Here is a 125357-nt window from a genome sequence, read left to right as displayed (position 1 = left end):
CTTCCCAACAAGATGAAAAAATAGCAAAATGGTTCAAAATAGAAAGACATAGAACATTGGAAATTAAAATTTACAAAGATTCTCCTGCCTGTTCAGCAAGATTTCATGCTGGGGGCTGTGACAGCTGCTGAAAAAGGTTTAAACTCCATAAATGGTAATATTGGGGTTGTTAAAGGAATACTTCACACTCATCTTCACAGCGGAGAAAGAGAAGAAAATATCACAAGGTCAAGGGATCCTCAAAATAAGTCAAGGGGACAAGCTTATTGGATTCAATATAAGTTAAAAATGGAAATGGAGAAATAATCGGACTTAAGATAGACAATTCTCCAGGACATGATGTTTTCTGCCCCAGAGTTTTAGAAGAAATAGGCAAGGATTTTGTAAATTCATCGGTCATTATTTTCCAAAGCTCTGTAGATTCAGGAATTTTGTCTTTGAATTACAAAATTGCAAATGCCACTCAATTATTTAAGTAAGTTGAAAGGGAGAAATTAAATAACTACAGAAAAGAACTGGCATTTACATAGCACCTTTAACATAGTAAAACGTCCCAAGGCTCTTCACAGGAGTATTATCAAAAACAAAATTTGACACCAAGCTACAAAGAGAGATATTAGGACAAATGACTAAAAGCTAGGCCAAAGCGGTAGGTTTTACGGAGGAGAGAGAGGTAGAAAGGCACTGATATTAAGGGAAAGAATTCCAGAGCTTAGGGCCTAGGTAGCTGAAACATGGCTGACAGTGGTGGAGCGATGAAAATAGGGGGTGTGCAAGAGAATTGGAGCAATGCAAAGGTCTTAGCAGTTGCAGGTTTTAAAGACATTACAAAGATAGGGAGGAGTGAGGCCATGGAGGGATTTGGAGGCACAGAGCTGCCTCAGGGAGCTGAAGATTTTTAACATGAGAAATAAAGACTTTAAAAATAAGGAAAACATGTCCCACATGCGAGTCTGTCACATGAACAGGCACATGTGAAGTATGAGTTCTAAAAATTTTTACTTTTTTTTTAGTCACTATTCGAAACTTCATCCCGCTGTGGATGAGGCTTCGCAAAAAATGCAAAGGCCGCCTGGCTTATTCACCCGCCCGCCAACCATAAGGTTGGACAGGCAGCAAAAAATTAAATTTAATGAATTGATTAAGGGGTTTAATAGCCCTCTTAATTGGTGGGTGGGCGCGCGCCTGACCCGAACGAGCGTAAAATGACACACAATGACGTCAGGCAAGCGTCCCGACGTCATTGCGCACTCACACGATATTTCAGTCAGCGGGCGTGCATGGGAGTTGGAGCCGTACCCACCATTAATTTAGAGGCCGGTTAAGGTCCTTGACCACCCATTAGATGGCAATTTAACGTTGCCCGTGCAATTTTCCGCTCATCGCATGGGCAAAACGGGCAGACAGGCAGGCCACAATTTGCAAAACCTCATCCACGGGCGGGATAAAAAGGGTCAGCAGCATTGCCATTGTGAGTAGTAAGGAGCTTGGGAGATAATTTGCTGCTGGTTGCTTATTGGTACTTGTCAGCTTAATCTCTGATCCGGGCTTCATTCTTAGCATTTCCACTTGTCATTTCAGGACTCACTGGTGTCTTCAAGGCCCCGGGAGGATTTTGACCATGTGGACCCTTCCAGGTATCAGACAGCCTTCTGTAACCCTGGTAATGGGGATTGTGGTCTCCACTGAAGGCACCTCTTCTGAGGAGGAAAAGAGGGGCAGAAGGGAGAAGAGGCCAGGTGTCCCAATGCAGCTTCCAGGGGAGGGGCCCATGGGATGAGAGGCACAGGCACAAGGGGCAAAGGGCCAACAGGAAGTCCAAGGTGGAAGGGGCCACAGAAGACGCCACCATCCTGCTGCCAGGGTTTACAGGCGGCGATGCAGCTACCTCAATATGTCTGAGGTGCAGTGCCGAAGGAGGCTCCACCTCTCAAGGGAGACCGTGACCTCCATTGGTTAGATGATTGGGCCTGAGATCAGCTCCAATTGTGTGGGTGGATACCCCATGCTTGTGGCTCTGAAGGTCACAGTGGCCCTCAAATTCTATGCCTCTGGTTCCTTCCAGGGGTCAATAGGGGATCTGTGTGGAGTCTCCCAATCAGCTGTCCACAGTTGCGTCAAGCTGGTGACAGAATCTCTGTTCAGGTGGGTATTGACTTTTATTCATTTCCGGACAGACGAGGCCAGCCAGGCTGAACGAGCCAGAGGCTTCGCAGTGATTGCTGGACTTCCCTGCGTCCAAGGTGCAATTGACTGCACACATGAGGCCATCAAGGCGCCTGCGGGTCAGCCGGAAGGGCTTCCACTCCATGAACGTGCAGATAGTTTGTGACCACAGGATGCAGATTCTGCAAGTCTGTGCAAGGTACCCTGGCAGCTCCCATGACGCGTATATCCTGAGACACTCCCAGGTGCCGAGGTTCTTCAGTGTTCCAGCCCGACTGGATGGATGGCTGCTGGGTGACAGGGGCTATCCCTTGAAAAGGTGGCTCATGACACCTCTCCATCACCCGAGAACAGAGATGGAGCAGCGGTACAACAGTGGCCATGGCTCCACAAGGGCGGTGGTAGAGAGAACCATAGGTCTTCTCAAGATGCATTTCCAATGCCTGGACCGTTCAGGGGGAGCACTACAATACCCCCCAGAGAGGGTGTCACTGATTGTGGTTGCATGCTGTGCTCTCCACAATCTGGCACTGGCAAGGGGGGACCCACTGGAGGGAGAGAATCTTGACACAGCTGCACAGGCCACAGAGGATGAGTCCAGTAGTGAGTCAGAAGAGGACCACGGTGAGGAGAAAGCTGAGGGCATGGAGCCAGACCTCAGTAACCTCCAGGCAGGGAGGGACGCCAGGGACGCCTTGATCTAATGCTCCTTCAGCTGGGCTGCCAAATAAGAGCTACCACCTCATGCCAGGGTTGCCACCTTCATCTTGGATCACAGAAATGACCCTTTCCTTTGCCCCCAAGATACACCCAATGCCTGTGCAATAAAGTTTCGAGACACCCCACGTCCAACATTACATTCTGGCCTACCCTGCACCTACAAAACAAATGAAGCATACTCAGGCAAATAACACAAAAGTAAATGTAATTTAATGTTGGAACTCGCAGATTATTGAACAGAACAATATCCGGTGTTGTTGGTCACACCATTAAAAAAAGTAAAACATAATGGGGAACAGAAGATCACCCGCAACCAGTTCCTCTTGTGCTTAAGGTGCTTTAAACTTACATTTACAGATGCTACATCCGGGTACTCCCCCCTCACTGGCACCAGCATTGGAGACAGCCTGCTGTCTTGTTGGCCTTGATGACCTTGGCGGTCATCCTCTGACCAGTGGAACCTGTGATGGCCCCGCCTGGGAGAGAGCAGTCAATGCCACAGCTGGCATCTCCCCAGTGGCCATATCAGATGCCACAGTCACTGGCAGAGGGGCAGAGGGGCTGCTGCCATCATCCAGAGTATCCTGAGAGGAGCCCGCAGAGATGACAAGCAGCCCGTGTGCCAATGTGAGGTCGCTGTGGACCTCCCTGCTCGCCATTAATGGATGGACACCTAGCTGGAAATCTGGGTGCCTCATCCATCTCACACACAGACACTAACTACCTGAGGTCACTGACTGTGTGAGGGCTTTTGGATACAAGCGCAACCCCAGGAACCACTGATTCTGTTCCCGGAGCTGCCTCTCCATGAGAGTCACCACTATCTCCATGAAGGAGTCATTGGACTCGGCCATGAGGGTCGATGCAGTGCTCATGCTCCACAGGGACTCCTCTACAACAGAGACCATGGCACACATACCCTCATGTATCTCTGCCAGATCCTCCCGCACACCCCACCGGGCATCCAGCATCTGCCGGCTAATGGACAACTCCAGAGGCCCATCATCAGCCTTTGACTGAGGATCATCCTGGTCTCCAGCAGTCCTCCATTGCCGGCGCCCTGGGCACTCTCTGCCTCTGCCTGCTCCTCAAGCGATTGTCCTCACCAATGTGCACCGAGATACTAGCCACAGAACTACTGCCCATCGAGGTGCTGGTATCTGTGCTGGTGCCTGCTTCAGATAGTGGGTGTGACGCAGGTGCTTCGGGAGCATGGTGGTCCTCCGGGGTCAGGGGTAGCTCCTGGAGGTCCTGCGCTTGGCTGCTTGGTGACAGATCTAAGGGAGAAGGGCATGTCATTAGTTTAAGTCAGCACACTGCCACTGTGCATGCCAGGCACCCTGGTGAGACAATGGAGATCTGCATCATGGTGCCATCGCCTTTCAATGATCATGAGGAATCCAGTCTAGAGGCTCCCATCAGCAATGAGACTGCACAAGATTGTTTGCAGCATCTGAAACTCTCACCTCAGTGTACTGCACTCTTACCTTCGCCTGACACCTCAGCCTCACCGCAGCCAGTTGACCGAGGTGCATGGCACCTCTCGAGCTTCAAGGCCTCCTGCTCACACCGGGAGAGGATGAGGAAGTGTGGGGGTCCCCCGTCAGTCCGCGACCTCGCTATATTGTTATGGGATGTCTTCTTCTGAAAGGACAGAGGAGCATTGATTAGTCCACTCTCTATCTGCAGCGCAATTGCAGCCTGGCCAACCCCAGCTGAGGAACATCTTGCAGGGCCGATCCGAGTGGTGGCCCTCGAGGTGGATGGCACTCAGTCCAAGCAGCCAGGGCACAGCCCCTTGGCGAGCTCCGGCGTGTTTGCCAGTTGGCACTCAGACTCTAACATCCCTGAGCTCCATGGGGGAATGGCCAGCCCAAAACCATTGAACACACTGACCCATGCTAACACAGTGCTCACCCTTCCTGAGCGCAGCAGGTCATTAAAGCGCTTCCGGCTCTGCACCCGGGTGCACTGCACCACGTCACGGCTGCTCACCTGCGCTGCTACCTCCTCCCATGCCCTCTTTGTGAGGTGCGGTGGCCTTCCCCTTCCATCTCTGGGGACAAAGGTGTCCCTTGTGGCAGCCACCTCCTCCAGGAGGGCAGCGAGGCACTCGTCGGAAAAACAGGGTGCTGACTGCTCGGTCGACCTGACCTCCCGCCTGGTGTCTGCATCTTCGTTTACAGTCAAGTCGCTGCTGGAACTCCGACACGGGCAGCCTTCCGTTTTTGAACCGGCCGCTGGGTCACCATTGGACCATAAGTAGAGTGTTCAACTGTGGCAGCAGCAGTTGATCCCAATCCTCTTCTTAACAATACTAGTTTGAACCTATGATCATTTACCCTATTCTTAGTGTTCATTTTAAAAGTAGTTTCATTGATTAAACTTTTCCACACCATTTAATAGCTAGTATGCTTCTATTAGATTACCTCACAGATGCTTCTTTTACATCCTTTCCTGAAAAGTCATTAAATAGGTGCTTTAGGCGCTAAAGTGCCTGCTAAATGGCAACAATGCTTTAGCCCAGATCTCATCTTGGTAATGGAGTGAAGTCAACACTAGTAACGGCTGACCGAAGACTGGCTAAACTGTCACTGCCACTTAAAATGCCTGCTAATACTCATTAAAGAGGCTACATGATATTTTGGTGGTAAGTGTTTCAACTAATGTCCTCTCCTAACAGTGAACAGCTGTTTGAGAGCAAACAAGGTGGTGTTGATGTCAAGCGCTACCTAAAAGGATACTCACCATTTCATGTTCATCATTGCTGGAGTTGTGAAGAGGTCCTCGGAAATACATCGGGAGGTTCTCTGGAAAACTTTATGACTTCAACTGTCATCAACATTCATTCTGAACAAGTGCTGTGCTACTCCACCATACAAGAGTTACCAGGAGATAGGGAGTGCTTGGTCATGGGCACCTTGCTAAGTGTCACCCTTGGTCTGGGCAAGGAATAGGAGGAGGATGTGACACCACACAGAGCAGTGCCAGCTGCAGGAGAAAGGGGCCAGAGACCGAAGAGGGCAATGTCATACCCATTCCTGCTGCAGGTACAGGGCATCCCTCCTCCTCTGGACCTCCTCCACCAGGACCTCCAGTGCGACTATCAGGAATCTGTGCATATGCTCCCTCAGTTCCTGAGCTATGCTGTAACGGGCCAACCCGTGCCCGCCAAAGCACTCCACACCTTCAGTGGAAGTGGGTGCAAGGAGTCCACATATGCTGCTCCATGAAAATTGCATCTAAACAGCACTTGGACTAAAACTTGCCTGGAGTTGCTAAACCAGAAATCTGCAATTACATATTATGATAATCAGAAATTAGGACCAAAATTGTGAGCTAAATCCAGACTTTCAAATAGTCTGGTCTTATTAGCACTGCACTCAGTTAGCAGTGTTTTCACACTTAGGCCAAAATAAGCCCCCAGATTTTTCCAGCCTTTCCTCATAATTCAGACCCCTCATGGTTTACCTCTGCTCTGCCTTCGGCATGAATTATCGGACCAGTACTCCAAGTGCAACCTAAACAGAGCACTGTAAAGTTTGATCATGATTTCTTACTTGGTCTCATGTTTTCGCTTTGTAGTTCATCATTTTATTGGTTTTGCCGATTATTGTTCTGCATTTATTGGACATGTTTAGTGCTGGGTTTACTCAGGGCTGCATTTTTCACTAAGCGGGTGGACGTGCGCCCGACCCGCTCGAGTGTAAAATAACGCTCATTATTTCAGACGGCGAGCACGGGAGTCGTCAGTGCACCCGCCAACAATTAAAAGGCCTATTAAGGCCATTAGCAATGTAATTGAATTAATTTTTCACTACTCATCCAACCTTACGGTTGGCAGGCAGCCAAAAAGGCCAAGCGGCCTTTGCATTTTTTGCGAAACCTCATGCACGGGCGGGATGAGATTTTGATTCGTCATTAAAAAAAAATGTTTAATTTCATCATAATTTCTAACATGTCCCTGCTCATGTGACAATCACGAGGGGACATTTTTTTAACATTTAAAAAATTTTTTTTTCAAAACTCTGCCTCAGGGAGCTTTTCCAGTGCGCACCACACACATGCGCGAACTCGCCCTCTCGCCCTCCGCCCCCACCCCCACGCAGACAGCGCTGAATGTTTCACACTGGGTGGGCCTTAATTGACCCGCCAAATCACGGGCGGCAGTCAGCTTCCCAACCGCTCCTGTCCGCACCCCCCCACACCGTCAAGCCCGCCAGATGAGAGAAATATCCTGGCCTAACACTCCCAAATCTCATTCAACTTTAACCTTAGCTATTTTAATACTATTGAGAGAGTATACATATTGCCTTATTTCCTTCTGATGTGCACTACTTTACAATTGTCTGCATTAAATTTCATCTGCCACCACTCTAATTTTGTTTAGCTTATTTCTAGACCTCTTCCTTTGATTGATTTCAATGCTTCTCCAAGCTTCGTATCATCTGCACAATTGGCCACTTTGCATTGGGTTTTTGAAGCCAAAGCAATGATGTAAATTTGTAACAGCAATGTTGCCCTCAGCACTTACCCTCCATCTTGACATTGAGGGCTGAATTTTCGTTCCTGGGAACCGACAAATGCCAGCTTCTTCAGAAGCCCCATCTAATTAAGGATGGAAGGCAGGCTCCTGAGGCTGGAGGGCCAATAGGAGCCCACCCCACCCAACACTGAAAGATTAGTGTCAGGGGCGGGAACTGCCAATGTAGGTTGAAAGAAGGATGGAGGCGACCGCTGAAGAATTTTACAAAAGATTAAAAATAAAAAGTGGCCACAACTGCCAGACCGTCATTGTGGAGGGAGAATCCCTGCACAGGATGACCTGCAGCTGACCCTCTGGCAATGCAGCTGCAGGAGTGGGGGTGAAATATAAAGAGGCATCAATGTTCCCCCCCCCACCTTCACCCTTGCTGTCGGGAGGCAGTTTCAATTCATCAGCCAGGCTTTAGTCTCAGCGGGGGCCCATCTGCCGTATGGAAAATTTTGATGGCTTCTGGCACGTGCCCTCAGTGGCCAGTTTGATTGGCCTAATCGACTATCCACTGCTGATGGGCAGGTAGCTGTCATCACCATCCCCTGTCCAGCCTCAGTGAAAATAGCTCATAGCCGCTGTGCTGGTCTGCCGCCATGGTTCCGTCTGTTAGCGGGAAATTGAACACTTTCTTGGCCTATACTCAGCTTAGCTACTCACTGCCTTAATCAAGTGAGCTATTGGGAGAATGGGGAGGAGTTTTCAAGTTCAGTCAATACAGAATTTGCTCACAGCAGTTGTGCATTTTATAACATTTTAATTAAATCAATTTAAAAAAGAACAAGAAATTAAGTTCTCCATATCTGATCTTAAAAATAATGAAATGGGAGATTGCGGGTTCACTTATCTTCTTTTCAGAAATAAGGACATGAAAGCCAGTTAATCACCTGTCATTTCACTAACACAATGATTTAGAAGTCATCATTGAGGTAATGCTAGCTGAGAAGATGACTATGACTAACAAAAATGGAGTCACGGCCTTCAGAAGGTGCAACATAACCAATTCAGGAAGAACCATTTAGGTTTCTGAGCATTACTTCAAATGCAACACAGCCATTATCAATTAGCATTAAATGAGCTTCATTTTTAATAGCATGCATTTTTCACACAAAACCTAATCAAAAATAACTATTTTGATGAAGGGTTTTTGAAGGCAAAATTATTTGAAAGGGTATTGAAATAATTCCAATAAGAACAAGACTGATGACTAGGAACATTGAAATCTGCTTGCTATCTCACCTAGGAATATTTGTACAGCATATGGTGCAAGTATAGCATATCCATTTTGCAACACTGCGTACTAATTGTCACCTAAGTAAATACATACACAACTAACTGTGTGAAAAATGAGAGCTCTCTCTAACGGCTCAGTGAGTAGTTACGGTTCAAGTCTTGCTCAAAATTGAGCTGTTAGCAGAAATTCCCAATTGGCTTTGATGTTCCTATGGGTTACAATGAGGGAAATTAGTCAGGGCTTCTGATTATGTTAGGATAAGAATTGAGCTGAGTAATATTAGTCTCTTAAAGATTCTGAAAGGTACCTGTGCTCCCTCAGGCAGTTCTTGCTTGCAGGAAAGAAAATTCAAGAAGTGCCGTGATAATGTAGAGTAAGTAAACATTTTTTAAAAAGCCCAAAGTTCCTTATCGATAGGAAAAAAAGAGAAGTTGTACAGAAGGAACTTTTTCAAATCAGCTCATAAGTGAACCCGGTTACAGGTAATCTTAAGAATTGAACTGATTGGAGGAACTCTACTGTATGGGTGCTACTTTGTATTTTTCACTAGTTCTGCTCTGACTTATGACACTGATATGGACAACACAGTTTATATACAGAAAGTACAGGACCGAGTGTGAACAAATGACAAAAACAATGATCACTGGGTAACATTTCATCTTTATTACTAACACACTAAACAGCAAAGCCCAACTTACAGGTCATTTTGCAAGATATAAGGACATTAATATATGCAGCTGCTTTCTCATCTACTTCTGAGGTAACAGTGTAATGTTCAGTGTATAGAAACAGAACATAAAATACACCCCAACATTGTTTTAATGCAATGGAGAATTATTCTGTCTAATGGCCTGACATCACTCTTTAAAGTAATGAGACATTAACATCATGAATAGGGTGTTGTTACATTGTTAAAAAGGCAGAGCACGTCATATTCCCCATACAACCATGTGGTACTGTCCTTAGTTTTAGCTAATTGCAAAATGAATTTTTAAGAGAACACAGTATTGTATTATACCATTGATGTACTATCTAATACACATACATTCCCTAAAATTGTAAGCTAAACCTTTTAATTTTTCTCATTACAGAGCAATAATAAGAATTTCATACATTTAGGTGCAATGGAACTTGGAACTGTGCTGCACAATTAATTTTACAATCTGAAGAAGAGAAAAATAGTTTTGCCTCCCAAGTGCTCAGGCTCATCATTTTGCTATTTGCTGCAGAAATGTCAGTTTCTATTGGGTTGATTACATGTAAGTTGCTACCTTAAACTTAATGTTCAAACCATTACAGAAAATCAATATGTTCAGACATTCACCAACAACAACTTTCCAATTCACATCTGACATGATACTTTTCCTTCTTTTACCTCATAAATAAATCCTGGACGGACTTTAGCCTTCACTTTGTATACGTTCAGTTACATAAATTTGTGAAGACTGTACACACTTCATTCATCAAGTTATTTTAAAATTAAGGTATTTTTCTCCCTCCTCTTTTCAAACATGACCTGATATTTTTAGTCATGACATTATTTGGGACCACTAAATGAATTATAACAGAGATACAAAGACACAGTAACAGTGACCACACTTATCTAAAACAGTCCATGAAGGGAGAGAATTAATCTTTGAATAAGATGAACAAAATGGAATCTCCACCAAATGGCAGCATGTCCTAGCTGAAGAAGTGGCTTGATAAAGACAGGGACACCAGATTGTTCACCTCATATAATACCTTCACCTCCTACTGTGCTCAAGTAATATTAAAACACAGGAAAACATAAATAATTCAATGTCTAAAGAAAGAGATCAATATGCCACCCACGTCCCATTAAAGCACGTGCTTTGAAAAGGAGCAACAGCCTCTGGCTTAAAAGTTCAGTGTTTCAGACATCATCTTCCACCATTCCATTATTTCTGCCTTCTCCTCTTCTTTTCTCTCAGAAAATGATTCAAGATTAAAATCAACCTACAAAGAATCAGACCAAGATAAAGATGTTTGAAAAATAACATCTGTATTTGGCAAATTATTCATATGCAACCACATGGATATACAAAAATGAAGGACAAGAAAACGTCAGCTGGTCCACTGAGCTTGTCACACATGATCATTGTGTGAGTTCTACACAGCAGAATCACATTCTCCCACCACACCCACTCCTCTCCCCCAGCATCCCTCCACCCCACAACAATACCACACACACCAGACAAAGAGGAATAAAAGTCATGAAAAGCATTATATTATTTCAAGTTCTTTCTTTATAACCTACTGGATTTCTGAAACTATGGGAAATGCAAATCGTACCAAACTTGGTTAACATTCAGTTAATACCAACCATTGTTTATAAGGGTCTGTAAGAACCTTGTGAAAAGAACTTTATCAACAATTTATATTTGTACAGTACCTTTAATATAGAAAAAAAATTCAAGATGGTTCACAGAGGCGTATTCAAAGAATAATTATGAAAGTGCCATACAGCAATTATTATTAGTCAAATAAAATTCTCACTTTGTACCAAGAAGCCAATCCTCAAGGGCTGACCATTTTATCACTATTTAGTCTAAGCAAAATATGAGTATCAATTATGTTTTGTTTTGAAAGAGTTTTAAAAGTTTTTTTTAAATTAAGTATTCTGGGGAAATGGGCTAGGCCAGTTCCAGCCTTCAGGCAGCCAAAATGCCTCATCTCACTGGGGCCAAACCAGCCTTCACACTTATGCCAGATCCTACTGGTGGGAGAAGCAGGAAATCCCACAATACGGAGTCCAGGCTATGTCCCTTTGACATTGGGGACCATCGATGTCAAACAGAGATTTTGCCCCAGACACGACACCCCCAGACACTCCCAAGCAGTGGAATTATGACAGCGGTGTGCCAGATGGCCCAGTTATTTACTGGGTCATTATTGCCAACTATCTATGAAGAGATTAATAGTTAGTAATGTGTTTGAAATGGAAGGGTTAGTGAGCATTTATCACAGTAAGAGTTTTTTTTTAATCCATGTTGGATTTTAATCTTGTTGCATGCTCAGATTTAGGTGTGGGAATCTGGACAGTCAGTGCAAGATTTTCTAACACAGAAACTCCTTTTATTTTCATGGGTGAAGTGTGAAGTGGGCTACAAGATTGTTTTAAGTAAATTGTTGAAGCTTACCACTGTGGCTGGGCTAAAAGGGACTGCCACTTTTTTAGTTATTGCTAGATATCCTGGAGCAGAAGCTGTGATTTTGTAGTTTCCAGGAGCCAGAAGCCTCCAGAAATCACCATCTTTAGCTGAAGAGAAAGAAAACATGTGCATGAGTTACAGCTTTAGTGAAACCAGTGGATATTCTTTGACTGACAGATTCCTTCCAGCCTTGAACAGTTTTTGCAATTTACATATATTCCAATTAGAACAGTTCTTAATGAATTCAAGGGATTTCCTAAGTGTCTGATCAGTTGAGAACAGGCAGAAGTTCTACAGAGCTAAGTAACTAAACATTAAGCAACAAAGCAATTTTTTGCTTCAATCATTATCTTCCTGGGTCTACAAAAGCACCAGGTTTGTTTTGGCCAGTGGAAATTTTCCTAAAAATAATAACAGGATTCAAGTTTAAAGTGAGGTGTGAGCTATCACTGGGGGCCCGTTTCAGCTGTGTAAGCAGCAAGGAAATAACCAAATCCAAAATCCACTTTCAGGAACGTCTGCCTTGCACCATCATCTTCCTTCCAGTGCCCTATTTTAATTTTTACAGCCGGATCATTGAGAATAAAAATAATTAAAAATCAAGGAACACATGTAATGGCTGTTAACACATTTAATGGCTGATATGCAACGATTAAAGGCGATTGTTATAGAAATGGTGTATAGATGAACAGAAAATTATTCAGGAATAGGGAAAGGGCATCAGGCCTAACAAGCCTATCCTTTTTTTAAAAAATCAGCTCCCTCTGTTCTTGTCATCGTGTCCCTCAATTCTTTCTCTCTGCAGAAAAATATCAAATTGTCTCTTGAATCTATTTATAACATCCATGTCAATGTCTTTGCTGGAAACGTAGGGAGCGAATTCTCACTCATCTGCCATAACTTCGGCAAGAGAACCACAAAACCCTTAACAAAATGGTGTCAATACTGTTCATCTTGTTTTTCCAGGATTTCCAAGGCTCTCCTATCGAAATTTTGGTGAATGTGCAGGAAAACCTTTGTGGAAATTCACTCCCTTATTCCACAGGTCCATCATCCTTTAGGTGAAAAACAATTTCCCTTCACTTTTCTTCTTAGAATCACATTCTCAATTTGTAGGCTTGTTTTGAAACACTGGCTAGATAAAAAGTATAAACTTGCTTCCCTCAGTACTATACACAAAGTCAGATCTCCATTGTCTCATACAGCTGTTATGAATATACTTTCACTCTTTAACACAGCTGGTTCAACATGAACCTTAGAGCAATAGGCTAAGTTAAAGTTGGGAAGAGTTGCATATGTCAGTTGAAAAGAGTCAGTGGTCCTTGACTTGAGCTTTAAACGCAGCTTTCAGCTGCACTTTGGCAAGACACAAGTGCAGATGTGATGCAGTCACTCCCAGATGAGATCATGTTGGAAGTTACAAATGTTTCGAAATAGTTTGCAAATGTTATTTAGCACTCTTTTCTTTTCCATCCCCAGCAGATGTAAATATTAATTATCACTAATTACTGATTTAGAGCAAGTGTAAATGATGAGTTATACCAAACTTGGGTCTGATGATTGATCTTTTCAAATTGTGCTGAGAGAAAGATGTGAAGGGATTGGATAATTGATAGACAATGGAGGGGAAAGTCAAGCCCCCAGGCATTCTGACAACAGGGCATCATCTACAAAATGGCTGCACATCTGTCCAACCTCCTTTATCCTCCACAGATGTAAGAGGCAGGAATAATCACAGCCTCTCTACTAAAGTGTTTAATTCCTGTTTCAATCCACGTGTGCTGTACGACATCCTTCTGTGCTTGTTTCATGATTCTTCCATTTAAATTTTAATTAACTTTCAAATATTTCCATGTATTGACAGTAAAGACTGTTCTTTCAAGGAAGAAATTCAGAGCCAAATTGTGAGGATCAATTGGTTTTATATTACATACGTTCTTTAGCGTCAGAGAGCTCAGTGAAGAGAATTTGTTATTACCCACTCAGAAATACATCAGACTTTGAACTCTTCAGAGATCTTAATCCCGACTCACTATGAAGTAGGGTTTATTGATGTTAACTCTTGAATTCTACAAACATCCTTAAGGATTTTGCAGAACCATATCCCAGTACAAATAAATGTGCGCCATAGATGCTTTTTTATATATAACTCAAGGAACTGTAGCTCTAACATTTTATTTAAAACATGCTGGTACATAAGGGCATTTCTATAATGGAACTCCTGTTCCAGAGGAACAATAAATTAGCACAACAATTTTGCCCCCATTCCCTCAGTTTCCTCCTTAGTTCTCCTAAAGACGAAGATTTAGAAAATAGTCTGGCTCCATTTACTGGCTCAGGCATGTCAAGCACGCACCTAAACCTAGAGGCTGAGGATCAGTGGCAACTGGTGCCTGGGCCTCATCAGTATACTCAGCCCAAGCTGCCAGCATTGGTCACGCCTCGATTGGCAGCTTGCCTAAGCAAGGTCATCAATGTTGGCCTATTAACAGAAAATGCTGGAATTGCTCAACAGTGGAGAGAGAAAGAGAGTTAACATTTCTTACAAATTGAAGAAAGTTAGAAATGTAACAGATTTTAAGCAAGTGCAGAAGCATGGAAAGGTGAGGGGAGTGGGGGGCAAAAACAAAAGAGAAAGCCTGTCATACAGCAGAAAGCAGCAGTGACTAAGTCTCCAGATGGTCAGAGGCTAGACGCACCTCGGAAGATGTGTCACAGGGCCCCTTGAGGTCCCAACGCACTGACTCCATGGGATTTGCCCAGAATGTTTGACTTCCAATGTGCAATTCCCCTGCTCCCTGGGACCTACAGCTTTAAGTTGGTTCCGATTTACTTACCTGGATAGTTACCCAGGAAATATTAGACAGTAAAAAACCGAGTCTATTTCCTGGGAAACTATACAACTGACCCCCCAATCATTCACACTGACCCCCCCACCTTGATGCCCCAACTACCCCCCAACCCAACCTGACTAGCCCCTGACCTGACGTGACCAGCCAATCAATCCCTCCTGACTTGATGTGACTACCCCCGACCCACCTACCCATTCACCCACTTACCACCCTACCCATCTGCCACCCTAACACTTCATCCACTTACCACCCCACCCTCCTACCACCCATCCACCCCACTCACCAACCACCCTAACCAGTTGCCACGCTGCCACCTCACCCACATACCACCATACCCCCTTTCCCACCCTACCCCCTCACCCACCCTACCCCCTTACCTTACCCAACCTACCCTTTACCCACTTACCTTATCCATTATAACCCTACCCACCCTACCCCCTTATCCAACCACCTTGCCCAACCTACCCCCTCACCTACCCTATCTCTTACTCACTTACCTTCTCTCCATAGTTTTTCAAAGAAGCTTTGGGATATTTAAACTCTTTACTTACTGGAACACAGCAGCTCATGCCGTAAAAAGGTGGAGTGGCTCCATTTCAAGTATGCTGTGCATTTCTGGAAAAGCCGGGATCGGAAGCCCTGGCCAGAAGTGCTGAGCTCTGGCGTGAAGGAGAAAAGTAGGAGTAGAGTGGCAATCCAACAGTGATTCGGGCCCAAATGTCAAAAAGGATGATGTGCAAAGGCAAAAGCCAGGCAGCAATGGGACAGGGTGCAAAACATGGGTCTAGAAGTATAAGTGGCAGCTGCAGAATCCATACCAGCTGCTGTCCAAAAACCTGGTGTAATGGTTATGGCCTGAAATTGTTGAGCTCACTATTGAGCCTGGAAGACCATAAAGTGCCTAATCGAAAGATGTGCTACTGGTCCTCGAGCTTCACTGCAACAGTGCTGAGGTACATTTATGGCTGTATCATTGCTGCTTCTTGCTCTCATGCTGAACTGGAAAAAATTAATTAACTTCCAATTTCCACTCCCCCCTAGCCTCCACATGATCCGTCTCCAAATCTTCTTTTCCTCAATTTTGTAATCTCTATTTCTGGGGATAGGTTGTCTCCTCTATAAGCCCACTGACTCCCACAGCAATAAGATAAATGCAAAATACTGCAGATGCTGGAAATGTGAAACAAAAATAACAATAGCTGGAAAAACTCAGCAGGTCTGACAGCATTTGAGGAGAGGAGCAAAGTTAATGTTTCGGTCCGTATGACTCATCAGAACTAAGGAAAAATAGAAAAGAGGTGAAATATAAGCTGGTTGAGGGGGGTGGGACAGGTAGAGCTGGATAGAGGGCCTGTGATAGGTGGAGGAAAAGAAGAGGTTGCCAAAGATGTCATAGACAAAAGGACAAAGGGGTGTTGACGGTGGTGATATTAGCTGAGGAATGTGCTAATGATGACAGGAAGGGTAGAAAGCAGGACGAGCAAGTGACAAATAGCCCTAGTGGGGGTGGGGTGGGGGGAAGGGATCGAAATAGGCTAAAAAGTGAAGATAAAACAATGGATGGAAATAAATTTTTAAATAATGGAAATAGGTGGGAAAAGAAAAACATATTAAAAAATATAAATTATTGGAAGAAGGGGGATCGGAAAGGGGGTGGGGATTGAGGAGAGAGTTCATGATCTGAAGCTGTTGAACTCAATGTTAAGTCCGGAAGGCTGTAAAGTGACTAGTCGGACGATGAGGTGCTGTTCCACCAGTTTGCGTTGAGCTTCACTGGAACATTGCAGCAGGCCAAGGACGGACACCTGGGCATGAGAGCAGGGTGGTGTGTTGAAATGGCAAGCGACAGGGAGGTCTGGGTCATGCTTGCGGACAGACCGAAGGTGTTCTGCGAAGCGGTCACCCAGTTTACGTTTGGTCTCTCCAGTGTAGAGGAGACCGCATTGGGAGCAGCGAATGCAGTAGACTAAATTGAGGGCAGTGCAAGTGAAGTGCTGCTTCACTTGAAAGGAGTGTTTGGGTCCTTGGACAGCGAGGAGGGGGGAAGTAAAGGGGCAGGTGTTGCACCTTCTGCGGTTGCATGGGAAGGTGCCGTGGGAGGGGGTTGAGGTGTATGGGGTGATGGAGGAGTGGACCAGGGTGTCCCGGAGGGAACGATCCCTGCGGAATGCCATCGGGGGGGGTGAAGGAAAGATATATTTGGTGGTGGCATCATGCTGGAGTTGTCGGAAATGGCGGAGGATGATCCTTTGAATGCGGAGGCTGATGGGGTGATAAGTGAGGACTCCTACAGCAACATTGATTACATTTCCTCATAACCCAGTGGCTGAAAGGGCTCTATTCCATTCCTCCAGTTTCTTAGTTTCTGTCACAGCCAGAAGTGCTCAGTCTGTTCCTGAGAACCCCAACATCACAGAAACGAGTCTTCAGCCAATCCAGGACAAAGCAGCCCACTTTATTGGCACCCTATCCAACACTGTGAACGTTCACTCCCTCCAGCACTGGTACACAGTGGCAGCAAAGTGTACAATGTACAAGATGCAGCAATTTGCCAAATCTTTTCTACAGCATCTTCCAGATCCTCACCTCCTAGAAAAATAAAGATATCAGGTGCATAGGAACATAGCCGCCTCCAAGTTCCCCTCCAAGTCGCAAACTATCCTGACTTGGAACTATAATTGCCGTCCCTTTACTGTCAATGGTTCAAAATCCTGGGACTTCCTCCCTGACAACACTGTGGGTGTACCTACACCAAGTGGACTGCAGTGATTCAAGAAAGTGGCTCACTACCATCTTCATTAGGCATGTGCTCCCATACAATGAGCGAATTAATAAAAAGTTACTCTGATGATGCTACATTATTGCTCCCGATATGTCTTCCTTTTTCCTTCAATGAGGATTCCGCTCCACATTGGTTGACAAGACCCTTAACCATGTCAGTCCCATTTCCTGCCTTTTTGCTCTCAACGCTTCCTCTCCCTTCCAGAACCATGATAGGGTTATTCTTGTCCTCAGCTTCCACCCCACCAGCTTTGTATTCAACACATCATCCTCCACCATTTCCATCACCACCAACATGATGCCACCACCAAAGACATCTTCCCCTCCCCTCCCCTCTCGACATTCTGAATGGGCCAGTCCCTCCACAAAAACCTGCTTCACCTTTCCATCACACTAACACATTCTCCCCTTCCCACGGCAAGTACAAGAGACACAAGACCTGCTCCTTCACCTCCTCCTTTCCCACTATCCAAAACTCCAACACTCCTTCCAAGTAAAACTGCGATTTGCTCGTACTTCCATCATTTAAGAATATTGCATTCACTGTTGATGATGCCATCTCCTCATCACTAGGAAGATCAAATGCAGACAGGATGAGTGCTTTGCAAAATGTCTCCATTCATTCCACAACCAGAACCCAAGGATTCTGATCACCTGTCATTTTAATTCTCTGCTCCACTCCCACTCTGACCACTCTGTCCTCTACCTACAACACCATCCTAATGAAGCTCAACACAAGCACGGGGAACAGCACCTCATCTTTTGATTAGGCACTTTACAGCCTTCCAGACTCAAAACTGAATTCAACAATTTCACATCATAACCATGGCTCCTATTTTTTCAGCCAACTGCTAATAATTCTGCTGCTGCCATTTAAACCATCTCTAGGCCTATATCCAGGTTTTATTTTCACTTTTCCCATTATTGCCCCCTTTGATCTTTCACCATCACCCCTTTTTTCCCATTTAAATCTCTTCTGCCTTCCATCATATCACAACCTTCTCCTTTATTCTTCCCCCCTCCTCTTTTCCCTGCTTCCATGCTTTGTTTAGAACCTTTTACATTTCTAACAGCTTCCAGTTCTAACAAAAAAAAATCACAGACCTGAAACGTTAGCTCCATTTCTCTCTCCATAGATGCTGACTGGCTTCTTGAACATTTCCAGCATTTTCTGTTTAAATTTCAGATTTCCGGAACTCTCAGTATTTAATCACCTTTAATATCATTGTTGGGTTTCCTGCCTTTCTAGCAGCTGATGTCAGTTAAGTCCTGGGGAGGGGGAGTAGGAGTGGGTTATGGAGGCTCCATAGGAAGAGATTAAAATCATTTTTTACACACTTATCTGTCATTAGCAACCTCTGAGGCCACTAAAAAATTTTGAGAAGGCAGAGCCAACTGCTACCCCACTCATCACCAATGAGTTTTGAAGAGGGGGGTCCTTTAACAAGCACCTGGTACCTAATGTCCATATTTAAGTGGTTTAATGCCTGGTTTAGTTTATTTTACTAAGACTGGTCTCTCAGACCAATCTGCACTGAGCCGGCCAATGTTCACATAGGTACACCTCCCATTACTGCTCAGCATAAGGCTCCTTGGCAGGTTTTTTTTTCCGGTCCTTAACTAGAGGCTCTGTAGCCAATTACCGCCCCATCAGCCTACTCTTGGTCATAAGTAAAGTAATGGAAGGAGTCATCAACAGTCAAGCAGCACTTGCTTAACAATAACCTGCTCACTGACACCCAGTTTGGGTTCCGCCAGGGCCACTCAGCTCCTGACTTCATTACAGCCTTGGTTCAAACATGAACTAAAGAGCTGAACACCCGAGGTGGAGTGAGAATGACTGGCCTTGACATCAAGGCAGCATTTGAACGAGTGTGCATCAAGGAGCCTGACAAAACTGGAGTCAATGAGAATCAGGGGGAAAACTCTCCACTGGTTAGAGTCATACCTAGCACAAAGGAAGATGTTTGTGGTTGTTGGAGGTCAGTCATCTCAGCTCCAGGGCATCACTGCAGGAATTCCTCAGGGTCGTGACCTCGGCCCAACCATCTTCAGCTGCTTCATCAATGACCTTCCTTCCAACATAAGGTCAGAAGTGGGGATGTTCACTCATTGCACAATGTTCAGCACCATTCGCAACTCCTCAGGTACAGGAGCAGTCTATGTCCAAATGCAGCAAGGCATGGACAATATCCAGGCTTGGGCTGACAAGTGGTCAGTAACATTCCCGCCACACAAGTGTCAGGCAATGACCATCTCCAACAAGAGAGAATCCAACCATCCAACTTGATGTTCCATCATTACCATCATTACCAGCATTACCATCGCCAAATCCCCCACTATCAAATCCTGGAGTTACCATTGACCAGAAACTAAACTGGACTAGCCATATAAATACTGTGGCTACAAGAGCAGGTCAGAGGCTAGGAATAGTGCGACGAGTAACCCACTTCCTGACTCCCCAAAGCCTGTCCACCATCTACAAGGCACAAGTCAGGAATGTGATGGAATACTCTCCACTTGCCTGGATGAGTGCAGCTCCCACAACACTCAAGAAGCTTGACACCATCCAGGACAAAGCAGCCCGCTTGATTGGCACCACATCCACAAACATTCACTCCCTCCACCACCAACACACAGTAACAGCAGTGTGTACCATTTATAAGATGCACTGCAGGAATTCACCAACACTCCTTCGACAGCACCTTCAAAACCCACAACCACTATCACCTAGAAGGACAAGGGCAGCAGATAGATGGGAACACCATCACCTAGAAGTTCCCCTCCAAGCCACTCACCATCCTGACCTGGAAATATATCGTCGTTCCTTCACTGTCACTGGGTCAAAATCCTGGAACTCCCTCCCTAACAGCACTGTGGGCATACCTACACCAAATGGACTGCAGAGGTTCAAGAAGGCAGCTCACCACCACCTTTTCAAGGACAACTAGGAATGGGCAATAAACGCTGGCCCAGCCAGCGAAGACCACATCCCAAGAATGAATTTTTAAGATGGCTGATGTGATCGTGGCTTTAACTCCACTTTCCTGATTACTTCCTACGCCTATCGGCCCACTTGTTAGTCGAGAATCTGACTACCCCCGCCTTAAACATTTTCAGTAATCCTGCCTCCACTGGTCTCTGGAGAGAAAATTCCACAGACTCACAATCCTCAGAAAAAATTTCTTCTCATCTCCATCTTGTATGGGAGGCCCTTTATTTTTAAACCATGCCCCCTAGTTCTCATCTTTCCCACAAGCAGAAATATCTTCCCAGCATCCACCCTGTCAAGTCCTCTCAGGATCTTATATGTTTGAATAAGATCACCTCTCATTCTTCTAAACTGTAATGAATACAGGCCCAGCCTGTCCAACCTTTCTTCATAAGATAATCCCCTCAACCCAGGAATAAGCCGTGAACCTTCTCTGAACTGCTAATACAATGATGTCCTTTCTTAAATAAGAAGACCAAAACTGTACACGTCCAGATGTGGTCTCACCAATGCTATGTGCAGCTGTAGAAAAACTTCCCTACATTTATATTCCATTCCCCTTGCAATAAATGACAATATTCCATTTGCCTCTCTAATCACTTGCTGTACTTGCATTCTAACTTCTTGAGATTCATGTACCAAGGCACCCAGATCCCTCTGTACTGCAGAGTTCTGCTATCTCTCTCCATTTAAATAAAATGCTGCTTTGTTATTCTTCCTGCCAAAGTGGAAAAGTTCACATTTTCACAGATTATACTCCATCTGCCAGAATTTTGCCTATTCGTTAACGTATCTATATCCCTTTGCATACTCCTTATGTCCTCTTCAAACCTACTTTCCTACCAACTTGTGTGTCATCAGCACATTTATCAACCATATAGTCGGTCCTTTCATCCAAGTCTTTGATATAGGTTGTAAATAATTGAAGCCCCAACACTGATCCCTGTGGCACTTCACAGCTTGCCAATCCAAAAATGACCCATTTATCCCTACTCTCTGCAAGCTGTTAGTTAAACAATCTACTATCCACGCTAATATGTTACTCCCTATACCATGGGCCCTTATTTTGTGTAGTAACCTTTGATGTGGCACCTTGTCAAATTCCTTCTGGAAATCCAAGTGTACCAGATCTACAGGTTCCCCTTTATCCACGTTGCTTGTTACTTCCTCAAAGAACCCTAATAAATTAGACAAACACTAGTTCCTGTTCACAAAACCACTCTGCCTGATTGCATTGAGATTTTCTAAGTGCCCCTGCTATAACCTCCATAATAATAGATTCCAGCATTTTTCCTATGACAGATGTTAAGTTAACTAGCCTATAGTTTCTTGCTTTCTGTCTCCCTCCTTTCTTGAACAGACGAGTTACATTCACTATTTTCCAATCTGATGGGACCCTTCCAGAATTTATGGAATTTTGGGAAAATAAAACCATTACATCTACTACCTTAGCAGCCACTTCTTTTAATCCCTAGGGGGATGAAGTCCATCAGGGCCTGGGGACTTGTCAGCTTTTAGTTCTAATAATTTTCTCAGTACTCATTCCCTGGTAATTGTAATTGTTTTAAGTTCCTCCCTCCTTTTCATCACTTGTTTTATGATTAATTCTGGGATATTATCTCTATCTTCTAAAGTGATGACAGATGCAAAGTATCTGTTCAATTCATCCACCAATTCCTTATTCTCCATTTCCCAAACTCGTTCTTTAAAGGACCAACACTCACTTTAGTTACTCTTTTCCTTTTTAAGCACCTGTAGAAACCCTTTCTAGTTTCATATATCTATTTAGCTTTCTCTCGTACTAATTTCTCCCTTCATATTACTCTTTTAGTGATTCCTTGCTGTTTTTTATATTCTGTCCAATCTTCTAACCTGCCACTAATCTTCCCAGAATTGCACGTATTTTTCTTCCTATTCTTTCTTTCAACTTGATACCATCTTTAACTTCCTTAGTTAGCCACGAATAGTGCATCCTTCCCCTAGAGTCTTTCACTGGAGTGTATCTTTGTTGGGTGTTATGAAATATCTCTTCAAGAATTATTTCTTTTGAAGATCTATGTTCCCTGGATGCCAATTTCAGAAAATGGAGACTTCAATTAAATGCTGCCAAGGCTGTCATTTCAGCCTCCCACCTGAACAATGTGAAGACCAGGGAAGAACCTCATGTCTAGTTCTGTGGCTGACCACTCATCCATGACCCAACGCCAAAATATCTCATCGTCACTCTTGACCTACTGGCAACACTTCCAGAACACCGGAGCCAAGGTCAAGGGGAGAATGAATCTCATATGGAAACTGGCAGGTATCACCTGAGGAAGCAGAGCCAACACCCTATGCACTGCTTCACTCGCTGTGGGTACCCAACAGCAGAGCATTGCTGCGCAACTTGGCTCAGGAGCCACCACACAAATGTGGTAGATATCCACCTTCAGGAAGTCATAAGGATTGTTTCTGGAACACAGCTCGAGTAGCTTCCTGCGCTAGCACACATTGAACCTCCTGATGTCCGCAGGGAAAACATCTTCCTCAAAGAAGACCACCAGCTGACAGCTAACGAAGCACTCCCATTTACACAGGACCTCAAAACAATAATCACGTACGTGCCAGGAATCCCATAATCCCTACTGGAACACGCTCCACACCCTACAAACTGACAACAGCCACACCTCTCGATGGCACACCTCCTGACTGACTAAAAACATCACCAACCGCAACCAGGTAACTGACCCCAGTGGTGAAGTCCCAGGTTTCAACCTTCCATGGAAAATGTGGACAACACTGAACCACTTGAGGATGGGCCAGGGAAGATGTGGCCACTTGTCCCACAGGTGGAGCATGAGGAAATGCTCAATTTGTGACTGTGGCCAAACAGGTCAAGCTATTGCCCACACACTGAACTTCTGCCCTGAGGAGAGATCGATTCCTGGTGTGAGAGATCCATTCATGCTGTGTGAGCTGAAGCCGTTGAATGAATTATTAACCTTGACATCAAACTATAACTGCCTCCCCAGTTATATGAAATATAGAGTTATTAGGGCTCCCATTTCACTGGTATACTGTGCTGGTTCTTAAAATTAAGAAGGACTTTGATAGAAAGAACAGAGAAAATTTTTTTCACTGGTTGGGGAGTCCATGAGAATTGGTCATCAATGTAAAACTGGCACTGAGAGAGTGAAGAGCAAGGTATGGAGAAATTTTATTTCACAGATGAATGTTGGAGTGACTAAAGCAAAGCCTATTGTATCTTTTAAGAAAAGAATACATAAATATTTTAGGTAGAGAAAGTTACAAATTTATATGAAGAAAACTGAACTTTGGGGTTCATTTTGAATTAGGAGGTGATTGACAGACACAATGGGCTGAATGGCCTTCTTCTGTACTGTTAACTTTATGTAGCTTAACTGGAGAATGTCTCAGTCATCAACCGTCTCAGGAATAGCTATCATAGTATCATAAGAATCAGACTACCTTTGGAGAAGGACAAGGGACATAATATAATAAAAGTATTTAATGGAGGAGTCAGTGAATCAAGAAGGGATTTGGTCCGCGGATAAATTGGAGTCAAAGACCAGCAGGTAGAAATGTAATGGGGAAATTGGTGGCTTTTTAAGAGATGGCTTGGTTCCGTCCACGTACATGCCCATGTAGGGCAAAGAGAGGGCAACTAAAGTCAGAGTTTTCAGGATGGTGAATCTGTTAGAGTGGGATAAATCAGAAAAAGTGGGTGTAAGGCTGATGTCAGTTTGATAATAAGAGAAAGTCAGACTGGATATAAGAACTACAGAGCAGAAGTGGGAAAAGAGGGACAAAGAAACAGTACAAGAAGAGATTAATGGCTAATATAGGAGGGAACCCAAAAATCTTCTATAGGCATATTAACAGTAAAAGGGTTGTTAGAGGAGTGGTGAGGCCAATTGGGAACCAAAATGGAGATCTATTGGTGGAAGCAAAAGGCATAGCTTTGTATCGCTGTTATCAAGGAAGTGGTCTTTTCCAAAACTACGGTAAACAGGGAGATTGAGAGGACAATGGATGCGTTGCAATAGATAAAGAGGAGATGCAAGAAAGGCTGGCAGTACTTAAAGTTGATAAGTCACCCAGTTCAAATAGAATGTACCTATGTTGCTGAGAGAAGAAAGGGGTGTTATTCCTGGCCAATATATATCCCTCAATCAAAATCACAAACACAGATTATCTAGTCATTATCACATTGCTGTTTGTGGGAGTTTGCTGTGCACACCTTGGTTGTTGCATTGCCAACATTACAACAGCAATGACACTTCAAAAGTACTTAATTGGCTGTCGAGTGCTTTGGGACGTCCTGTAGTCATGAAAGGGGCTATATAAATGCAAGTCGATCTTTGATCTGCTTTGTTAACCTGTTCTGCCACCTTCCAAGATTTGTGTACAAACACCCTCAGATTTCCCTCTTCTTGAATCCACTTTAAATTTGGCTTAGGTGGTTCCGCAAACTTCCAACCCTCCTTAGATACATGGGCAGAATTGTAAATGTTATAGCCTTGATCAAAAAAAAGAGAAGGATAAACCAGGAAATTACAGGCCAGTCATTTCAACGGCAGTGGTGGATAAGCTTTTTGAAACCATAACCCAGGAAAAAATTAAAAGCCAGATGGACAAGCGTGGACTAATAAAGAGGAGCCAGCATGGATTTGTAAGGGCAAATTGTGTTTAACTAACTCAATTGAGTTTTCTGATGAGGTAATAGAGAGGGTGGATGAGGACAGGGCCAGTTGATGTTGTGTATGTTGACTTTCAAAGGGCTTTTGATAAAGTAATACATATTAGGCTTGTTAGCAAAACTGATGCCGATGGGATAAAAAGGGTAGCTGCACGGACATAAAATTGGTTAAGGGATAGAATGATTAACTTTCAAACTGGAGGAAGCTACACAGTAGGGTTCCCCATGGCTCAGTACTAGAATCACTGCTGTCTTTGATATGCATTAATGACCTGAACTTGGTAAAACACACAATTTTGAAATGTTCAGGTGACATGAAACTTGGCAGTGTTGTATACAGTGAGCAAAATAATAATAGACTTCAAGAGGGCATAGACAGACTGGTGAAATGGATGAACACATTCAAATGAAACTCAATGCAGAAGATTGTGAGTTAATTTTGATAGGAAGAATGAAAAGAGGCAATACATGCTAAATTTCACAAGTTTAAAGTGGATGCAATAAGAAAGAAATCTGAGGGTGTTTGTACACAAATCTTGGAAGGTGACAGGACAAGTTAACAAAACAGATCAAAGAAAGACTTGCATTTATATAGCCCCTTTCATGACTACAGGACATCCCAAAGCACATGACAGCCAATTAAGTACTTTTGAAGTATCATTGCTGTTGTAATGTTGGAAATGCAGTAGCCAAGGTGTGCACAGCAAAATCCCACAAATAGCAATGTGATAATTACTAGATAATCTGTGTTTGTGACGTCGATTGTGGGATAAATATTGGCCAGAAATAACCAGGAATAACCCCTTCTCTTCTTTGTAATAATGCATCTATTACATCCACCTGAGAAGGTAGGGCCTCAGTTTAACATTTCATTCAGAAGACAACACTTCCAATAGTGAAGCACTCCTCAGTATTGCATTGAAGTGTCAACTTTGATTGCTGTGTTCAAGTCCTGGAATGAAACTTACTGATGCTAGCACTAGTTAGTAAAGCATGTGGGATCCTGGCCTTAATAAATCAAGGCATAAAATACAAAACCTAAGAACATATGCTAGCCTATATAAAGTACTAGTTCAGCCCCAGTTAGAGTATTGTGTCCAACTCCAGCAATAACCAGAGCGCACTAATTTAGAATCATAGAATACTTACAGCATAGAAGGAGGCCGTTCAGTCCATTATGTCCATGCCAGCTCTCTAATCCCACTCCCTTTCCCTTTCACCATAACTCTGCAATTTCTCCCCTTCAGATGCTTATCCAATTTGCTTTTGAAAGCAGTAACTAAATCTTGCTTCACCACACTCTCAGGCAGCGCATTCCAGATCCTGAACACTCACTGCATAAAAAAGTTTTTTTTCCTGATATTGCCATTAGTTATTTTGTCAATCACCTTAAATCTGTGTCCTCTGATTCTTCACCTTTCCACCAATAGGAACAATTTCTCTCTCTATCTATTCTGTCCAGACCCCTCATGATTTTGAACGCCTCTGTCAAATCTCCTCTCAACCTTGTCTTCAGTAAAGGGAATAACCCCAGCTTCTCCAGTCTATCCACCAAACTGAAGTCCCTCATACCTGGACCATTCTCATAAATCTTTCCAGAACCCTCTCTAAAGCCTTCATATCCTCCGTAAAGTGCAGTGTCCAGAGTTAGATACAACACTCCATTTGAGGCCAAATCAATGTTTTATAAAGGTCCATCACAACTTCCTTGCTTTTGCACTCCATGCCTGTATTTATAAAGCCCAGGATCCCATATGCCTTTTTAATAACTTTCTCAACCTGCCCTGCCACCTTCAACAATCTGTGCATATATTCCCCTTCTCCTCATTCTTCCTACCAAAATGTATTGCTTCACACTTCTCTGTGATAAATTTCATCTGCCACATGTTGCCCCATTCCACCTATTAGTCAATTTCCTCTTTAGTCTATCACTATCCTCCTCATAGGTCACAATACTTCCAAGTTTTGCATCATCTGTAAATTTTGAAATTGTGCCTTGTACACCCGAGTCTCAGTCATTAATATATATCAAGATAAGCTGTGGTGCTAGTATCAAGCCTTGAGGAACCTCATTGTTTACCTTCCTCCAGTCTGAAAAACATTCATAAACCATTACTCTCTGTTTCCTGTCACTCAGCCAATTTCCTATCCATGTTGTTACTGTTCCTTTTATTCCATGAGCTTCAACTTTTTGAAAAAAAAGTGGCACTCTATCAAACGCCTTTTTGAAATCCATTTACACCAAATCAACTGTATTATCTTCATCAGCCCTCTCTATTACCACATCAAAAAAACTCAATTAAATTAGTTAAACGTGACTTTAACAAATTCATGCTGGATTTTCTTAAACTTGTCCATGTAACTCTTATTGTGTCTTATTTTCAAAAGCTATCCCACTACCAAGGTTAAATTGATTGGCCTGTAATTACTGGATTTTTTTGAACAAGGGTGTAAAATGATTTACCGTGATTGGCAAAGGAACAAGCGGCAAGATGAGGAAAAGTTTTTACACAACAAGTGGTTAGAATTTAGAATGCACTGCCTGATAGGGTGGTGGATACATATTCAATATTAGCCTTCAAAAGGGAATTGAATAAATATTTGAAGGAGAATAAATTACACATAGGACAAACAGAATTGAAGTCAAAAGAACTGGCACAGACTCAATAAGCTAAATGGCTTCCTTCTGTGTTATACTAGTCCATGATCTTCTGCTTCTATCTGATCACCATTGTTTTTGATGGAATTTTGACAGCTCTACTTGAAGTTAAGATAGCTGCAGGAAATGAAAGCCGAAAGTAAGGGGTAATATAGGCATTGTCGGCAGGGGTTGGACAGGGGAAATGTAAAATTTCTTCCACGAAGATATTGTAAGAACCCCAATTAATAAAGATCGCAATCCCTTATCATTGAAGACTGATTTACAACTAAATGCTTCTTTAAATTTCATTTTACCTCCCAAAATTGGAAAACTAAATGAGTTCATACATACCGGATGTGATATCATGATTAATGCCTTCCACAGATATAGTAGCATTGGAAATTGGGTTCCCTTGATGGTCTCGGACAAACCCTTTGACACCACGGTGCACCTGAAACACAGTCATGACTATTTCAATAATGACTGATGGCATTTATAAATCTCCACCTAGAGGGAGGTCTCGAGCAGGTGAATTGTTTGTGAACTGGACTGTCTCAAAAAAAGTCACCAAACAGTTGCATAAGGACAACAGTAGAGAGGAGAAAATGAGGAAAATACATAACTGTAAAATTATATTTTTTTCTTTTGCACTTCAGTTGATACACAAATTGTACGCCACACGAAACAAAAAGAGACAAAAAGCCAAAAAAAGTTATCTTTATATTTAAAATACCCACAACATTCTGATCTATGTTGATCTCTTACACACTTGAAAAATGTAACTGTGGTTTAAGTATTCTTTGTCATCTCTCCATTGCTGGAAATGTATTCTCTGTTAAAATTGATACAAAACCAGCCATGCAGCAATGGCACACCTTCTGCAATCACAACCTTTCTGAAATAACATAATGGACCGGATCTTCACTACTAAGGCGGATAGCTCAAGTCGGGAAATTTCTCAACTTGGCTAACCTGCCTTGGTTTCAAGGGCCACATTACACCCAATTTTCGTTCTAGGGAGACAGGCTTGGATAGAGTCAGGCCCACTGACCGCTGAAACAGATTGTTCTCTCAGTTCTCTGGGACTTCATCACCTCCATAGCCACTTGCCCAGTCTCCACCATGGGCAGATCTTGGGAGCAATGTAGAGATGCAAAAAAATACTCTTCCAACAATCTATCTGTTACAGCTCTTGTTCATACATACTTGATAGTGAAAACAAACTCCCATTCATGAAACCCATTCAAAGCTTTTAAATCTCCTCAGGTGTTCTGTTATAAAAACAAACTTCTATTCAATCCCCAAATCAAAGACACTTAACCCTTTAATAGCCTATTCAAACTGTCAATCAAACTGTGAATTCAGCCTCCATGCTGAGATAACTCTTTTGTAGAATTTGAAACTCAGCCAACCATTCACAATGACCTCAACTGTTATAACAGTCCTTATGAAATGATAGCAACGGTCTCTATTGAAACTGTGGAACTGATGGTCATGGTATCTTCTAACCTGCACCAGATGTCCTGTCAATCAGAGCAGTCTAGCAGATTATTATTAACTTTCACTGACAGCTTCAGCCTGCTTGTTTTCAAGTTTAAAGAGCAGGGTATTTAAAATCCTTAGGTGCCGCCACTGAATCTGACCTACTCTACCCTTCATATGCATTCACACCTACTCCATCAATTCATGACTCCCACGCTGTGGGTTAATGCCCTTGCAACAGCCAAAACGGGGTCTGTTTGAACTCAGCATTAAATTCAAATGGCCCTGCTGAGTTTGAGTTTCCTGCCTGTGTGATTCATACCCCGCCCACTTCCCCTACCAGCAAAAACCGGATCTATTAGAAATGGGGATGGAACTTCTGCATCTGGGTCCTGCCTGCCGTTTTCAAAGGTCTCTGGAGTTGGCCCAACTCTGTAAAAATCCAGCCCAATGTAAATGATGAGGAAAATGAAGAGAGACATTTTTTAAAATGAGCTTGATCTAATGTCACCATCTATTGGATATTTTTCACTGACCTGCTCAATGTAATTAATGAGAGATTCTTTATTCTCCTTCCAATACTGTGGGAGTGTGTCTTCAGGTGGGAATTTTTCACAACTTAGTTCCAGTGTGATCTCAAAGCAATTACTGCTCAGGTAGTTGAAATCTTGCATACCTGGAAAATAACAAATTGCAAAATTAAAGATCTGACAATGTTCACTGTTTGGGACATATATGGACAAAAACAGATGGCGCAGTGAAGAAAAGCACTGTGACATGGAAATATGTCATACAGATTAGGAAATCTTCAGGTTCCATTTCTAATCTATGCTGAGCTAGTCGATCAAAAGCAGGGTGCCCCAGTTAAGCTGAATAGTCCTCTGATTGCTCCCCTGATTAGATAGGGAAGAGTCTGTTGGAGTTCATGCTCCAGAATACTATCAGTGATTAACTGTTGGAATTACATACATATGGGACACCGAAGGGCCTGTTCCAAATATTAGACTACCATAAGGTGAAAGACTTGAATACTTTCATCATCAGACTGTTTGCCGACTGACATCTTCAATATAATACTGCTGCTTCCTATAGGGATGACCTTCACCCAAACCCTCCATTCAGTCTGTCAGCAATCATTCTCCATATAGATAAGAGTGATTTAGAATTCTTCATATGTAGCAACTGTCTTGGCACAGCTCAGGAAGTCATACATAGCCTGAGTGCTCTCACGTACAATTTTAGATGAGTTTAAAAAGTGTTGTGAAAGATTTAACATTGAAAGTCACTCTGACACCATAGTAACCGGCACGTGTCCAGTTAAAATGCTGGTGTCATCATTTAGATGATTTACTAACTGCTAGAAGTAATAATCCACTATAAAAATCTTACAAAACTAACAAGAGCTCCCAAGTGCAATAGTGGTGGTCTCGGAGCAATAATCAAGGAGTGCAGCCATAGATGATGATTACAGAAATTTTATTTTTCAATCAGGATTTAAAGTCCCATTGAACAGCTTGCAGGCATCATGAGTTGTTTTTTTGAGACATCCACAGGGCTGGCATCAGGCAATGAGTCAGAACACGATGCACAGAGCCTACATGGCCAGGAGGAACTGATGGTAGAAGGTAACAAGCATGATGCTGTTGACTGGAGGCAGATGTTGTTCCTCAGCTGAAAAAACTGGAATCCCATCAATATCACTTTTAAAAGAAGAATGCTCACAAAGCATTACATATATGTGCAGGCACTAGGGGCAGGCTATAGGAATGTACCGCAATAGTAGGTCCATGATGGGCTTTGCGTGATTGCAGTCCATCTTGGAGCACATGGCAGCTTCAGTGCAATCAAGAACGGTTCTCCCCGCCAAAGATACTCTAAGGACAGTCTTTGCTTCTGCTACAGATGCTCAGGCTGTAGCATGAGAGAACTGAAGCACTAGATTAAAGGAAGTTTCTGTCTTCCAAGGCTTACATGCAAACGGCTCACAGAACATTTGTGTCAGCTCTGGCTCAGTTGGTAGCACTCTCATCTCTGAAGCACAAGGCCCTGGGTTCAAATCCCATTCCAGGCCTTCAGCACAGGAATCATGGCTGACATTGCAGGGCATTATTGAGATAGTGATGCACTATCAGAGCTGTCTAACTATTGGTTGAGATGTTAAACTGAGGCTCCATTTGGCTGGATGTAAAAGATCCCATGGCATTCTTTTGAAGAAGAGCAGGGGAGTTATCCCCCGAATCCCGGTCCATCAACATCACAAAAACAGATTATCATTATATTGCTGTTTGTGGAAACTTGCTGTGCACAAATTGGCTGCTATGTTTCCTACATTAAAACAGTGACTACACTTCAAAAGCACTTCACTGGCTGTAAAGCGTTTTGAGGCAACCGGTGATTGTGAAAAGTGCTGTTTAATGCAAGTTTTTCTTTCTTCACAGATGTCACTCAGATAATTAGTCTTCCTTCTCATATATCAGGGGTGGCCAAACCACGGCTCACAAGCGCATGTGGCTCTTTTACAGATGAAGTGGAATGTTTGTTAAGGTACGGAGATTGATCTGGATAATCTGAAGAATTGGGCTGGGCCCGGGCTGGGCACGTGTAGCTGCTGCATCCACTGGCTTAACTCTAACCTGACTGGTCCAGCTCCATTTTATTGGTTCAGCGACGCAAAGGCCACACTCCCAGCAGCTGCTGCTCCCACGTGTGGCCTGCAGAATGCCCTCCTACACTGGACTGTCTGCCTGGAGCTGCCTCAGCTGCAGGTATCGATGCCACCAAACTGGGGTGAGAAAGGGGCCAGAAAGGGGACCGGGAGCAAAGCTGGGGCTGGGGGTGGGGGTGAAGCCAAGAATAGGGCCAAAGGTTGTGGGGGGGGTGGTGGTGAGTGAGGTGGGGGCGCCAGAGAGGGATGGGAGGGCAAGGTGGGAGGCCAAGAGCAGGTTAGGGATTGGGGTAGTGGGGGAGGGGAGGCTTAGGCTAGGTGTCGAGGGTGTGGGCCCTGACAGCTGCTTGCACTGCTCTCCCATATCTGGGCAAGGAGGGGATGAGAGAATAGGGCTGAGTGGGGAGGGAAGGCATAAGTGAGTGGAGTTGGGAGGGGAGGAAGAGCACGCAAGTGTGTGCAATAGTAATAAAAATGTATTGTAAAGGTTGTCCGTGTCTTGCAGCTCCCGAATGTCTGGGGACTATCGTATGTGGCTCGAAAGGTTCAGAAACTTTGGCCACCTCTGTCATATATTAATGCTAAGCAGGTAGTGCCATGTACAACTGTAGTCATTGAGGGAGAGGATGTGAATGTCTAGATTAAATTAAAACTAGAAAAGCAAAAAGAATGGGCATAATAAAATACTGAATAAAATAAAATAGTGAAATAAAGAAAAACCCAAAGATATCTTGGAGCAAAAGGATAACTTAGGAAAGAGTATGGCCAATTAAAGACCAAAAGGTAACTTAAATTTGAAGGTGGAAGATGTGGACATGGTTCTTAATGAATACTTTGCATCTATTTGCACAAAAGAGGATGACGATGCAGACATTACAGTTACGGAGAAGGAGTGTGAAATATTGGATGGGATAAACATAGTGAGAGGAAATAAGAAAAAGTTCAGCGTGCTGAAAATGGTTATATAACCAGGCCAAGTTGAAACATATCCCAGGCCACTAAGAGAAGCAAGGAAGGAAATAACAGAGACTCTGACCATCATTTACCAATCCTCTCTGGCTACAAGTGTGGTGCAAGAGGACTGTTAACATCGTAACATTGTTTAAAATGTAAGGAAGAAATAGATAGAGTAATTACAGACCAGTCAGCCTAACCTCAATGGTGAGAAATATTGGAACGAGTTCTGAGGTGTTTTAAGGTGTGGGGCAGAGTTCGGTAGGTCTTAAGGTATTCGTAGTCTTAGGTAGTTCAACAGTGCGTATTTCTTAACTGCTAGAAACTATGTACATAGGTAAAGTAAAGACTTAAGCTAGGTGCTTGAGTCCATGCTTGCTTCTACACTTGCTTCCCTGTCTGACCACTAGGTGCAGGTCATGTGTCCTCTTACATCACTGAGCGGGCGGTACCGTACTCTGTCCCACATTAACCCTTTATGTGCCAGACCCTAATACTACATGAGGAAGAGTATAAATTGTCAATTAGAAAGGCACGGAATAATCAAGGACAGTCAGCATGGATTCATGCAGGAAAATTCATTTCTGACTAACTTGACTGAATTTTTTGAGGAGGTAACAAGGATAACCGATGGCAGTAGCATGTTTGAAGTAGTCTACGTGGATTTTAGCAAGGCTTCTGACAAGCTCCCGCATGGTAGACTGCTCAGAAAAGCAAAAGCCCATGGGATCCAAGGGAAAGTGACAACCTGGATACAAAATTGGGTCAGTGGCAAGAAACAAAGGAAAATTGGCAACAAGTGTTTTTGTGAAAGGAAGGTTGTTTTCAGTGAGATTCTCTGTTAGTTAGTACTGAGTCCTTTGCTTTTCATGGTATATATAAATGACTTACGGCAGGATATTTAGGTCGGCAAACGGGGTGGCGGGGCCCGCTTGCCAACGCGTAAAATGATGCGGGATGACGTCAGGCGGAACTCCTGATGTCACCCCGCATCATTTAGATTTTCAGGTCGGCGGGGGCACAGCCGAATCATTGAAGTAGTTAAAGGACCTGCCCATCCAACCTTAGGTTGGCGGGCAGGCCAGGAGCCCTGGCGGGCTTCAGAAAAAGCATGAAACCTCATCCACGGGTGGGATGAGGTTTCATGTGGGTTTTTTTAAATTTAATGAGTTTAATTAAAAGTGATGGACATGTCCCAACTCATGCGACAGTGTCACATGTGGGGACATGTCAGAGAAATTTTATTTGTCTATATTTCACATTTTTAAATTTGGCACCGACCTCCCTGAGGCTGCACTTAGCCTCAGCGAGATGAGTGCGCTCTTTTGCGCATGTGCAAAAGAGCGCACTCTCAGCTTAGGGAATCTGCACCCCACCGCTGCCCGCACAGGGAGTGCATAGCACTTCCCGGTGGACACCACGCTGGGTGGGCCTTAATTGGCCCACCCACGTAAAATGGCACCGTGCCCCCAATTGGGGGCGCCAATCGGAGGCGTGCCTGCACACGCCCTGAACTTCCCCCCTGACAGGGGGTAAATTCTTCCCTTAGACTTAAATGCAGGGGGTACGATTAAAAATTTGCACATGATACAAAAATTAGTCATGTGGTTGATAGGGAGGAAGAAAGCTGTAAATTTTGGAAGATATCAACAGGCTGGTCAGGTGGGCAGAAAAGTTTCAAATGAAATTCAATTCAGATAAGTATAAAGCCTGGTTTGCCTTCTCCAAATGCAAGCGAAGAGACAATAAATGGATACTGAGGAGTGTAGTGGAGCAAAGGGACCTTAGAGTGCATGTCCACAGATCCCCGAAGGCAGCAGGGCAGGCATGTAAGATGGTTAGGAAGACAAACTGGATACTTTCCTTTATTAGCAAAAGGATAAAATATAAGATGGGGAGGTTATGCTGGAACTGTAAAAAACCACCGCTTATTAGACTACTGCTAAAGTACTGCATATGTTTCTGGTCACTACATTACAGTAATGTGAGTCCACTGAAAGGGAGATTTATCAGGATAGTGCCTGGAATGTAGAGTGTTAGATATGAGGAAAAACTGGATAGGTTGGGGTTCTTTGGAACAGAGGAGGCTGAGGGGAGATTTAATTGAGGTTTATAAAATTATAAAGAGTTTAGATAGAGTGGATAGGAAGGACCTATTTTCCTTAACAGAGAAGTTAATAATCAGGCACATAGATTTAAAGTAATTGGTAGAAGAATCAGAGGGGAGTTGAGGTGTAGGCCGGGATTTTTTGGCCCAGTTATGGTGGGAGCTGCCACAGGAGATTCAGCGGCCCAGCCAAAAGTCCACTGACCGGAAAATCCTGCCCATAATTTCACCCAGAGGGAGGTGGATATCTGGAACTCACTGCCTAAAAGGGTGATGGAGACAGAAAGCCTCACACATTTAAAAAAAAATACTTGGCTATGTATTTGAAGTGCCATAACCTGCAAAGAGCTGAAATGTGGGATTAAGCTGGCCATCAGAAACATGATGTGCCAAATGGCCTCTTTCTGTGCAGTAAATCTTTCTATTGTTGGGTTCTTCTGGCACGGAACAGAAACCCAACACTATATGTTTTAAAACTTTATCCTTATTGCTATTTCTTATTTTTAAACTGGACTTTTCTGCTGAACAAAGACAATTAAGATGATTGACCCACCGTCTGGGAGTTATCCCTAACAATCTCCAGAACAAAATAATTCTCCTCTCAGTTACAGGAATGTCACACCTCGTTAAGCTTAAGGAGCTACTAAAAGACTACCTAGGGTTGGTCAGACCAAATTCAAAGGGAGCTACAGGAAGGCAATTTGCATTTGATAAACCGATCTTGCTAGTGGAGTCAGTGGGTCTACTGAGACAATGGCTTCCAAGCGCCATATCCTCAACATAAATGGCATCCCTTTCAACCCATAATGGTTGAGACATTATCAGTCCTGAAAACAAAGCCAATTCCGGATGTTGGATAGGCATCTTTTTTTGAAGTCATTGTGCAGAAGGAAGGTCACATGACCCAAGACTCTGGCCTTTTGAACAGTTTAATATTACCTTTCTGAGCTGCGCATCCATTTTTGTTTTCCAACTGGCAAGACACAAAGGAGCCGGCTCTGCCCTGACAGGACAACCAGCCCATCTAACCTGACTCTGCTAGAAGATTGTGACCCATCGCCTATAGAACCAACTCAATCTCTGCATGCCTACTTTATCTTGTGACATTTACACCACCTGAAAAGTGAATCTTACAACATTGGTCTCCAGCCAGCCGAACTCGAAACACCTATATGAAAGAATTCCTCATTGGACTCTGACTTTGGGACTCTGGGACTCACGTGAACCAATATTCGGTTTCTCTGCAGTCCTTGTACTGTAAACCTGCTTTTCTCTATCTCCCCATTGTTGTGTGAACACAGAGTGGGATGTTGCAGACACTCCTTTCATGGACTTTGAACGTGTGAAGGAAACTAACCTTCTGAGTTAATCCTAACGCGAGTTTGCCATAGATTATTAGTAAAATTGGATCTCACAAAAATTGAGGGGTTGGGAAAAAATATGCCACCGCTTATTCTTTGAAACAAGTTAATTCAAAATACCTTCTGTTTATCAACAGGTAGTAAGAGGAAAATGGTGCTGCTTGAACTTATTCCCTCCTGTCCATATCACTATGTTTAAATAAATTCTTAATGATAACTCAGACAATGCTGTAGTTGCTTTGAGTCCATTCATTTACATCCAATCCTGTCAGCATCCTGTTACTTCCTCTCCTAAAAATGCCAGCAAAGGTCCCTAATCACAAGCATTATTTCTGCAATCACTAGCATAGACGTATTTGGCGACTGGTGCACTGGTTAGTTCTACAAACCACTTTTGTTGCACTGTTTTGTATTGCTGGATTCCCTTCTCAGAAACTTTAATTGTGAAAAATCAGTTGAATAGTTCTTAATGGTAAATGCACTGAAGAATTGGCAGCAGCTCTCAATTACAGTACTGTGTTATGTTTCAAAAATACTTCTAGCAATGTAAGGTATCATAATAAACTTGCACAAAAATAATCATTTTCCAGTTTAAGTAATTTTTTCCATAATTCCTACCCCAGAAGTACATTTGGAACAGATTTGATATGGGCTGGCAGTGATTAGCCTGGTAGAGTAGCATGCAACATGCAATAGTGCTAAAAGCAAAGCTAGTGTTTATAAAGGTTATGCTGTCATCTATATCCACAGTATAACCAAAGTTAATCCAATATTGTACCATAACAGTCAGGACTGAAATGTGCATTGATCTCCAATGTGACACACCCATCTAAGAATGTATTACATTTCTACACAATTCTACAACACTGGAAGTAGCCTGAACTGTGTTCTAAATCAATAATTTTTTTGAATTAAGGCCTTCTAGTCATGCAAAGTAAAGGGGGAGTCAATCATTTGTGCTTGTGCTCTGGGTCTCCATATTACCCAGTTGAGTCATGCACTTGACACAAAAGAGCAGCCCACAGATATAGTTTTCCCCAGAGGAACAAAAATGCCCCTTTTTAAGGCTCTCCCAGGATTTTGCTTCTAATTCTTTATCAAAAAATTCATTAGCACACTGCACTCTGTGTATATTGTTACAAATATAACGTTTATAAGATTGTTATGTTTTAGGATAGGCTCTTTAATTTAGGGTAAAATGAAGGAATGAAGGGAGGTCATGTGACCTGTCTGAATTCTGCCTGACAACAACCTTGGTTGGTAAAGGTTAAAAAGTTGGGGGGGGTGGTGGGGGGTCAGTTTATTTTACTGGGAAGAAGGTGCAAGATGTTCACACCTGTAGACAATGGCAAGAGCATCTGTGAAGACTATGGGTAGACTGGTAGTCTCCAAGTCTCACAGGAAGGTGTTAGGAGTGTCACATTCTATAAACAGCTATACTTTAAACTGCCTATTCAATTTCAAGCTAGAATGCAGGTGGCTGAGATTGAGTTGGTTCTATAGGCGATAGGTCACAATCTTTTATGCCCTTTTAGTCTTATTTCACCCACCCCCACTAGAGCTATCTGTACCTTGCTTGTCCATTCTTAATTAGCACATTCTTTTAGATAATATCACCACCTTCAACACCTCTTTGTTCTTTTGTCTGTGACATCTTTTAGTTATCTCCTCCTATCACTGCTTGCTTGTCCCAACAACCAACCCACCCCCCTTCTCTCTCTCTCTTCCCCCCCCCCACTCCAACTTAAACCAGCTTATGTTTCACCCCTCCCCTATTTTTACTTAGTTCTGTTGAAGGGTCATGAGGACTCGAAACGTCAACTGTACTCTTCTCTGCCGATGCTGCCAGACCTGCTGAGTTTTTCCAGGTATTTTTTATTTTTTGTTTTAGATTTCCAGCATCCGCAGTTTTTTGGTTTTTTTTGTTTTTATAATTAGATGGGCTGGTTCTCCTGTCAGGGCAGAGCCAGCTCCTTTGTGTCTTGCCAGTTGGAAAACAAAAATGGGTGCGCAACTCAGAAAGGTAATATTAAACTGTTCAAAAGGCCAGAGTCTTGGGTCATGTGAGGATAGCCTAATAGCATTTCTACCTGGATACAAGACCCTGTGATTCATGTTGCAATGGAGGTGATCTTTCAAATGGTAAAAGTCCATAGCAAGCCATTGTTGTATTGGCTTAAAGGGTTTTCTAAGATATTGCTGAGTCTGACAGAAAACAGGACAGCCTGCAAGAATCTGAGGGGGAGGGAGAGCAAAGAGAGAGAGAAAGAGAGAGTGAGAGCAGAGAGAGAGAGAGAGCAGAGAAAAAGAGCATGCAGAGAGAGCAAAGAGTGAGTGAGAGCAGAAAGTGAGATGGAGAGCAGAGAGTGAGATAGAGAGCAATGAGAGAGAGCAGTGAGGCAGCTAGTCTCTATTGTTCACCACACAGACTGCAAGTGGGAGCTCAAGCTGAAATTGAAGAGACCATGTTCTTGAGGATTTAAGCAAGGCTGGAATATTCACCCTGCTTTGGCTAGAGGGAGGAATCTCCAAGGTAACCTTTGCCGTGATAGTCAGTTTGAGGATCAGAAGTTATCCAGCTGGAAAAGGAAAAAGGAAGCCAGGCACTGGGTGCTGAGAATAGCTTTGAACTGGTTCCTAAAGGATAAAGTGTCCATTTAAGGGACAGAGTAAACTCCAAAATGGAACAGGGGAGGTTTTTGATTGTTTTAAAAGTTAAATGGTGGAAAGCTGGCTGAAATCTAGAGTTTAAGTTGCCTACAAAAACAGTGTTTAGTCAATGTTGTTTTCAGTTTCATTGTTACATTAAAGGTCCTAAAACTTGAAATCTTGGTGTGTGATCTTTCCAGTCAGTCACTGGAAATCCAAATATCTTTTTCAAAGTTATTGGTCTCTATGGGGATCACATCTGTATATTTCTTTTCTACCAATCATTGATCTAAACAAGCTGCTCTAATGAGTTGCAAAATTGCATCTAATGGGACTTCAACTTCAAAAGAATACAAATTAGACTTTGCTTTTTTGATTTGTTCAGTCTGGCATTTGCTTACCATGTGAATCCATCCAAAAGTAAACTACACAGTTATGGTAAAAACAGCTTTTATTTACTGCCCAGCTCATTTCCCCTTGTTTGAGAAATTATGTATGGGTACAACGGAAGTCACAAATAAACGGCTCCTTAAGTTAGGTTCACTAGGAGTATATAATCCTACACATTCAGAAGTGACCTTGGGAGTACATTCCCCCTTGCTTTTAAAAAAATCTGGAAGCCCTAATTTCATTTATTTAGGACACAGTAGCATAAAATTGCCTGCAAAACAGCTGACAATCGGAAGAACATCACAGAGCAAGCCTTGATATTCTGGCTGGACTTTTTTGCCTATTCTGACCCACTGGATGTAACATTATTTCACTAATAGGGTCAAATTTTTAACCTGCTAAGTCATGACAAATTTCACATTAATAAAAATAGGTCCTTCCTATCCACTAGCTAGACTGGCACTTCTCCATAGATATAAAAGCAACTCATGGAGAATTTCCAATATCATCACTGTAATTAAAAGACTTGTCATCCATTTAACCTATATTTTCTTAAAAGTAAAATTAAAACCTTTGTGAGGGCTTGTTTTTAAAAGCTCAAAATTAATGGCTGTCAGACAGGATATGTAGAATGCTTCAGTACCAGTCTCCAACTAATCGCAAGGAACTGACATAAGAATATGAAAAGAAGGATAAATTTTGCAAGGCTCTGTGCCTGGCCTTGCTCTGTTTGAAAGACGTATGGCTCAGAGAATTGGCGATAAATAGGTTAACATGCCTGATTCTCAAATAGTTACTGCTTTTGACCGAGGTTCAAGAAACATTGGGAGCCCAGGTCGCACCAAATTTAACCTTAAATGAATCGCTGTGGCTCAACTGTTTAGCTTAGTTCATAGCTCTCTCACCTCTGAGTCAGAAGGTTGTGGTTTCAAAGTTCACTCCAGGACTTCAGCACATAATTTAGAAGATATGCAACTGTTGTACAGAGGGATTGGTACATTGTCGGAGATACCACCTTACAGATGAAACTGTAACTTGAGGCTCCATCTGCCTTACCAGGCGGACATGAAGATCAAAGAAAAGGAAGGATAGCCCTGGGCGTCAGGTTAAATTCATTCCTCAACTAATCCCAACAAGGCAGATTAACTTGCCATTTATCACATTTACTGCTTGTAGATTTGTATGGAAATTGGCTGCCCCAGTTGCCCACATAACAATAGTCACTGGGCTTGAAATTAATTCCTTTGGGGTGTGTTGAGGACTTGAAAGGCAGTATAAATGCACTTCTATACTTTTTAAATGCAAATAATGTATAACTAGAAAAAGTACTGGTTCTTTTACAAGTTATGTAACAAAGTGCAATTAAACCAATAGTTAAAGCATATACGGTAGATACCTACTACACAAGGTAGAATTTGATGTCATTGTCTAATGCAGTGTTCTTCAGAAATTCATTTTCACTTACCCCCTGGAACATTGTACCAAGCTCCTCCATTGGTTATTCCATCAACAAAGCTAGAATCGTCATCATTCTTGCGGCATGGTGGTCTATTGGGGTTAGACATGACTGAATTTAAAGAGGCATAACCCTCAGCCAGGCTTTTAAAAATCTTATCATCTGGACACGCACTATATTCATGGGTAGAACCTGCCAAAACATGCATACACTTTTTGAAGCAATCTGTTTAAATAAACATGAATAGTTCTATTGCAAATGCCATTTCTGCTATGATCACTGATCTTAACACTTAAGGATGCCATTTTAGCAAGTCTCAATTAGCTGATTCACTTTGCCTAGCTCACTACACATTACATTGGATTTGCACATGAAGTTGTTCAATTGTGTACTTTAGATGATTGACCAGACCCAACTTCTGCCAATGATATGAGATATGGACAAATCTTATCTATAATACAGTTTCTGTCTGTCCACATACTATGATCAGCCGATGGGTTGAATTGGTGGGCAGAACCTGGTGCATGCACCTCTGTTACTGGTCCCTGGTTCTCGCCATTTCCCAGTCTCAGTTACTAGGCTAGCACTCTAAGAGCAAAGTGGAAGGAGAGAACTTGAGTATAAAATTCCATTGGGAAGGGGAGCCCTGAATGCTACTCTAATATTAGCCAGGCAGAAGATGGGGATACAAATTTTGGCCTTGGTTACTGGCCTCCAGCCCCCTGCTCTCACCTCTCCCCATCCCCAGTAGTGATTGGGTGGAGGAAGGCAGTACGGCATGAGAGAGAAGGAGGGAGGGAAGAAGGTGATAGATGGAATGGGAGGGAGAGGGACTGCATGGGGGAGGCAGCAGGAGGGGGACAGCAAGGGAGGGAGCGTGGGGTGGAAGGGGAAGGCATGGGAGAGAAGCTGAGATGGCCTGGGAGGTGTGAAATGGGGTTGGGATGGAGCTGGACGCGGAAGGCATAGGAAGAATGCGATGGGATGGGGGAAGGGATGAGGCTGATATGTGAGTGAAAGAAGGAATGGGATGGGTGTAGCAGCAGAGGGATGGCATGGGAGGGATAGACTAGCATGGGATAGGGGTTTAAAGAAATAGTGTTGCAATAAATATACTAATGTCACTACAAATGTTTTCCAGGTCACTGCTATTCAGGAAATAAAGGATTGCAAAAACTCCACTGCCAATTCATATACATTTGCTCTGTCACAGTTTGCCATCCCTGCTGCTTGAACTGTCAAACAAAATTTTAACAAAATTAGACTGGGCAAATATCTCAGGTACAATTGTGTACATTTGTGCACAACTTTGAAAAATAAATCTTGCTTTATTTCAGTTTATACTTCAACCATTATGACGAGTGAGTATCTGGAATGAGGTACTGGCAGTAGTTAGAATCCATCAAACTGTGCTCAGACATGAATTAGGAAGTTAAAATTGGTTTGCATATGCAAAAGGTACAACAGCTGATTTGGGAGTGAACAGTGAATGCCAATTGTTTGACCTTTACCAGTATGGCAGATTGTGCACATCTGGCTTGTCATCATGTGTGAGTGCGCTTCCTACTCACCATATTGGAGGCTTAAGGAGTTGCTCAACATGGAGCCATATTTCTGAGTCATAGAGTCAGGTTGATTCAATCCAATAGCCGGAATTGAAATTTAATTTCCAATTTAACAGTAAAAAAGATCCTAAATCCTAAGTTCTTGATTGCTAACTGTGCCAACACATTAATGGTTTTATGTAAATTACTCTAATCAATAGCGCCACCTAGCTTTGGTCAGCATGTTGTGCAAGGTCAAACTGCTATTACTGTCAAAAATACTATACCATACAAGAGGGAAAAACAGGCCCTTTCCAAGGTAGCATGTTCACTTGCTAAATTATTATGCCTGGTCAGTCCCTGGTAATCTACCTAGATTCTCCTTTGCAACAGTTTGAACTCAACATTTACAATATTTTCAACATTTTTTAAGCAACTATTAAAGTCTGTTGAAAACATAATACTGGTTTGCTAGTTTCCCTCGACAATCATTTACATGATAATAAAGCTGTTAGGACTGGGCTGCATTATGACTCTCCTTGATACCTAATCGTAGGGGCAGGGAAAATAATTGGTTTGATAGCAGAAATAACTATGTGCCAGTGAAACCTGAACTAAGCTTCGATTTCAGAACATGTGTAATATCAGGGAAAGTGGAAAATGAAAAACCAATTACAAGTATATTTTAAAGCAAAAGCCAATATTTTGTAGTGCTATGGGTTTCAAGTGTAGAACCTGCCTTTACCTGAAAATTGAATTTTTAAAAGAACAATGTCCAGAAAGCATCTTAAAATATTATGTTTGTCAATTTCATTAAGTGATCACCTTCACCAAAATGAACTGTCTGAGGTTCTTATAAAACCATCGGCTAGGGTATCATCAGGTAAGCAAATTAATTTGGTAATCCCCGTTACTCCACTTTTACTACATGTCCACCAGACTGATTTTTTTTTTCAAAACTTTATTTCTAAAAACATGATACTGAGAAAATCCAAAACAAGGTTAGTTAACAGAACTGCAAAGTTCTGAAAGATCAACTTGGAATTTTTACCACAGTGGGAAGTTTGCATTTTAGCAAACATTTGTGTTGGAACATGCCTGATAACTGCTACTGTACAAACTTCATGTGACATAATAACATTATTTACTCCCTCCTCTGCACCTTGCAGGTATCAGCTGTGGCTCAGTTCATAGCACCCTCGCCTTTGAATCAGAGGGTTGTGGGTTCATGTCCCACTCCTGGAAAACCAAGAACTGTGATTGTACTCGAAAGAAGTTGCAATCTGTGACTGTTGGTAACTCGAAAGAGTATCCCACTACCCTGCCTGTTTGCTGCCCCCTGTCCAGGTTTGGATTTGATATAAATGTAGCAATCTTAGAAAGGCTGACAGCACTTTGTTCATTTTGTGTTTCATATATGCCTAGGAAATATCATTTATCATCAGTTTTCTTTTGTATTTACCAGTGCGAGTCTCATCATATGGGTAGTTCGCTACAACATCGCCACCATGAAGATTTGCTGAGAGAACAAATGGAATATCCATGATCCAGTGAATGATAGCTTTAGTCTCTGGCGCGAGCTGTAGGAATAAGATTCTCTCAGTACAATAACGCATCACACATTTACATAAGATCCTCTAGAAGCACAAGCAGTAAAGAAACTACTCCCATAAACGCACACTATGAATTTGTATACTCTTGAACACAAGTTGTTTATAAGAACAGTTTTGGATTTGTTGTTCTAAATGTCTTCAATCTATATACTTTCAATCCATACTTGCACTTGTGGCATTATCTTTTTAAAGCCAAAGGTTTCCTTCTCCTATTCCTAGCCACTCAGCTTCACTCCTTACAACCAGAACAGCTCGCAACTTTGCCTCTGTGTGTAAGGGAGCTCCGTGGCTTGCGATGAACAGAGAGCAAATGCCCCACCTAGTGGACTTGTTGGGAACAAATTCAAACATGAGTAAGCACAGCACATGCTATACAGCAACACTGTTTACCTGCCACTCGGTCATATACATTATCATAAAGATTCAGGGCAACAAAGGCTCTTTCCATACTTGTGCACATTTAGCAGCATTGTGATACTATTTAATGTGCAAAGCACATATTACTGGCCTATATGAACCTATGTTAACAAAACAGGCAGTACCATAAATTCCTTGAGCCAGTCACTGCAATGAATCACTATAGGATACCCAGTAACTTCTATCTTACAGCTGATTTTCCCAACACATTTATTATGTTAGTGCTTGATTTTATATTGCTGTAGTGTTTTGCTGGTGCCTTAGAATTATGAAGCATGGAAAATGAGTTTTCCTAACTGCTGGTCTCAGCAAATCCAGCAAGTTCACTTTGGTGATGCCGCTGGCTGTGTGGGACCTGTACGTTGATAGCTGCACAGCATGAGAGCAATATAAAAACAGCTTACAATGAATTATTTCTGCTGATGGCTGGCCCAATTTCAATAGAAGTAACAGGGATAAGGGAAATCCACAACAGAGTAGGAGTCTGTAGTTAACACACAATTCACCATAGGCTGACATTTTTCTAACCTTGGGCCCATACAGACCAACAAAATATGGTGTATATATTGCTCGTCTCAGTGAACCTTTCTCCCACATTAGGGAATGTTAAAGGGTGAAAGCGCAAGACATGGTCACAACTTTTGACCATTGCATGCACTGTATTGGACCTTCACAGTTGGTTTTCTGTTACCACTATTATTCTGGAATAAGTCCTGCGATATAAGAGGAAATTGCTGGAAACAGTTCAACAATATTAACTGCCCAATGGCAAACTTGAACAAATCCACATCAAAAATGCTTTTTGGTATTTCCAATTGGAACATGGTGAATAGATTACAATTAGAAACATCCCCTCATCCACTAAGTGCATCAAATGGAACACTGGAACAGGAGGAGGCCATTCAGCCCCTTGAGCCTGTTACACTATTCACTTCAATCATGGCTGATCCACACCTCAACTCTATTTATCCGCCTTTTCTCCATATTCCGCGATACCCTTACCTAGTAAAAATCTGTCAATCTTGGTCTTTATCATTTTAATTCACCTGCATCCACAGCCTCAAAGGGGAGAGAATTCCACATTTCCACTACCCTTTGTGTGAAAAAGTGCTTCTTAATTTAACTCCTGAATGGCCTAGCTCTCGTTTTAAGGTTGCCCCCATTTGCTCTGGATGTCAAAAGCCTATCAAGGTCTAGACCAAGATTTTCCATTGGAATTCCAGTACATCAGCTCCCTGAAGCAACTCCAACAGACCTGGATGAGAAATTGTTTGGACAGCTCACTGCATGATAGGCTTTTGATCAAAAGGTAATCATTGATGATGGTGATTTGCTAAATATATATTACAACATCTCTGCCAAAGTACTCAAATTAGATGCAAATGACAGGGTATGTTATATTGTGTATTTCCCATCATTTGTAGCTTACAAATGTTGAGATCTGGGGTTATCTATGGCAGTGAAGGGATGGATTTAAAATTCAAAGGCCATTGTCTCTGGGTTTGGTCATGAGGCACCTGATTGCTCAGGGGTTTCAAAACTTTATGGCTAGGTTGAGAGGCCACTGATCACGTTATAGTGCAGCAACAATCTGAGATCTGCCGCAGCCACTTTCCAAAGTGTCCCAAGACCCCTGCCCACCACTCCAAAGCAGATTCCCCTAGGGCTGTCAAAGCTCAAGGATTGGCCTGGAGTCTCCAGGAATCTCCAAGATGCTGCTGTGTGCAACTCTGGAGAAAAATCATATGGACATTAAAAATGATTTTTTGGTTGTTTTCTTTGAACATTTCTCTTTACCAGATATAATAATATTGAAAATAGGTGGGGGTGGCTGGGGGAAGGCTGGATGGCTGACAATCAAGCATCACCCAATTGGGTAATGAGTCATTTGCTTTTCAATTGGCGTAGGAAGGCAGTATATCACAAGGGTGAACTAATGGTTGGAGCGTGAGGCAAATCATGTGATGGAACCTCCAGGAATACATTTAATCACAGTTGGCAACCCTACTCCCCAGAGTTGGAAATTCCACCAAGAATCCATCAAATGTATTGAAATTACCCTGCCCGCCATAAAAGCAGCCTTTCTACATTTCTTTTTTGTTTGTGCTAAACAGGTATTTCCGGTCTGGTGCAGAATGGGTATGCACATGGAGGTTAAGTGAGGACGTTACATATGGATTACTGCAAATTTTCCAGTGCACAGATTACATTTTCATCTTGTCATGAAAAGTGTGTGTGTGTGTCTGTGTGTGTGTGCGCGTGTAATTTAATTGAATTGGATTGGAGACCGCTGGTCTGGAGGCTTAGAGTTATCAACAAGAAGCTAGGTTTGAAATGCTAAATACATAGACATGGTTGAAGTTTTAGAATGCGAGGGGTAAGGAACATTTGTATTTTTTGCTAAATTAGGTTAGTTTGAATTTCAAAGAGATGGTAAGATGTTAGACCCAGTCAGAAGAAGCCAAGCCAAACAGTGTGTTTATTTTCCCAAAGGTTACTGATAAAATTAGCTCTATGAAGAGTTATATTATGAGAAAGGTAAAATTCCAAAGACATATTGGAACAATGGAATTTGCATTAAAAAGGGAAAAACATGTGTAAAGGAGGTGAGGTTACGTGTAAGGGGAAAGGCAGTCTAAGATCCAACACAAGCGTGAAAAGCCTCCAGCCTCTGTGAATCAAGCTGCTGTCCATAGGAACCGAAGCTGAGAAAACTCGCTTTGAAACTCACTGTCCAGGGTATTGCGCTGCTTTACCTGGGTCTGTTTAAATCTAATTGTTGTTACTGTTTCCTTAATGGAGGTGTAACTGGGGGCCAGATTAATTGGGGTTTTAGGAGTTATTATAGTAGTAATTTGTAGACCAATGTATGTGCTTGAAACCTTCTCTTTTGTTAATAAATGTTTAATTTAATTTTCTTAAAACCTCTGAACTCATGGTAGTCTTATTACTTCTGAATTCAGGGCACGCATCTCAAAATAAAATACAAATTGCAAAACAGTTGTGACCGCGTGATCAAGTTTCTCTCATGGATTTGACCCACCTGGCACACATCATCTGCCACGTCATAATAATACTGGGGGCTATTGGCGGGATATATTTGTAATTCCTTGATTGGTATGGAGTTGGTGAATCTTAAGGTTACGAGTACAAGAAGTGCTTTGAATTCACGAGTTAATGCGAGGCATTTTTAAAGTGTTAAGACTGCAAAATGGCTGCATCTGTGACTAAAACTTTTTTGGGAGTAGAGGATATAGCTCTGATTGGGATACAAAATGTATCTAAGGATAAGTTAACAGAGTTGGTGGATAAGTTGCAGTTGAGATTATCTGTAGGGGCAAAGAAAGCAGCTCAGCATTTAAAGTTGGAAGGGATACTTGCCACTCATGAGTCACAGCTGGAGGTAGTGAGACTTCAGTTAGAAATGAAGGGACTTGAATCTGAACAAGCAATGGAAATGAGAAAATTGGAACTAGAGGCAGCAGAGAAAGGAGCGAGAAATGGCATTCCAAAGGGAGCTGGTGGAAAGGCAGGAGAAAGAAAAAAGACAAGAGAGGGAATTTGAAATGCTGAAGTTAGAAAAGGAAGAGAGAATGAAGGAAAGAGACAGAGAGTACCGGCTTAAAAAGCTGCATTTTAAAAAGGAGACATCAGATGCTGAGGAAGGTTCCAATGATGAGAAAACCTTTAACCTAAAACCTAGTGGGGAGATGTTTAAATTTGTGCAAGCTCTTCTAAAGTTTGAGGAAAGAGATGCGGAGGAGTTCTTTATTTCATTTGAGAAGAAACCTAAACAGATGAAATGGCCACAAGAAAACTGGACATCGTTGTTACAGTCTAGATTGGTGGGTAGAGCACATGAGATTTATGCTTCACTGTCAGAAGAAATGTCAGTGGACTATGAAAAAAGGGCTATTTTGAGTGCATAAGAGTTGGTTCCTGGGGCATACAGGCAGAAATTTATGAATATGAGAAAACAGACTGGGCAAACTTATATTTGAGTTTGAGAAAGTAAAACAAAGTAATTTTGACCAGTGGATACGGGCATTAAAGATAAAGACAACATATGCCGCTCTTAAAGAAGTAATTCCTTTGGAAGAATTTAAAGATTCAATTACTTTGGTAGTGAGAACTCATCTGGAGGACCAGAGGGTTAAAACTGTAAGACAAGCAGCAGAGACAGTTGGTGATTATGAGTTTGTTCATAGATCGAAACCATTTTTTCATCACCCTTTTAAATCAGAGAACAATAGAAAGTGAGAAGGTGAAGGAAGGTGGGTAGTCGGGGAAGATAAATTCCCAGGAAGTTTTTTTTTTCAGAATAAAAAGGAAGGTGCTGAGGGTAGAAGTGACACTCGAAAATTAGGGTGTTTTCATTGTAATAAAGTTGGGCACATGAAAGTCAGTGTGTTGGAAATTACAGGAAAAATCTGTTGGAATTATTGGGATGCAGAAAAGTTATGGAAGCAAAAGTACTTTGTGTTCTGAGGTTCAGGCACAGGAAAACCCAGTGGTTTATGTACAGGTAAAACAGGAAGAATCAGTGATAGGTAAAGGTGTGGGAATGTGTTCACAATTTACCGAAGGGAGTTCTGAGGAGCAGGTTGTAGAAATGTATAAAGATTTTATATGTGAGGGGGAAGTATTTCCATGTGTACAGGGTGGAGTAGGCAAAGATATTAAAATTTTAAGAGACACAGGGGCTAGTCAATCCTTAATGTTGTGGGATAGTGATTTTTGTTGTTCAGAGGGAGTATTGCAGGAACAGGTGGTAATAAATGGGGTTCATGGAGATGCTAAACTTATTCCATTGTGGAAGGTAAATTTAAAGAATAAGTGGAAAACAAGTGAGGTAATGTTGGAATAGTGGAAAAATTGTCCATTGCAGGAGTTCAATTTTATTTTAGGTAATGATATAGTTGGGTCACAGATGTGGGTGATGCCTATGGCTGTTGAGCAACCTGTAGAGGTGTTTTCAACAGAAGTGTTACAGAAAGAGCACCAGGATTGTTTCTGGATTGTGTGATAACAAGATCACAGGCTCACAGGTTGAAAGAAGAAGAACAGGAAGTTAAAAGGCAGGAGAAGGTGTTGAAGTCCAATTAACTGGCACTGTTTTTGATAACATTGTTCAGGAAGAAAGACTGGAGGATAACACAGCTGAGGTATTTAGCTCAAGGCAGATGGTAGAGCTACAGAAAAAAGATACGCAAATACAACAGTTATATCAGACAGCTTACTCAGAAACAGAGGCAGAATGAATTCCAGGATGTTATTACCTTAAGTGCAACATTTTAGTGAGAAAGTGGCGGCCTTATCATGTTTCAGCAGATGAAAGCCGGAGGGAAGTACATCAGATTGTTATAACATTTGGATATAGAAATGAAACCCTGATAACAGTTCATGAAATTCAAATAGTGGGACATTTAGGAATTAGGAAGACACAGGCAAAAATACAAAAACATTTTTTTTGATCTGGATTGCGTAGAGATTAAGTTAAATTCTGTACAACATGTCACACATGTTAGGTGATAGGGAAACCACAGTGATTAAGCCAGCACCTTTAATTCTAATTCAAGCATTTGAAGAACTTCTTACTAGGGTAATGATTGATTGTGTAGGACCCCTCCCTAAAACGAAAAGTGGAAATCAGTACTTACTGACAATAATGAGTGTGTCTGCAAGGTTTCCTGAAGCAATATCTTTGAGAAATATTACAACAAAAAGAATTGTGGAAGAGTTGACTAAATTTTTTACAAGATATAGTGTATCAAAAGAAATACAATCAGATCAGGGTTCAAATTTCATGTCACAGTTGTTTAAGGAAGTAATGAATAGTTTGGGGATAAAACAGTTTAAGTCAACAGCTTTCCATCATGAGTCACAAGGGGCTCTGGAACGATGGCGTCAAACTTTGAAAACTATGATCAGGGTGTATAGTCAGGACTATCCTCAGGACTGGGTTAGGGGAATTCAATTCTTGTTAGTTGCTATTAGGGATGTTCCTAATACATCAACTGGATTGATCCCTTTCAAATTAGTCTATGGTCATGAGGTAAGGGGACCACTGAAATTGATTCATGAGAAATTGGTGGGTCGATATTCAGCAACTACTCCCCTGGATTATCTATCAAACTTCAGAGAAAGGTTGGACACAGCATGTGAGTTAGCTGGGGAACATTTAAAAATATCATAACAAGTGATGAAAGTGAAGGCAGATAGGAAAGCTACAGCTCATAGTTTTATTGCTGCGGAAAAGGTGCTAGTTTTGTTACCAGTACTGGGTGACTCGTTAAAGGCAAGGTTTAGTGGGTCTTACAGGGTTGAAAAGAAACTAAGTGAAGTAAATTATTGAATAAATTCTCCAGATAGAAGAAAGAAGCAGAAGTTATTTCATGTAAATATGTTTAAAAAGCACTTTGACAGAGAAAGGAAGGTGGTAAATAAGAAGGAAGAGGTAGAAACGAGTGATTCTGAAATTGATTTTCCTCTAATCAAATTGAATAATGAGGGGGTACTTGAAAATTTAAATGTAATATTGAGTTAACCTTCCAGGTAAGTATCAAAGTGATTTGGAGAAGCTATTGTAGTCACACAAAGCTATTTATGAGAATAAGCTGGGGAGGACAAGTTTAGATATACACAATGTGTGTGTAGAAGTTTCATCTTTGATAAGGCAACATCCTTATAGATTAAACCTGGCAAAGTTATCATAAATACAGGAAGAAATTGAATTCATTTTTCAAAATGACATCATTGACTTTAGTTGCAGTAACTGGAGTTTACCTATTATGATGGTACCAAAACCAGATGACACACTTAGACTATGTGTGGACTATCAAAAGGTGACTGCAGTGACAAAAGCGGATTCATATCCTATATCACAATTGGAAGATTGCATTGAGAAAGTGGGACAATCAACGTTTATCACAAAGATTGACTTGCTAAGAGGATATTGACAAGTACTGTTGCCAGAAAGAGCAAAGGAGATATCGGCTATTGTGATTCCACATGAACAAATCAGCTTAAAGCCATGCCATTTGGCAAGGAAAATGCACTGCAACATTTCAAAAACTGACAAACAAAGTAATTGCAGGACTGATCAATTGTGCTGTTTATATTGGTGACTTGATAGTTTTCAGTCAAATGTGGGAGGAGCATTTTCAACATCTGGAAGAATTATTTAGTCAATTACAAGGATTTAATTTGGTAATGAAAGTGGCTAAAAGTGAATTTTCGAAAGCGCAAATTACATATCTCAGCCATGCCACTGGACATGGTAAGGTGGCTCCAAGAGATGTGAAAGTCAAAGCTATCGTGGATTTCCCCGTGCCTACAACAAAATGAGAAGCTTTGAGATTTCTGGGCATGGGTGGGTTTTAACGGAAATTTGTACCAAACTTTAGCAGTGTGGTTGCTCCACTGACTGAACCATTAAAAAACAAGAAGTTTCAATGGGCACAGGAGTGTCAGAAGCATTTGACAGTTTTAAAACTGTATTGACTATGACACCAGTTTTGGCAGTACCCAATTATGCCAAGCAATTTAAGTTGGCCGTCGATGCAAGCAATACAGGCATTATTGGGTCTGTATTGTTACAAGAAGATGAAATTGGAATTGAGAAACCAATAGTGTATTTTTCACAGAAGTTGAATGTACAACAGAGAAGATATTCAACAATCAAAAAGGAGGCTCTGGGCCTGGTGTTAGCATTGCAGTATTTTGAGATTTACATTGCAAACAAATCTTCAGAAACAATTGTTTATACAGTTTATAATGGCTTATACAGACTATTTAAAGTTTCTGGACAAATTTTGGGACAGAAGTGCAAGGCTATTCAGATGGAGTTTATTACTGCAACCATTTAATCTACAGATTATACATGTGAATGGACAAGGAAATCTAATTGCAAATACATTGTCAAGAGTTTGAAGCTCAAAGGGAAAATTGGACATTTAAAACCCTGGACACTGGACTGGAATGATTTCTGTTGATACCAAGGATTTGTATATATATTGTTCTGTTAATGTATGCATCTTGTAATGTAATAGTGTGAGTATATAGATAAGTATAGGAGGTAGTGTAAGGTGGGTTAAGAAAATGAAGCCGTCTTTTTAAATTATGATGGTTCATTTTCCCGTACGGTGGTGGGGGGGGGGGTGGTGTCATGAAAATATAATCATTTTCATAATATTTTTGTGATTTATAGTAAAAGTGGATTAATAGTGGGGTTTGGATTAGTTTCTCTGTGAGTATGTGTGTGTGTGTGGAATTTAATTGAATTGGAGACAGCTGGTCTAGAGGCTTTGAGTTATCAACAAGAAGCTAGGTTTGAAATGCTAAACATGCAAACATGGCTAAAGTTTTAGAATGCAAGGTACAAAGAAAATTTGCATTTTTAGATAAATTAGGTTAGTTTGAATTTCAAAGAGATGGTAAGATGTTACACCTAGCTAGAAGAAGCCAAGCCAAACAGTGTGTTTATTTTCCCAAAGGTTACTGATAAAATTAGCACTATGAAAAGATTTATATTATGAGGAAGGTAAAGTTCCAAAGACATATTGGAACAATGGAATTTGCATTGAAAAGGAAGAAACATGTATACAGGAGATGAGGCTATGTGTAAGGGGAGAGGGTATTCTGAGATCTAACACAAGTGTGAAAAGCCTCCAGCCTCTGTGAATCAAGTTACTGTCCATAGGAACCAAAGCCGACAAAACTCACTTTAAAACTCACTGTCCAGGTTTTCATGTTGCTTTGCTTGAGTCTGTTTAAATCTATTTGTTTTCACTGTTGCCTTAGCAGAGGTGTAACTGGGAGCCAGATTAATTAGGGGTTTTAGGGGTTATTATAGTAGTAATTTGTAGACCTATGTTTGAAATCTTCTCTTTTGTTAATAAATGTTTAATTTAATTTTCTAATAATCCCTTAAGTCATGGTAGTCTTATTACTTCTGAATTCAGGACACGCATCTCAAAATAGAATACAAATTGCAAAACAGTTATGACCGCGTGGTCAAGCTTCCCTCATGGATTTGATCCACCTGGCACACATCATCTGCCACATCATAACAATCTGCTTTATCCGTTTTATCCTTCGTTCTTCTTGCGACAGATGATATGCCTGCTGATCAACTTGTTCTCAGGCCTCAACCTATGAAACTTTGGCAGCTAACAGCAACCTTAAGGATACGTGGCTTTTAATGACACTTTGGAAAGCTGGTGGTTTCTATTTTCTAACTCCATTGATAACTCCCCTGATGGAGCTGACACCACAAAATAACAAAGTGGGGTTTAACGAAGTTAAATAATGCCCTACCACTCTGTGGAACAGCCTGCTGGAAACACCGAGGAAAGAGTTTGAAAATCTCAAAGGTTTTTCAGTTTCATGGAGGTCTAAGCAGAACAAAAAGCTGGGGCAGGGAAAATGAACATTCTGTGTTTAGTAACTTGATCACAAGTGGAGCTCCATTAGACTCCATGTTGGGACCACACATGTTCTGATGAAAGGTTATCAACCTTTGCCACTCTACGGAATTTCCAGGCCAATCAGAATTGGATTGCCACTCCGCTCCTAGTTTCTTACCTTAAAATCCAGCCACTCCTTTCTTGCCCAACTTTCCATCTCAGGCTGGGTGAGAACTGTCTAGTCCAGTGGATGCTGAGGCCTTGTTTGGGGGGCAGGAGAGTCGGAGGTAAGGAAGCCATGCCCCCTTTTTATACAGCACTAGCTGCCGTAAAGCAGGTAAGTTCAAAGGTCCAGTCAATTTCAGAAGCCAGGGAGAAGGTAAGTTTGGAAGGTAAGTGCGTAGGATTGAGGTGTGGGGTCAGTTGGGTGGTCGGGGAGGGTGGGGGTTGGGTGTGGGAGTTGGATGGTTCATGGGGGTGTGAGAGCCAGGTGATCCATGGGGTGGGATCTGTTGGTCGGGTGCCTGATGGTCAGTGGGGTGAGGGGGGGTTGTTCAGTTGGGGGGGATCTCGTGGGGGGTCAGGGGAGTCAGCGGTAGGGGCATGGGGCGGGGGCGTGTCAGTACTATAGTTACCCAGGAATTTGAAATGGTTTTACTTCTCCTAACTTTTCCTGGATAACTATTACTGTAAGACAGTCACAACCATCCAAAGTTTGTGATTTATATCGTACTTTCAGATGGCTCCCATTTCAAAGCAATTGCCCAACGGAAGTTTGAACTTCCCAGGTAATTGCTGTGCAATCCTAACCTGGGGATTCCCGGGGTGGCGGGGGAGGGGGGTTCCCCAGTGCCTCTTTGGGGTAGCCCCCAGTTACGACGCCCTGGAGCTTGGAAGTTACGGGCCATTAACTCTGTTTCTCTCTCCATAGATGTTGCCAGACCTGCTGAGTATTTCCAGCACATTCCGTCTTTATTTTGTCTCCAAGTAGGTGGGAGAGACTTGAGCCAGTTCCCAGAACGGGTGCTCCCAGTGCGTGCTCAACAGGAAATCACAGGCCTGCATCTTCTTTTCCTGTCCACTGAAACAATTGGAACAATTAGGCATGAAGGGCCCACAATTCTGTGAGCAGTGTTGCCTGCACGAAACATTTCTGGCAGAAATGCTTTTTGTGGATATCAGCCCCGTCTTGTGTGCCTGTATGTATGCATCTATGTTTTTAAAGAGAGATAAGCTGGGGAGTAATAAATTAAGACATCCTTCTATCCTAATAATTCCATACAAGACAAAATATGAAGAAAACACTGGGACAAATTCTGAACATGCGAAAAGAAGCCACAAGTTACTCAGGGAGCAGTTACTTTGTCCCAGATCCCTGCAGTCACCCTCCTACCTTTGTGTTTCTGTCTACAGAAAGCTTTATGTTTTTCAGAAGATGGTTATTGGGCCCTCCTTCCCTTTCATACACATAGACGATTCTGTCAAGGTCGGGAAAATTTCTGTTGAGGTCGGTTCCTTGTGCATTATTGCGACCCACAAACCAGTCCTTCAGATCACCAGTCTGGAAGGGAGAAACAAGGGGAAAGAAAAGCTACATAAAAATATACCGCTGAAAGCAATTAAAGTTATCTGTAAAACAGAAGCTAAATATTTCTCAAAAACTAGACAGACATTCATATTACTAGCAATTACTTAATTACATGTTTATTCTCATATTGAACTGGACATAATTTATGAAAATAGGAAAGTAAAGAAATGTGAAAACCTGTGATAAAGGTAGAAGTTGGAAGCTGGAGGTGAATGAAGGATCACCTAACAAATGACAAGTTTTTTGTTCCTTCCATTCAGCAGTGTGACAGAACTGTTAGAAGGCTTTCCTAGCTGTACACAAGCTTTAAGGTCAGTTCTGTTAGAGGGAAGCAAGCGTTTGAAGTAAAAAAGAAATCCAGCCCCCTGAAAGATGGAGGCGATGTAGGAATTCCATTTGAGATCCAAGGAGATGGCAAGGCCAGGAATACTGACAGACAAAGAGGAACTAAGGGTAGATCCATCAAAGGCAAAGAACAGAAGCTAATTGTTAGATTTGTGAGAGACATGAAGAAACTGTGCGTTTGAAGAATTTAAAGAAACAACAATGACCATGTCCCCACAGAACATGAAGGATCATGGTGTAACAACTCAACTATTACACTGTGAAAACACTTTAGGCTCTGTGCACAGAAGGGAGCGTAAATACTACTGAACAATGAGTAAAATAGTTCATTGATATTAAGCAGAAACAATATGGGACAGAGGACAGGATTCCTAGTCAAAGGGTATGGTTCAGATCTTGCAATGCCTAATAATCCCATTGACCAACAGTGGAGTGAAAAGGTCCAGAGAATCAGCAGTCAGCTAAAGCACAGATAGTTAATTTGTGAAGGAACTGGATAGTAATGGACCAAACTTTGATGGGAGACTATCTGACGTAATTTGATTAGAAGTGCAGAGTGTCAGGCCATCAAGAGCTTTGGGAATCCCAAGACAATAACAATTATGCACCAAGGTGTTCAGGAATAGCACTGAAAAAGTGTTTATGTTTGTACTTGTACATAAGTACATAAAAATACATAAGTCGCCAAGGAAAAGGTGTCAGGAACCATACTGGCACCCTTGAATTAAGCCCAAAATTGCAAAGTGATGCATTCTAACCCAAATTTCTTTCACTGGTGTTTTATTTCCATGGGAACTGTGGTAGGGTTGGCTTAGGCCAGTAATTAGAATGGCAAGAGAGATTACCTTAGGGATAGAGGGAACAAGAACATATTTCCAAAAAGAAAATAAACTAGAAATGACAGGACAAGATTAAATTCAGAAATACAATGCTAAGGATATGCTATTAAGAATGGTTAGAAATTAAAATGTGCTCTTAGCTTATTAGTTCAATATAATTAGAAAGTGAAATAAAAGCAGAAGTGCCACACAAAGGAACTAAAATGGGATCTCCTCTGTCAGGGAGATTTGTTTTTGAGTGCCTGCCAATGCAAAGAACTGTCTCAAATCATCTCTGAGGAATATGTAGTAGAGATACAATCGTTTGTCATCTGCAAACCAATGATGAACTATTTTTTTACATGGCTAGTTTAAAAATGATAGCCAAACTTTGCACCTGCTGCAAGTACAGGGAAAATCTGCTGGCAATTGAATATTTACACTGATTCAAAAAGAATGCCATTGGCACCCAATTTACAGCCATTGAATGTTATTTTTATTTTTGGGGTAGCCTGTATATTGTCTGAAACAAGGCAATAGGAATTGTGTCAAAAACTGTTGACCCTCCCTCCCGCGCTCCCTCTTCTCTCTTCACTTCCCTGCAAATGTGGAAGCACCTCATTACCACTCAACATTCCTTCATGGGAATGCAGCTGTTTTGCAGTGGTAGTTGGGAATATACTTGCATTTATATCATCACACTGAATATCTTAAAGCAGTCCACTCAATAAATTACCTTTCATTTTGCTGAAAACAGAGATATGGTTGTTCGTAATAGGAAGAATACAGACCGTACTCAACCAGCTCACACTTGCAAAATGTAAAACAAAATTTTCACTGCGAGATGTGATTTCACAATTGGGTAGCACTTGCTGAACAATCCTGAGTGCGCTAATAGCCAATTTAAAATAATTAGTCGAGCTCATAACATGGCTCATTTACACTTGCTAGAAGTGACATACATTCACACTCAGGGAGCCACTCTCCGCAAATAAAAGGAACACGTTCAAGTCAGACGCCTTTTTTTGAATTAGTTGGGAGCTTGGGAAGCCCATAGTTCCCCATTGCTTTCTCCATGGCAATGACTTAGTCAATCAGAGTCGAGTCGCCAATCAGTACCCTTTTCTCCAGTAGTATAAACTGTTGTGACCATTTGAAATTTGGCACTTATGTGTTTGTGGTGATGAGTGCAAGATGAAAAGCTTTGGCAACATGTCTCTCTTTTCAGCAATATTCAAGTTCTGTGCTAGCAAACAAAATTACTTTTTAAGTGTTGTTGTGACACAAATAATGAGTGACAATGTACATAATAATAACTGAAATCCAAGTGTTCAAAAACATCTATCCAATTTTAATGTACCACTGATTCTGTCTTATGGCAGACTTGCCATTACAACTGTTCTCAGGCTTTTTTTGTGCCAAGGCTATGGTTGTCCACTAGATGGTGGTAGAAGCAAATCTGACAGACAATGAATCTTAATCAGAAGTTTGTTCATAGTTTGTACAGCACTTCTACAATTCAATCTGTAAATAATAAAGAACACAATCAAAGTAGAAAAGTTGCAGACCCAAATTCTACATAAATGTTGATAACATCCTCACCACTGTAGTATAATGGAGTGTGTTAGACTAAGTCCCAGAAAGGGTTAATTGTAATAGTCTGTGATGTCATATATTGAGAAGATATAACAATGTTATTGGAAATTATTTTAAACTAGAGTTCTAATGGGATCTATGTCTATGTGTGTGCCTGTGGGTATCTTAATTGGATTAAAGCCAGCTAGTCTGGGTGCTTTGATGTATAGTGCTTTTGAGATGTTAATTAGGTAAACGTAAGGAGGGTAGAAGGTAAAGTGTAAAGTGTAAAGTTGCATTTGTTAAAATAAACCATTCAAGACTGCGGGTGAAATCTTACACCTAGCTAAAAGATGCCAAGCAATGTGTTTATTTTTTTCAGCTCACTAATAAAATTGGTGGGATGAAAGGATGTTATTGTTAGAAGAGGTAAAGTTAAAAGCCAAATGATACAATGGAAAAATTACATTCAAAGAGAAAGATATGTATAAAGGAGAATGGAGATTATGTTTAAGGCAGAGGCATTTTAAGATCAAGTGAGGGAAGCCTCTAACCTGTAAGCCTGAAGCTGCTGTCTGCAAGGATCTAGAGCTGAAAGAAACTCATTTTGAACTGTCCAGGGTGTGCTTTGCCCGGTGTCTCTTTGAATCTATGAGATTTACCTTAACGAGTGTATAACCGAGAGTCAGATTAATTAGGGAATTTTTGTAGTTATTATAGTAGTAATTTTGTAGGCATATGTATGTGTTTACAATCTTTCTTGTATTAATAAATGTTTAATTTAGTTTTATAAAATCCTCTTGACACTCAGTGATCTTATTATTACTGAATTCAAAGCCTGCATCTCGAAACATCCAAATTGCAAAAAATGGCTTATGACAGTTGTTTCAAGTTTCCCTTTGGGGTTTGAACAACTCAGCTTTTACCTTCTGCTGTGTCATATTACATAGAAGAGACTGTCAGACTCATGATGTGAGACTCTGGACAGTCTAAAGTGAATGTACAAGGAAAGCAAGCATGGTCATAAGCTTGTGAGAGAGAGCTCTCCATGATCTGCAAATATGTTCAAATTAAAGTTACAGTGTTTATAAGGTAGCAGTCTTCAGGAATCATTGAAACTGCTGTAACTCAACAATAGAATAATATAATCACACCTCTCTCAACCTCCACCCTCCAGTCCCACAAGCCTCTGAGATATCTATGCACCTGTAATTTTGGCACCTTGAGCATCTAGGATTTTAATTGCCTCATCATTAGGCTCTGTGCCTTCAGCTGCCTAGGCCCTAAGCTATGGAATTCCCTCTTTTTCCTCCTTTAACTCGCTCATTCAAACTTACCTATGACTAATCTTTTAGCCACCTACCCTAATATCACGTTATATGGCTCAGTGTCAATTTTTGCTTTATAACACTGCTGTGAAGCTCCTTGGAACATTTTATTATGTTAAAGGTACTATATAAATACAAGTTGTTGTTTCTGTTAAAATGTTCTCACTAATATAGTCCACTCCATTTCAGCGAATTATCCTAATTTAGGACCACGTTTTGTGGGTTGATGGGCAGGATTTTTCCTATGGCGGGCAGGCTGGGCGGGAGCGGGCGGGGGTGGGCGCAGAGCCAATCGCCGCCCACATTAGGCTGCATGCCGCCATTTTACACGGGCAGGCCAATAAAGGCCCATCCAACGTAATACATGATCGGTAGAGCTCAGCTCTTTCGCACATGCATGCGCAAAAGGGCAGCAATCTCCCTGAGGCACAGGGCTGCCTCAGGGAGATTGAATGGACATTAAAAGGATTGAATAAATGATTGAAAAATTTATTTAAACATATCCCCTCATGTGATGAGTTGGGACACGTTTTTAAATTTATGATCATTTATTTATTTAATTAATAACAGCTCCAGGAAACCTCATCCCGCTCGTGGATGAGGTTTCCTGAAAAACACGAAGGCTGCTTGGGCTTTGCGCCTGCCCACCAACTTTAAGGTTGGACAGGCAGTGTTCACAAGTGCTTTAATTAATTTCTTAATGATCTTATTAGGCCGTTGACATTTCGGCGGGCGCACAGCCGACTGCGGCGCGCGCCTGCCGAATGAAATATCGCGATGATGTCGGGACGCACACCCGACGTCATCGCGCATTATTTTACACATTGGCGCGTCAGGCCTGCCACCCACACACGGACCGGAAAATTCTGCCCAATGTCTATTTGAATAGGCTACAGGCACAGGGAAAACTTTCCAGAGAGCTTGCACTTTGGGGGATTTTAAAAGGCGACAGCTCACCATGAAAGGTAAAAATATGATAGGTCTTCATTGACTACAGAATGTGCCATAGGTTGCACAATGACCTGCACATAGCAGCTGGATCAGAGGCATTTCTTCCCATGGCAGTATAAGTTACCACAACATGAAGCTTTCATACTGTCTGATCCTTCCAAGCCTCAGCAGGAGTTCTGTGTTGCACACATTGATCAATTAAACTCTATGTTGGCAGGGCAGCACTACCTAAACACCACCATGCGACCTCACCACTGCACCTGAACTGTCAGACTACTTGGGCTGGATTTTTGCTACAGAGGTGGGTAGCTCGAGACAGGAAGCTTCCCGATTCAGCAGCCCCACCTTGGTTACATCCAAATTTTACTCCAGGATGGCGGGATAGAGTCGGGCCTGCCAACTCCTGAAGCAGATCCTAGGCAGCCATGGGGGCGGGTGAGTACCAAGGCGGACCGGTTAAAAGGCACGCTTCAGTTCTCTGGAGCTTTGTCTCACTTGTTTTGGATGCTGTTTGGCCCTCTAGCCCTCACCCAACCATGCCCACCCCCCCACCTTTCTCGCATCACACGCAACACCTCCCCCCAATTTGGCCCCTCATAACCCCATGCTGCTTCCATGCCAACCTACGCCTGCCACCCAGCCCCCATACAATATATGTGAAGAATAGCTCACCAATTAACGGCCACTTAGCCAATTAATGGTTATTTTACCCCTGGCAGGGGAAGCCTACGCTAAATGGGTAGCCCAGCAGCTTTAGCTGGAGGAGCTAGTGTCGGGCAAGCTGGGGATGGTGGTGGGGGAGGTGAGGCAAGTTCCTCCTGTGCCCATCAGAGGCATCATATCTCTCTTTAACCCTTCCCCACCTGCCTCTCAAACCCAGCCTCCCCACTTCACTCCCCTCAGTGGGGCCTGTCAGTCAGGCCCTACCAATGCCCCAAACTTGCCTTTAGTTAGGCCTCCATAACCTCCTATTCTTCACACACTGACTTAGACGGCCCGCGTCTACCTCCTACCCAAAATCCACAAACAGGACTGTCCCAGCAGACCGATCGTGTCAGCCTGTTCCTGCCCCACGGAACTCATTTCTTGCTATCTTGACTCCATTCTCTCTCCCCTTGTCCAGTCCCTCCCCACCTACATCCATGATTTCTCTGACACCCTACATCATATCAACAATTTCCAGTTCCCTTGCCGCAACCGTCTCCTCTTCACCATGGACGTCCAATCCCTCTACACCTCCATCCCCCACCAGGATAGTCTGATGGCTCTCAGCTTCTTCCTCGAACAGAGGCCCGAACAATCACCATCCACCACTACTCTCCTCCGTCTGGCTGAACTTGTTCTCAGACTGAACAATTTCTCCTTAAACTCCTCTCACTTCCTCCAAATAAAAGGTGTGGCTATGGTTACCCACATGGGCCCCAGCTATGCATGTCTCTTTATGGGGTATGTGGAACATTCCTTGTTCCAGTCCTACTCCGGCCCCCTCCCACAACTCTTTCTCCGGTACATCGATGATTACTTCAGTGCTGCTTCATGCTCTCGTCTGGACCTGGAAAAATTTATTAATTTTGCTTCCAATTTCCACCCCTCCATCATTTTCACATGGTCCATCTCTGACACTTCCCTTCCCTTCCTTGACCTCTCTGTCTCAATTTCTGGTGATAAACTGTCCACCAATATCCATTACAAGCCTACCGACTCCCACAGCTACCTTGACTACAGCTCCTCACACCCTGCTTCCTGTAAGGACTCCATCCCATTCTCTCAGTTCCTTCGCCTCCGTCGCATCTGTTCTGATGACGCCACTTTCAAAAACAGTTCCTCTGACATGTCCTCCTTCTTCCTTAACCGAGGTTTTCTACCCACGGTGGTTGACAGGGCCCTCAACCGTGTCCAGCCCATCTCCCGCGCATCCGCCCTCACACCTTCCTCTCCCTCCCAGAAACATGATAAGGTCCCCCTTGTCCTCACTTATCACCCCACCAGCCTCCGCATTCAAAGGATCATCTTGCCCCATTTCCACCAACTCCAGCATGATGCCACCACCAAACACATCTTCCCTTCACCCCCCCCGGCGGCATTCCGTAGGGATCGTTCCCTCCGGGACACCCTGGTCCACTCTTCCATCACCCCCTACACCTCAACCCCCTCCCACAGCACCTTCCCATGTAACCGCAGAAGGTGCAACACCTGCCCCTTCACTTCCCCTCTCCTCACCGTCCAAGGGCCCAAACACTCCTTTCAAGTCAAGCAGCATTTCACTTGCACTTCCCTCAATTTAGTCTACTGCATTCATTGCTCCCAATGCGGTTTCTTCTACATTGCAAATGCAGACTGCATGACCGCTTTGCAGAACACCTTCGGTCTGTCCGCAAGCATTACCCAGACCTCACTGTCGCTTGCCATTTCAACACTCCACCCTGCTTTCATGCCCACATGTCCGTCCTTGGCCTGCTGCATTGTTCCAGTGAAGCTCAACCCAAACTGGAGGAACAGCACCTCATCTTCCGACTAGGCACTTTACAGCCTTCCGGACTGAATATTGAGTTCAACAATTTTAGATCATGAACTCACTCCTCAATCCCCACCCCCTTTCCGATCTCCCCCTTTTTTTTCCAATAATTTATATAGATTTTTCTTTTCCCACATATTTCCGTTATTTTTAAATGTATTTCCATCCATTGTTTTATCTCTACCTTTTAGCCTTTTTCGATTCCTTCACCCCACCCCACCCCCACTAGGGCTATCTGTACCTTGCTTGTCCTGCTTTCTACCCTTAATTAGCACATCCCTTAGATGATATCACCACCTTCAACACCTCTTTGTCCTTTTGTCTATGACATCTTTTGGTTATCTCCACCTATCACTGTTGAAGGGTCATTCGGACTCGAAACGTTAACTGTGTTCCTCTCCGCAGATGCTGCCAGACTTGCTGAGTTTTTCCAGGTATTTTTGTTTTTGACTTAGTCTCAGTAGTGACCGCTGCTCGAAAGTGGTTCTGCTGGGACTACAGAGCTAGCGTTCTAAGGTAGGACTTCCTCCCCAGATGGGGGCAGAAGTCTCACCGTCAGCCAATTAGTCAATTTAACAAATGTTAAATGGTTGCAAGGCAGCTGGCATCAACAGGGTTGCATTCCCTGCCAACATTTCAGATGGCAGAGTGAGAAGTCCTGCCATCTGAAAAATCCTGCTCTCGATAATAAAAAAAACTTCTCAAAAATTCATTCAAAGCTTTTAAATCTCAAGTGGTTAATTTCTTTAAAAACAAACTTCTATTCAGACACCATGTCTAAGACAGCTAATCCTTTAATAGCCTCTTTGAACTGTCAAGCTGTGAACTCAGGACAACTTGCTGAGATAATTGTAGCTTTTGAAACTCAGCCAAGCATTCATAATGATATATTGCCAGCCTTTGGTATAATGCCAACAAAGAACTCTACTGAAACTGCACAACCAGTCGGTAATGTTTTTTCTTACATACATCAGATGGCCCATCAATCAAAGCAGTCTCGCAGAATGTTTTTTAACTCTCACAGAATGTTTTTTAACTCTCACTGACAGCTTAAACCTATTTTTACTCAGGTTTAAGATGCAGTGGATTTTTAAAACATTCAGATCTTGATAATTAAACTAACCTGAATTGCTTCAGTATCTGAGGATTCGTGAATGGTGCTGAATGTTGTGCAATTATCAGCAAACATCCCCACTTCTGATCTTATAATGGAAGGAAGGTCATAGATGAAGCAGCTGAAGATGGTTAAACTGGGGACACTACCCTGACGAACTCCTGCAATGATATCCTGGAGCTGAGATGACTGACCTCCAACAACCACAACCATCTTCCTTTGTGCTAGGTATGACTCCAACCAGCAAAGAGTTTCCCCCCCGATTCCCACTGCCTCTAGTTTTGTTAGGGCTCCTTGATGCCACACTCGGTCAAATGCTGCCTTGATGTCAAGGGCGGTCACTCTCGCCACACCGCTGAAGATCAGCTCTTTTGTCCATGTCCAAATGCAGCAAGACCAGGGCAATATCCAGGCTTGGGCTGACAAGTGGCAAGAAACATTTACGCCACATAAGTGTAGGCAATGACCATCTCCAACAAGAAAGAATCTAACCATTGTCCCTTTATGTTCAATGGAATTACCATCGCTGAATGCCCCACTATCAGCGGGGGTTACCATTGACCAGAATCTGAAATGGACTAGCGATATAAATACTGTGGCTACAAGAGCCAGTCAGAGGTTGGAATCCTGCAGCGAGTAACTCACCTCCTGGTTCTCCAAAGCCTGTCCACCATCTATAAGGCATGAGTCAGGGGTGTGATGGACTACCCTCCACTTGCCTGGATGAGTGCAGCTCCAACAACACTCAAGATGCTTGACACCAACCAGGACAAAGCAGCCCACTTGATTGGCACCCCTTCCAAAAACATTCACTCCCTCCACCACCAACGAACAGTGGCAGCAGCGTGTACCATCTACAAGGTGCACTGCAGGAATTCACCAAGGGTCCTTAGACAGCACCTTCCAAACCCACAACCACTAACATCTAAAAGGACAAGGGCAGCAGACACGTAGGAACACCACCACTTGGACGTTCCCCTCCAAACCACACACCATCCTGACCTGGAAATATATCGCCGTTCCTTCACTGTCGCTGGGTCAAAATCCTGGAACTCCCTCCCTAACAGCAGTGTGGGTGTACCTACACCACATGGACTGCAGCGGTTCAAGAAGGCAACTCACCACCACCTTCTCATGGGCAATTAGGGGTGGGCAATAAATGCTGGCCTAGCTAGCGACGCCCACATCCCATAAATGAATAATAAAAAAGAACCAAGGTTGTAATGAGGTCAGAAGCTGAGTGACCCTGGCGGGACCCAAACTGAGCATCAGTAAGCAGGTTATTTCTAAGCAAGTGCTATTTGATAGCACCATTGATGACCCTTTTCATCACCTTACTGATGATCGAGAGTAGGCTGATGGAGCAGTAATTGGCCAGGTCAGATCTGACGTGCTTTTTGTGTACAGGACATACCTGGGCAATTTTCGAAATTGCCAGGTAGATGCCAGTGTTGTAGTGGTACTGGAAGAGCTTGGCTCAGGGTGCGGCAAGTTCTGGAGAACAGGTCTTCAGTACTATTGCTGGAATATTGTCAGGGCCCATAGCCTTTGCAGTATCCAGTGTCTTCAGCTGTTTCTTGATATCACATGAAGAGAATTGAATTGGCGGAAGGCTGGCATCTGTGATGCTGGTGTCCTCTGGAGACAGGCTGAGATGGATCATCCACTCGGCACTTCTGTTAATCTTCACTTAAGATTCTTATTTTTGCCTTTGAATCCCCTCATAATCTAACCACTGTCTATCTCTGTAACCTTCTCCAGCCCAAGGACCCCCTGAGACTGTTGTGTTCCCCCAACTCTGGCCTCCTGTTCACTCGACCATTGGTGAGCATGCCTTCACCCTGGCACACATTCCTAAGTTTCGGAATTCCCCCCTAAATTGCCACCTACCTATCATCGGTTAAGACCTATGTTGCCTTTAAAATTTAGTTGTGCATAGCTCATATATTTTAGTGAGCCGGCCCTTTAAATTCTTTTGCGCAGCTGTGCACGTGTTATTGCTCACACAACAAGTCTCGAACAAGGCAAACTAAAATTCACCTCTTTGATCAAGCACCCCTAATATCAGCTTCTTTGGTTTGATGTTCATTTTGTCTGATTGCCTCTTTAAAGTGCGTTGTAGTGTGTTTCTACATTTTATAAACCAATGTTTCTGTATGATTGGCATACATTTGGAAGCTGACTCCATACTTCCTGATAATTTTTCCATAGGATCTCATGTCCATGGTGAAGGCAAGGGGACCACGATGGATGGTGTAGACAGCAGAGGAGAAGCTTCTGGGCCAAATGCAGTGGCTGCACAGTGTATAGCATGAGTGGAGCTGAAAGAGAGAGACCAGTGGCACAAAGGTGGAGAACAGAAAAGAGACACTGGAGGAGAATGAAATGGTGACAGGTAGAAGAGAGGTTGAGGAGAATGAGAAAGTCCGCCACAGGAAGTTATTTGTGACTATAGCCAATGCAGCTTAATGTTGTGGTTGTCACAGTGGCTCTTTTCAGACACTGATCGGCCCAAGGTGCATTGCCAGCATTTAGTTTTTATTTTCAATTTTTATACATTTGCAGTTCTTTTCCCCAATAAAATGTAGTTAAAATCTGATGATTCAGGCTGCCCAGCTTCAAAAGCATCACCAAGTATGGAACCAAGTACAGATCTGGAAGGTCCCAGTTTAATCTCCAGTTTCTATTGAGTTGCTGAGCTGGGAAGGTAGAAATACAGTTGCTATTACCAATTCTGGCCTGGCTGGTAAGGACTTCCCATTTAGTGATCCCAACTGGAAAATGCAGAGGTATAGCTATTAGATGGGAAAATGATCAGTCTTAGCTATGATGAATGGAATCTCACCCAACTTGCTAAACACATTCCAGACACAATGTCTTCAGAAGCAGAGAGGAGAATAAAATCTGGTGAATTGTTTCAAGTCTTAGATGAGTCATCATGAACAGTAAAACTGAATGTTTCCAAGCACAGTTTTTCCCAACCAGATGAACATCCTTTCAAAGAAATGATATATCTGTGAATGGGATGTGGGGCAAATTCTGTTGTCACACTTGGGCCTGGATTTTAGCCTAGAGTTGGGTTCTATATAAGCTTGAGGGAGAGGGGTCATTGCTGTTATGAGGTCAAGAAATCTTGAAGTACATGTCCTCCAAATATCCAACAGAATTTAACTGCAGGCCAGGGCTCCTTTTGTTTCTGTAGGGTTCCCACCCACATTCAGCTTGATTGACAAGCTGGAAGCTTGTCAGTTGGGAAGCCTACTCCAAAAGACAAGAACTTACGAGAAGAGGTAGGTGTACTAGAGGCGCGAGAGAGATTGGGCCAGAGCAGATGGTGTTGCAGAGGGGAAACAGATCGTGGTTGGAGATGGGGGGGGAGAAGATGATGGTCACGGTGGGGGGAGCTGATAGTGGTCGTGAAAGGGGGAGCCGAACATTAGCCGCAAGGGGAGGGCAGACGGGAGGAAGGGAACTGACGTGGTCACAGAGAGAAGCACACAGAGGTCACAGAGGAGAGAAGCAGACGGTGGTCACGGAGAGAAGCACACAGAGGTCACAGAGGAGAGAAGCAGACGGTGGTCACAGAGGAGAGAAGCAGACGGTGGTCACAGAGGAGAGAAGCAGACAGTGGTCACAGAGGAGAGAAGCAGACAGTGGTCACAGAGGAGGGAATTAGATGGCACCATGGAAGGGGCAAGTCGACGCTGGTCACAGAGGAGGGGGGAGTAAATGGTAGACACAGATCAGGGTGCAGACAGTGGTCACGGAGGGAGTGAGGCAGACAGTGAACATGGGTGAAGTATTTGGCGGTCGTGACAGGTTCCTGTGGTGACTGGCGGGAGGGAGCAGCCAGATCATAGTGCAGCATTTACTGAATAGCTTATTGAGCCTGAAGGAAACACTCCTGCTCCTCCTTGCCCATAAGCAGTGCTGTAAAGACACTTACCTCATGGATTCAGCCCTTCTTTGCTCCTTGCACTGGCCATGTTTCCTGGGCCTGGAAAACCCAAGCAGCAGAAGTTAAAAATAGAATCACAGTTAAAAATGAAGGTGGGAACCTTCTTATAATATTTAAATGACCAAGCCTCCTCCTGTGAGTGGTCACCTGACCCTTGCCCTGCTCCCATTAAAATCAGAATTGGGCATATTTGAGATGGATTAATTTTCCTGTTCCAGATTTTTGCATTTTAATCTGACATAACCCGAATCCACCTGTCTTTTGGGAGCTAATATTGAGCCCTTGGTGTCTGCTTACCTGTAAAGCTGCTTTCTCAAACCCATCAGGATTCATGGATGGCATGATGTGTATCCGTGTGCTGTGAATCAGACTGACAATCGTTTCATTTCCTTTTTGGTATTCATTGCACAGATGCTGTGCCAAGAAGACAAGCATCTCTCTTCCCACTGCCTCATTCCCATGCATGTTGCCAATGTATTTAAATTCTGGCTCCCCTGTAAGGCAAAAGACAGAGAAGAACAATAAGCAGTTTTCCAAAATTTGATGTTCACACACTTTAGGAACTAGTTAAGCTGTTCAGTGGGGATCTTTAAAGGCTGGTGCTATATTTAGCTCCAACACCAGAGATTTCTTTTGTTACCCATATCTCTTGACAGCTCCAGGCTATGCCTTAACTGTGATCAAGAGGATGGAAGCCCAATCTGCACTAAACCCACAATACCAGCCCAAGGCGGCAGCACAAAAGTCAACAGATCATCCCACTTTAATGCACTACATGGGAGGTACTTCATCCCTCCTTGGCTGCCCACAGAGACCAACATTGGTGGCAAAGACCTGAGAGCAGGTCTGGCCCCCACCTCCTGAGATAACAGCAACACGCTTATGGAGATCATGGAGGCTAAGCAGAGAGAGAGAGAGAGAAAGAAAAATCGCATGTATCTGTGAGCAGGAATTTAACAGCATGGATGGGAGCGGACACAAGAAGAAAATAAAGCAGCAGCTTTTTGCTCAAGTAGCAGGTGAAGTGAAGAGAAGGAGAAGGACTAAGCAAAAATCTTTTTTGAAAGGATTACAGAATGCTGCAAAGTGTTTACGTTGCCATCAACTGATTTACCGGGGATTAAACTGGTCTTCAGTGGCAGCATAAAACAAGCAATAGTGAAACGGCAGCCTGTTCGACTTCAACAGAAAAGAAAGTCAGTGTATGAAATGAGTTTCTCATTTGTCTATTTTGTGCTAATGCCAAAAAGACAATTACCACCCTTCCCCACCCCCCACAGAGTTTATAGCTTATTGCACGCCATATCTACACAGCAAACACAGCCACCCCTGCAGAATAATAACAGTTCAAAACCAAAGATTAACACAAGAGCAAGGCCAAAATGGTCATTAGAATACCATTAAAAATTTGACAAACCATTCACATCTGAAGAGAAATCAGTTGTGGTTTGAACATCTGTATATGGATGGGTTTGAAATAATATTCTAAAAAAAAATTGTGAAAGGTTGTAATTTTTGGGTGAAATTCTAATTTAACAATAACATATGCCACGCTTGCATTCACACATGGCAGACTGGAGAGTGACAACACTGGGAAAAATTGAAAGATTTACCATTTTTCACTCAAACATTTCCAGACCTGACATGTAGGTCAGAAGGACTGTAGCACTATGCATTTGCCCCCACGCTCTAGGTCTTTCTGCCCTTTACCTATTTGATACCCAAATCTGATTTCAGAAGAGCATCTGCTGCTGCACCATCCTAACTGCTCCCTTCAACACCTCTCTAAGCGAGAAATTGTCAACTAAGTGCCAATTGTAACAAGTTCCCACTGAGAAGATGTTAAAAGGTTGCCCACTCGTTTCACTGAGGAGCTTTCAGACAGAGCAGGCTTTCACTGCATTGGAGCTGCGTTTAAACTCAGATTTCTGTGAAAGGACAATGGTCTGCTAACACACCATGCTATCCAGCCCCTGACAAACACTCTTTTGTAGTTTTATAAATCACAGACTTGTGTTAGTGTTTTATTTTCAAACTAAAGCTCTAAAGTTAATTGAAACAAATCAGGCAAGGAAAGAGAATACATTGATGGTAATGGGACAAATGCAGTAAGCACATTGGGCTTTAGGCCAAGCACTTTGCAGACCAAAGGAATATATTAATTCACACACATTTACTTCTAATATTGATTTAAAATCCCAACCGAAAATGCAAGATAGAGCTACAGTTTGGGTGAAATTATCCCAAATTTGCACTAAGTGTGATAGTGGGTGGGAGGAAGAGCGTTTTACCCACTGACTGCAATAGCGGCTTTTCACACTGAATTGTCCCAATCCTGCCTCATTAATCATGTATTCCCGGGAATGGTGGACGGGCTCTCATTTGGCCCGCCACACCATCACCTCGCCGCTTCCTCACGCCAAGTGCCATTTTTAAAATGCAGCCATGCACACACCTCTCAGTGCTTCCAGCCCAGGACTGCTGCACAGAAGACATGGCCCCGAAAGGCAAGAAGACTGCAGCACCCCAATTCAGTGACAAGTCCCTCGAGTCCCTTTTGGACACCATGGAGGCCCGCATGATGTCCTCTGCCCCTGTTCTGGCTGCAGGAGGAGCAAAAATCTCACCACTCCAGCTTGGTCGGGATGGCAGTGAGGATCAGTGCCAATGCTGCACAGAAGAGGTTGGCCATCCGATGGAAAAAGAGAATGAATGATCTCATCCATGCTGCCAGGGTAAGGCAACCATCTCTTCATTCTAAACTCACACACTCACAAGCCCATCACACATTCACTGGCATCTCACTCACTGCCAGCTCAAGGGGCATCAGCACTTACACTCGCACACACACCCTTACATCTCCATCTGACCTCATCTCCTCTGGAGACTGCCTCCTCAGCCCTCACCATCTTGAAGCCACTTGCACAGATCAGCTTGTGCCCCACACACACATGAGATACCCCTTCCCCAGTACAGCCTTCACCCTGCAGCCCCTTCCCCAAGCAAACCCTCGCCCTGCAGCCACTGTAAAGCCACCCCGGCCTTATGGCTGGTGTGGTAGGTAGAGACATACCTACCTAGAGGCCCCCTAAAAGTGATGTGGTGCTGCCTGCGAAGCCTGGAGCTAATAACCATGAGTGCTGCCTGAAGCAAGATAGGCAAACAAACCTCAAAGTCCCGAGCGAAGTGTAGCTCGCCAAGTGCACATTGCTTACGTACAATTGTGAAACACGTCAGCATGCAATCACGCTGATGTGCTCAGATGATCCCGCGTGCGGAGGGTGATTCCAGCAAGCTGAGCTTATAATAATATGCAGGTGTAGTACAATGATGTTCCCGATGTCCGACAGTGGGAAACACGGCCCTCTATTGACGGGCAGAGCAGGTGATTGCAAACTGGTTTCACAACATTGTGAAACCAATTTTTGACCTTCTCTCTGTATTGTCCGCTCACGCCACCAAACAAAGCCACTAAAGCAGATAAATTATAGGGCAAAAAGTGATATTACCCTTTCTCTTGAATGGACCGTTCTGTAGTGTAAGTCTTCTGTTTGTGCTGGTGCACTCTGCCAGGCACTCGCATCTGTTGAGTGGGTGGAGCAATGCTAAGGTCCAACATGTGCAGCATCGCTTGTCTGCACAGGTAAATAACATTTTTTAAATTGAAATAGTTTCTGTAGATCAAGTGGGTCGAAAGGATAGCAAGGATCCTACTTACATAATGAAGAGGCTCAATTACAGACAAAACCAAGCACAACCACTTCCATCCCCTGACCACTTTCCAAACCCATTCCCTCTGTACCAGCATCCAGGTAAAACTCTTTCCTCTAGTCATCAACCAATGCATTTTCAAACTCTCACCTACCTATATTTCTGCTGCTGTCAATCTACCTAGCTACCCTCTCATCTTAGATGCCCTTGCTCCCGATAAAACTTGCACTCTTTCCCACCTTAGTTGTTCCTTAAATCTCCACTTCCTGAGCTCTAACGGTCACAGACTGGTTTAGCCATCCATCACTAATGCCGCTGGATCACATCAAGCACGTTGGCTTCCCATTTCTGCACAAAAACTATAGGCTGTTCCAGGATCATCCTGGAGAGCAAAGATATCCCCGGACTTCTTGGGCCGGATTTTCCAGTTTGAGGTGGGACCAATCCTGGCTTGTAGTTCCACCTCTGTTGCCAACCTGCCAGGAGGTGGAATTTTCACAGGGTTGGGGTTTTAACGGCAGGTCTGTTGCCCGATTAGTGGTTGGGGCGTGGGAATAGAGACAGAACACAAGGAAAGCAGCCCAAATTCAAGCCCGAATCAACAGCCAACAAGAGAGGATCTTCATCTTCAAAGTGACTAGGGCAAATGGAGCACTAGACCCAGGATAAGGTAGGGAAAGGTTGGTTAGTAAAATTTTATTGCTGCTCAGTAGTTTGTATGTCCAAATATGCGCTTCTTTCCATCAAATAAAACTGTTTCATTGCAGCCACCCGTGTTCCTGCCAGGCTGCAGCTGGTGAGCTTCAGAGATCTCCTAATGGTCGCCCGCCCCATGTCGATCGCAGGAGGTCTGAAGGCGGGCTCTTAACAAGCTCTCTAATGATCGCAACACCCACCCGTCCTTGGGAAAGTCAGCAGAATCGTGGACGCAGGTGGCAGACTAGCACACAGGCTACTGGCACCACCACTTTTCTGCTGTCCCTCCTTCGTTCCATCCCGGTCCGACCCCTTCTTTCTACTGCAATGGCCTAGTGATTCCTGACTGGAAATTGTTCACATATGACAAATGGAACATTGCTGAACTGCATTCCTCTGGGACTTGAGAACAGCAGAGGAAAACAAACTTATGTTTGAGGCATAAGATGGCCCATCCTGAATAGAAAAAACTGCAAAATCTTTCACAAGGAGATGACTATCCTTTCAGAGAAATACTACATCTGTGGATGGGTGACAACATTATTACTAGTATCCACGACCGTGCAGCATGTTCTATTGTGAGGGTGGGAAACTCGGAAGACCAGTTTTCCTAAACATCCTGCATAACTTACCTGCAGGCTGGGGCTCCTTTAAGTGTTTTACTGTTAGGCTCCCGCCCACATTCAGCCAAATTGTAGTTATGGTGGGGAAGGGACAGGGAGCAAGCTGACCACAGGGAGCAGGAGCACGATGGGGTGGGGCAGGGATGAAGGAATGGGATTTACTGGACAGCTTATTGGGCCTGGGACCTCTTCTGAGACTGAGACTCCTTCTCCTGGCACAAGCAGTGCCAGAAAGGCATTCATCTTATTGACTCAGCCCTTCTCACCTTCTGTCAGCTATGGAGCCCGACCAACATGAATTCAAAATAGAATGACTGGCAAAATGAAGGCAAGCAGCCTCATTATAATGGAGAAAAATTACCATGCTGTTTCTCATGAGTAGATTGAGCTGCCAACCTCCAGGATTGTCCTGGAGTCTCCAGGAGTTGAAGGTAATCTCCTGGACACCACTGTGTGCAATCCTGGAGAAAAATCATTGGGATATTGTAAAAGATTGGGGTTTTTTTGTCATTTTCTTTGAGCTTTTCTCTTTACCAGATATAAAACCGTTGTAAATGGGGAGAGCTGTCAGTCAAGCATCATCCAATTGGGTAATGAGTTTTTTTGCTTTCCAATTGGCATAGGAAAGCAGTGCATCACAAGGATAGATGCAGTGGCCAACTAATGGCTGGAGAGTGGGAACAAGGCGTGTGATGAAACCTCCAGGAATACATTGAATTACAGTTGACATCCCTAATCACCCATCCTGTGTCCCGTTTCCATTAAAACCGGAGTGGATGTGTTCAACTTGAAATCCTGCACCTTTTCCAGATATTCTGCCTTTTAACCTTTGACATGACCCCAAGAGACCCATTTTAGTGAGTTAAGTTTCATCCCTTGGTCTCGATTTACCTGTAAAGTCACTTCACGGTTGAGATAACATTGGAATAAATAAACAATTTATCAGGGTATTAATCAAAAATAGAGAGAAAGCATCTCACTGATGTAGAACAGAGTTGAAATGAATTAATTACATGTGTGTGGTCTACCCCTCAACACAAAACTGTACCATTTCTAGAGCACTATGCTGAATGCTAATTGTGAACCAGACCACTGTCATTTTTGCAATTAAAAACAGGGTGCAAATGTTGATGCACACTGCAGACTTATTGTACATTTGGTACTGTGATATGCTATAATCAATTATAGCAAGGGTTATGCTGGATCTGGCAGATAAATAGAATGTCTCCAATTTTAAAGTGGTTGAGCTTAATTACAAATGAATCCCCTAATAAAATATGATGAATAGGATCAATGTAGATACAAGGATATTAAAAGGGAAGAGTGAACTATACCCAAATGTCTTATAATGATATGTTTCTATTATCTTGTCAAGCCAACTATATACAGCGCAATGCTAGACCTGGAAACCTTAACTAATATATTGGAAACTTGTCTCATTTATACATATTGAAAAATTTTTTAATTGCTTTGTTTCCTTCCAAATTATAGAAAAAAGCTTAACTGTTTCAAGCTTAAAATGAATTCACATCAATTTTTCATAGTGATAAATTACTGTCCTAGATGTTTGGATAGTTCCCTACTGATTGGATTGTATGACTGAGTCCCGCAGTTGCCTACTGCATATTATTTGTTAATTGTTCTGCAGCATTTGAAAATTATATAATTGAACTGCAGCATTGTCAAGTTTATCTGCAAATGTTGATTTTAAAAAAAGACTATAAAGCTAAATGCAAGAGATTGCTTTGGCTGTACTGACCTCTAAACAAATAGAAGGCTCACTTTTCATTACCTATTTGTAGAGCTCATTCTCTACAATCTGCTGCAATGTATAAGTGACTACTCGCATTCACCTATTAGCCCTTTGCTCACCGAGCTACATTGGCTCCAAGCCAAGCAACGGTGCAATTTTAAAATTCTCTTCCCTTTTTTCACATCTCTCCATGGCCTCACCCCTCCCCTTCTCTGTAATCTCCTCCAGCTCAACAACCCTCCGATATCTGTGCACATCTAAGGGCGGAATCATCCCAGATTTGCACTATGTGCAGTAGCGGCAAGAAAAATGACATTGTACCCGGCCACAATGGCGGCTTTTCGCGCCATATCATCCCAATCCAACATAATTAATTATGCAGCCACAGGAAACACAATGTCTCACTGGCCAGCAGCCTCTGAATCACCTGCCATTCCATTACCTCACCATTTCCTCACTCCAGGCGCCATATCAAAACTGCAGCCATCCACACAGTTCTCAATGCTTGCAGCCCAGGTCTGCTCCAGTGGCCTTGAAAGCCAAGGAGAGTTCAGTGACTCATCACTGGAATGCCTTTCAGAAGCCCGCCATGATGTCCTCCACCCCTGCTCTGACCACAAGAGGTCCAGCAATCTCACCACTCCAGCTTGGGAGGCGGTGGCAGTGGTGGTCAGTGCCTACAATGCACAAAAGAGGTTCACCATCCAGTGCAGAAAGAGGATGAATGATCACATTCATACTGCCAGGGTAAGGCTACCATCTCATCACTCTAAACTCACACACCCAAGCCCATCCCACATTCACTGGCATCTCACTCACTGCCAGCTCAAGAGGCATCACCCTTCACTCTCTCACATACACCCTCACATCTCCATCTAGCTTCATCTCCTCTGGAGACTGCCTCCTCAGCCCTCACAATCTTGAGGCCATTTGCACAGATCGACATGTGCCCCCAAACGCACACACCTTAGGATACCCCCTTTCCCCAGTACAGCCGTCGCCCTGCAGCCTCTTCCCTTACCTGAGGCCACTTTTCCCCCTTCCCCAAGCAAGATACAGCCCTGCAGCAGTTGAAAAGCCACCCCTGCCTTATGGCTGGTCTGGTAGGTAGAGACCTTTCCATGATATGCAGATGTATTACAATGCAGTTCCCTATGTCCGACGGCCCGCCTTTGACAGGCAGAGCGGACGATTGGTGCTTGGGACAGATCGTTTCCCTGAGTTACCATGTGTCCCGGTGTCAGAGGCAGAACAGTGTTCCAAACCACTGCTGCCCTCTGGCCCAGAGCCCCAGCAGAGCCCAGGGAGGAACCCCACTGTTTCCTCCAGGGATCTGTTAACAGCTCCTGGGAATGCTGGACAATGGATTCCTGGTCTTAGATTTGGAGGGAGTCTGTGCCAAGGCCCAAGCCTATTATGTTGTTGTTTTCTCCACATCCGTCCAAAATGGATGCTCGCATAGTCTTTTGGGTGGACCTGCCAAAGGCTGGTCCAGAGGTCACCAAAGGTCAGCCTGGAGGGCGCCGAGTGGCTCAATGCTCCATTCATTGGCTCAAGGGGCATGTCCCCAAGGCTGAATGAGCTGACCACAGGGCATTTGGGACATTCTGGGGGGCAACTACATGTGGGTCCTAGGGAAAAGTCTGGCGACCAGGAGACGCCCCGCTCCTGGTTTAGGGCCATCATTGTCCTACTGCCCAAGAGTGGCAATCTCCACTTGCTTAAGAACGAGCACCCTCCTCAGCATTGACTATAAGGACTTTATCTTTTGGCCTTGGCACCATGCTGGCCCACCTGATCCACCCTAACCAGTTCTACACTGTCCGGGGTCGAACCATCCACAATAACATCCATGTGGCTGGGACCTGATCCACTATTTTCAGAGAGCTAGTCTGTCAGTCGCCTTTCTTTCCCTGGATCAGAAGAAGGCATTCAACAGGGTGGATCATGAATACTCGAATTCTTCGGCAATTCGGGTTCAAGATGCATTTCGTCACCCAGGTTTGACTTTTGTCTGCCACTGCAGAGTCTCTAATGAAGGTTAATGGGTCCTTGACGGCGCTATGGGAGAGGGGTATGTCAGAGATGCCCATGGATTCTAGCAGTTCAAGAAGGCAGCTCGCCACCACCTTCTCAAGGGCAACTAGGGATGGGCAATAAATTATGACCCAGCCAGTGAAGTCCACATCCCATGAATGAGTAAAAAAGTGTCTAGCCAGTTGTATTCCATCTTCATGGAGCCTTTCCTGTGCCTCTTGCGGGGGAGGTTGAAGGGACCGCCTCAGCAAGGACTATATGTGGAAGACTTCATCGCTGCTTACGCCAATGACATGCTCCTCATGGTCACGGATCCTGTTGACCTGCAGAGGATGCACAAGTCTCAGCAGGTCTACTCCATGGCATCCTCCACCAGGATCAACTGGGGAAAACATTCTGGACTCCTGGTTTATCAGTGATGGACTGACTCCCTGCTGGAGGAGGTCGGATCATGCCTAGCACAAAGGAAGATGGCTGTAGTTGTTGGAGACCAATCATCTCAACCCAAGGACATCGTTCAGGAATTCCTCAGGGCCATATCCGAGGACAACCATCTCCAGTCTCGTCATCAATGGCTTTCCCTGCACCATAAGGTCAGAAGTGAAGTTGTTTGCCAATGACTGCAAAGAGTTCAGTTCCAACTGTAACTCACTCCTCAGATAATGATGTAGCCTGTGTGCTAATGTGTAGCAAGACTTGTACAACATTCAATTTTGAGCTGATTATTGGCAAGTAACATTCATGCCACACAAGTGCTAGACAATGATATCTCCAAAAAGAAAGAATTTAACCATCGTCCCTTGACATTCAGTGGTATTACCATCACTGAATCCCCCACTATCAACACCTTGAGGTTTACCATTGACCAGAAACTTAACTGGACCAGCCACTATTTTTATAAGTACTGTGACAATAAGAGCAGTTCAAAGGCTGCAAGTTCTGCAGCAAATAACTCACCTCCTGACTCCCCAAACCCTGTCCACTATCTACAAGGCACAAGTCAGGCCTGTGATGGAATACTCTCCACTCGCCTGGATCAGTGCAGCCCCAACAATACTCAAGAAGCTTGACACCATCCAAGACAAAGCAGCCTGTTTGATTGGCACACCATCCATCACATTCCCTCCACCAGCCATGCACAGCAGCTGCAATGTGTACTATCTGCAGCATACTCTGCAGTACCTCACCAAAGCTCTTTTTGACAGCACATTCCACATCCGCAATCTCTACCACCTAAAGGTCAAGGGCAGCAGATGCATAGGAACACCACAGCCAGTAAGTTCCCCCCCCCGAAACCAATCTGACTTGATCTTCATCGTCATTGTGTCAAAATCCTGGAACTCCCTTCCGAACAGCACTGTGGGTGTACCTTCACCACAGGGACTGCAGCGGCTCAAGAGGATGGCTAACCACCACTTTCGAGGTCAGTTAGGAATGGGCAATGCATGCTGGCCATGCCAGTGATGCCAGAATCCCATGAACAAATAAAACAGTTGTGCAACCCACTTCAGGCCTGACTGCAATATTTAAGAGGGGTTGCAAAATGGGCAGAGATCCTGGGTACTATTTTCACCCAATTGCAGATTATTAGGCCCTATCTGGGGGACGGGTTAGCTCAGTTAGCTAGATGGCTAGCATGCAGAGCAGATGAATGCCAACAGCATGGGATTTGTTCCTATTCTGGCTGAGGCAGACTTGGGGCCTGCCTCTGCTCCCTACCCATAGTAAAAAGAAATCAAAGCACTTTACTGTAGTTTGGCAAATAGTCGCCAAAGACCAGCCTTCAGACAGAGAACTCAAGAAGAAGAAAGTCCTATCTGCACTTATTCTGACACAGATAGATCATAATAGTCACAAAATATTCGTTTCTTTTTTTTTCATGTTTTGCAACACAGGAGAACACCCGAAAGCAGAGTCACATGGTAGATTTCACTCATTTATTAAGCAAAAAGAGGATGGAAACAGCAATAATAACAAGCCTGTTGATGAATTAAAAGGATAAATCATTTAACATTTATTTTTCTGCTATTTAGACTGAGGCATTAATCTATTTAAAATCAATGAGTCAACATACTAGAAATGTCACACAAATGTGTTAAGCACTTACAAATTGGTAATTGTTATTGGTGATATTAACTTATACCGCTAGTATTAAATTTCATCCCAAAAAGAAGCAAGCTCTATCATGCAGGCACCTGACCTACAAAGCTGAAGCTTGTGATTTCTGGAAAAAATTCTTCTTCTACATTACGTCATTGAGTGGAAACTTCTTTAACCCCTTACATTTGATCCTAGGTTATAGTTTGAGCTTTTTCCCAAAAATGTTATGTTACAATCACAGCATAGAGGCAGTTTCCTAAGTAGATCGATGACTAAACTTTCTGATTTTTGTGACTTTGATGTTGCAGGAGGCTATAAGATACTGCTTATGTACGAATAATGCCAACCAAGAAACCAGGGCTTGAGTCTCCTATCACTGAAAACCTGCACCTCTATACATGTGGTGAGTAGGATTGCATGCCAAAGGACTATCAAATTTCCTTTTAGTCACACTAGAAGCCAGGGGAATGCCCACCATGCTTTGTCAGAAAATACTTATTGTAGCCCTTCCAAACTGTGCCCTTTTCAAGAGCAGTTTCACTGCTGAGAGCACAAGATTGCAATGACCCCTGTATATATTAGTAAGAACATTTGAACCTTAAACAAAATTAAAATTGGTTTCAAGCTAAAACCTGCAATGCAAGACTGCTTAGACCTCGCATTATGGAAGGAAAGCTCATCCAAATTACTTTTATGCCTCGCACCAAGTCCTGTTTCCCTATCACCCATCTGCTCACCGACCTATGTTGGCTCCAGGTCAAGCAAAAATTCTCATTCCAGTTTTCAAATCCCTCCATGGGTTCATGCCACCCCACGTAACCACCACCGCACCGTGCCCCCCGCCCCCCCCCCCCACCCCCCCCTCCACCCCACCCAATCTATGTAAACTCCTCCAGCCTCACAACCCTCCGAAATATCTGTGCTCCTCTAATTCTGGCCTCCTGAGTATCCTTGAGTTTAATCACTGCACCATTGGTGGTCACAGCTTCAGTTACCTAGGCCCCAGGATCTGGAATTTCCTCTGTACACCATTCCGCCTCTTTACTTCACTTCTTCACTTTCCTCCTTTAAAACACTCCTTAAAATCTACCTTTGACCAAGATTTGGTCATCTGACCTAATATCTCCTCATTGGGTTTGGTGTCATATTTTGTTTTATAACATTACTGTAAAGCTCCTTGGGACGTTTTATTGTATTAAAGGCACTATACAAAAAGTTATTTTTGTTATTAATGGTTTGTAAAGACAGTACATGGCCAACGGACAGATTATTTCCTTTTGATTATTTGTGTGTGATTAGTGCATGTGAAACCACTGTTATTCTCAAGACTTCCTGGACAGATAGTTGCAGGGTGTTAGGAACCAGAGATAGTTTAAGTCAGTTATATTTGTATTTGTGGGTGTGAGGAATGAGTTTTGGCTTAAGTTTAAGCTTGATTTGTGTATCTGTATTGGTGTGTTGAGAAAGGGGAAACTTGAGTTTTGGTTTCACTCTAAAAGATGCCTGCATTCTAATGAGGTTTTATGACTCTTGAAGGGAAGTTAAACAAATATGAGGTAGAAAAAAAATCGTGTTGTTGCCTAGAAACTGGGGTCCAGAGAGAGGGGCCTACAGAGACAGAGAAAAAAAGAAAAGTAGTTTCAGTTTAGCTGAAAGGAGCTGCCAGGAGAAGCAGTTTAGGAGAGGGACAGATAGCAAGTCCTAAACTAAAGAGGAAGCCAAAACCAGGCAGTGGAACAGGGAAAAGGTCGCACGAAGGCCTTCTAGTTAAAGGAAGAAAGAACAGGAATCCAGAAAAGGTCCTGTTAAGTGAAGTCAAGAGTGAGAAGTAGAGTAAGGCTCCAAGCTTAAAAGGAGAAAGCTGCGGGATGCAGACTTAAAGCAAAATAGGCTGCGAGAAGCCAGGAGATCCAAGGAGACAGCCAAAGGTCTGTAACTCCTTACTGTGGGCATGTAAAGTAAAGTAGTGGTATTCTGTTGACACAGCTGAGTATCTATGAGAGAGCGTGTGGAAGGCAAAGCTTGAATACACGTGGTGATCCAGGGGAGAGAAGCCCCAGAGGTGGACCATCAGGAAGGCATCAGAGAGAAAGAGTCATTTGGGAGAAAATTCCAAAGCAGTTTCTTCAATAGTGGAGGTTGTAAATCCTCATGTGAAAGACAGTGTTCAGTGAAATCGGTTGGCTCACAGTGTGACAAGCGTCTGGGGGTGTTGATGAAGGATCATTTGTTTGGGGTGGCATCTGTCACTTGGTTTCAGAGTGCGGTGTGCCTGACCACAGGTCGCCTATTGGTGTACATGGACTACATACTTACTGTGAACATTATAGTGCAAGAAACCCTTTGTAACTTGTGTTAACCTCACAAATCTGTATGTGTCTGTAAAGGTATAGTTGTGGGTGAAGGAGTAGTACAATATTGTTCATCTTATCTTGTTGAATGTTTTCTTCTTTTGTTAATAGTTCATCAACTGACTCCTGTGACTCTGTTCAGTAGCCGCCCTCCACATTTCTAAACAAAAAATAAAAATTAAGATCTATAAAGCTGGGTTCCACCCTCGGATCCAACTTGCCCAGTAGTAACATCAGCTGGGATCATTAGAAGAATACCACTTCTTTTACCCCAAAATGTGCTCAAACTTAGAGGGGTCCACCTGCTGCTCAATGTGAACTGATTCCGTCCTTCACACTTAACCATATGTATAGCCTGAGGGAGATTGCTATTTTTGGGCTAACTTGAGTTAATTTTACGTTGTGGGGCCACATCCACTATAAACAGGGTTGAAACAGGCCCAAACTCAGACCCTGCAGGAATAGTACAGCCAGTAATGAAGGAAGAGTTCTATTCTATTACTCTGGGTTGGAATCAAACCCAACAAGGAGACAGAGCACAGTGCGCTAATTTGAATACTTGATTCCTCTGTGCAGAATCATTATGCAGGAACACACCACTAGAAATCTTTCATGTTGACTCTCATTTAGTTCAAAGCTGTGAAATTGAGGTATCTCTGTGTTTCTTTTGTTAAAAACCATCTCCCACAAAGAATTTTCTCAATGATTCAGCCACTGGGATAAAGGAGATAGATTTAGCAATGCAAATAGCTATCCCACAACCAACGGATCAGATCTAACTTCTGCAGTCCTGCCACATCCAGTCGTGAATGGTGGTGGACAATTAAACAACTCACTGGAGGAGGAGCCTCCACAAATTTGCCCATCCTCAATGATGGAGGAGCCCAGCACATCAGTGCAAAAGATAAGGCTGAAACATTTGCTACAATCTTCAGCCAGAAGTGCTGAGTGGATGATCCATCTCGGCCTCCTCCAGAGGTCCCCAGCATCACCAATGCCAGTCTTCAGCCAATTCGATTCACTCCATTTGATATGAAGAAACGGCTAAAGGCACTAGATACTGCAAAGGCTATGGGCCCTGACAATATTCCAGCAATAGTACTGAAAACTTGTGCTCCAGAACTTGCCGTACCCCCAGCCAAGCTGTTCCAGTACAGCTACAACACTGGCATCTAACCAGCTATGTGGAAAATTGCCCAGGTATGTCCTGTACACAAAAAGCAGGACAAATCCAACCCAGCCAATTACCGCCCCATCAGTCTACTCTCAATAATCAGTAAAGTACGGGAAGGGGTGGTCAACTGTGCTATCAAACAGCACTTACTTAACAATAACCTGCTCTCTGACACCCAGTTTGGGTTCCGCCAGGGCCACTCAGCTCCTGACCTCATTACAGCCTTGGTTCAAACATGGACAAAAGATCTGAACTCCCGAGGTGATGTGAGAGTGACTGCCCTTGACATCAAGGCCGCATTTGACTGAGTGTGGCATCAAGGAGCCCTAGCAAAACCGGAGTCAATGGGAACCAGGGGGAAAACTCTCCACTGGTTGGAGTCATACCTAGCACAAAGAAATATGGTTCTTTAAGGTCAGTCATCTCAGCTCCAGAACATCACTGCAGGAATTCTTCAGGGTAGTATCCACAGCCCAACCATCTTCAGTTGCTTCATCAATGACCTTCCTTCCAACATAAAATCAGAACTGGGGATGTTTGCTGATGATTGCACAATGTTCAGCACCATTTGCAACTCCTCAGACACTCATGCAGTCCATGTCTAAATGTAGCAAGACCTGGACTATATCCAGGCTTGGGTTGACAAGCAACAAGTAACATTCGCGCCACATAAGTGTTAGGCAATGACCATCCCCAGCAAGACAGAATAAAACCATAACCCCTTGATGTTCAGTGGCATTGCCATCACTGAATCCCCCACTATCAACATCCACGGGTTACCATTGGCCAGAAACTGAACTGGACAAGCCATATAAATATCGTGGCTACAAGAGCAGGTCAGAGGCTAGGAATCGGGTGACAAGTAACTCACCTCCCAACTCCTCAAAGCCTGTCCACCATCTACAAGGCACAAGTCAGGAGTGTGATGGAATACTCCCCACTTGCCTGAATGAGTGCAGCTCCCACAACACTCAAGAAGCTTGGCACCGTCCAGGACAAAGCAGCCTGCTTGATCGGCACTACATCCACAAACATTCGCTCCCTCCACCACCGACACACAGAGGCAGCAGTGCGTACCATCTACAAGATGCACTGCAGGAATTCTCCTTCAACAGCACCTTCCAAACCCACGACCACTACCATCTAGAAGGACAAGGGAAGCAGATAGATGGGAACACCACCACCTGGAAGCTCCCCTCCTAGCCACTCACCACCCTAACTTGGAAATATATCGCCGTTCCTTCACCGTCACTGGGTCAAAATCCCGGAACTCCCTTCCTAACAGCACTGGGCATGTACCTACACCTCATGGACTGCAGCAGTTCAAGAAGGCAGCTCACCACCACCTTTTCAAGGGCAACTAGGGATGGGCAATATATGCTGGCCCAGCCAGTGAAGCCCACGTCCTGTGAATGAATAAAAAAAAAGTTTCAACCCCGTAGAGTGTAATAATGTCCAGGAGGTCACATATGGACAGGCACAATTAAATCAATATGCTCTATATTCCTCTCGAACCTGTGAGTTCCTCTTACCTTCTGCCGGAGAGCAGAGCACTGCCAGTCTTTCGAACCAACAGCATCTTCCCAGAATGAATCAGTGCATCATAAAATGGAACACATAATCTGTGCAGTAAAGAGGGGGTTGGAGTTAGTTTCAGCAGAATGGCTGCTGGCTACTCATTGTGAGTTTATTTCCAAAGCACTCCCTTCAATGCCTCAATGAATGAGCCTGGAGGGACATCCCTCCCCCCAGTTGGAAGCTTTTTTCCCCCAGGAATCAAGCAAAGCACCGAGGATGCAGGCCCCACACATGTGCACATTATGCAGTGTCAGCTACCTGCATTAAAGATGACGTAGACGAAACAAACATAGAAGAGAGCTTCCCCTGCTCCTTTCACTGCTGACGTTGCAGCACATGATGAAACACATGCCCAGGCTGGGTACTGGCAAAGGAAGCAGGTGCGTTCCAGTCTCCCGAAATGCTTTGATAAAAGCAAAATACTGCGGATGCTGGAAATCTGAAACAAAAACAGAAAATGCTAGAGAAACTCAGCAGGTCTTCAAAGCTCTGAAGAAGGGCCATACGGACTCGTAAACTCTGTTTCTCTCACCACAGATGCTGTCAGACCTGCTGAGTTTTTTCAGCATTTTCTGTTTTTGTTCCCGAAATGCTTTTTTTGGCCACCAGGAGATTGATGCTGATTCCAGTGGACTCCTGACAATCCAGGAGGGTTGGCAACCCTAGAGGTGACTGGTGCTCTCCTGCAATTGGAGTTAACCACGCATCAATGTGAAAGCATTGATAAATATATCCAATGTTGTGATGCTGCTGTCTTGCTGAACTAACAGATACCAATCTAAGAGCACCTAAAGAGACACCATATTATTGTTTATAATGAAGCATTTGGTAGACATTACAGCCTGCAATTAATGATGAAGACATGATGCAATGATCTAAATTACATCCAATTACCACCTTCACTACATATGACACCATCATGAGCTATTGACGCATGTCTCTACCGGCTCATAGTCCCCTTATTTCCCACAAGTCCCATCCCACTAAACAAAAACGTATCCGCTAAACAATTTTTCATGAAGTCATTACAATTGAAAAATCACTGCGAGCAAATATGCACACTCCTATGCAAACTTGTTGTTGCACAATGTGCAATTGCACAGTGATCTAACATACATTTATTTTGCTTTCAACAAGGCTCTCTGAAACACTCTACGAACATGACTCAAAGATTGATGACGATGTTCCTGTCCATCTGATGTACTATTTTCCATTCTGAACATGAGATGTTTACAAAGGCTTTTTCATATCAGCATGTAAAGAGTTAAAGTTTCATACTGTAATTCTAATCTCTTAATGGTTAAACCATATATTAATCACCTTTGTAACTTAAAGATCAAATCCCAGATTTAAAGGGCTAATACAAAAGCAACAACAAAATAATAGACAAAATAAGGCAGCCCTGTGGCTTAAACCATAGGCTGAATTTTTAGCTGTGCAGGCGGGCATGCCTGACCTACTCAAGCGTAAAATGACACGCGATGACGTCAGGCAAGCTTCCTGACGTCATCACGTACTTGCGCGGTATTTCAGTCGGCAGGCACACACAGGAGTCGGCAGCATGACCGCCAACAATTAACAGGCCTATTAAGGCCATTAAAGTATTAATTGAATGCAATTTTTCGCTGCATGTCCAACCTTACTTATGGCAGGCAGGCAAAAAGGCCAAGCGGCATTTGGATTTTTTATGAAACCTCACGCACAGGCAGGATGGGGTTTCCAGTGGGAATTAAAAATAAAATAAAAGTTTTGAAATATCATTTATAAGATGTCCCTGCTCATGTGACAGAGTCATGAGGGGGCGTTATTAACATTGGTAAGTTTCTAATTTTTTATTTTAAATATCTTCAGCTCCCTGAGGCAGCTCTGTGCTGAAATTGATGTTTTGAGGCACGATTACACGCGGCGATCAGCTTTGCGACTGCTCCTGGGCCCACCCACCACACCCGCCCAACAAGGTAAAAATCCTGCCTCATGAATATCAGAACTGTCCCATTGTCAGGTAGCGTAACCAACACTTTCGTCAACAGCAGTGAACTAGTCTGTGTAAGTAGATACAATTGATACCCACTAAAATTAAAATTGGGGAGATATTGGCATAGTGGTAATGTCGCTGGACTAGTAACCCAGGGCCATATCATTATCTTCCTTTCATGTCTTAAAATGGTAGTGGATTATTAGAAATGTTTAAATGTTAAAGGAACATTGTTTTCATGTTGGACAGACAATTCCAGAAACAGCCAAGAACTTCCTGCTTTAAACCTCCATTCCCCCAACCTAAATCATTTTTAAGTGTCAATTCAACTCATTGGAAAGTTAGAAAGTGATGCACAATTTAAATAGAAGGTAAAGGAGGGTGCACCGTGTTTTATGTATATTTAAACATTATTAAAATCAATTCACAGTAAGCCACCAAACAGGGGCTCAATCATTATAACAAGGACTATTCCACACTAACGGCTACAAACATCTCGTGATGACACAGGGCACCCCACAGTTCATCTTTTCTTCATCAAATCATGACTGTACAACATTTCATCCTTTCCTATAATCTAGGGTCGGCCCCCACATTTTAGGATTTACCTTTACTCTATTTGAGTAATGTTACAAGCTCCGGTACCACAGGCTACAGCCCATCATTTATCCATTCGGTGTTCGCTAGAACTGCTTCCTTATAGTAGCTGCCAAATTTAATAAAGAAAGAAGTAACTTGCATTTCTACTGTACTTTCTATGGTCTCAGGACATCCCAAAATGCTTTTCAGCCAATGAAATACTTTGTAAAGTGTAAACACAGTTGTGATACAACATGTGACAGCCAGTTTTCACACAAGGGGCTGGATTTTCCTCCAACAAGAGAGAATCTAACCATTGCCCCTTGACATTCAATGGCATTACCATCGCTGAATCCCCTACTATCAACATCCTGGCATTACCATTGTCCAGAAACTGAACTGGACCAAACATACAAATACTGTGGCTACAAGAACAGGTCAGAGGCTGGGAATTTTGTGGCAAGTAACTCACCTCCTGACTCCCCAAAGCCTAAGCACCATCTACAAGAGACAAGTCAGGGGTGTGATGGAATATGCCACACTTTCTTGGATGTTTTTTGGGACTTCACCCCAGTTGCTTTAGACACTGTTAGGACCCCTAGTCCTCACCCACCCCCACCCTCCTCACCCTTCCACCCATACCCACATGACCCCTCATATCTCCCATGCCACCCTCATGCAGATAATTCCCCTCACCCATTGCCCCTCATACCCACCATGTTCCCTCCATGGCCACCAACCAAGTCTCCATAGAAGCCATGTGGAAATGAAAAAATAAACTTCTAAAAATCTAATACAGCTCTCATACATACTTGATAGTAAAAAAAAACTTGCATTCAAGAAACCCATTCAAAACTTCCAAATCTCAAGTGGCTAATCTCTTATAAAAACAAACAAAATGCTATTCAGATCCCACATCAAAGACAGCTAATCCTTTAATAGCTTCTTTAAACTGTCAAACGAACTGTGAACTTAGAAATCCTGGGTGAGATAAGCCACCTTTTGAAACTCAGCCAAACATTCATAAGAACATAATAACAGCCCTTAAGGAAATATCAACCAAGACATCTATCAATACTGAACGACCAGATGGTACTTTCTTTCCAACCTATACCAGGTGGCCTCTCAATCAAAGCAGTCCATCAGAAGATTTTTTTAAACAGCTTATGTCTGTTTTTTTCCACGTTTAACAAGTGGGAGATTTAAAAAATTTCAGATCTTGACACTTAAAACAGACTTTATCCAGCCTTCAAGAGCATTTACATCTACTACATCAATTCTCAACTCCCACACTGTGGGTTAAGGCCCTTGCAAAAGGTATGTTTAAACTCAAGTTCAAATGGCCCTGCTCAGTTTGGGTTTCCCGCCTGTGTGAGTCAAATTCCACCCGCTTCCCCCTGCTAGCAAAAAATTGGATGTGTCAGAAATGTGGCGCAACTTCCACATCCAGGACCCATCTGCCAGTTTTAAAGGTCTGCAGAGCTTTCCAACACTGAAAGTCTGACCCTATGTGTTCAAGTCTTTGGAGTGGGCTTGAATTCATGACCTGCTGACACAGAGGCAAGAATGCTGCCCTTGACGCACAGCTGACACCCAGCGCTAAAACAGAACAAGGACAAATGCCTTTTCACTTAAAACTTAACTTTTCACTTAAACTCAAATTTTTCAGATTAAAAGTGAAAGAACTCTTAAGATGTTTATTACTCAAACATGACAGTATTTTTAACATCACTGTATATAAAATTTGATTTTGGGCAGAATTTTATGGTCCCTCCGCCAGCGGGTTTGCAGATGGAGGGAGACCTGTCAAATTCCTTGAGAAGCTTTCCTGCCACTCTCCCACTCACCCCTGACCTCTCTGCAGTTTTACATGGGGTAGGAAAAGCCTAGGGCCCACCCTCATCCCATTTGAGGCCCTTAAGTGGCCAATATTCTCCCCAGCCTCAATTTCCAGCTGGTGGGAGTAGTTCAGTTGCCTGGGGAAGCCTAGTAGGTTACCCTACTCGGGGGTGAAGTGGGTAAGCCTCCCTCAAGGGCCCCCTTTCCATATCAGGTGCCCCCCCCACCAAGGTCTGTCCCCCTCATTTGCTCCCTCGCCTCAGCCTCTCCATCAAGACCCCCATCACCACAGGCTTCATCTCCCCTCCCCATCGTGAGACCCCACCCCCGCACTTATCTCTGGGGTCTACTTAGCTGCAGGCAAGTCAGATTGACTGGAAGCTCTATGAGGTGGGACTTCTGCCCAAGTGAGGGGCATAAGTCCTATCTCCAGCAAATTGATGCTCCTCAGAGTGCTAAATGGCTGTGCGGCTGCTTAATTGGCAAGGATGCATTCACTACTGGCTCTTCATGTGGTGGGGCAAGGAGATCCTGCCACCTGTAAAATCCTGCCCAATGCATAGAATTGCAGAATTAATCTAGTATTATAGCTGAACTCCATCATACTTCTGATGATGCTGTATCTAGGTCATCCATAAATGATAGCAGATACATCAAAGACCAAACGCTCTATACGGTCAGCTTTTTTGTACTGCAAAGCCTGGTAAAGTTAGAGGGCAGGGTGGAGGAGGCCAATCATGAAAATCCAAACTAAATGAATTTGAGAGCACCCACGCCTTCGTTGCATTGTAATTCCAATTTATGAGAAAGAAAATTCTGGAGCAAAACAAATTTTGGACAAACTAAATTTATGAATAAATCAGCAACAACATTGTGGTTTATTTAATTAGCAGATAAAGGGTCTCACGTGTTTAAAAAAAACATTTAAAAGGCAGCCATTAGTGTTTTTTTTTAATTCTCAGGCACATTTTCAGAGCAGAAAATTCTGAGCTGTTCCTGGAATTGAACATGCTCAAAAACTAACCAAGATGAAAACAACATCCTTTTGGAAGATAATGAGTGTCTGACTTTATTTGACGATTTGTCAGAATTTCCCCACAGTGACATTTTATCGTGCTAATGACATGTGTTGCTCAGATACCGTGCTATTTATGGATGTAATTACCACCAGACAGATGTTCCCTTCAGGTTGCTTTAAACAATTAGTGATGCCAGGTATGAGTCATTCATCATCTCAGGTGGAAATATTTTAGCAATACTGATAGCACACACTGAAAATGTTAGTTGTCTTTTGGGCTATCTAGCTCCCAAAAATAGCTTCCCAAATTGTCCAATATACACGTGACAGTAAAAATAAATTAGGGTTTTAGTTCCTGACAGGGTTTGAATTTAACCAACAAGGCACTGCATACACACGTACAAAACCTTAACTTTTTTCACCTCAGCTCATTCACATGCTCGACTCTGAGCCAGAAGGTGGTGGGCTCAAGCCAGAGATCTGAACAAAATATCTATTCTAACATTTCAGTGTTGTACTGTCAAAGCCACCATCTTTTGAACAGGAAGATAAACCAAGGGCCTGTCTTCCCTCTCAGTTGGATATAAAAGACCTAATGGCACTATTCAAAGACGAACAAAGATGCTCACCTGGTGCCATAGCCAAAATTTGTCCCTCGGCCAACATGATCAAAAAACAGAATATCCAATCGACTACCTCCTTTCTGTTGGTGGGCTTCGCTGCATGCAAATTGACTGCTGCTCTTGCCTACCTTATACCAACAGCAATACTTCAAATGTACTTCACTGGCTGTGAAGCACTTTATGGCAGGTTGAGGTCATGGCAGAGGCTATATAACTGCAAGTTATTCTTTTTTTTTCAAAAATAGCTTGTATTTACATCCTTTTTCATTGTAAAGCATCGCAGGGCATTTTACAGGAGTGTTATCAAACAAAATTCAACATAGAGCCACATAAGGAAACAACGTTTCTTAACTGGATCCAATGTTTTAAGTATTACTGCACAAGACTTCTCTAGGTGACATAGGGGCAATATTGTTAAAACAGGGGTGCTTAAAAAAATCATGGGGCTCCAAGTTAGAACCATTACATAGCAATATAAGCAATATCACACCCTCGAGTTGCTAGATCTGTTCGAAAGCTATCCGATTTAGCACGGTGGTGGTGCCACACAACACGATGGAGAGAGTCATCTTCATATTGAGGATACCCTCCATCATGTTGTGTGGCACTACCACCGTGGTAAATGGGATAGATTTCAAACAGATCTAGCAACTCAAGACTGGGCAACCATGAGGTGCTGTGGGTCATCAGCAGCAGCAGAATTGTACTCAAACACAATCTATAACCTCATGGCCTGGCATATCCCCACTCTATCATTACCATCAAGCCAGTGGATCAACCCTGGTTCAATGAAGAGTGCAGGAGGATATGTCAGGAGCAGCACCAGGCATACCTAAAAATGAGGTGTCAACCTGATGAAGCTACAACACAGGACTACTTGCATGCCAAACAGCATAAGCAAAAAGTGATAGGCAGAGCTAAACGATTCCACAATCAACGGATCAGATCTAAGCTCTGCAGTCCTGCCACATCCAGGCATGAATGTCAGAAGACTATCAAACAATTCACTGGAGGAGGTGGCTCCAAAAATATCCCCATCCTCAATCATAAGACCATAAGACCAGAAGACATAGGAGCAGAAGTAGGCCATTCAGCCCATCGAGTCTGCTCCACCATTCAATGAGATTATGGCTGATCTGATAACCCTCAACTCCACTTCCCTGCCTTTTCCCCATAACCCTTGATTCCCTTACTGATTAAAAATCTGTCCATCTCAGCCTTGAATATACTTAACGACTTAGCCTCTACAGCCCTCTGCGGTAAAGAATTCCTCAGATTCACTACCTCAGAGAAGAAATCACTCCTCATCTCTGTCTTAAATGGGCAACCCCTTACTCTGAGATTGGTCCTAGGATCTCCCACAAGAGGAAACAACCTCTCAGCATCCATCCTGTCAAGTCCTCTAAGAATCTTATGGCCAGGATTTTTCCCTTGTCTTGCAGGCTTGGCAGGGCAGGCGGGAACTGTTGGGAAGCCGACCGCCGCCTGCGATCGGGGCCAGACCGCGAATTCACACTGTCGGGCCAATTAAGGCCTGCCCAACGTGAAATGCATATGGCAGCGCTCAGCCCAGCCTTTGGGGGGGTGGGAGGGGGGGCGGCGGGGAGGGTGAGAGTGTAAGCTCACGCATGTACAGAGCTGCCTCAGGGAGATGAAGAGTTTTGAACATAAAAAATTAAGATTTTAAATTGTTAAAAAACATGTCCCCTCATGTGACTCTGTCACATGAGCAGGGACATGTTCGTAATGAAATGTTTACATTTTTTTTTAATTTGCTGTTGGAAGCCTCATCCCGCCCGTGGATGAGGGTTTCTAAAAAATGCAAAGGCCACTTGGCCTTTTCCCCTGCCCACCAACTGTAAGGATGGACGGGCAGTGAAAAATTAATTTCAATTATAACTCTAATGGTCTTAATAGGCCTTTTAATTGTCAGTGGGCGCACTCACAGCCGTTTCCTGCGCACGCCCGCCAACCGAAATATTGCGCGAGTGCGCAATGACGTTGGGACGCTTGCCCAACATCATCGTGTGTCATTTTAAGCTCGGTTGGTTCGGGCGCCAGGCCGCCCGACAAGCGTTATATTCTGGCCTATATGTTTCGATAAGGCAACCTCTCATTCTTTTAAACTCCAATGAGTACAGGTCCAACCTAATCAACCTCTCCTCTTAAGGAAATCCCTCCATACCTGGGATCAACCTTGTGAATCTTCTCTGGACTGCCTCCAATACCAGTACATCTTTCCTTAGATAAGGGGGCCAAAACTATTCACAGTATTCTAAGTGTGATCTAATTAGTGCCTTGTATAGTTTTAGCAAGACTTCCCTATTCCTTTGAAATAAAGGCCAACATTCCATTTGCCTTCCTTATTACCTGCTGAACCTGTATGTTAGCTTTTTGTGATTCATGCACAAGGATCCCCAAATCCTTCTGTGCTGCAGCTTTCTGCAGTCACTCTCCATTTAAATAATATTCAGCTCCTCTATTCTTCCTGCCAAAGTGCATAACCTCACATTTTTCCACATTATATTCCATCTGCCAAGTTTTTGCCCACTCACTTAACCTGTCTATGTCCCTCTGTAGATTCTATGCCATCCTCACTACTTGCCTCCCACCTACTTTTGTGTCATCTGCAAACCTGGTGATAGTATATTCACTTCCTTCATCCAAGTCATTAATACATGTTGTAAATAATTGGGGCACCAGCAATAATCCCTGCAGCACTCCACTATTTACAGGTTGCCTTCCCTGAAAATATCCCCCTATCCCAACTCTCTTTCTCCTATTAGTTAGCCAATCCTCTATCCATGCTAATATACTATCCCCAACACCATGGGCCCTTTTCTTATTAAGTAGCCATATGTGCAGTACCTTATCAAACGCCTTTTGGAAATCCAAATATATTACACCTACTGGTTCCCCTTTATCTATCCTGCTTATTACCTCCTCAAAGAATTCTAATAAATTTGACATGCATGATTTCCCCTTCATGAAGCCATGCTGACCCTGCTTGATTATATTATGTATTTTTAAATGTTCTGCTAATACATCCTTTATAATAGATTCTAACATTTTCCCAATGACAGATGTTAAGCTAACTGGCCAAAGTTACCTGTTTTTTTGTCTCCCTCCCTTTTTGAATAAGGGTGTTGCATTGGCAGTCTTCCAATCCTCTGGGACTTTTCCAGAATCTAAGGATTCTTGGAAGATTACTACCAATGCACCCACTATCTCTGCAGCTATTCCTTTAATATCCCAGGATGCAACCATCAGGTCCAAGGGACTTATCGGCCGTTAGCCCCATTAGTTTCCCTAGTACTTTTTCTCTGGTGATATTTATTGTATTTATGTCCTCCCCTCCTTTTGCCCCTTGATCATTTAGTATTTTTGGAATGCTATTAGTGTCTTCTACCATGAAGACTGATGCAAAGTATTTATTCAATTCCTCTGCCATTTCCTGGTTCCCCATTATTTTTTTCCCAGCCTCATTCTCTAAGGGGCCTATGTTCATTTTGGCCTCTCTCTTCCTTTTTATATATTTAAAGAAGCTCTTACTGTCTATTTTTGTTTTACTTGCTAGTTTACCCTCAAAGTTTATTTTCTCCCTTTTTTTTTTGGTCACCTTTTGTTGGTTTTTAAAACTTTCCCAGTCCTCTGGCTTACCACTAATCTTTGCCACATTGTATGTTTTTTTCTTTCAATTTGATACCTTCCTTAACTTCCTTGGTTAACCATGGTTGGTTTATCCCCTTCCTAGAACCCTTCTTCCTCAGTGGGATATATCTTTGGTTGTGAGTCATGAACCTTTGTCTTAAACATCTGCCATTGTTCATCAACTGTCTTTTCTACTAAACTCCTTTCCCAGCCCACTCCAGCCAACTCTGCCATCATTCCTTTGTAATTACTCTTATTTAAGTTTGGCACAGTTGTTTCTGACCCAAGTTTCTGACTCTCAAACTGAATGCTAAATTCTACCATGTTATGGTCGCTGTCCCCTAGGGGATCTCTTACTCTGAGACAATTTATTAAACCTGCCTCATTACACATTACCAGATCCAAAGTAGCCTGATCCCTGGTTGGATCCACAACACACTGTTCTAGGAAACTGACCCAAATACACTCTGTGAATTCCTCCTTGTGGCTACCTCTGCCAATTTGATTTTTCGAATTCCCATGATTAAGGTACAGCCTTTTTTACATGCCCTCATTACCTATTGATTTATTCTCTGTCCTACAGTATAGCTACAATTAGAGGGCCTATAAACTACTCCCACCAGTGTCTTCTTTCCCTTGTTATTTCTTACCTCAACCCATATGGATTCTACATCTTCCAATCCAAGATCATTTCTTTCTATCGTACTTATTTCATCTCGTACTAACAAGCTACTCCTGCCTGTCCTTTTGAAAAGTCACATACCCCTGAATATTTAGTTCCCAGCTTTGATCTCCTTGTAACCATGTCTCAGTAATGGCTATAAGATCATGCCCATTAACCTCTATTTGTGCCGTTAAATCATTTATTTTGTTCTGAATAATACATGCATTTAAGTAAAGAGCCATTAATTTTGCCTTTTTACCATTTTTCCCCCTTTGACCCTATTTGTTGCTGTTTTTTTAAGTTTGTACACACTGTCCCTTCCTGTCACACTCTGGGTAAAGTTACCTAAATAGCTGCCCTGCAATGCTGCCATATCCTTTTGCTTTGTAAGCCTGCAGGAAGACGCCAGCATACCAGTGCAAAAGATAAGGCCGAAGCAACAATCTTCAGCCAGGAGTGCCAAGTGAATTATTCATCTCAGTCTCCTCCAGAGGACCCTAGCATCACAGATGCCAGTCTTGAGCCAGTTTGATTCACAATATGCAATATCAAAAAATGACTGAAGGCACTGGATACTGCAAAGGCTATGGGTCCTGACAATATTCCATCTATAGTGCTGAAGACTTGTGCTCCAGAACATGCCGTGCCCCTAGTCAAGCTGTTCCAGTACAGCTACAACACTGGCATCTACCCTACAATGTGAAAAATTGTCCAGGTATGTCCTGTACACAAAAAGCAGGACAAATTCAACGTGGCCAATTGTTGCCTACAACTCGATAATCAGTAAAGTGATGGAAGGGGTCATCAACAATGCTATCAAGCAGCACTTGCTTAGCAATAACCTGCTCACTGACACTCAGTTTGGGTTCTGCCAGGGTCACTCAGCTTCTGACCTCATTACATCCTTGGTTCAGACATGGACAAAACAGATGAACTCCAGAGGTGAAATGAGAGTGACTGCCTTTGACATCAAGGCAGCATTTGACCGAGTGTGGCATCAAGGAGCCCTAGCAAAACTGGAGTCAATGGGAATCAGGAGGAAAACTCTCTGCTGTTTGGAGTCATACCTAGCACAAAGGAAGGTCGTGGAGGTCAATCAATCATCTCAGTACCAGGACAGCACTGCAGGAGTTCCTCAGAGTAGTGTCCTAGGCCCAACCATCTTCACCTGCTTCATCAATGGCCTTCCTTCCAACACAAGGTCAGAAGTGGGGATGTTTGCTGATGATTGCACAATGTTCAGCACCATTCGCAACTCCTCAGATACTGAAGCAGTCCATGTCCAAATGCAGCACAACCTGGACAATATCCAGGCTTGGGCTGACAAGTGGCAAGTGACAAGTAATATTTGTGCCACACAAGTGCCATCTCCAACAAGAGAGAATCTAACCATCTCTCCTTGACATTTAATGGCATTACCATCACTGAATCCCCCACTATCAACATCCTGGGGGTTGCCATTGACCAGAAAATGAACTGGTTTAGCCATATAAATACTGTGGCTACATGATCAGGTCAGAGGCCAGAAATCCTGCAGCAAGTAACTCATCTCCTGACTCCCCAAAGCCTGTCCACCATCTACAAGGCACAAGTTAGGAGTGTGATGGAATACTCTCCACTTGCCTGGATGAGTGCGGCTCCAACAATACTCAAGAAGCTTGACACCATCCAGAACAAAGCAGCACATTTAATTGGCATCCTTTCCACAAACATTCACTCCCTCCACCACCGACGCACAGTAGCAGCAGCGTGTACCATCTACAAGATGCATTGCAGAACTCACCAAGGCTCCTTAGGCAGCACCTTCCAAACTCACGACCATTATCATCTAGAAGGACAAGGGCAGCAGATACATGAAAACACTACCTGAAAGTTCCCCTCCAAGTCACTCACCATCCTGACTTGGAAATATATCGCCAATCCTTCACTGTCACTGGGTCAAAATCCTGGAACTCCCTCCTTAACAGCACTGCGGGTGCACCTACACCACATGACTGCAGCGGTTCAAGAAGGCAGCTCACTACCAGCTTCTCAAGGGTAATTAGGGATGGGCAATAAATGCTGGCCTAGCCAACGACCCCCGCATCACTTCAATGAATTAAATGGTAAGTATTTGCAGCTACTCTTCGGAGTGGTTTCCAAGGCACGGCCCACAGAATTTCAACTAATGATACTTAGATTGTAGCAAACTTCAATTTTAATTAAATACAATGTAAATTTCATTATTGCAAAAATTACTGCCATTTCACCAAATAACGAGGAAATATCAGAATCTATATATGAGAATGCAAAGCTGGCATTACTTTTCACTCTCATTCAAAATTTTCCCATTTTTCCAAAGTGTGAGCAGATTTAGCAAATACTTAAACTGTTGAAATAGCCACGGTGGAGCCTAATTCTGTGTAAATGTTCCACCTTACAGAGACCCCTTTCACTTAAGCACCTCCATTTTGACATTATTGCCACTATTGGATTTGAGGATCCTTGAGAGGGTGCAGAGGAGATTTACCAGAATGATTCTAGGCCAGAGATTTTAGCTATATGGTTAGGTTGAAGAAACTGGGGTTGTTCTTTTTGGAGCAAAGGAGATTGAGGGGGATTTGGTGGAGGTGTAGAAGATTATGACAGGCTTAGATAAGGTAGGCAAAGAAAAGCTGCTCCCATTAGCTGACTGTACAAAGGCTAGGGGGACACAAATTTAAAGTTTTGAGCAAAAGGTGTGTTGGTTGCGGGGGTGGTCGATGTGAGAATTTTTTTTTTTAAACGTGGGGAATGATAACGACCTGGAACTCACTACCTACAAGGGTGGTGGAAGTGGAGGCAATCAATGATTTTGAAAATAAATTGAATGGAAAATCAACTTACGTGGATAGTGTGGCGGAACAGAGCTGATTAGCTTGCTCTACAAGGAGTCAGCATAGACTTAATAGATGAATGGCCTTCTTCTGTGCCATTATGTCTCCATGACTCTATATTATGGGAGGTTAAAAACCTAAAACATTGGGGTGGAGACAATACATTTTTGAAGAAATTCTCCTACTTGTCCATCAAAATCTCAATAGAAATGTTTCAAAAACCTGGAAAAACAGCAGTTATTTATTTCCTCCATGGTTTCCAGGACTCATGACTAGGAAAACCCTAATGGAAATTCACTCCCACGGCTTTCAGCAAATAATTTCCAGTTCTGATGGTCAGAATGGCATCTCGGATGCATTTGTTAGACTGGAGGAAACAGCTGAGGGTCTGTTCAAATTGTAAAGATGAAGTTCAGAAAAAGTTATCTGATACAAGAGGATAGGGCTTTGAAGTACAGGGATGGGACTGCAAACAAAGTGTGTCAAACTTGGACAGCCACTGTGATGAAAAGATTCACAACAGGAGTTAGAAAAGAAATCTGTACGCGGGCAAAACACTGACTGATGAAATGCAATACTGTGTATGGTATAGGGGAAGAACAAACCACTGTCATGCATACAGTATAGATAGTGTGGAACTAGCTGAAGCTTCTGTCAAAAAGAAACACAGTAATTAACAGAATAAATCACTGTGCAGCAGTAATCAAGGAAGCAAACAGAATAGTGGATATTCCTAATTCAGGAGAATCCATGTTAGATGGTATCATGCTAAAAATATGTAGTTGCCTGGTCAGTCTACATCTTGAGCATTGTGTAATTCAACAACAAAGTCTAGAACATTAAAGAATCCTGCAAATATTGAAGTGTGTTCTTTAAAATTTAAAAGAATTCTGATTCTCGGTTAACAGTAGTATTATGAGTCGTAAAGTATCAGAATGATGGTACAATTTTTAAAATATCAGCCCTATAGCTAGGCTAGTAATGATCACTTTTGAAAGCTTAAAAGATTAGGATGGATGCAATAAAATACATTGAGAAGGTAACAGAAACGTGAAATATGTGCACCCAGCCTACTTGATTTTCTTAGGATGAAGTAGTCAGGCATACTGTTGCCATATTCAACGTTGAACTGACGGCAATTTATACTCAACTTCCTGAAATCTATACAGCATGTAACTTTAATGTAATGTAATCCACCCCCAGTAAATCTGTCGACCTCCACTGTGCAAATGAAGAAAATTAATGCATCAAGCATAATGTAGCCAATGGAAATTTGTACTTCTGACGCATCCTCCAGCCTCATATAGCAAAAGCTAATTCCACATTCATGATTCTGAACAAAGTTCAGTGTGATTGGAGCACATGAATTCAAACAGCATGCAAACAACAAATAAACTACACAGCCTTTGTAAAGCCTTGGTGCAGTAAGGCCAGAAATAAATAGGCCTGTCAAATTAAAAAGGTAGGGGATGGGTCTGAATATTTCAAGTGCATTAGAAATGCTTAAGTACTGTACAGGGTTAAGATTTGGGTGGCATATTGACCAAGCTGGTTATCTTTGATGAAAACTCCGCTGGTTCTGCAAGAAACACCTGCCTATCCAATCTGTTCTACATTAAAAACAATTATGTGGAAGGTAAAACAAATTCTCCAGAGACTTTATGCTTTACTTAACATGCGCATAAGGGCGAGAGATTATACTGTAGAGAAGCTGTTTCTCCGGCAGGTTGGAATTGTCATTTAGCTCCAGCAGACACCTTTCTATGAAAATATTAAAAATATCTTCAAAAGGCATTGCAGTTTCCTGGTACAGACAACACAAAAACAAGTCATCTATTCCTGCTGATTGCAGAAATGCAATTTACTGTGATTTGAACGGCCTTTTCAACTGATTATCACACATAAAATGGATGCTGCAATCCAGGACACAGCACTATCTGAAACAATAAATGCAACAAAATGGTTCCATCTTATTCAAAATTTTCATTGCATAAATCAGGTTAAAACATAATTCTGAACCTGCAAATTCTTCCTATTGCTGTTATGATCCCCCTGGGGGAGCCAAAATAAAAATAACCAAATTTGCCAAATGATCCCTAAAGAAGAAATTACATTACAGTGTCTCAAATCCGGCAGTCAAAAAACTGGAGATGTCCAAAAACAGACATTTTTAGAATGTGCCATGCGTCAGTTTTAATTGAGTAAATAAAAAAAATACTTACCTGGACAGTTCAGCTAGGCACTGCATTGGCGCAGTGTGGCTCCTGACTAGTTAACCCCTTTGGCGCTTGTGCACCAGTCTATCCCCACACTCCAAACAACCCTTGGCCCCACCCAACCTGCCTTGACCCGAACTGGCCTGAGCCACCCTACCCAAGAACCAGCAAGATCCAAAACCCGCCACTGCCTCGATCCCAAGGTTGCCATTTTTCAGACACTGACCTGGATTTTCCCCCATGTTAGGTTGACTCAGGAGCCCTTTAAAAATGGTGGGCAGATCCCAATTCTGGGATTCCCGGTCCCATTCCCAAGCTGTCTAATTTTTGGGAGTGCCTTTAAAGGGTGCGGGAAGGTTCCTGTCAGAAGCCCACATCTGGCACTCCCAACCTGCCCGTCTTCATTACGGAGATTGGTGTCTCCTGCTCCTCCACAATTTTCATGGAGAATCGTGGTTCACAGCCCCTCAGAGGAGCCATGAGCCCTAGTGTGCATGAGGGGACCTTTTTAAAGGCAAATTCAAAAGGTCCCCCTAATGCCCCCTATGCCAAGTTACACTCCCCCACCCCCTATGCCCTCTCAAGGCCTCAATGCCAAGCTCTGCCCTTCTACCCACCCCCCTCAGGCCCCTCATGCCCCCTATGCCAAGCTCTGGCACTTCCATACCCATTGACCCACTGTACACTTTCTGGAACCTATGAACAATATAGTGTACAATGTTATGTGTAAAGAAAAGGCTTTTAAAGAATGATAACTTTCTCCTATGTTTGAAAAAGAATGTCTGGACCAAGGTAATAAAAGTGTCCACCACCCAACCCTTTAAAGTTTCAAAAGCCACAAACCACAAAAACTTGAAACCACTTCATGTATGTCAACAAACACTGTGAAACTGATTGCAGGATTCAGAGACTGAGCTGTCAATAAAACAATGTTTCCTCTGGGGCGCAGGTGTTTTTGCATTGTAATAGTTGGTTGGGCTCTCACCCAAGCCTCATTATGTATGCCTGGATATACTGGGACCAGTCAGAGGGTTTGGAAATCTCAATAGGCCTTATAAAGGACTGAAGCCTCTGCTCATGCCCTGCAAAGTCAACCATATTATTGTGCAGAGGGAGTTGGTACTTACCCAGTAAGGAATCTAGTGTAATATTGAAGGTGGTACTTCTTTTAATTCATTCATGGGATGTGGGCATCACTGGCTAGGTCAGCATTCATTACCCATCCCTAACTGCCCTTGGTCAGAGGGCATTTAAGAGTCAACCACATTGCTGTGGGTCTGGAGTCACTTGTGGGCCAGACCAGGTAAGGACGGCAGATTTCCTTCCCTAAAGGACATTAGTGAACCAGATGAGTTTTTTTACGACAATCGGCAATAGTTTCGTCACACTTTTTAATTCCAAGTTTTTATTGGATTCAAGTTTCACTATTACATGTCACCCTGGTGGGGTTTGAACCCAGGTCCCCAGAGCATTACCCTGGGTCTCTAGAATACTAGCCCAGTGACAATACCACTACGCCACATGGGATGAGGCACATTGGTCTGTGTTAGAGTAGATATGGGAAGCAGTCTGGGCTCTCAAAGGTAAGGGTATTGAAAAATGTTAGGATTGGCATTCAGGGGATGGCATGGTCTCTTGGGGGAGACTTTGGGCACCGGATTTACCAGCAACATGAGGCAGGCAGGCTCCCAGAAAACACACTCACCCACAAACTCCAGCACTGGTGTGTGCAATATTAACATGGACTGCAACAAACAGATAGATACATAGCTCTCAGATCTTCATGGTCAATGTCGATCTGCCTTTCTCCATATCTTTCTGTCCGTCTCTGCCTCTCTTGGGTGTTAGAATCTCTATCTCAGAGGTGAAAGGAATTAGCAATTATCTTTTCTAACTGTCAGAAAAACACAGCTGGATGATTGGTAATTTGTTATAGGCTTCTGAGTCAGACACCTGAATGCTATGAGTTGCTATAGGAACAGATGGCTACTTTTCCGATTGGCGAATCAGGACGACACCAGGCTATCAATCCAAAATAATTTAACAGCAGTGCTCCATTTTAAAAGGACACAAACAATAAACACCAAATTATAAATCATAAAACAAAGGACACTTAACAAATTAAATTATATTATTGCCTGTATTGACTATGCTCTTCACTCCCTGCAGTGCTTACTGGTTACAGAAGACCTCAAGTGGACCAACAGACAGCACATGCTCCTTCTCCTTGGCTACCCAGGCATAGAAACAGATTTCTAAAGCCTCAAAAGCAGAATAAGGGTGACACTGGGTAGTCACAACCATCAACAGAACAAATACCCTTTTAAAGGGAACAACTAATAATTTTAATAAATGGTCCTGACCAATATTTATCCCTCACCCAAGTTAGATTATATGATACTTTTTACATTGTTGTTTGTGGGAACTTGCTGTCTGCAAATTTGCTGCTGCAATTCCTACACTACAAAAGTGAATATGCTTCATTGGCTGTAAAGCACTTTAGGGTATTCTGAAGTTATGAAAGGACCCATATAAAGCTAGGATAATGATTTCAAATCCAATGTATTGCTTAACTGGGAGCCACAGTAGTTCAGTGAACACCAAGGTGATGGGTGAATGGGACTTTGAGTGGTTAAGGACACAAGCAGCAGAGTTTTGGATGACATAGGGCAGGAATTTTAGTTTGGTGGGCATGCACAATCGGCGGGCCCAGGAGGAGCCAGGGAACAGACCACTGACCGTGATCAGTCCCCGACCGTGATTTCACACTGGCTAGCCAATTAACAGCCAGCCAGCGTGAAACACGCGCTGAAAGGTTCAGCGCTGCCAGGGTGGGGGCGGGAGGAGGGCGAGCGATGACATAAGCATGGGCGCAGGGGAGCATGAAATGAAAGCTCCCTGAAGGCAGAGAGCTGCCCCAGGGAGCTGATGAATTTAAATTCAATCATTAAAGATTTTAATATCTGCACAAAAATGTCCACATATCACATGATACACATGGATTATGAAAATTCTGTCCAAACATTTTTTAAATTTAATAACGGAAACCTTATCCCGTCCTCGGATGAGGTTTCATCAAAAATGCAAAGTCCGACTGGCAGATTCACCCGTCTGCCAACCGTAAGGTTAGATGGACCAGGAGAAATCGGCGTCAACTGGGACTTTAATGGGGTCTCTTAATTGTCGGCGGGCACGCTTCCGAATTTCGAGTGCGCCCTGCAGTCGAAATGTCGCGCGAGCACAGGATGACGTTGGGATGCTCGACCGACGTCATCACGCGCTATTTTACGCTTGAGCACACTGAGCTAAAAATTCTGACTATAAAATTTATGGAAAGCAGAATGTGGGAATCCAGCCAGGAGAGCATTGGAATAGCCAATTGTTGAAGGAGCAAAAGCATGGATGAGGGTTTCAGCAGCTGATGAGCAGAGGCGGGGCAGAGTCAGGTGACGTTATCGGTAGAAATAAGCAGCTTTATTAAGAGGGTGATTATGTGACCTGAAAGTCACCTCAAGGTCAAAAATGACACCAAGGTTTCAAGCAGCCTGGTTCATCCTCAGACTTTGCCAGGGACAGGGATGGAGTCAGTAGCTAGGGAACAGAATTTGGAGCAAGGGCTGAAGATAATGGCTTCAGGCTTCCCAATATTTAATTGGAGGAAATTTCTGTTGAAGGTGGTACTCCTATCAATGTCCCTCTATCCAGCTCTACCTGTCCCACCTCCCCCCACTAAAACCAGCTTATATTTCACCTCTTTTCCATTTTTACTTAGTTATGTTGAAGAGTCATACAGACTCGAAACGTTAACTGTGTTCCTCTCCGCAGATGCTGTCAGACCTGCTGAGTTTTTCCAGGTATTTTTGTTTTTGTTCAGGAGATTTCAAGCCAATTTAGACTAGTTAGGTGAGTAGGCCTGTGTATAGACATCATTTAATATGGACAAGTGAGTGTGAGATTCATTTATATAGCCAAGGGGTGATGTAGACTTAACGTTAAACTGTAAACGCTGAACAATTTATGCCAATCTGCGTCAAAGCAGAAGGGCAAGTATTTTACACTGAGTGATGTCAGGGCGTTTGTTTCAGTGAACAAAGGAAATCTAATACAAAAGAATATTAGCTGTACCTAGCAGAGAGAGACAGGGTTTGTTTAGCAGGTATGATGCAGCTTTAATAATCAGGCACAAAGCTGTCAATTATCCTTTAATGGATTGCAGAAAAAAATGTTAAATTACCAATAAAGAGGTTTTTGTGTCATTTTAATGTCAAGCTCAGTGTGCCATCTTTTCTACAGACATTGATTGAAGAAGCCTCAGTAACACAATTTGGCACATAGCTGTACACCAAATGGGTTCTACTTCAAAGTTAGAATTCTAATGATCCTTCAAATCAGATGTGATTTATATTCTTCAAAATTCAGTCAAAGTCAATAAAGTGTTTCCCCAAATTCTTTTGAATATTGGCAATGAGGGAGAAGGTAATAGAGGGTTACCATAATAGATTTACATGAGAAGGCTTGAGTGGAGCATAAACAGGTTGGGACGAATGGCCTGTGTCTGTGCTGTATATCCTGTGTAACTCACTCACTCACTTTTCCAGAACCGCTTCATCCAATTCAGGGTCGCGGGTCCTATATAACTTAATATCCTATTTCCAAATTGACACTTTTCATTGTACAATGGATAACCAAATTATAGACCATGTTATAGACTCAATTTTTGGATTGATTATGAAAGCAAACATTTCTTTTATTGTAGGAAATATAAATCAGATGTCAGTCATCATGCAAGCATCACAGCAAGCAAAAGCAGGTTTATTCAACATAAAACTCTGAATTAACAAGGCATAATATTGCAGAAAAAGCTCTAACCACTATACTTTCTCAAGGTCCTGTACAGCAGATTAAAAAGTACACTACTCCTGTTTCAAAGCGTTGGCCTGAATTATCAAGAACCATGGTTGAAACTATATTCAAAAAGCCAATTTTAAGATCAAACATATAAAGAAGTAGAAATCTTGTATTGTTATAGTGCCTTTCATGTCCCCACAATATTCCAAACCACTTTCTGCAAATGAAGCATTTTTGAAGTGCACAAATATCATGTCCACCAAAACAGGGTAAATCCACTTGTCTCATCACCATCCTGCTAGCCTATTCCCAATCATCAGCAAAGTGATGAAAGAATAGTCAACTGTGCTATCAAGCGACACTTATCAAAACCCAGCTTGCCAATTTTTTTTCTAACTCATTCTTGGGATGTGAGCATTGCTGGCATGATCCATCCCTAATTGCTATTGAGATGTGCTTTTTGGGTTCCTTCAGGATCGCTCAGCTTGCCGCCTTGGTCCAAATATGAACAAAAGAGCTGAATTCCATAAGTGAAGAGAGAGTAATGCATCTTGACATCAAGGCAACATGCAGTCAAGGAGCACAAGTGGAAGTAAAGTTAATGGAGATTGGTGGAAAACTGGTTGGAGCCATACCTAGCACAAAAGAAGGTGGTTGTGGTTGTTGAAGGCCAATCATCCCAAGCCCAGGACACAGTTGCAGGAATTCCTCAGGGAAGTGTCCTGCAGGCGCAACCACCTTCACCAGTTTCAATGACTTTTTTTCCATCATAGGGTCATGTCGCTAATGGTTGTATGGGGTTCAACTCAATTCACAATTCCTCAGATAATGAAGCTGTCCATTCTGAATGCACAAGGCCTAGGCAGCCAGTAAATTCGATAGGACATGCAAAAACTCTTACTTCCAGATATCTCATCCAGAAATCATTCACGCCCCCGCCCCAACTCTTTTCCCAGCTCTGAGTAAATCTCAGACCCACAGTTTCTTTGGCTGTATTATAACTGGATAATTTTAGGAAATGCGTTATGATAATATTTATTGACAAACAAAATGGGAATTTGAGGCTAATTTGGTTTCATTAAGATTGCTCTTCAATAGACACAGTTTTATGATTCTTAACCTAATTTGGTGGCATGACAGACTTCTCTGGTTAACAATGTACTTTATGTAATATTGGTTTGCAAAGAATGACCGGAATTTTTTGCAGAAGCAGCCTGCAGACTGGAAAGTCAGGGGCCAGCCCGCCTCTACCAGCCCAGGTATGCCACAATCATATTTAACAGAATGTAAATGTGCAGCAATCAGAGAAGGGGAGGCCAGCAGGGGTGGCCCTTGGCACTGGGTGGGGATCTCCAGTGGGCATAGAGTGCCTGAGCAATAGAGCACCTCCCACCCCGATCCCACAGCCAGACTGCCAGGATTTACTTGGTAGCCTCACCACATGGCCTGGTTACCTCCTGCCGTTGGTAAAATACCAGCGGCAGTGGGAAGAGACACTTACATGGTCGTTAACTGACCACTTAAGAGCTTCAATTAGCCCAAAGACAGACAAGTCATGTGACACCTACCTGCCACTGGTAAAATCCCAGCAGGGGCGGGTAGGTGCAGCAATCCCCTCCTTGGCACACTATTTTGCAACCACCCGCCTGACAGCCTGATCCACGGGCGGGGGGGGGCGAGGTTGGCATCAAATTCCAGCCCGTGTCACGTTAAGAACAACTGACATGTACATAGGGAAGTGTGCCAAGCCACTTCACAAAGGATTACATTCAGAAAATAGGGAGACTGCTTTAATGTTAGCAACTGAATCTTCAATATGCCGATGCTGCCATTAGCAATTTGTTACTAAGAGGGTCAAAGTGCCAAATATTTAGTTTAATGTCCTAAATTAAACTGCAGTCCTGGTTTGGCATGCAAACTGCAGCAGTACATCCCCCAACTACTTACCATCCAACGTCTGTTCCCAGGCAACAAATAAGAGTGACAGACACAACAATGAATTTATCATGCCTGACTCCACATGATGTAGGCAAAGCCACACAGCTGTCTGGGTTAGGGATGCAATAGACATTTTAAAATAATAATCCAAGGAAAGAGGACACACGATAAAATGCTTAATTAGAACAAAATAAACCTAAATCTTTTAAAACAAATGAATTGCTATTTGACTATTAATTTTAACAGTGTTATTCACACTACTTGTTAAAAGATGAGTTACTACACACATGCATTTCCAATTTAACAACCGGAGTATTTTTAAATTAATAATTTATGAACAAATTTTGGATTTAGAAAAACAACTTTCAATTTCCTGAAGGAAATTTGGTTAACTCCCCTAATTAATAAATCAGGTGAAGCTGAGGTATCTGGATCTAAGGTGCCTGGGTTGATATTCAGGAAAGATGTGATCAAATGAGTTGAAAGGCTTTTCACGATACACACGCCAAATTTGTCCTGACTCATTTGTCACATATTCTGGTTAGATAAAACTCTGGACTTCAGTAAACCCGACAGGCAAATCCTCACATACCTAGATTGTTTGTTGCATAGTTGAATTTGGAGAACTGCTGCTGTTTCATGTACATCTGGCTACATAAACAACTCATTCAGATTTCACTATTCCCTCCACAGAACAGGACTCCATTGTGCTACCATTAATGTGAACCAGGATGAAATTTGGTTGTTGCTCATAACAAGAGGAAATACTTCAACCATGTGCTTCAGACTGTTACAAACCAGTATCTTATGCCCTTTGATAGCCAGGTTGAATTAGCTTTTTTTGGCTGATAGCTTTAAAATAATATGCTGCTATTAAGCAGTTAAAATGCCATATACATTTTAAAAACGTGTCTACCCCATGTTTACGGGAGTCCTTCTGCTTTCATAATATGCTAAATCTGTAATACCAGACCTCACTAGACAGGATGGCAAAATGTTTAAATTGGAAATGCTTTAAACATGCAAATGATTGAGCTCCTTAGTGAAACAAAGAATTATAACTCACACTGGCTAATCCCTTCAGTCACTATGGTAACATCTTAGTCTTGATAATCCTTCAATTTTCAGCCAAGTAAACAAACAGGGATTTTAGTCATTGTTCCACAATGCTTCCCTAATCAAGCATAAGGTACTCAATGCAATAGGTGCTGTCTGGTGACAACCAGGAAAGGGTACACAAACCAGCAGTGTCATTGAACCCACTTTTCAGGAGAAAACAACTAAAGTCCATGTAAATTTAAAGTCTGTTTCCCAATCTCTCTTCAGCTAATATTATTTCTTACTTTAGCAAATTCCAAATGCACTGATATAGATATCTAAGAGTGAGATCTATGGTGTGATGGCCATTTTAATCAATCTGTTGCAATTCCAGCATTTTTATTTTATACCAGGTTTCCTGCATCCATTTTTCTTTCTTTTATGTCCATTAGATGATGTGAAACCGCACAAGTGAGGCTTTTTTGCTCATCTGAATCCTACTACTATATCGAAAAGGGTTAACCCTAATGATAGCTCCTTACACATATGCTCAGTATCTATGTCACAGTGATGTCACTCACTGAGAGAAGATGACGGAGAGGCATCTTAGAGATAAAAACAAAAAGCTAAAAGCTACTGCGGACTCGAAACGTCAGCTCTTTTCTTCTCCACAGATGCTGCCAGACCTGCTGAGTTTTTCCAGGTAATTCTGTTTTTGTTAGGCATCTTAGAGAGTAGCTCCAGCCATGTCTTGTCCTTACTTAACCTTTGTACATAGTTAGTATGTAAATAAATGTGTTTTCAACAAAAGATCATTGTCTCCAGAAAGATCTCTTCTAAAGTAAGAAGCTAACAAATCCCAAGATAGAACCACAATAACAGATGGGGGCAGCAGTGACTGCACCCACAGAGAAACTGGAAAATAGTGGGAAAAGTCTCAAGTGAAACCCTGCAACAGTGCAGCTCAGTGGGTGACGGACTTCAAGGCCAAACCAGTGACCACACTGGAGACAACAAAATAACAAGGGCGGCCCAGCGACTGGTGAGACAAGCAGTGTGAGAAAAGGCAACCTCAAATCAGGGTGAGAAATGGCTGCTACTTTGCCCCTACTAGAATCATTTCAAAATACAGAGGGCCACAGACAGGCTGAGCTATGGCAAAATTGGAGAAGATGTTTCACCCAGTACCGCAAAGCTTCAGGTCTTGCGAGTAAAGAGAACAAAGATCAAGTTAGCACTTTGTTATATGCTGTTGGGAGCATAGTAGACGATGTGCTGGTAAGACAGGGGATGAACAAAGAGACAACCTCATACGAGGAAGTCATCCGGGCCTTTGACTCATACTTCAGTCTTCGTAAAAATAGTCATTGAGAAGGCATAATTTAATCGGTACAGTCAAAGATAGGATGAAGGGATTGACACATTCATCAATGAATTATACCACCTAGCTAACAATTGGGTGTATGGAACACTAAAAGACAACCTAATGAGAGATAGAATAGCCGTTGACTTGTTACATGAGGATCTCTCTGACTTCTTTAAATCTCGGGAAGGTTTAAACTTAAGCAAAGCTGCACAACTGGCCGGACATGCTGAAGTGCAAAGGCAGAATAAGGCTTTTGTCAGAGACGGGAGGGAGATTTCCCAAGAACAGCTCGATGAAGTTGTTCAATTTGTGGGCTGGAAAACCGAAAGTGTAGCAAGGCAGCAACCAGAGAAACACCCTGAAAAGATGCCAACCGCCATTTCCAATGTCCCTGTTGTGGCAGGAAGAAGGCCCTATCCGAATTGCGCAGTGCCATGGCTGTGGCAAGTTAGGCCATTTTAAAGTGGTCTTCCATTCCAGGAAATCTGTGTTTACAAGTCAGAAGGAGAAATCTGTTAAAGAAACCTCCTTTCAAAACTTTCTAGGAGAAATAAATGGGCATCTGACCGAATTGAAGGTAGACATGGGAGCTGCTGTGTCTCAGTGTTACCCGACAAGAGTTTCATGTCTGAATAAAGTGACACTGCAACTGTCCTCTATTCAACTTCAAGGGCCACAGGAAGTTATTGCAGATTTTTCCCTTCTCTTTGGGGAAAGGATGGGAAAAGCAGAAACAGGATGCACCAAGAATGACGGTGACCACCCACAAAATTACATTCTAGACCTTAATTTGCTCTTTTAGGAAAGCGCGCAAGGGAACGAAGGCAGAAGACCAATTGGAAGAAGAGGGCCTGGAGCTTACTACGCCCTTTGACTCCACGACCAATGATGATGAAGTCTTTGTTGTCTCTTTGAGGAAAAATGCCTTTTTATTGAAGAAGGTAATAGAGAGATGAATTTGTCTGTTTATTACACTGAGCTCACCAATGACATGCAACAATTGTAAGCTGCCAGCAAAAAGCTATCCAGCGAGAATGAGATGCTTAACTCCAAATTGGAGCAAACTAATAGTGAAAGTTCAGAGGTTATTAATCCATACAAATGTAAACGAGACCTTGCAGTTGGATCTCATCAGCAAGCCATGGAAGCACTCAAGCTTTCTTTCAGTAAAGAAGTAGAAACTAAACTACAGAGCTTCGGAAGGGTACCTTAGAAAAACAGCACTACCAAGCCACAGAGAGGGATTTACACATTAGAAATGGTGCAACAAAAGAAAGTGAACATATTGCAGTACACGAGTGTATAAATGTTGTACTGCATCTAAGGGCTGAATTTTGCATTTGTCGGGCGGGCGGGCCTGACCCAATCAGCGGCGGGCACGGAGCCAATCGCCACCGGCGAAACGGGCCACACCGCCATTTTGCACAGGAGTGGCCAATTAAGGCCCGACCAGTGCGTTTCAGATTCCCGTGTTCAGCAGGAAATTCAAATCAGTGGCTGGTGTGTTCAGACCGCCGGTTCCAATGGGGAACCAGCAGTCTGTGTAAAGAACAGCCAGGCAGCCTCCTTTAGGCTGTTCACCATGGTCAGCGACCAGGCACCAGAAGAGGTGAGGGCAGAGGACGAGGAGGGGGGCAGGCTGCATGGTAGGCTAGCGGGGGCCACAGTGCCCCTCGGTTCTCTGATGCCTGCCTTGCTGCACTCTTGGAAGAGGTGTCAAACCATCGGGAGGTGTTGTTTCCGGAGGATGGGAGGAGGAGGGCCCCCCACGTGACCAGGCAGGCGTGGCAGGAGGTGGCAGAGGCTGTAAGCTCTCAAGATGCTGTGCGGCACACAGGAAAAAATCAATGATTTGTTGTGCTCTAGAAGGGTGAGTACCATGTCAGCCTTGGCCATTTTACCCAGCAGGTAGCCTTAGCCTTTGAGGCCCCCCGTCTTAGTGTCGTTACTGCATTGGCCATTTGGCGCACGCTAGGTGGGCAAACAGATAGTGACCATGCTTACATCAACCTTAGTGGTTGATGAGAAGATGGGTTCTCTCTGCAGCATATGTTGGTGTTTGTCGCATTTGAGTAGTCTGGGGGCAACTGCAGGGAAGGCAGCTAGACACATACTCAGAACTCCAACACATGTCTTCTTGATGGTGATGAGATGGTGGAAGGGAAGCCTCAAGGTGTCGTGGCCAAGAGCCATCTGCTGGCCTCGGCGCCACACCTAGTTGCGCCTCCTTGCCATGGGCGCTAAGACCTGTGTGTTATTCAAAGTGATGGACGCCGAATGTGTCCAAGATGGCCATTGGGGGAGGGGGTTGGGAGCAGCCATACTATCTTCTGGTGACTGATCACCAGTAGTGTGGACAGGAGCCGCTGGAGGCCTCAGATGGGCCACTGTGGTTGGGGTGCGGTGTGCGCATGCAGAGTACATGAGCGATCAGCCCCAATAAATGCTCTTCTCTGTTCTGCAGGCAAAAACTGAGAACAATAGCCAGGTGCATCAGCAGACTGGTGATGGGCACGCCCTGCTCCAGCACCTCACCACGTATGAGGAGCAGGCCATGGAGCTGGGGAGGAGGCAGGCGGCCAGGTCGGCAGGTGTCGGTGAGGCTGGGGTGCAGCAGCCCGGTATTTGAGGGCCACAGTCCCATCCACTCCGTCTCCCCACCATCCAAAGCACTGATGGCTGCTGCAATCGTTAATGCAGCAACACTGCTCATTCACAGACTGATACAGTCAGATGTGTGGGTCATACACAAAGGTCCCTCGGCCCTTTGAGGATGCGCGTCTCTAGCACCTTCCAAAGTCACCTTATCCCATTTGTGAACACTATCCCCATGGCCTAACATGCCATGGCATCACTGCCGCACATCCAGAGACTTATTGCCTCTTAGGAGGGTTTGTACCTCCACCACCCTTTCAGCCAGTGCGCCCCACTTTACTCTGTCAAAAAGCTCCTCAGCACCTCACCTGTCAACCTCATGGCACTCAACTTAAATAAATGCTACCACATTAGTCATTCCTCCGCCAAGGGGAAATGTTGCCTTCTGTCCACCCGGTCTATGCTCATAACAGTATGAAGGTCAATAATGTGACCTGTCAATCACCTGTCCTCCATGGCAACTGTCGCAAGTGTTTGCAATGTTTCCTCATAACTCCAACTCTCCAGGCCAGCATGCATCCAGGTCAGGAACCTTTGCACTCTCCCCACTCCAATGCCATCCCTCCCATGAAGCGCAGGTCACAACTGGATGCAGAAGTGTAGATGTGGCCTCAACAGCGTTTTCTGCATTTGCAACACGACCTCCCTTTTCCTACATTCTATTCCTCGGCTAATAAAGGCAAGTCTGGCTTTGACCTTGTTAAACGCCTTATGTTCCTGTTCTGCTACCTTAACGGGTCTGCCCAGCAAGGTCCCTGTAATCGTCGTGACTTCCCATGGTCCTACCATTTCTCATGTATTCCCGTACCTTGCTTGTCTTGCCCAAATGCTTAACCTCACACTTATCCACATAACATTCAATGTGGCATTCCTTATGCCATCTGACCAGCCTGTCTGTACGCGCGTGTAATGTTTGGGCCTCCTCTTGTCTATTTACCACCCCACCAATGTTCGTCTCCTTAGGTTCTTGAAGGTTGAGCACATTATGAGGCTGGGGGTGAAAGGGATGAATTGTGTTACTGACTGAACGTTAACTGATGCACTGTCCTTGTTGTTAATTTCAGCATCACCACCGCATGGCCACCCCCAACACGGCCGGAGCCCCCTCTCCACACCTGAGGGCCAACACTTGCAATTTGCGTCACACCCTTTCAGCGAGCCAGGCACCAGCACAGCGACAAACACTTCAGTGGGGATTATGACGTTGGGTAGTGTCCCAGGGCACAGTGGAGAGGGCACTTCACAATCGCTAGAGGAGATGGCACGGACAGAGAGTGCCGATGGCGTCAGCAGCCGGAGGACTGCAAGGGACCAGGCACATGCTGAGTTGGGCCATGATGATGTGCCTCTGGAGATGTCAGCCATGCAGCAGCTGCAGGACAAGCGGCAGGGTGCGCGGGAGCATCTGGCAGGGTTGCATGAGGTTGTGCTTCACTTGGTCTCTGTGGTGGAGGAATCCAGGCAGAGTGTCAGTGATGGCATGAACCTCAGGACAGAGCGTCAGGCTTCTTCCATTGAGAGACTGTCGACTCTCATGGAGAGGGGCTTCCAGCAGATTGAGAATCTTCTGATGGGGTTACACTCGGACCTGCAAGCCCTCACAGCACTAATGGGCCAAGGTGGTCATTGGCAATGTGGGAGATGTTCTGGCACCAAGTGTCGCCGCTCGGTGCCCATCCATCTGCGGTGAGCAGGGAGGTCGTCACTGTGAGCTCCTCTCAGGGCACTCCGGATGAGGGCAGCAGCTCCTCCGTCCCTCTGCCAGTGACCGTTGCATCCGCTGAGGCTGCGACAACTGGGGAGGTGCCAGTTCTGGAACTGGCCACTCCCTCCCAGGTGGGGCCAGCACAGGCTCCATGTGCCAGAGGACGCCCGCCAAGGTCATCGAGGCCAACAGGACAGCAGAGTCAGCAGGCTGCCTCACAAGCCACTCCGAGCGATGGGGCGGCACCAAGACGTAGCACCCGCAAACATAAGCATAAGGCACGTTAGGCACTCTGCGGGTTTGTCACTGGTGATTTTATGTTGGCCCTAGATTAGGCCCTAGAGCGACGTTTGTGCTTTATTTTGGATTGAATAAAGTCCACTTTTCTGACCATGGCTGAGGGTGTTTCCTTTGTGCTGCATTTGTATGTTTCACAGACATCTCATGAGTGTTTGAGTGGACATTGATGTTTCTGTACTAAGCCCTTAGTTGCAGCTGATGAGGTGGAAGATGTAGCACGAAAGTGCCATGTGTGGAAGTGCCAGGCAATGCTGGTCCTGCAGATCCATGTGTGTGGAGCTAGCTGAAGGTTCATTGGATTAAAGTGTCCCAGATGTCCCTGCCTCCTTGGTGTAGTTGGGGGTCAGCGTGCTGCCCCTCATCATTGCCCTGTGCTCCCTCATCCTCTGAGCCACTGCTGGATTCATTATGTGCAGCCTCATCCAGGGCGTCAAGGTCTTCATCGTCAACTGCATCCCCCCTTTCCAGTGTAAGATTGTGCAGAGCGCAGCATGCTACCACTATCACAGAGACGCGATCTGGGGGGTACTGGAGTGCACCCCCTGAGCGGTCCAGGCATCGGAAGCACATCTTGAGAAGACCGATGGCTCTCTCCACCACAGCCCTTGTGGTGCCGTGGCTCCTATTGTACCACTGCTCAGCTTCTGTTCTTGGAAGGCGGAGAGGTGTCATGAGTCACCTTCTGAGGATATAACCCTTATCACCCACCAGCCAACTATCCAGCCGAGCCAGAGCACTGAAGAGCCCCGGCACCTGGGAGTGTCTGAGGATGTAGGCGTCGTGGGAGCTGCCTGGGTACCTTGCATAAACTTGTAGAATCTGCATCCTGTGATCACACACTATCTGCACGTTCATGGAGTGGAAGCCCTTCCTGTTGACGAAGGCACCGGGCTCACCTGCTGGTGCCTTGATGGCCACATGTGTACAGTCTATTGCACCCTGGACGCGGGGGAAGCCAGCAATGGCCGTGAAGCCTCTGGCTTGCTCTGTCTGACTTGCCTGGTCGCAGCAGAAGTGGATGAAGGTGAATGCCCGTCTGAACAGAGCGTCTGTAACCTGCTTGACACAAGTGTGGACAGCTGATTGGGAGACACCGCAAAGATCACCCACTGAGCCCTGGAAGGAGCCAGAGGCATAGAAGTGGAGGGCAACTGTGACCTTCAGAGCCACTGGCATGGGGTGTCCACCCACACAGTTAGGGGAGATCTCAGGGCCAATCATCTGACAGATATAGTTCACTGTCCCCCTTGACAGTCGGAGCCTCCTTTGGCACTGCATCTCAGTCATATTGAGGTAGCTGCTTTGCCGCCTGTATGCCCTGGCAGCAGGATAATGGCGTCTTCTGCGGCCCCTTCCACCTTAGACAACCTCTTGGCCCTGCGCCCCTTGTGCCTGCGCCTGGCCTTCCAAAGGTGGCTCCCCTGGAGGCTGATTGTCCACGCCTGGCCTCCTCTTTATTCTATCTCTCCCTTCCTCCTCAGAGGAGCTGCCTTCGGTGGAGATGTCAGAACCCATACCCAGGCTAAATGGAGGCCTCCGGAAAGCTGCAGGCCCGATAAAGATTACTGTCTGCAGACTGGTGAGTTGAAGCTTCAAAGTACAGAGAAAGCTATTGGAAATCCATCTGAACTGCTACCAATCACACAGGCAAGTTTAAAACACTTTCTGCAATAAATACTTCACGTAAACCCCTCTGAGCCCACATATCCCACCCGTGGATGAGGTTTGTTAAAAAATCAGTTACCCGCCTGCCCATTGGCTCCGCGCGCCGAGGTGAAGATAACACGGACTCCTCAAAATCGGCGTCGATTGCCGAGTTAAGGGCCTTAACAAGGCCTTTAATTAATGGTGGGTGCGCGTCACGCTTCATTGCGTGCCCGCCCACCTAAGTATCGCGATGCCGCGCGCTGACGTTGGGACGCTCGCCTGACGTCAGCGCGTGACATTTTAAGCGCTGACGTGCAGGATCATCCACCCGCACATCAGCCATAAAATTCTGCCCTAAGGAACTAGCCACAGCATCAGACAAAAGAGTTGGTTACAGAGCAACTATCTGAAGAAATACTGACATTAGCTGTCTTTCCAATACTACTGGGTCTGGTAGTAAGAACACCCGATGCTGATGTTCAAATTTCAAGCAAGTCTGCAGACCAGAGTACTACGCAGGAACTGCCTATAGATCCCAATCTTGAAGTTTATTTCATTGTTGTTGATGGTGCAATCCTACTTTCTGCAGCTAACTCTGAGATCTCACTGCCTGTAGCAGAGCAGCCTCACGCTGAAGCAAGCATGGAAGTGATACCACTGTCTACAGAAAAAGAAAATCCTATCCTAAGAGTAGCAGAGAAGTCTTCCTTTCCTCATCTCCAGCAGTGTTTTCAGGGATGTTCTTCGTTCATCTTTTTGTCTACCAGATTCATTCCTCGCTCAGGTACTGAATGCTTCTCTTGTCGTCACAGCAGCAGTGAATGTTACAGTTGAGAAGTTCTTCATTGGAGCCTAAAGTGCTTCATTTTGACTCCGCAAACCCGGTTCAGCAGAGCGTGCCACAGATGGTCTAATTTTCATTCCTGGAGGGCAGATGTTAATGGGAGTACAGCCCACCGGCCCCAGAAACAGTGCAAAGGCAGCCACAGGGCCCACGAGATGTGGAGGCAAATTGCGTGAAAGGCCGGCCTCTGTGCTCTGGGACTTAGTACCAACTGTTCAAGAAAAATCAAAACGTAACCCTCCAACCCTCACCCTTCACACACTTGCCATGCCCTATGCATGCCAACCCATGCCCCTCTACCCACCCCCATGGCCCTTTATAGCCCCTATGCCAATCTATATCCCTATACAACCACAACAACCTATTTCCCTCGATCACCCCCATGGCCCTTCATAGACCCATGACAACTTAGTGCCAATCATATTGCCAACTCATGCCAACCCATGCTCCCCATACATCACCCTTTGCCCTTACAACCTCCACACCAACTCACCGCGGGCAGATCTCAAGAAATTAATTTAATCTCAGCATGGGTTCTAAGCATTTATTGATGAATTCACTATTTCAAAAAAATCTCTGAATGATAAAAACCCATTCACTACATTTGGCTTACTTCACCCCTTCTGAAAAAAAGCATTTGTATTATTTATAACTGCTTGTAGCTGTCAATGAATCTGTGAACTGATATTATCACAGCGGAGTGCCTAATAAGTAGTGAAATCAGGCATGCAGCACAAATCCTAAAATGATAACTCTCCGGCTCATAATCAACAGGCAGGGTGAAATGACAAGCACTGTTTTTTTTTTAAAAAAACTAAAGACCAGGGGAGTTAAATGTCTTGATAGCTAGACAGTTCCCTTGGCAGCTCCAATGAGTTTATCCACCTTTTACGCACATTCAAGTCTAATTTTAACAATCCCAAAGAATACCTGACTTCTCCCAAAGGTGTCACTGAACTACTCCAAAGAACTCAGGCAGCTTTAGACCTTGCCCTAGAAGGTCTAAAGCCCACAAGTCATGTTTTGGGCATCGCAGATACGAAATTTTACATGTACAGCTGCCTCCATGAGCCACAGATGTGCAAACTAGCACCCACCTCTGATCCCCTGCCACCCTGGTGAAAATGGTGGATGCCATGTTCCGGGGCAGGACATCCGCAATTGCGTCTCTGGTGCCATTTTGGCTAAAACAGAGAGCCTCTCCCTCGTTATTGAAATAATGGCCTCAATTTTCAAGTTCCAGAAGGGAACATAAGGTAATTACCAAAATTGCCACAATATCCAGGCAATGTAAACATTGCTGGTGGATTAAGAGTAGCAAGCAACAGTGAATTCACAGAATTGGAAATAAGTAATGGCCAGGTCTGCAATTGTTACTGGTTAAGCAGTCAGGTATGAAGTTAATCTCTAAGTTATAACACTGAGCAAGTTAGTAACTTAGGGCAGAATTTAATGCCCTCTCCCATGGCCAATTTAGTGGCAAGGAGGACATTTGATCAGGTGGGAGGATGGTGGGTGGGGGCCCTGCTATCTTCCCGCCTCCACCCCGATTAAATCATTGGTGGGAAGACCATCCTGCCGTGCTGCCAATTGAGGCCGTTTAAATAGATCCAGGCCAGGCACTATCTTGCTTCATGACACTTGATGCTTCAGAAGTGAATAAGGAAGGCACTGCCTGCACATTTGTTGATGGATTTTGGTATCCTGGTATTGCATCAGCCCATTGACATCAGTGACATCATGATTGCACACCTTCAGCGACGCAATGGACATACCCGAGTGCACCACTCCCAGTTAAGTTCCACCACGTGGGAAACAGCCTATGCATGTCATAAAGCTATTATTGTATGTAATATTATTGGAAAACATTTTTTCTTTAAAATAGAGGCTTAATCTTGGGTGTGTTTTAATTTGATTAAAGCCAGCTAGTCTGGGTGCTTTGTTTTGATATGTAAGAGAGAGAGCATTTGCATTTTTTGAATAAAGCATTCAAAAACTGGGGTGAAAATTGACACCTTTCTAGCAGATACCAAGTAATATGTTTATATTATTAATAAAATTGGTACTAAGAAAGGGTTTTATTGTTATAAGAGGCTGGTGATATAATGAGAATTTACATTCAATAGGCTGGGCAAGGTATAACTTCAGCAGTGTTGTGTGTATAGGCCGGAGGCAATGCGAGATCAAAAGGCAGCTGTAAGCCTCCAACTGTCTCCACAGGAACCAAAGAGAAAAGAACCTCATTTTGAATTTGTAAGGTGAAAATGCTTTGCCTGGTGTCTGGTTAAGTCTATGGGTTGCTGTTGCCTTAACTGAGATTAGTTTGGGAACTTGTTAAAAGTTATGATAGTAGGAATTTGTAGCCATGTGTATATATATTTAACCTGTGTAAATTAATAAAATGTTTCATTTTGTTTAATGTAAAACCTCAAGAGCTGGTGGCCTGATTCCTGAATTTAGAGTCACATCTCAACCATAACGCCATAACATAACCATAACTTAAACCATAACTCAAACATAACTCAACCTTAACATAACCATAATTATAGGTTATGACAGTTGTTTAAAGTTTCCCTCTGGCTTTCTTATATAACTCCGCTTTACCAACTGCATCAGTCATAACTTGCAGCTCTCTGCTGGAAGTCATCAGATACTCTAAAAGCAGCACTACCCAAATTAATTTTGCACTGGGATTATCCGGTTCAGTTCTTGTTTGTGGGACCTTAATGTACTTTGATTGTTGTATACAAACTGACTGCTGCATTTGCCTACAGAACAGTAACTACATTTTAAAAGCACTTAAAATTAAACATAAAACATTCTGAGGAATTGATAAGGTGTTATATAAATGATTCAGCTACCTTTTAGTTAAAAAAATCTGTCAAGTAGCTACAGATATTAGTATGCACAGTAATAGGATTTCAGCCATGTCAGAAGCAACAATTCAGTGCTTAAGAGAATGCTAAGCAGCTAGACCGAGCAGACCAGCCTGCTCAATTGATGGGTAATATTAACATAGATGAACTATCCGGATATGACATTCTGTACACCGTTAGTAACTTAGCTTTTGATCATTGGATTGAGGAGAGAAAAATTGTATAAATTCTGGCCTATTGCGAATATCTTTATAGGTTCGGTAGCATTAGTTGCTCCTTCCCATAAGTGAAATACATGCTACGTATGTGTGGAATAGGCTCAAATTATTCAATATCTATTTATATGACAGCACAACCCAAAATTGCAACAATTTGTCATTTAAATCAGGAATTTGTTTCTTTTGCTTGTGCTTCCCTCCAAGTGCAAATCATTAAGCTACTGTACTTGACAGAATAACGGTTATTATCAGATTCAATTAATTCAATTGATTCAATTTGTATTAAGTCATGCTTCTGAATACAACCGATAATTTTGCTTGGCTCAAACAAAATAACCCCTCACTACCCTCCTCCATTCTCTTTCTCAATCTGGCCAATGCCTTTCCCTCATGCTTTTCATTTAAAGTCTACTTGATCGTTTGTGTCTCTGTTTTTTTTCCAAAATCTCCATTTGTTTTCAGCCAGAAAGGATTGAAGATTTCAAAGTACAGTGGGTGTGAGGTACTCACTATTTGCAATCTACAGGGAAACAACATCAAAACTTTGCCCGATAACATTTTAGCCATAAATAAAAACAGAAGGTGCTGTAAATACTCAGCAGGTTTGGCAGAATCTCCGGTGAGAAAAACAGAGTCAAAGTTTCTGGTCAGTGACCTGTCATCATTTTAGTCATTTTTTATCTCAGAACCTTTTTTTTTAAACATTTATAAATTAACTTGGATTTAAATATCTTACAAGTAAAAAGTAACTCTTTTTTTCCCCAAATCCATTCTGTGGATAAATGGTCAAAACCTTTCAAAGCGTGACAATGATCTACACCTTGGTTTCAAATGGCTGTCTGATTTTTCATACTAGATTAAATAACTTATCATCCATTAAAATATTTGCTACTTTTCCTATTTCCCGTTGTATTATCACAGGGCATTCAATGACATTTAGGATCATGAAATATTACTGAAAAAAAGGCATGTCAAGGCTTTTCATCTTGCACTCATCAGGACACTTGCAAGAATATAAGAAGATATAAGGGGAAAACAACAATTTATGCTGTATGTGAAGAGAGTGCTGATTGGTTGGCAAGTAGCGTTGCCATGCAGAATGCACCAGTGATGGTGACTGACAGTTAACTGCCAAACATTGTCTGAAATTTAAGCCAGGCAGCTTGACCCTGATTGATCTATCTTCAGGCTGCTGATTTACCTTCACTCATTTTACATTTCCTTTCAAGATGCCTTTCACTTCTGTTGCTCTTTGAGATCAATGACAAATTTGCACCACACGTGTGCACGGTTAAAAATGGTAGAAGATACATTTTACACACAGGCACACACACACAGACCTTGATAGTGCTTGTTTCAAATTTCTGGGGTTAATATTGAAAGCCTGAGGGAACCTGACTCAACAATCTGCTTGCCATATGTGTCCATCCTCAGTGAACTGGCAAGTGTTCAAAGGGGCCTTTCTCCTCTCTTCAAGAAAAAAGGTGATGTCAATTTTTTTTCCTATAGGCCTTTGAAAAGATGCACACCTCATACTGACTAACATTTCTAATAGGATGGTTAATCAGTGAACATTCTCATTTCTGGCTTGCCTGCCTCAGTTGTTTTCATGGAATAACATATGCAGTGGAGGAGAAAGCAAACAAACTGAATAGGGTTGGTATTACATTACTAACAAATTAATTACAGGTGTTCTTACACTACAGTAACAGAACAATTTTGCACAAGTACATGGCCCATGACACCTAAGCAATTTTGGTTAAAGTAGTAAATGTATAGTTCAGAAACATGCAGTTTCCCCACTGCATTTTCACATTCGCAAGACAAATCAGTATTCAAGCTGCTACAGTGCCTTGCCTCAAGAATAAAGTGCTCACTAGCAAATAACAACTTATTTTAATTATAGAACCTTTGAACGTAATAAAACAGTGCTTCACAGGAAGATTATAAAACAAATATAGCACCAAGCCACATAAGGTGATATTAGCTCAGATGACCAAACGCTTGTTCATAGAGGTCAGTTCTAAGAAGTGTCTTAAAGGAGGAAAGCAAGGTAGACAGGTGTAGGGCGGGATTCCAGAGCTTAGGGCCTAGGCAACTGTAGGCACAGCCATCAATGGTGAAGTGATTAAAATCAGGGAATCTCAAAAAGACAGAAGTAGATGAGTACACTTATGTTGTGACTAAGTCAACATTTATGCACAAGAAAGACAGCATCCAAAAGACATACTGTACTAACCTCAGTTTATTCATTCATAGCCTTTTACTGTTAAACAATAAACAGCTGTTTGTTCAGTGTTTTACATTCCTTCAGTGCTTCACTAGTTGTTTAACCCATGTTACAGTTTCCATCCGTCTACCCCTCTACACGTTGGCTATTCTCAGTGCCATTTAGGAATAATAATGGAAGCATGTGGGTGCCAGAATTGTGCAGAAAGCATTAGTTATTTGCTGCTAGTCTACGGACTTTTTTGGGAATGCACAAGGTATTGACCAGCAAGATGCAGTTGGCATTGGACTTCATACAATTAAACAGAATCGCTACATTAATGCAAACAAACCCAGAGAAACCTGAAATGTGGCTCACTTAGCTTTCAGCAGCACCACACAGTTGAAAACATCCCTCAATCTACGTCATTAACATGAATCAGATGTCTGCTCCCACTGCACAGTAAAGTGCACCAAACAGCAGGCAGAATAAAGGCTGCATGTGTTTCTATTCGGACAGTTATTAAAATGAATTACTTCTGAAAGATAATGTTCTTTTTTTTAGAAAGGTACCTTTGCTTTCCAGTCTGAAAGGAACCTTATGCACAACTGCTGATTTATATGCCACCAGCAATTACAATGTTGAAAGATGTTGCAACAATTACCTGGACTTAAGCTAATGTAATATTATTAAATATATTAATTTAAAAAGGATGCCAGGTATCTGAAAATAATTGCTAGTCAACATTCAACTTATACAGTTAGAAATTACACAAGGAAGTAACTTTTTCTTCTTATTAGTTCCCCCTCCCTGCAACATGAATTTATGCAAGATAAGATATTTTGATCTATCCCCAATATCTTGAATCTCCAGCATATTATTTTTGTATTAGTCCCTTCTCTCTCCCTTCAGAAATAGCTTCATGGCCTAACAGGGATGATAACTTTCAATCTTTGTGTGGCTGAGATATTTGGAGCATTTACAAATAATGGCATGGGTATTTTTCAAAAGAAGCCGAACCAGTCCTTGAAATTGAGCTTGAAATAATTATTCCCCTGTGCTACCTATTTGGCGAACATCTTTTTGAACAAGCTCCTCCTACCCAAACAACAATGCTTTCAGTGCAAACTGAACCCCGCCAGAGGGGGGAATACTGTGAAATGCCCTGTTACACAACACGGCGACATTCGAGGTATTTCCACCTTGTGAACGCTTCCATTCCCTCACAGTGAATGTAGTCTTTTTTTTCAAAAGGAAGCACATTTCGAAACTCGCTGACACATTCTTAAATTGAAATACATCTGCCTTTTGACTGTGAAAATAATCATCTTCAAACTGGAGCTACCAGCAGTCTCCAAGACAACCGGAGCCTGATCACACATTGTCACCTACAGTGGGAAATGTGCTGGCGCGAATTCAGTTGGATCCGGTTAATTATTATAAAAACAAAAAGCTAAAAGCTACTGCGGATGCTGGAAATCCAAAACAAAAACAGAATTACCTGGAAAAACTCAGCAGGTCTGCCGAAGGGCCATGAAGGCTCGAAACGTTAACTGATTTCTTCTCCGCCGATGCTGCCAGACCTGCTGAGTTTTTCCGGTTAATTATTCATCACTATCCATCCACACGTCTTTATAACTTGGAAGTAACCCAACCCACAGTAATGTCCCTCCCTCCCCATGACGTGCCTCAAACAACTAGACATTCTTGTTATAGATTCAAAAATACATCTTATGGCTACAGCGGTGCCGCGGTGCGAGCTCTGGGTTTTAATATAAACGCTGTTACATTAGGAAGGTTTAACACCAGCTATTTGAAAATGGGAAGGTGAGCGAGGCGAGCTTACATTTCATCTTTGGGGAAGGGGATCTAAACCTGCACAGGCCCATTAAATACAACCAGGACTAAATAATAAAGAGATAAAATGGCTGGAAAAGTCAGAGCGTCTGTACTGAAGTGATTTAAAGACAGGTCCTTCTTGCACAGACTGCCGGGCAGGTGACAAGACAGGTCCCGGTGGAGAGATTAAGATCGGGAAATAGTTCACCAGCACCTTAACTAAACCCCATCCCTTCGACTAAAGCCCTCTCGCAAAATCCCGTCTATTACCAACATAAAACACTCCAGGATGATTTGATTAAATAGCATAATCATAAGAAACGCTATTCTCAGACAAGCAGCAGCACGGATCCAGCAATGAGCAGAATCTAGAGAAAGCTGTCACCCCCTCCAGTTCAGTATATTGCAACCAGTCTGCAATATTTATGTAACGTTTACCCAATGATTAATACAAAGGAAAGCCTTTGAAATATAACGAAAACAATGAGAAATAAAATTTTCATTCGTTACTATATTCATTATTGCAGTCTTTAATAAAACCTTAATCATTTCATTTCCTTCATGCCCCTCTAAAGCCAGTTTCATTTAGAAACTGACTTTGGGGTTGTAAGAATGGATTATTCTGCGCTGTTCGCGGTCTAAATTACCCGGTTCGTGCTTTCCGGGATTGTCCGTCATCTCAATGGCCAGCAGCTCCCGTCCCTCGAAGCTCTTGCCCACCGTGTAGATGCGGCTGATGCTGGGGCACTGGAGCCAGACCCCCACCAGGGCTTCGCGCAGCTCCGCGTACCGGTGATACTCGAACGGGATGCCCTCGGGCACCCAGCCGGGAGCTGTGCGGGCTCCCGGGGTGTCAGCGGGCATCGCTGCCCTCGCCCAGGCTGCTGCTGCCCACCCTGCCGAGCAGATCAGGAAAAGGCGCCACAAGGTCATGTTCAACCGGGCTGGCTGCTCCCGCCCCTCAAAGTAGCTGAGCCGAGCGAGGGAATGGGGAGAAACTGAACCCAGCGCCCCGATAATAAGCAGCAGCGCGAATAATTGACAACCCGGCAAAGGGGAGGAGCCACTCATTGCTGACACACGCACCACACACACACACACACTTTAAAAGGGCATTGTCAAGGGTAAAGGAGATCATACTGACTGCACAGTGTGTTCTAACATCTCTTTGTTCCTTCTATTATATGATTGCACTATTTGTGATGGCCATTTTGAAATGTTTTGTAATGTTCTTTCAGATATTTTATGAATAAAGTATATTTTTCCCAAAAAAAATCAAGATGTTGGGGCCAAAGCATTTTCCTACACTTCTGTCGAATTGAAGAACATTGTTCTTATCATTCCACAATAATGATACAATCCTGACGCCCACCATTGCCTATCTGATCCGGTGAGGTACGGTTGGAGATTGTCAAGAATTTAACAAGAGATCAGAGCTGACTCCTCTTCAAGAATGCAAAAAAAAAAATGAGCACAGCCAACAGGAAATAACATCATGCAAATGACCTGATTCAATTCTGATGAGGGAACAAATCATTGGGGAGAACTTCAGTCAATGCAGGGTGGGGGCTTTTGGGGGCAAGAGAGCGGGGAATTTCAAAAGAAATCTCTGACACGTTCCCACTTCCAGGCGACCTTGCCAGAGGCAGGTTTGGAACGGTAGCGGCTACCCAGCCAGCAGCAGCAGATAGCTCATTATCAGCAACTGAATGTCCACTTAGGGTCAAATTGGTTACATTGCCAGGAAATTATCAGCGGCATTCCCCACCAACGCCACCAACCACCCCCCGCCCCCCCCCACCCACTGGTGCTGAAGCCTGGCAGATGCCAGGGCTGACATCCTGGTGCCAGGTCTCCAAGGGAGGTCTCTTTTAATCCATCTTGGAGTAAGCCACAAGCTATCAGGTATATAGGGCTATCCCTTTCATCTTGAGGTGTATTTGCAATCCCTCACTTACCGAGATAATGCCCACCTCATCTGGTAGGGTTGCCAGTCTCCCACATTCTCAGGCATTCCAATTGGCCTGCTCAACCTTCCCGCTGTCCCTAACTGCACAGGGTTCCTCCCAGATGCAGCCTGCTAATTGACCACCTCGAGGAAGATTGTGCAGGTGGGCGGACCTTCAGAAACCTTAAAAGTTCTGAAGAAGTGTCATTTTTTTACTCAAAATGTTAACTCTGTTTTTCTCCCCACAGATGCTGCCAGTCCTGTTGGGTATTTCCAGCACTTTCTGTTTTTATCTCAGAAACCACAGATTTTTTTTTATTCATTCATGGGATGTGGGCATCGCTGGCTAAGCCAGCATTTATTGTCCATCCTGAATTTCCCTTGTTCAGAGGGCATTTAAGAGTCAACCACATTGCTGTGGGTCTGGAGTCACATGTAGGCCAGACCAGGTAAG

General features: G+C 43.4%; 1 protein-coding gene across 1 annotated transcript; it reads right to left on the bottom strand.

Moving 5' to 3' along the window:
• Positions 1 to 9294: 9294 nt before the first annotated feature.
• cpe (carboxypeptidase E) lies at positions 9295 to 124007 on the bottom strand. The gene is made up of 9 exons (XM_078542306.1): positions 123603 to 124007; positions 68327 to 68523; positions 55231 to 55398; positions 43863 to 43980; positions 40866 to 41048; positions 29811 to 29950; positions 28144 to 28243; positions 11816 to 11934; positions 9295 to 10631 (listed from the first exon to the last, which is right to left on the bottom strand). The coding sequence occupies exons 1-9, from the start codon at positions 123886 to 123888 to the stop codon at positions 10533 to 10535; spliced, it is 1410 nt and encodes a 469-aa protein (XP_078398432.1). The 5' UTR covers positions 123889 to 124007; the 3' UTR covers positions 9295 to 10532.
• Positions 124008 to 125357: the final 1350 nt, after the last annotated feature.

Source organism: Cetorhinus maximus, chromosome 1 (assembly GCF_964194155.1).
Source record: "Cetorhinus maximus chromosome 1, sCetMax3.hap1.1, whole genome shotgun sequence".
In the NCBI taxonomy this organism is placed as follows: domain Eukaryota; kingdom Metazoa; phylum Chordata; class Chondrichthyes; order Lamniformes; family Cetorhinidae; genus Cetorhinus; species Cetorhinus maximus.
The sequence above is the reverse complement of the archived record's forward strand: the minus strand, read 5'-3'. Positions and strand labels throughout refer to the sequence as shown.

What these genes read in the sequence shown, in the direction of transcription:
- cpe (XM_078542306.1), bottom strand. Translation starts at nt 123,888, where the DNA reads ATGACCTTGTGGCGCCTTTTCCTGATCTGCTCGGCAGGGTGGGCAGCA. An exon ending in TTGGTACAATGTTCCAGGGG is followed by an intron (nt 29,951 to 40,865) that starts GTAAGTGAAAAT and finishes GTTATTTTCCAG; the next exon opens with GTATGCAAGATTTCAACTAC. An exon ending in TCATTAATTACATTGAGCAG is followed by an intron (nt 28,244 to 29,810) that starts GTCAGTGAAAAA and finishes ACTGTGTTTCAG; the next exon opens with GTGCACCGTGGTGTCAAAGG.